Source organism: Necator americanus, chromosome III, assembly GCF_031761385.1.
Source record: "Necator americanus strain Aroian chromosome III, whole genome shotgun sequence".
In the NCBI taxonomy this organism is placed as follows: Eukaryota; Metazoa; Nematoda; class Chromadorea; order Rhabditida; family Ancylostomatidae; genus Necator; species Necator americanus.
This window is the reverse complement of record NC_087373.1, coordinates 12383755-12524568: the sequence shown is the minus strand read 5'-3', so window position 1 is coordinate 12524568 and position 140814 is coordinate 12383755. Positions and strand designations below refer to the sequence as shown.

The 140814-nt window shown below is 39.6% G+C and overlaps 12 protein-coding genes across 20 annotated transcripts; 4 read left to right on the top strand and 8 right to left on the bottom strand.

Moving 5' to 3' along the window:
• Positions 1 to 23792: 23792 nt before the first annotated feature.
• On the bottom strand, positions 23793 to 24071 carry RB195_009379 (uncharacterized protein; the record flags this gene model as incomplete). Its single annotated transcript, XM_064189912.1, has 1 exon — positions 23793 to 24071. The coding sequence occupies one exon, from the start codon at positions 24069 to 24071 to the stop codon at positions 23793 to 23795; it is 279 nt and encodes a 92-aa protein (XP_064047495.1).
• A 7975-nt stretch (positions 24072 to 32046) lies between these two features.
• RB195_009378 (uncharacterized protein) lies at positions 32047 to 35448 on the bottom strand (the record flags this gene model as incomplete). The annotated part of the gene is made up of 13 exons (XM_013441765.2): positions 32047 to 32298; positions 32359 to 32479; positions 33030 to 33166; positions 33366 to 33476; positions 33531 to 33609; positions 33665 to 33789; positions 33860 to 33927; positions 34218 to 34340; positions 34409 to 34496; positions 34603 to 34696; positions 34941 to 35035; positions 35158 to 35298; positions 35356 to 35448. The coding sequence occupies 13 exons, from the start codon at positions 35446 to 35448 to the stop codon at positions 32047 to 32049; spliced, it is 1527 nt and encodes a 508-aa protein (XP_013297219.2).
• Positions 35449 to 35822: 374 nt separating this feature from the next.
• On the bottom strand, positions 35823 to 57848 carry RB195_009377 (uncharacterized protein; the record flags this gene model as incomplete). 2 transcript variants are annotated; one of them, XM_064189911.1, is made up of 65 exons in its annotated part: positions 35823 to 35951; positions 36595 to 36711; positions 36793 to 36940; positions 37001 to 37128; positions 37242 to 37309; positions 37437 to 37548; positions 37615 to 37720; positions 38048 to 38144; positions 38220 to 38319; positions 38421 to 38605; positions 38914 to 39046; positions 39194 to 39331; positions 39395 to 39538; positions 39612 to 39691; positions 40336 to 40418; positions 40496 to 40608; positions 41006 to 41119; positions 41184 to 41282; positions 41339 to 41440; positions 41496 to 41604; positions 41689 to 41824; positions 42039 to 42208; positions 42271 to 42401; positions 42468 to 42596; positions 42646 to 42822; positions 42893 to 43048; positions 43105 to 43236; positions 43339 to 43446; positions 43574 to 43684; positions 43743 to 43842; positions 44103 to 44200; positions 44359 to 44538; positions 44597 to 44760; positions 44818 to 44938; positions 45121 to 45285; positions 45346 to 45458; positions 45525 to 45714; positions 46205 to 46333; positions 46479 to 46568; positions 47033 to 47194; positions 47261 to 47406; positions 47486 to 47607; positions 48229 to 48329; positions 48379 to 48550; positions 48619 to 48801; positions 48869 to 48998; positions 49575 to 49662; positions 49726 to 49797; positions 49852 to 50034; positions 50128 to 50220; positions 50283 to 50464; positions 50534 to 50603; positions 50663 to 50757; positions 50830 to 50967; positions 51661 to 51786; positions 52098 to 52172; positions 52748 to 52856; positions 52931 to 53020; positions 53118 to 53309; positions 53926 to 54013; positions 54318 to 54424; positions 54485 to 54570; positions 54624 to 54738; positions 56460 to 56555; positions 57741 to 57848. In XM_064189911.1, 65 exons carry the CDS (start codon positions 57846 to 57848, stop codon positions 35823 to 35825), a joined length of 8034 nt encoding a protein of 2677 aa, XP_064047493.1. The 2 variants fall into 2 exon arrangements, with proteins under 2 accessions (XP_064047493.1, XP_064047494.1); XM_064189910.1 differs by lacking the exon at positions 57741 to 57848 and having other exon boundaries at positions 56460 to 56534.
• Positions 57849 to 59844: 1996 nt separating this feature from the next.
• On the bottom strand, positions 59845 to 61500 carry RB195_009376 (uncharacterized protein; the record flags this gene model as incomplete). Of its 2 annotated transcripts, XM_064189909.1 has the most annotated exons (7): positions 59845 to 59905; positions 59975 to 60075; positions 60880 to 60929; positions 60983 to 61023; positions 61090 to 61223; positions 61288 to 61340; positions 61485 to 61500. In XM_064189909.1, 7 exons carry the CDS (start codon positions 61498 to 61500, stop codon positions 59845 to 59847), a joined length of 456 nt encoding a protein of 151 aa, XP_064047491.1. The 2 variants fall into 2 exon arrangements, with proteins under 2 accessions (XP_064047491.1, XP_064047492.1); XM_064189908.1 differs by lacking the exons at positions 61288 to 61340; positions 61485 to 61500 and having other exon boundaries at positions 61090 to 61214.
• Positions 61501 to 63289: 1789 nt separating this feature from the next.
• Positions 63290 to 69259, top strand: RB195_009375 (uncharacterized protein; the record flags this gene model as incomplete). Of its 4 annotated transcripts, XM_064189907.1 has the most annotated exons (11): positions 63290 to 63350; positions 63404 to 63543; positions 65489 to 65609; positions 65663 to 65788; positions 65848 to 65948; positions 66393 to 66449; positions 66537 to 66647; positions 66936 to 66992; positions 67254 to 67329; positions 67797 to 67861; positions 69155 to 69259. In XM_064189907.1, 11 exons carry the CDS (start codon positions 63290 to 63292, stop codon positions 69257 to 69259), a joined length of 1020 nt encoding a protein of 339 aa, XP_064047488.1. The 4 variants fall into 4 exon arrangements, with proteins under 4 accessions (XP_064047488.1, XP_064047487.1, XP_064047489.1 ...); XM_064189906.1 differs by lacking the exons at positions 66936 to 66992; positions 67254 to 67329 and having other exon boundaries at positions 66537 to 66591; XM_064189904.1 differs by lacking the exons at positions 66936 to 66992; positions 67254 to 67329 and having other exon boundaries at positions 66393 to 66591.
• Positions 69260 to 69366: 107 nt separating this feature from the next.
• On the bottom strand, positions 69367 to 74351 carry RB195_009374 (uncharacterized protein; the record flags this gene model as incomplete). The annotated part of the gene is made up of 4 exons (XM_064189903.1): positions 69367 to 69457; positions 70513 to 70608; positions 70677 to 70741; positions 74325 to 74351. The coding sequence occupies 4 exons, from the start codon at positions 74349 to 74351 to the stop codon at positions 69367 to 69369; spliced, it is 279 nt and encodes a 92-aa protein (XP_064047486.1).
• Positions 74352 to 74588: 237 nt separating this feature from the next.
• On the bottom strand, positions 74589 to 76370 carry RB195_009373 (uncharacterized protein; the record flags this gene model as incomplete). Its single annotated transcript, XM_013441759.2, has 3 exons — positions 74589 to 74717; positions 76030 to 76104; positions 76164 to 76370. The coding sequence occupies 3 exons, from the start codon at positions 76368 to 76370 to the stop codon at positions 74589 to 74591; spliced, it is 411 nt and encodes a 136-aa protein (XP_013297213.1).
• An 815-nt stretch (positions 76371 to 77185) lies between these two features.
• Positions 77186 to 77446, bottom strand: RB195_009372 (uncharacterized protein; the record flags this gene model as incomplete). Its single annotated transcript, XM_064189902.1, has 1 exon — positions 77186 to 77446. One exon carries the CDS (start codon positions 77444 to 77446, stop codon positions 77186 to 77188), a length of 261 nt encoding a protein of 86 aa, XP_064047485.1.
• A 1267-nt stretch (positions 77447 to 78713) lies between these two features.
• RB195_009371 (uncharacterized protein) lies at positions 78714 to 100724 on the top strand (the record flags this gene model as incomplete). 3 transcript variants are annotated; one of them, XM_064189901.1, is made up of 17 exons in its annotated part: positions 78714 to 78824; positions 78901 to 78969; positions 80093 to 80191; positions 80266 to 80391; positions 80474 to 80572; positions 80693 to 80893; positions 81746 to 81843; positions 82127 to 82208; positions 82362 to 82433; positions 82487 to 82624; positions 82688 to 82774; positions 86226 to 86266; positions 86938 to 86948; positions 90913 to 90974; positions 94651 to 94759; positions 99152 to 99316; positions 100672 to 100724. In XM_064189901.1, the coding sequence occupies 17 exons, from the start codon at positions 78714 to 78716 to the stop codon at positions 100722 to 100724; spliced, it is 1623 nt and encodes a 540-aa protein (XP_064047482.1). The 3 variants fall into 3 exon arrangements, with proteins under 3 accessions (XP_064047482.1, XP_064047484.1, XP_064047483.1); XM_064189900.1 differs by lacking the exons at positions 86938 to 86948; positions 90913 to 90974; positions 94651 to 94759; positions 99152 to 99316; positions 100672 to 100724 and having other exon boundaries at positions 86226 to 86279; XM_064189899.1 differs by lacking the exons at positions 78714 to 78824; positions 78901 to 78969; positions 80093 to 80191; ... (8 more) ...; positions 86226 to 86266; positions 86938 to 86948 and having other exon boundaries at positions 90930 to 90974.
• Positions 100725 to 116677: 15953 nt separating this feature from the next.
• RB195_009370 (uncharacterized protein) lies at positions 116678 to 117103 on the top strand (the record flags this gene model as incomplete). Its single annotated transcript, XM_064189898.1, has 1 exon — positions 116678 to 117103. One exon carries the CDS (start codon positions 116678 to 116680, stop codon positions 117101 to 117103), a length of 426 nt encoding a protein of 141 aa, XP_064047481.1.
• A 2451-nt stretch (positions 117104 to 119554) lies between these two features.
• RB195_009369 (uncharacterized protein) lies at positions 119555 to 126578 on the top strand (the record flags this gene model as incomplete). 2 transcript variants are annotated; one of them, XM_064189896.1, is made up of 5 exons in its annotated part: positions 119555 to 119589; positions 123641 to 123787; positions 125051 to 125216; positions 125291 to 125372; positions 125444 to 125556. In XM_064189896.1, 5 exons carry the CDS (start codon positions 119555 to 119557, stop codon positions 125554 to 125556), a joined length of 543 nt encoding a protein of 180 aa, XP_064047480.1. The 2 variants fall into 2 exon arrangements, with proteins under 2 accessions (XP_064047480.1, XP_064047479.1); XM_064189897.1 differs by lacking the exons at positions 119555 to 119589; positions 125444 to 125556 and adding an exon at positions 126430 to 126578 and having other exon boundaries at positions 123675 to 123787.
• A 3311-nt stretch (positions 126579 to 129889) lies between these two features.
• RB195_009368 (uncharacterized protein) lies at positions 129890 to 134926 on the bottom strand (the record flags this gene model as incomplete). The annotated part of the gene is made up of 8 exons (XM_064189895.1): positions 129890 to 129922; positions 129993 to 130079; positions 130142 to 130462; positions 130517 to 130582; positions 131373 to 131482; positions 131553 to 131656; positions 134715 to 134800; positions 134858 to 134926. 8 exons carry the CDS (start codon positions 134924 to 134926, stop codon positions 129890 to 129892), a joined length of 876 nt encoding a protein of 291 aa, XP_064047478.1.
• Positions 134927 to 140814: the final 5888 nt, after the last annotated feature.

Sequence of the window (140814 nt, the reverse complement as noted above, 5' to 3'; positions counted from 1 at the left end):
AAAAATATCAAGAAAATTTTCCAAAAGGAAATAATATTGGGAAAGTAAGGTTCCCTGGTGATGGACGATGATGGAAAATATTTTTTTTCAGGGATTTAGCCTATTTGCAAGATATCGTCCAGCATTTCTAGAAGCGTCAGGATTGCGTAGGCGGTGGCTAATGAGCTATGCGCTGGATTTATTGCATGGAGAAACTAGCGATTACGCTGTCATCCAATGACAGATTCAATATGAAGTAAGGAATGGCTACGCGACATGAAAAAAAAAGAACCACGTCGTTGATGAAAGTTGTCATTGTTCACTCAAGGAAATTTCGCGTTGGTAATTTGAGAACGGCGTCGTCGTGGAGATATTTTTGGTACGTAATAGCAGAATAGCAGAAAAACAATGCACTTCCAGTATAAATGTGGTCCTAAGCAGAACGCAGAAGGGAGCAGAAGCAAAATAAGAAAGTAGTAGTGTTTAGTCGTTCGATGATACACATACATGCACCATGAAAAGAACCAGGAAAAATACAGGACATGCTAGAAATCAAATTGAGCCTCATAGAACGAATAAATAAATAAATAGAAAAACAAATAAATAATCAGCAAAGGGTAATAAATACATTACTTTTTTGTCTATATGTCTAAGATGGATTATCAGGTCATTTTCCTGCTACCGAAAGTAAGAAATTCTTTTAAAGGGTCTTTTCTTCACACATGAAGCGCCACAGTAGAGGATCAGCTGCCGAGGATTGGATGAGAAACTCAAGAGCACCGCCTCACGAAACTGACAATGATGGGACCTTTCCAACTAACGGTTGGGTGTAATTCGCGAGTACAATGTGCGCAATCACGCTTAATTCCTCCTCGTAATCCGGGGAGAGGAGTGTGAAACAGCGCCGTGTGACATCCCACCTCCTCAACAATGCAACTTATTATGCGATTATGAATGCGGATGATTCCGTCATTCCCCCAACGTCCGCAATCCAAACGCTATGACTCAAAGGAAGGAACAGAAACTGCCCTACCCACACAACAGTGGATACGTTGCAAGTTGCCTGCGTTTTATGACCCGTAATGAGTTGCATCGTTGAAGAGACGGGGTCACGCGGGCCTGCTTTACAAGCTTTATCCTAGACTACTATTACGCTCAAATCGCGTGAACTACACCCTTACTGATATATATGTTCGTGGAGAGATCTCAACATTGTCAATTTCGGCATGGGGACGAAAAAGTTTGTCAGGAGAGTATAAACAAATTAGTGGGAAAACATCAAGTAAGGAATTTCACCATTATTTGCTATCCCGGAATGACTACTCGCTACTAGGAGAGAACAGAAAAAAAAACAATATGGGGGTGAAGATTAGAAAGTTGTAGTGGACATCCAGCCGCTATCACAAAAATATCGTGAGATTTCATGGAAAAATGACAAAAAGGAAAAAAAATGAACTAGGAAAGCAGACAACCACAGTACATAGCGTAAGGTCTTTGTTAGAGAAGGAACTTGCTGTAAGTGCCCGAACCAAAAAGCTCTAGGGCTCACTCATCCTAGAATATTTATAGATTTAATAAGTGTGGATGTTTATGGTAAATATGCTTGTGTTCTCTGTTTACCGCCTCCTCTTCTTTATATTGCAGAATGTTTGTCTAGGGAGACTCATCACAGAGCTGAGTGCACTTTCAAGAGGTGCTGGCTCAGCTCCAAATGCAAAGAAATCGAACAGTCAAACAGGAGAAGATCCCAGCGATGGGAGACCGATTGAAGGATCGAAAAAAGAGTGGATTCGGACACGTTTGGGGTGATTTTCGTGGGGGGAGAGGGGAGAAGAGCCCACACAAAGAGGGAAAATTTCCAATACCAAAGAGCTTTACTATACTTTTTCCCATAAGTGGTAAGGAGATCACCTGTGGTCCTTACATAATTATTTTTAACTCGAAAATTAGTTTATGGCGTTTTTACAACTATAACCTTAATTTATGTCTGCATGAAACTTATTTTAAAGATGAATAAAGATTCTGAGTTATTTTTTTCTTTTTTGTGTTCGTCTGCTTCTTTTTTTGTAAGAAAGTTTTTTTTCCATCAGTTTGAATATTTTTTCATGAAGTAGTAAAGTAAGAGTATTGAAGAGAGTATAATATTATTGGAGAATTATGGATTAGTTTTTAATTAAGAATTAAGAATTAATTTAAAAAAAATAAAAAAATAATTTTGAGTTTGAATTATTGTTGTTATGCAATTTATATATGATATTATAACTAAAAAACTATAGTTCTATTGTTTTGATAGAACAGGCCAAAAGAAAAACAGTATCGGAAAAAAATTGACATTTTCTTCACATGGATTTACTGGATGAGAAGTGTTTCTCTACCCGTATATTAAAATAAACAATTTGTTCTTTTGCGCATCTCTACCCACATTTTTGCAAAGAAAAAAATCGAGGGATACCGTAGGAACAAAGATATGAAGAAAACAATTTTCAGATAGAAGAAACAGATAAGTGGCGGCTGGTGACTAACGGGGGGAAAAAAACTCGCCAACATTTTTCTCAGCGCTGCGTTAGCGTCGGCGAAGTCGTTAGAGATATCGCCGATTAACCGTTTACAAGGTTGATAGGTGTCCGATGATGTAGTAGATAGCGAAGCAAAGCGGACAGCTGGCACCGTATATTTTTTTATTCCGCCATTTTTTGAGGGACGAGATTTGATTTTGAAAAAAAAGTTGAAAAGCTTTCCATATGCGTGATTTAAGGGATGTTTTCCGAAGCAGAAAAATGTGCTTTCCAACTTTGTTTTTTTTACTATATATTTTAGTTTTATATTTAGTTTTATATTATTAGTGAAATGTAAAGGCCTCCATTCTGCGTTCTCATGCTTGAAATCCACAAAAGATCACGTTTTTAGAGTGATAATTCCATGGGATCCAGAGTATTTTAGCATTATTTTGAACAGTACATACATCATATACCAAATGGAAATGTACGAACTTTATTCAGCTGTTCAGGAAAAAAAAAGAACGATAACCTTCCTGCTAGAGGCTATAACAGATCCAGAACAGAACTACGAGAAGCCTTAAAGAATAAGAAATAAATGATAAATATTAATAAGTAAAACAGATCATGAAGTAATAATGGCGAGTGATCAAATTGCTTCTCTATACTCGTGACTGAAAAATGTTTCACAATTGAAAACCACTTGCGCAGAGAATTTCTTTATTTTTCTTCCAGAAACTCACTTTCTTCATCTGATCCGATTTAAACGATTTCAAAAGGAGGAGCGAGAGGGTCCTTAATTTTTACATTTTCAACTTTTTTTACATCCGAATTTTTGCATTCTTTACATTTTCGGGAACATTTTTGAGAACTGAAGCGTATTTCCTGGTAACCGTAAGATGAATGTCGTAAAAATCAATACTTCGTTATTTGGTAACAAATCCGTCGCAAAATGCTTACATATACTGAAGCATTCTGCCCAGAAATTCTGGAACTAGGCTCATGGAACAAACGTGATCACAACATGGGAACGGCTAAATTATCCGTTTATCTGCTTTGAACACGGGAATCAAAATCTTCGAACACGAATCAGAATACGGTTTTTGTGAAGAATGCTCGAAAGAATATGAGCAGGAACTTCTTGCGACTGCGATCTTCTCATAATTTCTCAAACGAATGAAAAGATTAGTTATTAGAAAACGCTTCTTTAGAATACTTTCGTAATTTTATTTCCTCTACATGATCTATCTAACTAAGTTAGGATCTTTGGGTGGTGAATGAGTACTTGAATATTGAAGTGAGTTAAATGAGTTTAAGTCAAACCTCACCCTAGTGTGCTAAAGTCTGCCACTTAAACTCGTCATATTCCTTTGAAGATCTTCGAAATCGTTGGAAAATAGCTAAAAATGTTCCTTTAAAATATGAATTCAACGTGTAAAGAAAGAGTGTAGCGATTTCTTGAATTACTAATTAGAAAGGAGTATTTTTTATAACAAAACTTATGCGGTCAAACAGTTCAAGCTTTCTGGAAGTGATGGTAGTTGTAGCTGCCGTAGTAGTAGTGTCAAAATCACGACAGATCCTTTTTTTCCCTGATTTTTGCAAAACTCCCTGCCGGCTTCCTCAGCATTCGTAGCGATTCTCCAGCTGTGAAGGCAACAGAAGAGAAATGGTGATCTCCGATAGGTGAGAGAAAAAATATAAGGAAGAAAGAGAAATATAAGAATTTAAGATAAAAAGAATATAATGTAACAAAATAAAGTACAGCAATAAAATAACGACAAAAATATTATAAATGTTACTATAGTTATTATCATAGTTGCATAATATAGAGGAATTTCAAAAAATAGAAAAATAAAGAAAAAATAAAATATAAGAAATAGAAAAATATAAAATATAAGACGAAATTTAGTGGTTTCAAATAAAGTCTATATGTCATTTCGTTGACTTGTGAGGATTAGGTCGAGTGATTGTTAGGTTGAATTAATAATTAGTTGATTTTAAAAAATTATAGAATTTATGAGTAAACGTAGAGGACTCCTAAGCTTCTGGTTTTGCTCACAAATCCAAACAATGTTCGCTGTAAAAGTACTCAGTGCTACATAGTGCAAATAACCAAAGCAACAATGACTCTCAGAACATCCGATCAAGTTACGGATGCTTAGTGCAATCCCTACAGCCGTGGACAATAGGATAGATCCGCTGCAAACACAGGGTCGACAACACGGTGAACTCGACGGGGTGGAGTGGGACATGGGTGGGACCGGCACCAGTTGCTTCTATGCAGAGTATGTGACTTAATGCTTGAACGAAAAGAAAAAAGTGAAACACATCTTTCCTGGTAGCACAGAAACACTCGAGTGCGGATGCGTGATGTTGCATCCTAGAAGAACTGAGAACGTTCGGTCACGACTATTACCACTTTTTTCGAATCGATCCACGGATATGCGTGATGAAGCCGCATACACTGTACATATGTACACATGTATGTGTATATAACTAAAAATTCGTGTCATTCACTCCCGAGGGTACGTTGAAGACTTCGGTAAATACTCAAAATTTTGACTCATCCAGTAAATTCGTACTACGGTGCATTCTACGGCTTTTTACTTTCTTCAAAAGAAAAAATAATAATAATAAATGAATAACAATAATAATAATAAGATTTCGAAGTCTAAAATAGACTCTCATATTCTTCTACGTTCCTCTTCCATATTCTTAGCAGTTTTCAGTACTACCCTCTCAGAATTCATTTGTCTATGACGAAAAGTGAAAGAATGTTACAAAAACTTTTAAAATCTTTTAGAAATGGATCGATATATTAAGGAATGACCGAAAGTAGAGCTGTTTCAAGGAAAATTAATGTTTAGATAGCACTAACCACCTCATTTCGTAAAAGGAGTGGGGATATACTTTTTTTAGGATATCCCTGTTCGAAACATGAAGTGCAGAACCAGACGAATTACATTCGACAATCATGTGATTCGAGTTTCGGAAAATCAATGAGACGACAATGTTACAAGAAGAAAGATTCGTATACAGGATGGTAGATTATGGAATGAAGGGTGATTTTGTCCATTTCTTTCTAATTGTCGTAAAAAATGGGCCCGGAACTTACGGCTTCGAGCGTTCCAGCGCGCTATTTTCTACAACGAGTTCGATTGGAGCGCGCCAGCCTTGTGCACGTGCCGTATCTTCCGGACCGCTTTTTTACGGCAATTAGGAAGAAATGGACGGAATCACCCCCCTTAATCTACGATGCTGTATACGAATACTCCACCTGAAATCCGTACCACCCCAAATTCGTGGTATGCTGCCTTTAAAATTGGACTAGAAGTGTCCGGGAGGATAAGAACTATTGACTTAGAGGCGAAACGAAAACCTATCCAATTTCAGTCTACTCTCCCTGTATTCAATTCTATTACGATCTGTTCCTGTTTGTTCTTTTTTTTTTTTGAAAATCTATTAAATTATCATTAACACCTCGGCCGCCCCCGCAAATCAATGTATAGGCAGCATGCGTGTTTATAACCTCAAATAATAGGAGCCGGATCTGAACGAACAGCCGAACACACCGCACATCAAAGCCAGTCATTTAAACACTTTTGCACTGAATATGATGGATGATTTGTCAGCCAGAAAACGGTTTATTTTATTTTGTTTTCGTTTGAAAAAAAAAACGAATTTTCCTGGTATCCATAATAACACTGTATCTCTAACAAGCAAAACTAACCAGTGTTTTCAACTGTTACACACTTCCAACAAAGTATTCTAAATTTTAAATCCATGAAAACAAGAGCTGAAGATGAATAGACGATAAAATGTTGCTGATCCAATAGAAAACATAAAATAAAAGTAATTTGAAGTGAAATTAGAGGTCAATGACCTTACCTCACCTGATCAAGGAAGAAGTGCAGGAGCCTTTTTTTTTGCTTTCCAACTTTTATTTCCACTTTCTAAGTACTTTCATTCAGGATCTAGATTACAAATACTTCTGTTAGCTTTGAAATAAATAATTATAATTCAAAAAATAACGTTAGGAAAACAAATTAATTAACAATAACACACTAATTTAACACCCTGAAATGTTTTCAGGAGAATTTCTCCACCCACCTTATGACAAGAGAGAAACCTGTCACCGGAAATATTCAGAAGAGCCATCGGTGTATCAGGCAATAAAAGATAAGTACCTAACAAGAAATAGTAATAAAAGTAGAGGCACAAACAAAAGAATTGACAATTCATAAACCTCTCCTAAAATTTCAAGGAGAAACCTATTTTGTTTATGTCCGGAATGTGGTGTGATGGATTAAAAAAACGTTTACGATCCGATTGACTTCATGCAGTTTTGATCGCAAGAAATTCGCGAGAACTCGTCCAAATTTTAGGAGTTTATGACAAATATCGTTGCGAACGTAAGCAACGTTCAAAGCGAACGGTAGGATGTGAACAAAATTTTGGTCCTAAGCCTATATACAATAAAATTCTTCCAGTTGGATAAACACGTCCCAGCGGAAAAATTTACCTTGATTGGCTACATTGCCATCCAATCAAAATCTGTCTGCGAACAAATGCATCACGCTTTTAGAAATTCGTTTCCTCTTGTGTGAGCACAAAAATATTTCTTTAACAAACAGGTCCTGCAGCGAAGTGCCGTTGTACCGAAATCAAACCAATCAAATAATATTGGACAGCTCAACTGGCAAAAAGAAGTTTCCGATGGCTTCGTTCCCATCGTGTTTGTCCTCTTGAGGACAAATACGATGGGTACGAGCTCAGTTCAGTGGCGTGCAGGATTGGAGGCATAGAACGTAAGGATCACTGCAGAAGGCAACAACGCAGGAAAAATCGAGATAACCCTTAAATTCAGAATACTCATAAGCAGGGAACGAGGCAACTCGCTACGAAACCTACAAAACTCACGAAATGAAAGGAAATTCAGTCAGAATCGAGAAAAATTGATAAAGGCACTCCTTACACCTGTTCCTGATGAAATTTTTTCATCGAAAAGAGGAGTTGTCCCGTCGGACAAATTGATCACTCTGATTGCTTCTGTCTCAACCCGTTTTCTGGATTTATACGGGATGTCTAATGTTTAAAAAAATTACGCTTGCAAGTTACATGGTTTCGAACCGAAATTTCACCAAATAAAAAAAGATCGGCATTTGAAAATTCTTCATTGTTCTCTTTCAAAAGATTTTAAGATTTGGAATTTCAGAACCATCAATTGCGGTGGAGCGTCATAGTTTAGCTTATACCCTTGAGATCCACTCAAAGACAGAATATTGATTGAATATTGATTTTGACGCGGAACCCAAGGCGATGCGTAGAGTTCGCATGATAGATTGCGGAACCCAGCGTGGTTCCGCTCATCTTTCTCTACTCGTAGTAAAAAACGGCGTGGGAACGAGTTTATTTCCTACGAGGTACGTTAGAACGCGCTTCCATGTAAACTTTCCGGCCCCTCTTGATAGCCTCTCCACTGGTTTCACTTGGTTGGGCCGATGGGAAGACGTAGTCGATCCTCGACTGCTCCTTTGTGGATGCGGCGCGAGCGCAAGAGTGCCGCGTTGCAACTAATTTCGTAGGAAAGAACGCCGTCTTCCACGCCGTTTTTTTACTGTGATTAGTTGAAGCTGAATGGAGCCATGCTCGTTTCCGTAATCTACTATCGGAACTCTAAAATTTCGCTACGGGCTCCGCACTACCTCAAAATCGTGATGCGCTGCCTTTAAGCTGTCTTTTTTACCTCATCTCCAAGTGCGGGACGGTGCGACGAAATGACAAAAGTCACGCTATGGGCTGGTTCGTTTGATCTACCGTGCACCAACGACTGTTAGATGACATTTGTTGCCTCCCGCCTCCTCCTTCCTCGAGGTTGCAAGCGGCCGAGGTGCGCACGCGACAAAAACTCGTGTATTACCGCGACGCGGCGAAGCGCCTGCACTTTTTGCCGCGAGGAGGTCCGCCTCTGCCGCCTTCTTATCCTTCCTCTGTTTTATCATTTAAAGCCACTTAAATTTAATCATTTATTAAAAATTAATCTAAAGATTTAAGATACTATAAAGACGAATTTACGTCCTACGCAGAACTATGAAGACGAGTCTACGTCCCGGATTATCGAGATGAAGTAAATTGGATTATCGCCGGGATAGATTCCTCGGACGAAGTCATCTTAGTCACCTAATCATTAAAAACTAATCTCTCGAGCTTACTTGGCTACTATCTATTTATTTATAGCTATTTATGCTACTGAAACAATCGAAAACGTGAAAACTAGAAATGGATGCATTGATTTTCAGGAGGGAAGAAGACAGAGAGGTTGATTATCGCGTAACCAGCAGAGAAGACAAATGAAGGTGCACATTTTGCTGGGAATTGAATAGAATTTGTGTGGCTTTGCAGCTAAATGGATTGCACTTTCATGACGAAGTTCCGCAGCCAACTTTTCAATTTAAAATGACAATAGGTTTTTATGACGAGAAAAAAACAACGAACAATGGTGACTTAGCAGCACAGCAAGGATATATTGCTGCCTGCAAAATATACCGGTGACAAAAGTGCCAGATATTTATAACTGAACGGGAAAAAGTAGGGGAGGAAAAGGAAAATCGTCCGCATCACTACATTGGAATGGAATTATGGTACCGAAAAGTGGAAAAAGCCTGTATTTTTTGCGAATATTGAAGAGACTTTCTCACGGGAGCTTTGAATCTTCGCCTCAAAGATATTTGCATACTTCACCATTTCAAAAAAAGTTCCTTATTATTCCTCGTATAAAATTACACAACACTAACATAAAATCGCTTTCTAGAACCGAATGATAACAGAAGACGATGAAAAAGAAGAAAGACTGATAAAGATAAAATGAGCGTAATATTAATCTTCCATTTAAAAAAGACTTTTTTTTAAAGAAATGGTATTCATAATATGGTATAAATTAGCAGATGCGCTCAAAAGCTGGCACGTCATTGGTTGGATCAAAATGCCCGCCTCTCCCCTAAGCGTCCACCCTTTTCCGAGATTTAAGCGTAAAAGTAGCGGCATTTCTGTAATCATCCGTAGATAGGTTTTCCAGAAATGTCACGTAGAAGTTCTCCTTAGGACTGTTTCCCCTAGAAATTCTACTAGGAATTTTACGAAATATTTTCTTCTGACGTTTTAGAGTATATATTGTATGAATCATGTACTATGCGTTTATTGAACGGTAATGCGATTGGAAGAAATCAGAATATACACGGACGCATATATTTGCCAATTAGAACCGCGGGAATTGCGCGCGGACACGTTGCGCTCACCCAGTAGAACCCAGTATTTGGAGCCAACTATAAACGAATCATACATAGCCTAAGGCCACAAACACTTTTTCCCTAGGCGGTTGTTCCAAAGACGGCGTGGTTGGCGTTGCCGAGCGAATGATTTACAGGTGATAGGAGATCTTCTGGAAAATCGAGATGGCTGAACATTTGTGGTTTCTCTTAGTGCGATTGATCCGAAAAATTCCGGTCTTACATGTCTATACTATGTCCAATATCTGTAAATTACTTTCGTATTCCTTCTTTGTCAGTTTTTCATCCTTTGGAATTTACAAGGACTAGAATTTGTCAATGTCAGGGAAAGAGTATATCCTAACAAATAATAAACACCAAGTTATATAGCAATCATAATAATATTTCTATCTGTGGATAAGGATGAAGTGTCTGACGTTAATCGATCCGTATGGGGTGCGCGTTCGTTCGCGATCGCGTTCACTTCAATTCAGGATCGTTTGAGGTTTTTGAACGAGTGCATGACCTAGGCAATGGCTTGCAGGTCTAGCCGATGTGTCAAGTCAGAGTTTTTATACCCCCAGACCAGTCTGGTACCAATTTATCGACCCCGGAGGGATGAAAGGTTTGGTTGGCGCTAGAGCGGAATGGAACCTCCGATCGATCGCACAGACGCAGCTGAACCTCTCACCGACTGCGCTACCTAGCCCAATTATATGCAATAATAGTTCATGAGGTTCTCGGGAAAACACAAAATTTTCTTTTTTTTTTTTGAAATTTCCAAATTCTTGAAAGTATACAAATTATACATATCAATGAAACAATTAGAAAATTCCTTTTCTACATGGATTCAACAGGATAAGCAATGAGTCAAACGGATTTCCGTCGAGGTCAATCTATGGACAAAAACGTGATTTGCACAGATATAAATAAGTAAATGTATGAGAAACCATGTAGCAGCCGGTGCCAGGCTGTTTCAGAGAAAGTTTTCAAGTTTTGAACGAAAGTTTTTTCCGACTTTTTCAAGGTTGTCGCTCGCCGGACGTGCATTGGAAAGAGGCAGTTGGCGAAACTTTCTATCCTGGGCATTTATCGTACAACTTATGCATTTATTGTGCACTCAAGCATGGAAGGGTCGGATCTCCGATGAGCCGACAAACCTATATCCATTCCATCTGCATATAAACGTTAGTTCCTGGGATTCAATAGTGATTCCTTGAGCAAGATTAAAGTTGGAACGAGTTTTAGATTATGTAATGACTCGAACCATCCATCAACTGTGTGTGGCTACGTTACGGACCTCTAACCGACTGCGGCACGCAGGCCCCGAAAAAAGGGAATAAAAACCAATAAGGTGTTTAAAAAATAAGGCTGAATAAGAAAGTAAAGTGTGGAGAAGTTAACTCATCCAGAAGATGTGCCGGAAAGAGAGATCGGCAGTCGACACCACATTTGTTCAACCGTGTGAGCGCGTGCCTTCGATTAACGCAGGTTAAAGAGACGAGAGCAAAAGAGAGAGTGTACGTGACTGCCAGAGAAACAGAGTGTGGGACGCAGCGGAAGCACCGCGTCAGCCCGGCCGAAGATGTTTAGCGGGGTCCCTAACAAATTGAATGCGCTTTTATTCGTGGGACATGGGACCAAGGCATTATTTTCGACCACACCCAGGTTGTATTGTCCGCAATGACAGTACCACTGCTTTGGCTCCTTTCTTTTGTTTTCATTAACTTAAGACACTCTGCACAAATGTTGGTGCACAAATAGGATTGCGTACGCAATTACGTATCTCCTCCCACCCTCGAATGCATCGAACCCATCCGTGAATATTCGTCGAACTGTAGAGCTACCCATCCATTGTAGTGATTATAATAACCACTAGTATTTTAATGATAGTGGATCAAAGCATTAAGTTAGGTTGATCTTATTTCTTCGATTTTTCCATAGTATCTACATACCCTGATATGTGGACAGGAATGTAAATACATATTACAAAAAGAATATAAATCTTTTCGGGTAGATCATAGATTCAATTCGGGCTCAAATCAGTAGATAGATGCTTTTTATTTGTTTTCTTTTTTTGAGCTTTGAGAAAAAAATCACGTCAAAGTTTCAAGGAATGGGTGAAGGTTCCTTCCCCATTCCTTGAAACTTTGACGTTTCCATGCAATCGTTTTCATTCCTAAAAACTGAGGTACTTCCCAAGATATGAACCAGGAAGCGAATATGAAGTTCGTATCCATTTTTCGCTTATTAATACATTAATATTTTGATCCAATTTCTCTAGGACTACTCTCAAACATTTCTAAAATATCTTTTACTTAAATTTGAATCCTTGGACTAATTTTTGATAATTTATTAGGTCTAAGTGATTCTAAATGATGAAATAATACCTATAAATCTTAAGTAATTAAATCCTCTAAACTCGCTCTCGCAAAGATATTCTAAAACTCACTACAAATGCTTATTTTTTGGATTTTGCAAAGAATCCACGTTTAGCTGTCTTTTTCTACGCTCTTTCGAAACCTATACCGCCTTTGAAACGGAAAGGATATAATTTCCAGGCGTTATTCAAATCCTTCGTAAAGTGTCGCGCTACAAAAACCAACAGGAAACGTCTCGGAAAGTAGAAGAAAAACCAAATAAGGAAGGAGATTCGTACAAATGCGCCCATGCTGACACGCCGTACTTTTTCCGTGCTTAACGGAGAAGACACAGGATAAGCGTAGAAAAACATGCTTATTCGGTTAGAGGGCAACCTTTAATTGAATGTGGATGTTATTCACTAATTCTAATAGACTTTATGGAATAAAGAACAGCTTCTAGTGTCATTAACACGCCCTGCACTTTTGTTTTCAAATGAGTTACTGAAAGGAAATTTCGTGGAGGAAATAAATGAATTCTACTCTATGGCAAGAGTGCAATTACTCTCTCTGTTCAGTGCTGTATCGTAAAGCTTCGAGAGTTTAAAAAAAAATTTCAATCATGAACTCAGCATTCAAACGTACTATAGACAGCTTCCAAATGTTCTGGAGCTTTCGGGATTCGGTACTACCATAGGTGCGATAGGGAGGAGCTGGATCCTCTTCAGGTGAAGGGGGTACGGGCTGAAGGGCTCATGGCTCAAATTATGAGGATCCCTTCGCCAACAGTCCAAAAGCGAGGGTGGTCCCTTCGAAAACCATCGAAAAGTGAAGGGGGTCCTTTCGCCTACTGTCCAAAAGTGAAGGGGTCGGAGCACTTGCTCCGGCTGTCGCATCTATGGGTACAACAGAAAAGGTTCACGACATTTTTCTGTACAAAGTGCCCTAGAAAAATTGAAAATTTTGAATGTAGTTGCGGCAGCCACGAGGAGTTGGTGGACAGGTGGAAGTGGCATCGTTCAGTACATAATCACTTGTCATTTACTAATCATGGACCAGACGTCAATGCAATTCAGGACGTCACGCTCGAGTTCCAACTTGTCACTTCATCAGTACGTGGGTTAAAAATTTCAAGGAAACGACCCTGATTTTGCTGATAACTTTTTGATTTAGCCTAATTTTGATTAACTGTAATGACGTCGGGATTCCCGCGTTAACCAGCATCCACACTATCACCATCTTTGTAAGGCTACTTCACAACAAGTGAACATTTTGAGCCGATCCACTGATCCATGATTAGAAAATGGCAACTAGTTGTATGCTGAAGGATCCCACTCTCAGTTGTGCTCGACCTCCTCGTGGCCGCTACTGCCACATTCAAAATTTCCCATTCCCCTGGGCCACACTGCATTCAATATTCGAGTTGTACTGCGAAAGTTTATAAAATTGAAGGCGGTTAAAGGCATCATCCCACGAATCTGAGATGGTACGGATTTCAGGTGGAGTATTCGTATACGGGATCGTAGATTATGGAGAGAAGGGTGATTCCGTCCATTTCTTCCTAATTGCCGTAACAAACGGCCCGGAAGATACGACTTCGGGCGTTCCGGCGCGCTATTTTCTACAAGGTGTTCGATTGGAGCGCGCAAGCCTTGTGCTGTGCCGCATCTTCCGGGCCGTTTTTTACGGCAACTAGGAAGAAATGGACGGAGTCACCCGCCTCTCCTATCTACGATCTACGATAATCTCCAATCTTCAATCCCTCTAATCTACGATCCCGTATACGAATACTCCACGTGAAATCCGTACCGCCACAGATTCGTGGTATGCTGCCTTTAGGTGGTTGAAATGTAGTCAGCGTCTCATACGTTCTACTGTGTGCACTTAATGTCTATCGATCGGGCAGAGCAAGAAGAGGAGGCACGGAGAATGTTGCGTCGCATCGCGCACATTCGGTTGAACATCTCCCATAACGTTCTGCGCTTGAAAAAAGGATCTTGCGTGAGGATTTCTTACATTTCTGTAGCAGGGGAATCAGCTGTCAGCTCACCTCACAATGTGTCAAAAGCGGCCAACCTTGTTGTATAAAACTTAGGCGAGATTCTAGTTAGCTCTGTTCCTATTTCTTCCTGTTTTGTGGCACATCTATAGGTGCTTTCAAATAAATAAATAAATATTCGACACCGAGTATGTAGGTGATGAGAATCAAGGCCGGAGAACGTGTACGATATCCTAGAAATCCATGTATATGGAGAGCAACACGTACAGCAAAAAAAAGAGTGAAGCCGAACATTCCAATAAAACACTGATTCTTCAGCTGCTAGAGAATGATGGTAGATTGTCCAACAAGGACAAGCAGCAATTTTGCGGTCACACACCATTAGAAGGATAAATCTCTTCTGTAATGTCTAGAAATGGAAAAAAAAACTTTCAAAATTCCTTCAATAACGAATTTTTAATCCGAACGGCGGAATGACCAGCCACAACTATGTGCCCAAGCAAACCGGTATGAAAAAGCAAAAAGCGTAAAAAATTGTCTCTACAGAAATATGAGAGGTTCTCGAAAAATTCATCTACTCAAGTTTTCTGTTCTAGGACAACGTTCGCTATTCTTTCTTATTGTTAGACTAGCACCGGAAAAAAAACTATGTACACCTGCAACTTTTTCGGGGAAAAAACGTTCACAGCTTGCTGAATCGTGCAGTTGGATGGACAACTGCAGAAAAACCTCTATCGACAACTAGCACAAGGTTGTGTAGATGTGAACGAAATTGCAATAATTGGAAAATAATGTGCCTATAGCCGGAGTTTAATGGTGTAGATTGGTGGGTTTTTCTTTTACAGTGGTCAATAATGATGTGTGATTTGGATGAAGAAAAAGGGATCATGCCTGCATAGGAAAAGGAAGGGGTCGAAAAATTGTTTGAACGAATAAGTTAATAAATAAAAGATAAATCAACTGGAAAACTGATACCTCCGACCGAAAAATGAAAACATGACATCTTTGAAAAGTAGGAAGGAGGAAATTGCTGGAAAATCTACACAACACAGCATAATAACGTGATCAGGGAAGTTTATGGGGGATAGTTGAGAAATTCCAACTCTGCAATGTGTTTTTTTTTCGAACACCAAATTGCTGAAGTCCTTAGTTGGGATACTGTACAGACAAATTCCCAACAGGAAAAGAAGAGCTACATGAACAGCAGCTCCCAGTAAATCCTCAAAAATGTTTACATAGGGGTAATGAAACAGGAATTTTGAGATAAAATGCAATTTTTATTATAACATCGATGAGATAAAATCAAAAAAAAAGAATGAAAATTGAAACAAGGTCTAAAAATATGTGTGAATGCCTGCAGCGATCACAGGAATATTTCCTTTAAGAGATATAAGGGAAGGAGACAGAGAAAAGTGCAAAATGTGTCCAGTTTTACAGAAAAATGGCGAAAAACTCGAATTTTTCAGTTTCCTAAAGTTCCTGAGAGCTTTTGGAATCGCTCTTCCTGTGAGAGGCCGGACCGAAGGTTGAGGGAATTGTCACTGCTGCTGAATACTTAGGAATGCGCATATATTATCTTAGTTAAAGACTGAGAAGGGCATCAAATTCTCCATTTACAAGCTTTCAGCTTTGATCTACGCAAGGACAATAGCTATTGTTCACTTTATTTCAAGTAAAAACAATGGAAAAGAGCAATATATAAACGTTGTACATACATTGAGAATTAGTTGTGTAATAAATGGGACCCAAGAGTGTGAAATTGACGAGCGTTTGTCAACCAATTTCTCTGAGTTATCGGTACAGTTTCTTTTACTACTGACTCTATAAATACCAAATAATATGTAGATATTTAGCATCGAATATTATAGGAACGTAATGAAGACTGCGATGATCTGTGGTTTTATATTATCGGAAGCAATTTCGCGCTAAAATTCCGTTTTCCAAATAATTTATGGGGACAATTCTATATGATTAAGAAGACACGCCAGCATAAAAATGGAACTCCGCGGATTAAAAACCTCTGAATAATAATGCAATCAAAAAATGAATATAAAACCTGCGCAAATCCCTTTCTTCATGGCAGCAAAGCTTTAGCTTTAATTTTCTAAGAAGTATTACTTAGAAGTGGAACATCACTATGTATTAACATCAGCATCGCTGTGTAAAATGAAAATACGATGACGTTTCACGACATAATAATCATTTTACGGGAATACGATAATTGTAGCTATTTATTCAGACCCTAATGCAATCAATATTCGCTTCCAGATGTAATTTACATGATTTTTGTAATAGCTAGAACATTACCGTGTGGTAATCGGAGTGAGAATAGAAATAGGTAAAAGGTACATGTATTATCTGTAAGAGATAACAACAAAATAAAGATAATAACAAGACGAAATAAATATGAAAATGTGATTAAAGGCATCACCCCACGAATCTGAGGTGGCACGGATTTCAGGTGGAGCATTCGTATACAGGATCGTAGATTATGGAGAAGGGGGTGATTCCGTCCATTTCTCCCTGTATCAGTGGAAACAGACAATCCCTGAGCGCTCTTTCTTACGACGTCCTCAATTGCACTGCGCCACCGTTGCGCCGCCCCCGCCGCCTGCGATTCGTCTGAATGGGTTTTCGACAAATCCCAGACGAAGCGGGGTTGGGCGGAGCGCAAACGTTGCGCATTGCAACATAAGCCGTCATGAGAAACAGCATTCCGAGGTTGTCCGTTTCCACTAATACAGGGAGAAATGGACGGAATCACCCACCTTTCCATAATCTACGATCCCGTATACGAATACTCCACCCGAAATCCGTATCACCTTAGATTCGTGGGGTGATACCTTTAACCGATATCGATTTACCAATGCCAATAAGGCGAATGAAGGCGACTGCATTTTAAAAGATAACTATGTGAAGAAAAAATGTGTTTCGAAGGTAATCGCAAACTCTGGCAGTATCGGTGATCACCCGATGCAGAGACGAACAGTTCCCACCTCATCTTAAAGGCATCACCCCACGAATCTGAGGTGGTACGGATTTCAGGTGGGGTATTCGTATACGGAGTCGTAGACTATGGAGAGCAGGGTGATTTCATTTTTCCATCCATTTCTTCCTGATTGCGGTAAAAAACGGAGCGGAAAATGCGGCTTGTGCACAGGGCTGACGCGCTCCAATCGAACTCGTTGTAGAAAATAGCCCTTTAAATGACTTCAACATAACAAGAAGGACTGCACCTAATCATACAATAAGCGGTAACCCTGATCAAGCATTACGTTGGGATTTTCCCAACTGAGCATCGTAAAAGGGAGGTGAGAGCAAGATGAGGGTCGTAAGGGGCCTCCACGTTCGATACAGAAATAGTTTAGCTGAGATCAGGGTAAACCACTAAAGTGGTCAGTGATCAGTGGCCTGACGGAGATGCCAGTTTGTTGCATTCAGCTCGAAAAAAAATTAAATGAACATAATTCTCATCCAACACTGATGACATTTGATATTATCGCACGAAAAAAATAGAATGTTGACGTCAATACTATGCGAAAAAACGTATCTACAAGTAGAAATGGGAGTAAAATTAGTGCGAAATTGGCTGCATGAGTTGCTGAGTTATCCATATCTATTTTACTAATTGCTTAAAGTGTTATTTTATTTTTCTCTTAATTTGTCTGTTAATTTTCAAACTAATGTCCTTAAACCTAACTTGCTATGTTTAATTTTTGATTTGGTGAAAAAGATATCTTTGAATTTTGAGAATTTTAGGGGGAATTAATTGAGATGTTCAGCCTTGAAACTTTGTGTTGCAAGACGTCTTGAACATCTTGAAATTCATTTACTCTAGTTCAATTTTATAATCAGCGGTATATTTGGGGTGAGAATAAGAGACTATTGAAAGTTTCACGAGAAAAAAAGAATACAGAAAGGAAATTGAAATTCAAGTGAATACGATCATCACCAGAAGTACGAAAATATTGTTTAGAAAAATCTGATTTGAGAGAGAATTTGCAAATCCTGTTTTAATCCCATTTGATATTGTTTTCTTTTCTTTTCTACGAATGCTGAAGATGGGAGCGAATGAATGTGTCCAGTATCAAAGGCGGGAACCATGACCGTGTCGCCCACGCATCGAACAAAAACTGCGAAAGTGCATACGCAAAGAAGGCGCTGTATTGTGTGTATCCATTACATACATGTACGAGTTTTTTTTGCAATATCCTTGCAAAAAAAAATCTTGTACGTGATTCGATACGATTAATATGACATGGTTCAAATTAAAAACATAGAAATGTTTCAAAAAAATAGAAGCGATTAAATTATAATTATAAATGTTACCATAATTCTTATTCTCCTGCGGAGAAGGGGAAGCGAATGTAAAATAGTGATGAGAGTTTTCAGTCCAAATGCATAGATTCACTTAGGATTGAACTCATCCATTTGTTATTTTGTGTTCTATTGGTTTTTTTTTATTGTTTAAAATTATTTTATTGTTTAAATTTTTAGTTTAAATTTACATTATTATTTTTTATTGGTTTTATTGTTTGTTTTTTTTTTGGTTTTTTCCATTCAAGCACCTAGATTGGTTGACCACACAAGTCACTGTGTAAGCCGCACTCGTCTTCCCGAACCTTCACAATCCTGAAATGAAGTCCCAAGGATATCCCAAAGAGAATGATCACATCAACTCCGTTCTTCGTTATAATTTCTTTTTACAAGGCAGTATTTGTTCTAATTTTTCGAATAATGTCTCAAAATGTTGTTCTCCTGGTAGACGAGAATTTCCAACAGGGAAATACGACGACGCAACAGGTATGGCGAGCTCAGGAAGCGGAGCTGAACCCAGCTACGTGGTTTCAGGAACCGACGTATGTTTATCACATCGCTGCAGTCCTTAGTCTCTTTTAGGAATGCTCTTTAAGGGAAATCCAAGGGAACGAGGATCTCTTTATAAGAAACTAAAAAGTGAACAAAAACAACAAAGATGTGAGTGATAAAGTTCTAGACTTCTAGACTAGAGATGTAGAAGTGCATAGCAAGGAAGAAAACAAGGAAAGAATAGTGTGGGAAGTGGGGGGATCAATCCCTAATTAGAAAATAAAATAAAAAATAGTACCCTTAAAATATAAAAATAGTACCCATTTATAGTAGCCACAACGTTCCTGGAAAATTAACCTTTAAAATTAGTCTTTTTTCTGGATTTTCAGATTCAGAAATGGTAAAAAAAGAGTTTCTGATGCTAAAAAACCCTAACCGATCCACTGTATCTAAATGCGTAGTCAGAATGGATGAGAATTTTAAGGAAGGTCAGAAAGGCAAGAAACTGTTTAATTCTAAAAAGGGTTCACCGAATGCTAATAATTTGAAAAGCAAAACGATATGTTCTTGGACTTTTTTCGCGAATCCTAGGAAATCTTGCTCAAGTATGTATAGCGAAAAGTCAGTAACATTCGATAGATGTCCGAATTTTTCACTTCCGTATAGATAATTTTTCTAATTTTAATATTTTTCTAATCTAATAATTTTGTATACAAAAAGATTCTGTAGCTATACGATTTCTCATGGTGTGTTCATTCTCTGAGGTGAATCCACTTCAGTAAGCTCCACAAAGGACATAAGTCGACAAAAACGGCAAATCCGTCGATTATAAAGTAATTTAATAGGAGCAAGCTTGTGACACGTGAAGAAAAGCGACGAAAAAAAGGAGCTGCTAAGATTTCTTTCGAGTAATTGGGGCGTCTATAGAACGTTTCGTGGGGCAAGACGAATTGTCGACGATCGAGACTGGGGGGCAGGCGATTTTTGGACTAAGGCCATGAATTAGGCAGACACACACGCATGCTCACATACGAACGAGCAACGACGACCGCCCTACTACTACTACTACTACTAGTCAACCCAATCATCGCCAGTCCACAAAGAAAAAAACGCTTCGTAATCAATCCGTGTGGACTTTGCGGACGGATGCGATGACGCGAGGGATGAGGGAAGAGCGGCAACCTGACGGGAATAGATGTAGTTCAGCTGCTTCTCCTCCGACACTGTTTGCTGGCCGCAAATTTGTGTACTTAATCGTTAAGCATGTTGTGATGATGTTCTTTATCTGTCAACAAACCTAACCACACCACTGTTTACTCAGGCGATTCACTTGACCTAGTGCATCCGTTGTGTGGAGCGGCTGTTTTCTGAACAAGTGAAGTGAAGTTTTGAGATTTGCTTCTTCTTTCCACGAAAGATTTCCAAAATAATCTACCAAACATTACTTTTACTTTTCACTTCTCTATTTCCTCCTTTCTTCTCTTTTATTTCCACTGTTCTTTTTGTTTAGTTTATCATTAATTAGGACCTCAGCGGTCAAAGAGGAACTTACAAATAGCTCGCACTCCATCAGGGTAAAAAGTTGATAAAAAGAAAAGAAAAAACGAGGGATTGCTGTGCATTCGGAAAAAATTTCCAGTAATTAGTTGATGCACACGACTCTTTTTCAGAGGTATCCGTTCTTATGCAAAAAGAGAAGAATTGTTGAAGGACCAGTAATATTCCATAGATAAGGAATTTCTTTCTTTTTCTTCACCTATTCATCCTTAATCTTATCTTATTCGAATCTTATTCGTTTATCGAATCTTAGTAAGCCATCCGCTCGAGCCAAAAATTGCGAAAGTTTATTTCTGCACTGATCGGAAAGAATAACTGCTCGACCGCTGAAGGTTAAAGGAAAAAATTTCAAAGGAACTTAAAAGACAAAATCCAAATGAAAAAGTGCTCATTCTAATGTCTTCTATTCTTTTTTGGATGCCAATTTTGTTGAAATTGATTTTAGACAGTATTTTCAAAAAAGATGTCTAATAGAAAATTTATTTCGTTTAAGTTATCTTCGAAAATTGCTGCTGCTGTCATTTGTTATGGGTAACCTTATGAGAGAGCAATTTTTTAAAATGATTATAGGTAATTAAAGGTAATTTACGCGTAAGGTAATTTTTATTAGATATCGTTAGTACAACAACCCTCTCCATACAAAAAATGCTATAATATAGGAATTTATCCAGTAAAGAGATTAATTGGATATTAAAAGTGTAACTTCGCTACAGATGTTTGGGTTGAGTGAAATCTGTAAGAAATTATGGGGGGGGGAGAACTCTCCGAGTTGTTGAACGTAGACTTACAGTTCAACTAACTAAAATCAAAATTTCTTGAAGTAAAATAAAAATAAAATAAGTGAAAATAAAAATTATTAAACAATTAAATTAGGTCAATAAAAAGGAATAAAAATTTACAAGACTGGAACGGTACGGTATGATTGAGGTGTTGTGAAGTTGTAGGTGATTGAATTGCCATATTTAGCAGTGCTAGAAAAGTGCTAAATCAGTGCTTCTCGAAAAAAAATCGGTCTGTGTCGGCGATTCTGAGAATTTGCCAGAAGCACGTGCAGTACGATGCGCCTCGTCTCATTATTTGGTCATATCCCTTCGTACAAAGATAGATTGAACTTCATTTTATTGTACTATACCCTAATAGAGACGTAATTCTGAAGAAAATGTACTAGGACATTCTCCGAATGGGTACGGTATGAGTAGGTCCGTTTCCTAGAAACGACTTACGTAAACAAGGAGAAAATATTGATACGACGATACTTACCAAAACTGAAGTAGTTTGTTGGCATCCCACACTCATAAATATCCAAACAAGTAAAATGTAAACAAAGAGATAATAACAAACAAGTAAATGTAGTTGCTTATTTACACGTTGTTATTGTTTGTTCAATTGTTATTAGAAGTTACATAGAAAGCGTTTTAAATTCACTAAGAGAAGTGCTAAAATTAATTTTCAATTTATTCAGCATGATCCGATGCGACTGATTAATTCACTGATCGATTAATGATTTTATTGATTGATTGGACCAAATTGAAGGCAGCACACTACGAAATTGACGATGTTGGGATCCTTCAACGAAACGGTAGGGTAAGGAGTGCAGATCACGAGTATGATCACGATCAGCAAGGTACAAGCAGCGTGAGAAATGACTTTGTTGACCGAATTTTCCTACGAAACATTTCGTAACGCGCCATCTCCGTATACTTCCGTGTGTGTGTTCCCACAGCAGCCTATTCATTCGTTTCACCAGGATGAGCTGCTATAAGAACTTCTTTCACCTTTGTCCACTCGCTCACAAACGCAGGATCGCCCGTCGTAAGATACCTCGTTGGAAAGTTCGAGCTCGAAGGACATTTCCCACGAAGCTTTTCATGATGAAAAGGAGGAATTGAGCGCGAATATGCAAATAACCTTAACCTACATCGTCAACCCCATCTTTTCCTGTGGAGATCTATTCACCTTCGTGGTGTGCTACCTTAAAATATCTTGGCATTTCGCACAGATTCCGTTCACTAGCAATATTGGCCGATTAGAAAAGGCAAAAAATAAAATGGTTAAAGGTTTCGACGAAAGAAGTACTTAGAAAGTCAAATTGCCCAGAACTGAAGGAAACAAAAGATCAAACAAAAGAAGAAAATATGTGAAATTATCGTCTCTTTGCAGATGATCATATGAAGAAGAGTTAAGAAGAAAATAGGGAATAATTTTTAGCTATCTAACGTGGAACAAGCATAAGGGCTGAATTTCAGGCAGTTGTGAAGCGCTAGCAATTTGTGAGTTACGGAGAGACGCTTTTCATTCTATTAACGCAGTCTTGAAGGTTTACTAGGAATACCCATCCAGAAAAAGCAAAAGCTGTCTGGCTTCTCATTCGATAGTCAGTTAGACGGCACTTTGTAAGAGAGGACGTTGACGGCTGAAGCGAGCAAGAGTTTTTCTGGGATAGCAACGACAACGGTGGCCAGCGGAAAATGTTTAACAAGTAAATAGTGCGGAAGAAATCCACATAAATCAGGGAGTAAAGTCGATCAAGTTAGCCAACTATTCCATCTACCGTAACCTATATGAGCTCTAGTATATTCCGGAGTTTTTCACCTGACTCTGCCAGAGCTTCGAATGTGAGTTTTTCGCTATACATCCCTTCAGTACATCCAGTACATGGATTGTTAGAATTTTTCGTCATAGAAAAACAGGATTGGGAAGGTCTCACACAGACTTTTTGATTAGATTGATTACACTATATAACATATCACCTCGAAATTTTTGTTAGGAAACCAAGAAGAACTTGCTGCGACTTATTTATGAACAGTAGTTTTTTAGTTTCAAAAAAATGAAAATTAGAAAATCTAGCAGTAGGCAATTTAGAGTATGTAGTATAATTCTGGAATATGGATCAGTAGACGTCATATTATGCCATATTTTGTGACGGGAAATTTCTGGATCAAGGGAAAAGTAGTCAGCAGGAGAAGAAAAGGAATGAAAGAAACTGCCGAGAAAAGTAAAGTGACCCGAAATCACTGCAACGAGACACTAGTAGTTTGTGTTGGTGGATGTTTTTCAGTCATTCATCACTCGTTCGCTTGTTGTTATTGGTCGCATGTCCAGAAAAAGTTGGGGGAATCGCCACTGACTGGACTGACCCGGCGGCGCTGGCGACTAAAGTTGGGTGGCCGAGGGTGCGCTCACGCCGACGCCATCTTCGCCTCCCATCTACCCTACTGATGTTCGAAATATCGCAGAAAAAGTACGGGGCCAAAGACTAACACATAAATGGCCGAGATTCCCCGCAAATCTTCCGGCTTCCGGCTTTTCTGCGTAGTTTGGCTCGCTAGAGATTCTGGTTGACGGCGGTGATTGTTTCACGTTGATCGAGCACTCCGCCGCTATAACTAGCTTCTACTTCTTTTTGTTCTCGTCTAATTGCACTGCTGATGTTTTTTTCTGGATTGATCGAATTGCAGCATGTTTCCAGAAGTGCACGACGCGCTTCGCCAACGCTTCGAACATTTTGAGCGAAGGGGAAGCGTAGTGCTCGGATTTGTTTTTGACAGAATTTCCTCAAAAATTGCTGCACTCCTGGCTTCAGCAGCAGCGAGGTTCTGCCCATTAATGAAAAATGAAGGACATATTGAAGGAAGGAGCGCAGCAACGAAATATAGCGACGCTTGGAAAAAATCCAAGCATAAAAAGAACCTTGCAGAAGGGCTGAAAATAAAAAGAAAAAAAAGAAAAAAGGAGGACGATGACCTTTACTTCCCAAACAACCAACGACTAGAAAACCTGGTAAATCTCTGGATTTTTTCCACCATCAAAGTAAAAATGTAAATAGAAAAGTTAAGTTAAGATAAAATATTTGCGTTATATATTTAAACATTTAAATATTTAACATTTATATCATATATATATATTTAAAATAATAAAATAAGAATTTTCTTATTGACAGAAACAGAGAAAACCTCAAAGGAGTCAACCCATACAAAGAACCACCACATCTACTACGGTCGGCTTCCCCTCCTTGATTAACTTCCGCTTCTGCGTTTGCCTCCGATAAGTGAATTTCAGAATTTACGTTGATAGAACGCAGATCAACCGAATCCTCAAATCATGAATATTCAAATGGCAGAAAGGCGTTTGCAGAAAAGAAATCTGCAAAGTTCTTGCAAATTTTCAGAACTTTTTTCCAGAAAAAAAAATATTTGTAGCTGATTTCATTTCTGTTCACCCATTTTGTCGAAATCGAGTGAAACAGAATAAATTTTTTCAACTCACTTATTTGTATTCAAGTTAGTCAAAAATAAAAATGGATAAAAATGAATAAACATTACGGTAGATAATAACAAATGATTTAATCGGTTAAAAAAATCTTCAGAGGAATTTTTTTCTGTTTTGCACATTCCTTGTTATGAGTGCCAAGAGAAGGTGATTGCGAATTTTATAAGCCTTTAGACCTTTTAACAGCATATTTTGCAAATTCGAGCAAAACAAAGACCTATATAAGTCAGTATTTCGGAAACTTAGAATTTCTTTGGTGAGCTTCAAGGAAATTTCATTAAGAAATCAAAAAGGAAATTTGTGTTATGTTCAAATTAATGACGTTATTCGAAGAGAAATCTCAAGTGATAGTAGTAGCCAAATGACCAATATAATGTGTTAATATATGATAAAAGATCAAAGATAAAGCGTCTGCCGTTAAGCGATCCGCTTGGGATGCGGCACTGCGCTCGACCGCAATTCAGAATCATTTGAGATTTACGAAAGTCTAGCCTATACAGTAACCGATGTGCCAAGTCAGTCTTTTTTGACCTCCTAGACAACTTTGGCACCAATTTATCATTCCCAGAGAGATGAATGGCTTGGTTGGCACTAGAGCGGTTTCGCACCATCGATCGATTGTGCAATCACAGCTCAACAGCATCACCCCACGAATCTAAGGTGGTACGGATTTCAGGAGGAGTATTCGTATACGGGATCGTAGATTATGAAGAGGGGTGTGATTGCGTCCGTTTCTTCCTAATTGCCTTTAAAAAGGGCCGGAAGATGCGCGGGTGCACAAGGCTGGCGCGCTCCAATCGAACTCCTTGTAGAAAATAGCGCACCAGAACTCCCGAAGCGGTATCTTCCGAACCGTTTTTTTACGGCAATTAGGAAGAAATTGACGGAATCACCCACCTCTCCATAATCTACTATCCCGCATACGAATACTCCACCTGAAATCCGTACCACCTCAGATTCGTGGAGTGATGCCTTTAAGCTCTTACCTACTTCGCTATACCCGCCCTCCAATAAATGATAGTTGCGAGATTTAAAATACTAAAGCGAACACATAATCCAGTAACAAAGGAACAGCAGGGCACAAATCCAGTAGTCGCTTGCATGCTTCATTGCTAAGAACTCATCAACTTACCAGAAAAGAACGTATTAAAAAGCTGTACTTTTAATTAGAAGCCGCCATTCAGCTTATAATTACTGCGCCTAATTAGTTTCTGGAACACTAAAACTGAGAGAACTAAAAGAAAATTGTGCACATTTGCTCAGTTGCAGGAGGATATCTGACAAAAAAGAAGTCATGCTAAGGGACAGAATTTCGTGACGATAATTTTCTTTCTGTCGTGGAAGGAGACGAGTGCAGCGGTACGAGGTCCTGCATCCTGAACGGTCAACAGTTCCAACCCTCGAGCTAAACAGGCTTTTCAATCTGTAGTTGTTTTAGCTTAAGACCTTTTCGGGAGTCTAGCTTATATTATAATTAATTAGAATATTAAGAAAATGATAGGCATATTTGAAGAACGTCATTACTTCTTTTACAACTTCTATTACTTAGGAGTTTAAAAAAATCTTTTTCTAGTTTATACATATCTGATATGTAGTTACTCGAAACAAACTGAAAATTGAAATTAAAAAATTCGAGTTAACTTCAAAAGAGAGAGTGTGGAGGAATAAAAATGAGAATGAAGTTGCTTGAAATCGTAGAACTCCTCTGCTACTAAACTTAAAAAAGAAACAGAATAAAAAAATAAAATCAAAGGAATATACTGCACATTCCAAGTACCGTTTCAAAATTTAAGAGATGATACGCTTCCCAAATCCAACTCTACTCCTCTCCAAAAAATTCTGATTTCAAGTCATCTTCAAAATTACTGCACATCCAACAAGCTTTAGATCTGACGCTGTTTCTGGATAGCGATCAAATAAGTTCGCGTTTTCGTGTATTCCTAGACGACTTTTTCTAAGTCCTACACACGTGCCTCGTGGGCAATTACTCATCTTTAAGAATGGCCAGAGCAATAAAGAACGACAAGAGCATCGATTCCAATGGGACGAGGAAATGGTTGATGGCGGCTGGTCACAGCAGCAATAGCAACAAATTGTGTGGTGAGGAAAACGTGAGGGGAAAAATCTGAAAGAGACGAAATCTCGCCACAGTGGTGATCACGTAAAGTAGTCGACTACCAACGCTTTTTTCCCCAGAAATTTCTCTTTTGTCCTTCTATTTCTACTTTTTTTCATCGGTGGTATCTCACAAAAAAAGAAGGCAAGTGCATTTTTTGCGACAATTTGCTATGACTGGGAATATGCGCATAAATATGTCCGTAAAAAAAGAGCGAAGACCGACGGAATGCGTTAAAAAAGACGGGCGCCAAATTTCTTTCGACATCCCTCAGTCCCTTGAGGAGCACGCGGTTGCACTTCTTAGCAGGTTATTTGCTGAAGAAAATGGAATTTCTCACAGATGGCGATGTTTTCGGAGGCAGGCTCAGAGAATGAGGACTTCTGTGTCTCGAATCTTGAATTTTACGAATAGATTAGTCTAAAAATTTACTAAAAAAATCGTTGAATTGCATGACAAATCGAAAGAAGTGGTAAAAAAAATGTCCTTCACAGAACATTTTTCAAAATCTACTTTTAAAAAACAAATGGCAAGACTGTTTCTGAGAATATAATTATAACAGTTATGCGTCTAGTTTTTTTTCGTCCATAAAAAAGAAAAAAATTAACTTTCAGTAGAAATTATATTCGATTTTCTCCCTTTGTCTCCGAAAAATTTCATTGTACTATCACAGCATGAGAAAAGTGCAGCGCGACACAAAAAAGTTCTCGCAAACGAAATTTGATGTCCCGATGATAAATGAATTTGCAATAAATTTTCTTTGGATGCGGAGAAAGAGGTGGACGAAAGTAAAGCAAAGCAAAGGATTATTGCGTTAAAAAAAGGCTGTTTACTATGTGTATTAGCGTTCAATGATTTCCAATAAATCCTTCAAAAGTTACCACTAAACTTCTACTTCCTATGAAAAAACACTGACGAATAATCCGTACTCGTCAATGGTTTTCTATTTAATGTCCATCCGAAGTAAGTTAGCGTTATACTCTCATGTGAAAAATCCGTGCATCAAAACAAATCCCTGCGAAAAAAAACTGTGATCCTTGAAAAGAAAAGAAAATTTCGAAAAAAAAACTCCCTAATTCTAGGATGTCGCTTGAATTAACTGAAATCTTTTCAATACTTGTGAAAATTGTTGAGAAAATATACAAACAACCATTCAATGACCACTGAAAAAAATCTGAAGAAAAACTCACTCTTTAATGATGATGTGCATAACAGAAAATGCGTTTTCCCCATATTTTAGTTTCGTTTACTTTTTTTTGAAGCGTCGTCGATTAAATAAGAACGTACCGAACCTACAAACGAAGTGACGTTAAGTTATTTTTCTAACTGAACAAATTAAATGAAATGTAAAAGATTCAGTCAGATCAATCACTATAAAATAAATTTTTAATATCTAAGAAACTAATTACCTGTAAAACAAGAATGATAGTACTAAAAAATATACTGACCGACTAAAATAAAAAGGCATTAAAAGTAATAATAAAGAATAAATACTGAAATAAAGCGGATTAAATGCTTAGAATCACCTTCTATAGGTGAATATTACGGAGGTGATTGTTTTGTTATTGGTCTACTTATGTTCGGCTAATAGCGAAACAAACATCCCATCAGGACCATTCGTATACCATCATCCACCATTGAGGCTTCTTAAATCATGTACTTGGTCTCACTTTGATTTTACTCAACAAAAAATGTTCTGATTATTGGCAATTCATATCAATAAACTTGAAACAACCACCTAGATGATATTATCCATTTGTATATTACATTTTTGTCATGTATATAAACTTTAAAATAACTGTATATAAACTGTCATGTATATAAACACTTTAAAAAATATAAATAAGTAAATAATACAAGAACAATCCTTTGAAAAATTTAATTTCAATTACAAATCCCTGCAACTGTTATACTGCATGTTATAATTACTTAAATATAGCTGTAAATTCGACTTATGTTTTCTTGTTATGGCAACGAAACTTCGATTAAACTTTATTACTGGCCTGACATCTCGACAAACTCGTCCTTACCAAAGCCTTGAAAATGATTCGAGGTCTTTGATACCATGCATACCCCATCAAACTCCTCCACTCTTCTTGCCAAGCCTCCGTATTGCTCTAAGTACACCGCATCGCAAAACCTTCAGAAGGAAAACAAACTGACCAGTCTCACCGACTAGCGGGACTGGTGATCTTAAATATTGTCACAAAGGCGAATGAGATCCACGCAAGTGCAGTATCTTTAAGTAACGGATAGCATTAAGGAACTGCATGTGGGATAATAATAAAGCTCACAGAGTGTTACGAACGGCAAGAAGTTATAAGTTGGTAATTGCATACACAAGGCTGGCGCGCTCCAATCGAACTCGTTGTAGAAAAAATAGAAATAAAATATAATCGCCCCGGAACGCTTGAATCCGCATCTTCTGGGCCGCTTATTACGGCAATTAAGAAAAAATGGACGGAATCACCTTCTTCCACACAATATACGACCCCGTATAGCCATAACCCACCTGAAACCCGCTCCTGTGCAGCACAAACGACTTTTTTTTTTGAACATGTGTTTAGATCTTCTGTGCTTGTACACCACAGTTATATTAAGCATTATACATTTAAACATTAAAATAGTAATTAAATAATAATTTGTTGCATACATTGCAAGTAATTGTATCCAAAAAGAAGTATATTGGGTATAGAGATTCGAAGCAAAGAACCAACACACTACTACGGAGGCGCCTGTGAGCGTCTTCCTAGGCGATTTCTACTCAAAAAAACAAATTAACCTGCCACAAACACATTAGCACCGTGTAGTCCGTCAACGAAAAGAGTGGCGTGTGGACTGACTTCCGGATGAGTTCGTAACTACAGCGAAATTAGCTGTTGACCAACAACGATATCCTCCAGCGCCTCATTACTGACAGGTGCTATTTTCATGGGCAATTTCCTTTTATGGCTGGCCTGGGTCACTCGTTCAACTCCATTACCCTTCTATACACTTCAAAAAATCGTCCTTCGGGAAGAACAGGAGAGAACTTAAGAAGAAGGAGAAGAAAAAAAGAAAGAAAACAAAGGAAAAACTAAAAGAGGTAAAAAGAGGAAGGAGAATACGCCTAAAATAGGCGAAAAGAATATAACAGGCGTAAGGAGTGCGAGGCAAAAAAGCTGTCTACAAAAAGAAATAACTTGAAAAGAGTTGAGAATAACAGTAGAGGAAAAAACTCAGCAAGAAAACATATGTAAAGGAAATTTAAATCCGGAAAAGATGGGAAGGTGATGCCACAGTGATAATGCAGGATATTTTGTTGTGGTAAAATTGTTCTGACATTACGACGCTGCTAGAAAATTCTGTTATTCAACTGAACAACTTTCTCACAGCTGAATTAGTGTTCTTGTGTAAATTTGCTTTGCCTGAAGAGCCTTCAGCTAACTTCAGCTTCAGAAAGCTGCAGGGCCGGCTCCTCTGGAAATGGCTTGAAGCAAAAGTGTCCTACGTTTATACTCGACTGTTTATACTCTATCTATTACTGTACCTTATCTATTATTGTTTATACTCCACTATATCTGTTTTCATGAAAGGCCGCAGCACTTTATTGGACATTTATAATTTCACACTACATCTGTCTTCCTGTTGGTGTAAAAGCCGAGGTTCCATTGGAATTTCGAAAGTAACTTCTTTCACTCCACTTTAGTAAGAATTCTCGGAAGAGAGATATTCAATTTGTGGAAAAATGCCATTTTAGAAATATAATCGAAGAGATTAGAGACCTACTTAAAGTATCACAAAAAAATTCAATTTCTTAGGAAATATCATCGTACTCGTTTGCCCGATTATTTCCGAATGTACTTGAAAATGGCATGCCTTCTCGATAAAATCAACGTAGATTGAGGGGTGAAGTGAAAAAAGCAACAAATTATCCGTGCCATTCTGATTAGAAATGTTTTTGAATTGGAAAAGAAGCTGCTTCCTAGAGGTTTACGGCTGTGCACTTCTTTGCGTATTACATAGTACGGCACAATGTCAAAAGATACCTCTGCTACTTCTTCCAGTGTGGAAATCAGGTCTCAGAGATTAAAGGCAAAGTCCCACGAAATGGAGGTGATAGGGATTTCAGCGGGGTAATGCCTTATAAGGGATCGTAGATTGTGGGGAGGAGGGTGATTCCGTCCATTTCTCCCTGTCAGTCAGTGTAAACGAACGACCTGGAATTTCTTACGACGGCTTCTGTTGGGGTGGCGCGCTGCAATTGAGGACGTCGTAAGAAGCAGCGTTCCGTCCCTCTTCCCCACAATCTACGACCCCGTATAGGCATTACCCTCCTCAAACCCGTACCTCCACAGATTCGTGGGGTCATGCCTTTAGGGTGTGACGATTGACGACTAGTCCGCAGACTTATTGCAGAGGGAGCAAAGCAACATCAATTTGACTCAATCCAGGGTGATCACAAGAAATGGGGAACGGGAAATACCGAATGCTTATAGTGGAGGCACGGCACCGGATTCCACTGTATCCCTGACATATAGCCGTTCTACAATAAATAAGTTAAGGAAATTAATTAAAAAATTGCTGGTAAAACGCACAATAAAATCTCATCTTAAAGCGTGACCGGACAATGAGTCACACGAGTTTCGTCGCCAAAAATGCATGATCCACTCTACCGTCGTCAAAGCGTTAAATCTGTTAAATCAACATGTGACACCATACCCGGTTACGCGTAACCTCGGACAGTATTCACTATCCTAGAAAGTCGAAAAAAAATGAAATTTTAATCTTTGTGGACGATCTCCTCACTGGATACTACCGCACAGTCAAAGAGATAAGTTCGGAGCATCCGAACACCGTCTGAGCACTCATCTATTCTGAAAAGTTTTGCCTGTTTTCGGCTCACGCATCTGTCGGAACTAAATTCTGGAAGTGTACTCGAAATCAGCTTCCTATTTGCTTTCGAAGGGTACTTTCAAGATTTAATTTTGTCCACTCTCAAGGATTCGGAAGGTTTGTCACGAATTGATCCGTCCTGGACGGTATTTAGGGCACAAGTTGGTGCTAGTGTTGTCCAAATTGAGCGTACTGCTGATGTAGACAGTAATGATGCCACCCCTAAGAAAACAACTTATGTTAACATCACTGCAGTGCGAGTTTCAAAGAAAATTCAAGAAATCATCATATATTTATTCGCTACTAAAGCATATTGCTCCTATCCAGACACATTTTTTTCTTCTTCACTCTTCAATTTACTTATTTTCTCACGAATAGCCCTCTCGGCATCCTCCACATCAATTCTTCTCTGGGAATCGTCAACTAGCTGCTTTCTCAACTTCGACAAAGATTTTGCATGTCCTGCCGCAGCTTTTTCAAGTAGTTTCCCATTCTTTTTCAAAATTTCTTCCAATATGGATTGGATCGTTCGTTTGTCGCTTATCCGCCAAGCATTCTTCTCTTCAAAGTACTGAAAAAAAGAAATATGCTTTAAGAAATTGCTAATATTTGGTAGAAAAAGAGAGGTGACCTTCTCCGCATCCTGGACATCTGTCACAAATAGGCGAAGCGCCTCCAATGCTCCAAGCTTTGTTATTCGTCCATTAACGTAAAATTCTACAATCGACATGAATTGCTTTGCAAATTCGGGGCTGCAAAAAATCTCCTAAGGAACTTATATTCAAATATAGGAAAAATCATCTCAATGCAGTTCTGTCTATAATTTGTATATTTTGATATTCAGTCCAATCAGAAGGTATTGACTCATAGTTTCAGAAGGTTTTAACTCATTATCGAGTGAACGGTCCTTTACGAGGTAGGACGACTTTCAACCGCTCACAGGTGACTCTGAACGTTTACTGTAGTGTGCAGATGGTGATCGATTACCGCGTGGAGTTAGGCGAGGTCCACAGAACGTTTACTATAGATCTGCTAGACGCATAAGGGGAAGGGACCACAGAGATTGCCAATTTTTGAAAACGATTGCAGAGCTGCACAAAGATTTACGTTTAGAGGAATTTAAGATTGCAAAGGTGTAAAAACGTCTGAAGTTCACTTCTGTTGATGTTCGATCCTAAACCTGTCCGAATCAGCACCTAAGAACACCGCCTCAAAAAAAAACTGAAGCTCGACAGAAAACACAGATACACGACATACACGACACATTACTGGCTATCACCTCCCGTTCCTGAAAGTACTCACTTTTCAGGAGGATATGTCGCTTTACTTCTCTGCATAATCAATTTCAGGTCATTCAGCCAATTCACGAAGTTTTCCGCTCCAACAGTGGGTATTCGATTAGCACACAAATCCACGAATCTTGACAAAGAAGGGCTTTCCTGAAATCAAATCTCTTGCAAATTCTCCTGGAAAAGACTAAAAACTCTCAAGCCAGTTCTCCAGAGCTCTTTCTTAAATAAAGATTCCAGATAAGCAGAAAAAACAAAAAAAAAGTAATATCAACAAAATCTCTTCTCTAAAAACCTCGTTCTCGCCAGAAACTAAAACTGATCACCAATTGAATTAAAACCCACTTACAGCATAATAAATAGCTCTTTTTGGTTCAATCCCTAAATTTTGATATTCCATGAAGCTGGGAATGGAAGTCGACACGGACTGAGCGCATTCCGATATCCACTCGGGATGGATCTGTATTAATTAGAAGTTCAACGGTACAATGTTACATGGTCGCAAGCTCTTCACCTTAAGCGTTGGCAGATTTGGTTCTGGCATAAAACGATAGTCTGTTTTCACTTCTTTATCACGCATAGAAACAGTACGCCTAAAATATAGACAAAAAGCTTTAAATTATCTCAACTTGCATCAAACTACCGTACCCATGTTCATCGCACATTCTTGTTTCATTCACTATCGTACCTCCATTGGAAATCACTTTGTAGTGACGATCAATTTCAAAGTTTATGGCTGTGTGAAGATGGCGCAAACTGTTCATATTCTTTATCTGAAAAGTTTTTTCATGCGCTCTAAACATCCCATCGTAGTTTTCCAACCATGAACAGACAGAAATATACCTCTGTTCGAACTCCTTTCTTCCCTAGATGGGTCAGCGAGACATTCGCGTCAACTCGAAGGTGGCCCCCTAAAAATACAACCTGAAGTACAATTTTTTGGAGTTTTTCTTTGTGTTGGATGTATCTTATCTAATAATATCTTCTCGTTCAAAATTAGAATAGAAATAAGAAAAAATAAAAGTAAAGAATAAAATAATAAAATAGTAGGAAACGTCGACTGCCGCAGGATCCACAAAAAAAAAGCTGTCATCAACTGGTTACAAACTACGTCGCAAGACCCATTATTAGGTGAAAATAAACCAACATGAGAAATTACCGCGAACGCTATGTTCAAGCTAAATAATGCAAATAGTCTTACTATGCATTTCTCCTTTGCATATACCGTAATGCATCAAAAGTAGACGAAGTTGCTGTACAAAACACATCGCTTCCAACGCTGTAGAAAAGTCCGGAGTACTCACGACTTCTACTAGCGGTACACCTAGGAGTGAGATATAAATTATGAAAAAATCTGACGATAAAAATACATCTTGAAAAATCTTCAATAACCTGCACGATTGAGATCAATAAGTGAAATAGGGCCACAATGGATCGATTTACCGCTGTCCTGCTCTAATTGTAGTTGAATTATGCCAACCTGAAAAAGAAAAGCAGCGTTCGGTAGCCACTTTCCAGGAAACCATGTGACTGCAACATAACCTGGGACAACCTAAGATCTCTTTTCCAAATACAGTAGCGCTCACCTCTTTTGTGTACGGCTGTATGTCCTCTCCATAAACTGAAAATCGAAACTTTCCATTTCTTGCGACAGGTTGTTCGTTTTGGGTTATTTGGTACCTGAAAAACTTGGCTACACACGAAAATCTTAAAAGCATCGCTGTTTCAAAGTTTAAAGAGTGGAATTAGATAATGGATTTCCCAAGATAATCGGGTTCCTGCACAAATTGGGATTCGAGAGAACCCTTCAATATTTCTAATACGCTATTTGGTACAAATGTATGGTTATTCTAACACGTCGTTAAAACCAGATAAAATATCTTTCTTTCACTTCAAACGTTTTCTTCCTTATGAATTCTCTTACCCAGCTGGCATATCAGCATAGAAGTAGTGTTTCCGGTCGAACCGACATTTGGATGGAATCTCGCAGTTTAACAAAATTCCCAATCGGAGAGCATGCTAAGAGCAGAACATCAGTGATCGAATGGTATCAGTATGCTTCTTACTGTAGCAGTAGTAGTAATGTTAGGATAAAATTGTGCAATAAAGCTGACCGTAAAGTGATTCTTTTCCATTCTTACCATGACACACGCTTTATTAAGTGTTGGCAACGTTCCTGGAGTGGACATGTCCAATGCTGCAACTTGCGTATTTGGTGCAGCATCATCAACAACTGCGACAGAAGAAAACAATTTTGTTCGAGTATTCAGTTGTACGTGCACCTGAATGATGAAATTGAGCATCTACTGCTCTTCATTCATGGAATGTCTCCGTACAACCTCTAATCCAATCACAGGTCGAAATTCTTCCCTAGACAAATTACGGACTTGGCAGAGCCTACGCCTCCATAATATCAGCGGTAGTCGACTCATCAACACTTGCTGCTATCCTACTATAAAATCCTTTCGAAATCAGAGATAAAAGATCAAATGAGGTAGAAAATCACTAAAAGAAGCTGGGATATGCCGATTTTGCTCAATACATCAACACGAATTCTTTTAAAAATTGTTTTATTACTTCTAAAATAAAGTCGAAACGGAACAAATGCAGATTCTAGCACAGAAGACAATGGCACAACACACAACAGCACAGTCTCTGTGTAGAAAATGCATAGATATCTCCAGAAAAGGAAAGAAATAAATAGAAATCCAATTTGAACCGAATAACGATTTAACAACAAAATCATAATAAACAAATTTGCAACGGGAACAATCAAACCCAAGCATGCATATCAACCGATAACAAATTATTGGACGGAAAGAATATTACAGATTGGTTCCAATGCCAGATCACCGCTTCTTACCAGACGTCTGAGAGCTGCTTGTAATTCATTGACGACTGTTTTCGCTGCACCTTCTACCGATTGAAGATACTTCTAAAGCAGGAGTATGTGTTCAAATAAGAAAGAAAACAATGCATAAAACCAAACTATATGGAGACTCACTCCCATTCGAAAACCAAACTATATGGAGACTCACTCCCCTCCGAATTCTTGATGTAAAACTTCCATCTATACTGAACTATTTCCAGTTAAATATTACCTTCTTTCATTGTTACGGTCATTGTGATTGACCTCAACAAAACTGGCTCAAAAACTACTACGCAAATTCAATTAGTTGTCGATCTCTTCGCGAACCGATTGGAACTAGAAAATGCTAGATGACGAGTCACCGTCAAAATTTCTTTTCAATATGCATTGCTTCTACCACCTCAAAGAAGACCTTGAATTATGATTTTTGGGGAAGTTACACGAGGAAAAGCGAGTGTCGCATGCTTTGGTTAAATACCCAGCGAGAATGTTCAGTGCGTATGAACAAAAAATAAAGAGGATTTGCGATGTACATAAAAGAAATTCAGGAAAAAGAGAATTGCGATGATCACAAAGATTTGGCATAGTGCTTCATGTCCGAAATTCCGGAAGAAGGATGGGAACAATTTACTTCTCACATTTAAGCAGGCATAAAAGCATAGATAAACACAAAAATGACACCAGAAACTAATAAATGAAGACCACTCACATCAAAGCCTTCTTGTCCTTCTTGGAAATGGAACGCATATACCAGAGCCAGCTCGGAGGAAGATCTTACAGCTGAGTTGCTTTCTTTTGCTCCATTAACAAGATGAGGAACAATAAGCTGAAACACATTCATTCAAAAAAGGTGCATGAGTGGCTGAGCTACACGAACTAAAAAGTTCAGGATCATAACAGTTTTCACCTTCAAGAGGTCATTCTCTAGCTGAGAAGTGGTTGAATGAAGCACATGTCCCAGAGAAGCTGCTGCAACTCTTCGGACTTCCACTGCTTGATGGCTAAGTGCACGACCCAAGGCAGAGAGCAGATCTCGGTCGGGTTTCGATCCTTCACTAAAAGCAAGCTTTCAGAGAAACTATAAACCTAGCAATTAAATAATGTTTTGTCTAGACCTTGCTAAAATATGAGCAGCAGCTCTCAGAGCAGCACAGGCAACAGTAACGTCCGCTGCTGAGAATGCAGCTAGAAATGCGGAGCGGCATTCGGATTGGACATTAGACCAGACGGCAGCAGCGTCAGACTGAAATCCAAAGTTGTGGTTTTGCAAATAGCGTAAACAACAAAACTACACAATATAAAAAAAAAAACGTAGAAAAAAGTTTACAGACGAAATGTTGTTTGAATGCAACTAACCTGACACATCTGCTGCAAAGCAAAAGCCATAGCTTGACGAACTCGCGGTTTCGAGCAACTTTCAACATCTAAAATGTATGAAGGAAATTATGTATGTTTTCCTTGCATATCATTCACCCTAGGAACACCGTTGGTCCTTCAACGTCTTTCGAAATTCCTAAATTTTTGGTTTTCGTTAAGTATTTATGTTCTCACCCTTGAAGATGTTCTTCAAAAACTGCTTCGTCCTAACAGCCAACTCTCCATATAGAGCTCCACTACACATAGTCAGTGAAGTGTCGAGTTCAGTAGGCGTATCCACAGGAACCTTTAAATACATTTTTTTGCGAAGGTAGGAGGAAATTGAGAAGAAATTTTATTGAAGCAATATTACCAAGTATTGCAGTTCGCAAACTCGATATCCTTCTTGGATTGTGGATTCCGACAGAGGAACAGTTAGTTTGCCAACCAATGCACGAGCAGCCACGAAAGTTGTTTCACTAAAAGAAGACTGTCTAACCATTGAAGAAAAAACAAGAATGCTCCAGAGCAAAGAAAGGGGAATATACGGAACAGGCACTTTTTCTAAAATAGTACACCAGAGGTTTATCGCTAATTATACATACATGGATTCTTCCAAATAGCGGTAATTTCAATAAAATATTATTTGAAGTACTTAGCTCAACGAAAAAGCAAAATGAACAGCTACGTGAAAACAATTCAGCATTCAAAAAAACTTGAGAATAGGATAGAAAGTTCTTCCCTTTGTTTGCTTCTTTCAATGACAGTGAAGGAGAAGAAAGCTGTTAAGGACGAGAAAAACTTACAGAAGAGCCTGATCTTGTGAATGCGCTAGCAACTTCAGGATCTCACAAACAAGAGGTTCAGGCTTCACATGAATTCGCAACAATCGAGAAAGCGCTCCTTGAAAAAATGAAAATTCGGTATTGGAGTATAATAGAAATCCAAAAGCCTAAAAGTGAGAAAACAACAATTCACCACCAGCTGCCAATCGGACAGGCCTTGATGAAGGTTCCTGCAAGGCTTTAAGGAAAGTTGACTGCAGTTGTGGCAAGAATGGACGTAGCATTGCATCCACCTTGAAAAAAAATGCTCAAAAGAGACAATAGCAAGACGTTGGGTGAGAATATGCTCATACACATTGTGATTCAGGGAGATCCATATGTTTTGAAAATGCACCTTGTCTAACAATTTACTCAGCGCATCCAGAACAGCTAGTTTCACACTGGGTGGGTATCGGTCACCCAAAACTCTGACAAGCGGTCCTGTGATATTGACGACATGAGGTTTGAGAGCGGTAGGATCGGATACAGATATCATCATTCCAAGGGCCTCTCCAGCTAAGGCTTTCAGTTCGACACCACCTGAATATTGAAGAAATCAAGTTGAAGAATTGAACGATAGCAAAATAGAGGAAGTTTATGAGAAATTGCGGAATAAAAGTAATACCCTCAAAATTACTAAATCGTCCCTTGCTTACTGTTTGCGTGACTTATCCCTGCTTATTCTCATTCTACTCTTTTCTCCTTGCTCGAGTTTCTATTGTTTATTTGTATTCATTCCTTGCCTCTTACTCTGGGCACGCCTTTGAGCGTAATAAATAAATAAATAAATAGGATGGAAAAAAATATGCAGGTCACGTATCATTTTCCCTCTAATTCGCTATTCTCACCTTGCAATATGGACTCCCTAAGCATGGGCAGCAAAGGTTGCAGGGCCTTTGGATGAGCAAAACCAGGGATGTCACGGCCCTTTGCTTGAGCTACCATGAAGTTTAAGGCTTTTTTCACAATCGGAATAGTCTCCTTCAAAAGATAATTCATTAATTGGAATGAGTAAATGTTTGTATTTCCCGCAAGTCTCAGAACACTGCAGAAGCAAAAGAACAAAAAAAAAGTTAAAAAAAAAACCTAAAATCGACAGACGATAGTTTCTCATACAACGGAACTTGCCTGCATCTCTTTTTGATCCAACGCTTGTGCTACCCCTATTGCGGAGTTCACGGCGTGATCCACGATTTGTGGGTTCGTCGAAGTATACAAGTGCAATAGCCCAGGAAGTAGATCACCCACCAAATAATTGAGATTAACCTGTAGAAAATGGCTAGAAATGAATGATGGTTCCCGAAAAAATTTCATAAAATTGAAACTAACCCCGCTCTTGGTAACAAACGTATGCAAAAGCACCACGGCCGGCACATTTCCTTTACCTCCCTGTTTCAAGAGATAATCAACTAAGACTGGCACACCTTCATCGTCAGTCACCGCTATCACAACCTTCTCGCAGCTATCAATCATCTGAAGATAAACTTTGCTTTTAGAATTACCATTAAAGAAAAAATGGGTGCAACATGAGCAAAAAAAATCTTACAGGATCATATTGGTCGTTGGTTTGGCAAGCTGAAAGGAGGGCATCTAGGACACGAGAGAGCTGTCGAGAAAGTGAGCCACCTGGAAGGAAAGAAAAATGTTCAAATCCATATTCTACTGTGAACAAAAAGTAGTAAAACTTTTCAGTTTAAAACTCTCGGATTTATTCAAGTGCATTTTAAAAAATTTCTTATGTTGAAACAACCTTTACTGACATCTGTGCCAAATTTCATGACAGCAGCTTCGATTGTTAATGGGTTACGCTTGTTGACGTTTGCCACCAAGAAATGATTTTTCGCCTGCGCCACCTCACACAATTTTGGTTGTTCGTGACTTTTTCGTTGAAAATTCCAAACATATCGTTCCGCAACCGCCCTATTCACCTGATTTGGCTCTGTCTGGCTTTCGGGCTCTTCCCTAACCCAGAAAATCACTTCGTGGTCATCGTTTTGATTCGATTTAAGAGATAAAAGCGGCATCGGAGAGGGCGCCCTTCCCGGAAATCGAGTATAACAAATGTTTCGAAGATTGGAAGAAGCGCTGTTATAAGGGTATTGGTGCCGAAGGGAAGACTTTGAAAGAGACGAAATAAATTTCAAAATATAATATACTGGTTTTTTTTATAATTGAAAGGTCTTGCCTCTTTTTGATCACAGTAGTAACTTTGAAACTACAGAAGTGGAGACTTGCAAAAAGAACACGTTATATTGGAAAAGAGAGCTTACCAGCAACAGAAGCCAAGCTACACAAAGCATGGACGTTGATTGGTGGACGGGTAAGGCGTGGTAGCAAATACGGTAGCATTTGTCTGGAATACTTTTTTTGATGAAAAAAACTACATGGGTAATAGTTGCTTGGTCATCATCGGCGCATTCCCAAGCTTACCTGCTGTTTTGCTTCATGATCTCACACAGTCCAGCCAAAACATCTTCCTTTTCAGGAGTAAGCTTCTCAAGTAGCGGTGTAATTATCTCATCCAGTGCTTCGTGACCAACCATCTGAAATAATTTTTTCTAGCTAAATACGATTTGAGCAGATCTTACCAAACTTCAATTAGATACCGAAATTTATTGGAACCTTCTGATTTTTCTTACCTACCACAGATGGTGTTAGTTAAGAGGAAAATGAAGTCAGGAAAACACTTGCGAAATCCAGATAAAACTCACAATTATGAATGGTTTGAGAGGTTGTTTTCAGAACCTTCCAACAAAAAAGATGACAAAAGAAGTAGAAGCGATAATAGAGAATTCACTCTTAGTCATAAACAAAAATCGAGCAAACTACAAATTGAACGGACTACAAAAATAATACATTAGCTTACGGTACTTTTAACTTTAGATAGACCACATTTTAGTATTAAAATATAAACGATGGCTACTTTCGAACTTCGTTTACCTGATACAGTACTGAGAAAGTATCGGCTGCCGCTGATCGCACCACTGGCGACGGATCACATATAGCGTTACGAACTGGTGTTACCAAACTCTCTAGATAGTGGCTAAGGACGTCCTTAATAAAAAAAAAGTTGATAAATAATACTTTAACTGAGAAAAAGAAGACAATCAGAAAGTACCTTGGTGATGTTATCCATGATTTCATGAAGAGCAATAGCTACTCCCACACGTTTTTCAAGCTCTTCAGACTTTTGGTTCATTTCTAGTACCGGCAAAACCTGAACGCGCTTACATAATTAGGACCTAAGTAAAGTGAGAAGAAAGAGAATTTCACCTCGTTGATGATTTTATCGCCCATTTTCCTTACAAGTTCACCCAAACATCTGGCACCCATTTGTTGACGCTCTTCGCAAGTGGAAGCAAGAGAATCGACCACCTAAACGATATAAATCCGTCAAATCCATGATGTCATTGAGATAACTAGAGTTCACCATTTCGAATAGCAATTTCATGATCTCCTTCAGAGTACGTGGTGTATTGGCGACAACAATCTTCCACACATGACCAGCCGCTTGTCGCACAACGAGAGCAACATCGGATCTACAAAATAATTCTAATAATGAATAATACAATATTTCCCTAACTTAAACTAGATGATAGTAGATGCGTCACGCAATCGATTACCTAGCCAAATAAAGGCCAGCCAGAACGTGATCTCTACACTGTTGCCCAAGCGCTCGCACAATACTCTTGCCAGCCTGTTCCATACCCATGGTGTCATCCTCGTTTGCAGTCGATGTCGTACTTTTGCCAGACACTCCTGGCATGAAAAAAGTATAACAGAAAGGAAAGGTTAAATGGAAATTTCCAGATGACTAAAAGTAAAGAAAATGCATGAATGGCGATCGCATTGCGAAATCTAGTGGAAGTGAAAAAGTTGAAAACTCAAGTAATACATAGACGGAGACAAAAAAAAATAGAATAGAAGACAAATTCCCAAAAAAAAAAAACAAGGAAATCCGAATCCCCCTAACCTGATATATTGAACAAGAAATCTCCGATAAGTGTGACAGCAGCATGTCTGATCCTCCAATTCTCATCATGGAGAGCCATTTGCAGTTGTGGCAATAACAACCGACGAGCATGTGAACAGTACTGAGCAATCAGACGCTGCCCAGCTTTAAGCGCAGATGCACGGACATATCTGAGTAAATTAATAGGTGGAAAACAAGAATGAAATGAGAAAGTGAAAAATGTAAAACGTACTCATTCTCATCAGCCAATGCTTTGAGAATAGGTGGCACAATTTGGGGTAGATATGGCAAGAATTTCTCTCCAAACACCATAGGCAAGTAGATGTACATAAGAATATACCCGTCGCGAGTTTCGGCACTAACCTACAAGTAAAAGTGGAATGCTTCCCAGAAATGATTGTATAAAAGGTTCGTCTGATCTGAAATCACCTCAGGGCTTTCCGTTGCAGCGATAATCTCAGGCATAACGAACTCCAGCTGCTCCGCGCCAATTCCAGCCAGTACCTCCGAAAGACCTTGAGCAGCTCCGGACCGATCCACAGTCGATTGTGGAGATACCTTGAATGCTCAATTAAGGATATCATCATCTAACAGGAAAAGACCTCACCAGCTTCTCTTTCAACCATGGTACAATGCTACTGCGTAACCTATCGCTAGTGGCATCTGTGGATCGCGCGACAATCGCTCCAAGAGCTCTCGCGGCTACTGTGCGGATTTCCGGCACAGGATCAAGGAGTGACTTTTGGAGACCCGGCACCAAATCACACAAATACGGCTCCATATCCTAGAAACGAAACACAGAAACTGATAGAACATGACAGAACGCTGAAAGCCCCAAGTTTGCCAATAGTTACCTTATGCTCTGTGAGGGTGTAAATGTTAGCGATAATCTGCGCCGCAACCTTTCTGGTCTCGCTATTTCTGTCTTCGAAGGCTCTACGGACGATTGGCATAATAAGAGCAAGAGATGGCGCGTCAATGTAGTGAATGAATTTCGTGTTGAGAACAGCCTGTGGAAGCAAAACTTCCGCTACAAGAATAAAAAAAAAACAAAAATATCCCTTACTTGTAGAGCATAATTGGTTTTGCTAGCAGGATCAAGCAGTCCAGCCATTAATTGATTAGTGACACCCAAGATTTCCGGATTTCTGATTACGCTTGCAATTTGTCTCAGTGATTTTTCACCGCTTCTTTGTACCTAAGTCATTTCTTTGAGTTGTTAAAACCACATAAATAGGAAGACAAGGAATGAAAAAGCATGTAAGCTACAGTAGCAACAGATTTCTATGAGTGGCAGTACCTTTGAAGACGAGTCGGCCAGCACCTCTATCAGTTTAGGTACTATGTTCGGTAGACATGCAGATAGTTGTCTGGGAGCACAGAATGCCATAGAACCTAGCAGTTCTGCCTAAAACATGTTCCATTTGAAGGTGTGTTGCCTTATAAAACGAGATTGATGGATGGACGACTCCCCTCCTTCCACATAGATGAGTAAATAAACTTTTAAGAAACTTAATAGGCCCAAAAGAACTTACCGCTGCACATTTTGTCCTCCAGGACTCATCATCCAACGCAGTGAGCAAAGATGGCAGAACAAGCTTCGTTCCATGAGGTGACATTGATGACATCATCGCTACAGCGGTATCCTTAAAGGTCAAATGGTAGAGAAGAATAAGAATACAACAAGTATGCTAGCGAACACACCTCAGCAGCTTTTCTGACATTCTCATCGCTATCTCCAAAGCAGAGAAGAAGTGAAGGCAATGCTTGGATCATATAAGGTTCGAAAAGTTTCCCAACGGTACTAAAAGACTACCATTCAATGTATTAACTGAGAAATCTCAATTGGAAAAATTAGCACGAACACCTAGTTTCTCAGTTGAGAAAGAAAAATAAGAAACACCGCATCTCATCCAGCAAAGTTTTGGATAGAAGTAGATTAGTATAAAGAAGGTCTAGGTAAGAAAGAAAAGGTCAAAATATATAGAAGTGAAAGGGGTTCAAAACCAAAAATTAGTTCGCAAATGACATTTTGCGCCATTATATTTGAGGTAGCTTACAAACCTGCAAAGAATCTCCAGCGCTAATAGACCTCCTTCTCGATGCCTTACGTTCTTTTTTTCCAGAAGAGCCTTCTGAATCGAAGGCAAGAGCTCCAATTCCTGAACAAAGTAGGAACAGGATATCACTTTCACGAGTATATAGTAACGAAGAATGCTTTTTTTTTTCTCGCCTAACACCAATTACTGGGTTTAAGTGGAAATTTCGTTTGTAGTCCAAAAAGTCCTGTTTTCAAGCTAATCGAAATAAGAATTCGTACTTTAAGAGAGGCCACGCCCAACCCCTTGACTATTCCACCAATACCATATGCCGCTCCTCTACGTTCGCCATAAGAATCAGCTTCGAAGAGTAGCCATTGCAACTTTTGGACTAATGACTTCACTGTATCCTTTATGGCTGGAACCAAGGGAGAAAGGCATCGCGACACGGACTCTTGGACCTACAGAAATGTCAAGTTGTTTTAGTGAAATTTTAAAAAAGAGGAAAAATGAAAATACCGCTTGGCTGGGGGTTGACAACGCTTCCATGAGCCTAGCCACAATAGCTCTAACTTTGTCTGAGGAAGGGTCTAGGTACTGTGCTAAGGTTCCCAGGAGTACAACCAGTCCTTGTCGCAAGTTATCATGTTCTCCTCCATTGGGAGTGGCGTCAGATAGATTTTCTGGATGAGAAGAATGCAGGTATGACTAAAACGTCATTACCAATCCTAAGCACAAACCTAGAAAAGGCAGCAATTCGTTCATAATTTCTTTCCCATGATTGCGAATCACTTCCACTGCAGCGCTGCGCATTCCGTTACGACAATCTGCATTACGGTCAGCTAATCCATGCGGAGTCACCTAAATCAATAAATAAACAAAGAAGCTAATTCCAAAAAAAAACTTCAGAAATATTTCCTTTATTCTTCTTAAAATGACAGAAGAACTACGAAGAAAGGCATTCAAAATAGTAAAGACGTTCAAAAACGTAGTTCTTCAATTTTATCATAATTTAATTTCCATCATAATGCAGCAAAAGTTACCAGCTTGATGAATCGCATAGCATCCTGCACTCGAACGTGTCCAGCTAGTCGTCCTAGAACTAATCCAACTCCACTCCTCCTAGCCCAGTCGTCCTTGCTATCCATAACCATTCGTCCCACTTCGTCATACACCGCAGGGCGTATCTGAGCCAGGTCGGTGTACACCTGAAATTATAAATCTTTTCTTGAACCCAATTCATGTTATTGTAGAACGTAAAGGCAGACTTTGTCAATCTTGTTCAGAACTACAGGCATGCTAATGACGATCTCTTGAACAAAGGCTGCCGTTGCATTAGCAGCCGACTCTCGCACAAAAGCGATATCGGACACACATTTATCTGAAAGATAAAACTTTATTAAACAAACGAAGAACCAAACAAAATAATTCTAGAACATAGACATACCAATGAGTGGTTCGGCCATTTCTGGTTTCAGATGGAAAGAGGACTCGTACCACAATCCGTCTGCTCTTTCAACTACAGCTTCAAAGGGATCAAAGCGGGCAATGAAAAGCCGAACGAGGCAATCAACTGAGAATTCCGGGTCATCAGAGGAGAGCACAAGACGAGTGAGTAGGTTCGGCGCTGACAACACCTAAGGTGAATTTTTTTCCAAAAATAATTCTTTGAAGATAGCTAATAGTAAAGCATAGTAGAACTACAGTGTTACAGAACAACCACAAGGGAATAGTCCATAAAGTCTATAGAAGACCTAAGAATTCATAAAGTTAAAGTTTAAAGTTTCTGGTGTTAATCAATCCGCTCGGGATGCGCCCCCACGTTCACTTCAATTCAGAGTCGTTTGAGGTCTACGAACGTGTAACTGGCCTATACAATGACTTGCGGTGGCTAGCCGATGTGTCAAGTCAGTGCTTTTATCCTCCCAGACAAGTCTGGTACCAATTTATCGACCCCGGAGGGATGAAAGGCTTGGTGAGCACTAGGGCGGATTCGAACCTCCAATCGATCGTGCAGGAAGCGGAACCTCTAACCGCTACACCACACCCGCCCGATATAAGAATTCATACGTCCAAGAATTGTAACTTTGCTATCTGAATAATGGAAAAACAGTACTAGTAACTAACCTTCAGTACAGTTTCCCGCACGTCACCACTCTCATTATCCATATAATTTAGCGCACTTCTTACAAGATTGACCACTCTCGGTCCAGTGTCCATAGTGTCATTAGCCAATCCAGCCAACTGCACCAACGCCTAAAAACCATTTAAGAATAAACCAGCCGAAAATATTGGAAAGCTGATTCCAAATCCAGTCAAGTTCAAAAAAATTGACGAAAGATCAAAATGAGTAAGTATGGAATGAACAGGGGGCATCACCACATAAAAATTGAAACAACACCTTCTTGGACGGAGCAGTAAGGCTACTCGCATACTCTGTCAACAGTAGAGTTGCATATTCATTCATAGGAAGCTCCAACACCGATCCATCCTAGAAAGAAAACATTGCAAATCAAAAAAGGCAAGTTGATAGTGACCTGAAATTAATTGAATTGATTCGGATTATTCAATTTTCAATGTCGATTGAAGTTGCAAGAAATTTGCATCCGAATTCTTACTTCTATCTGCATGTGGATGTTCTTTATGCCATTTTTAGAAGAGCTGCGCCTAATCTTAAAATCTCTGACATGTAAATGCATGGTCGACCTACTTGTAAGTAGTTGTAGTATAAAGCATTAGTAGTATTAAAGGATCAGAACGAAACGAAGAAACAGAACGAACTTCAGCAGCATCGAATACAAGTACCTTCTATTCGATTAATGAATTCGAAGTCCGAAATAATACTTGGAAAAAAATGGTGGTTCTCACGCTGTCTGTGAATGCTATGTTGTTTTTCCGGATCCTTACTGTGTAATAACGACAATTCTTCTTATTATTAAGTACGCGATGTCTTACCTTAAGGAACCTTTTGTGAATAGCATTTTGGAGCAGTGTCAACACCGAATCTCTAGTTTCGTCCGAGTAGCCATTTGACGGATCCAAGAGCAAGCGAATCATAGGATAAAGGAATGTTAACTGCGTAGCGCCAACGATATCTTCAAATTCGAACGTTTCATCCTGTAATTTAATTATCAGACCAACATTACCCACATGCAAGTCCATGTGGATAACAAAAGAGCTCACATCTTCTCCAGTTTCCACCACAAATGCTCGCTCATTCAAGAATTGTAAACTGCGTAGCACCGCCGCTGGGAGTGGTTCATCTGCCCAGTTGGTAACGCGCCAATGCGATCCAATCACGCGCAATGCGGTACTACCCAGCAATTCATCTATAACAAAAATTTGAATTATTGAAATAGTTGATGTCCTTCGAGGGTAAAAATGGAGGAAAAAACTGTCAGAACCTACCCAAGTAATCTTCAGTGTGCGGGAACGCTACGTCTCTATAAGCAAGGAACAGCTGAGCTGCTTCCCTGCTCACCAGATGGCTTCTTGTCAAAGGAATGCAAAAATTGAAGAGGATTTCAGGCCTAAAATAAAGGAAATTCAATAAAGATTAATTGATTAATCAATTAATTGTTCCTGAACAAAATCCTTCCAATTTAGACCCGCTATACCAAGTCGGCGCTCTTATTCGAAAGAATAAGCGCCGCTACTAGTGAATCCAATGTAGATCACAGGCCACGTTTGCGCTGCATCCATCCGCGAGAGTTCTCTACTAATGAAAAGTAGATTGATTTAGCATCCCCATGTAGTGTACAATCCACCATCCGCCCCGATAATCAGCTCTGATCTTGGGCTAGATCACTGGACTCACCGTTTGCGTCGAAAAATGCTGTCAAGCTACTCAAACGATTTCATGTATCGTCAAAAGCATGTTCTTTACTTTCATCAAAAGCACTAGGGTGAATGAACTTGAAAACATCCAACGACGTCGCTTTCGTTTGCTTTCGTTTTGAAACGGAATATACGGTGGGCTGCTTCGAGTACGCACACATACGCGCAGGGTTTGCGAAAAAAAAACCAGTTAAGAAAGAAAGTATATGATTTCAAGATCTTCACATAAGTACAATTTGCAGTTTGCTATATATTTGCTATATAGAAGGAAACATAGTAAACTATGAAGAAACAAAAGAACATCGTAAACACACCTAGCAAATGCTCCTTGGTTATCGGCAGCCACCATGGCCCTGGTTTCATCTAGCTTCGCTTCAGCAACATTGTACATTTCCCGCATATCTTCTCGAATTTCCTAAAAAGATGTTTTAACAAAGAGAAACTATTATCATTGCTGAAAATACCTTTTCCTTCATAAGTTCCTTCTCCATAACTTGTTTTTGAGCAGTTGTCAGCTTGCCTTCCTTCCGTTTTTTCTCTGCTAGTTCTCTTCTGAGCTGCATCTCAGCTACTTGTTCTCGGAAGCTATACGCTTTGTTTTCTCGTTTCATATTGTAACTGATTTCACCTTCATCACTATAAAAATACACCATTTAACTACACAAAGAAGTTGGAGTATATCTTAGAAAAAAATTCACACTCACAAGTCCAGCACCTCCATATTGTACAAATGCCCTTCCTGGCAGTGATATATAGCCACATGCTTCTCCGGAATTCTTGTATACTCATTAACTTTCAGTTCATTTATGCTTTTTTCAATGTGCTCCCAGAGTGTTTTTCGCAGTGAAGGAATATTGAGTGCCACTAAGGTGATTAGCGCATTATCACTAAATAACAATTCTATAAGAAACACCTATTTGATTTTCCTATTGTGATACTGTAGCAGAAACATACCGCACACAACGATCTGAGCACTTGAGCACTCGTTCAATAGCAGTTTCTCTAAACACTTCGCCTCCAATCCACCGATCACTATCTGCCTGAGTATGCATCCATCGTAGCCATACAGAACCATCAACTTCAACTATAAACAAAACACTATAATCGACCAAACCAAAATTTCGAGCGAAGTAGTCTACGGACTTTGCGAAATTGCTGAATTTGCAATAGGTCCAATGGTGCAACATTATACACCTTTCAAAACACTCGCTTATTTCTATTTTTTTTAGTATTTTTCAAATAATATGTGTGGAATGTCGCTCCAACTGATTAAACACAGCTCCATAAATACTATGCAGAATTACGAAGTAAACAATATGTGCACATCAAAAGACGTACGGCCCTTTGCGGTCATATTTGTAATTAAGAATAACATGAATAGAGTTGGAGACACTTGCTGATTTACCCGTTCTGTATTTCCAGATTCACTACGAAGAATGTTCGCTACCAGACTTATAGTGTGCTCAATGGTGAATATAACACCGAATGGTTTATGTAAATTGTCTCAAAAAAAGCAAAGAGAAATTAGATAAGAAAGGGTTTTAATTTCTCTCCTTTTCAAAAATAGAGTCAATAACTACATAATATGCCCCGGCAAAGGTGGTGCAAGACGGATAAAATGATAAGTTGACAGATAATATAAAACTAAGTCTGTTCCAACCTAGACGAGGTACCGACGCCAACAGTAAAGTATGGATCGCCAGTCTTTCAAGTTCTGGTCCTTTAGGAGTAAGTAGTAGTCGAAGAACCTTAGACAATAAGTAGAAGTTTAAGAAGCTCAGATGTCTTTTTTGTGACAAATAACAACTTACCAACACGTACCACTCTCCTGGTACCGTAAACGATGCCGAATCCGAGTGGTTATGCCGCACTTTTCGTAGCGTCTGGAACATTCGAACTAAGAAGAAAGATAACCAAAACAATCAGTCATAGCTTACCTGATCTAAAAATCCATTGATAGTTTCTGTAAAGATAACATCTGCAAGTGCTTCAGCAAAGTGAGACTCTTCAATGGTTAGTATCCGTTCAACCGCGAGTGAGGCACGTTTCCTGACTTGCCAATCCGGCCAAAAAAGCAATACAGAGAGAGATTTGAGCATGAGCGGAGGATAACAGCCCGTCTGAACGAGAAAGTGCATAAGCAAAGATATGAGAAAATACAAAATCGACAACAGAAGATCTGAACACTGTTTGAGATTAATGCACGAACGTACCTTGTCCGAAAATGGTCTTTCAAGAACGGCTTTCTCAACTAGATCAACCCATGTGGTGGCGTCATCTGCACACATTGCAGCGAGCGGTTTATCCTAGGAGTATTTTTCTTCACGGTATTAGGAATAAATAAATAAATAAAGATGTGCAAACGAACCTTCAAAACACTATCAAAAGTTGTAACTTTGCCCCACACTTTCGTATGATTTGGAGTGCCAACTTCACAACTTTTTAAAAGAAGAGCAGCTAGACAGATAAACTGCACGGGTTCCTTCGAAGCTGCCTCAAGCTCCTGCCAAAACTGTTTCTCACATTCGGTTGGCATTGATTTCATACCGCCTGGAAAATCCAGCCATCAATGCAACTTCGTCTCAGATTACTGAAATTCTGTGGTACAAATTCACTTACGACTAGCAAAGATATCAGCCAACGATCGATATCCAATATGCCGAGCCACCATCGGGACCTGTGGAGCGTTCTGAAACAAAAGAACGGATTCAACATCTTAAGAAGATCCTTCGAAAAGGAAAGTCTCACTTTAAAAACAGTAGTTAGCGCTGGTGAACTATTACTCAACCATCTTGCCCAAACAGTGGCTGCCATCCATTGCGCAGTTACGACATTTTCATGAGCTTAATATAGGAGCTAATATAGGAGCCCAAATAAACTGTCTCCTCAAAATAAACAGGTTGAGCGGTACTCACTCTCTTTATCGGGAGAAGTGATTCTTGTCACAACACCACTTGCAATCTTCTCCAAGGCTTCATGATTTGCATTTTTCGCCTTAGCGCATTTCGCTACACCTTCCAAAAGAGCAACACGTTGTTCGGAAGTTTTTGCCGCTGAAAAAAATAACGGCCGAAGAAATGAGACTAAAAATCAGAAACGCCGGAGTTCTTCAAATCACTAAGATTCTTTTGATTAAGGCACTTTTGAAGAGTAGATCTAGTTCAAATAATAATTCTTTTGTAAGGCAATACTGCAAGAGAATTATCAATTCTGGCTTATGAGAACATGAAAAGGTCTAGATACAACAACAGCAGAGGAAAAGCGATAGCAGCATTTGACGACAACTCGAGACTTCGTCACTCCCTACGCCGTCTAAGCTAGATGCAACTGATCAATCCCCTCGTGATGCGTCAATGCGTCCGCAACTCACTCACTCACAGGGGCCAATCCATGTATCAGGTCAGGTCCATGTAACTCTAATATTCCAAACTCTGATGGCGACTCATCGACATCACAGGAATAATAGAGTTGGTTGGCCAGGGATGTATTCGAGCCGTCGATCGCTCAAACTCCACGGAACGTTTTAAAACAGTGCTACACTCATCTGCTATATAATATTACCACATATATTCTAAGATAGTAATTTGTAGGAGCAATCTTTGTTGCACTGCGCTGCATATTAGCTACATTATGCTCATTCCTAACAACATTTCCATCCTCTTTATTCCGCCTTGTAAGAGAACAAAACAGTATAATGCAGCTTGCATCAATTTCAGTGTAGAAAAGAAACATAGCATCAAACGAACCTGACAATTGTTCAAGAAGATAATTTACAATCTTTTCAACAGTAGCTGCTTCTCCCGACTTTGCTAGCGCTACAACTCCAGCAATAGCAGCATCTCTCAGTTCTTCAGACGATGATGTCAGCAAAGCTAAACAACAGTGCCAAATAAAAAAAAGCCACTATATCATCTTCACAACCATAAAATTTCCGAGGAACTCATGAGTAAACCTGATACTTCCCCAGGAGAGATTGAAAAAAAGCAGAATCCTACTACCCTTGACCTGGCTAGTTCAGGACAATTATGAATGACTTCGTGTTTATTTCTTACAGTATATACGCAGCAAATGTACAAAAAGAATGCTTAAAATAAGCATGAAATAAAGTCATATTTTCGATTTTGGAGTCTAGAACCTGGTACAGTTCTAGAATAATCAAGAATGCTTCCAAAAGCAAACTTACCACCGAATCCTTTGAGGAAATCACTGAGATACTCATCAAGCGGAAAGGTCACTGAATCTATTGCGCAGACAATCCCTAGAAACAGAAAACACTTCAGAGTGTATTGAATTGTGAAATAAAAGTTGGCAAATATTGAAGAATGCTAGCAATGATTATGATGAAAAGCGGAACAGAACATAAAGTGATAAAGGATAAAGTGTCTGGCCTTACTCAATCCGCTTGGAATGCGCCACCACGTTCACTTCAATTCAGAATCTTTTGTGGTTTACGAACGTGTAACTGGCCTATACAATGACTTGCGGGGGCTAGCCGTCGATGTGTCAAGTCAGTGTTTTTATCCTCCCAGACAAGTCTGGTACCAATTTATCGACCCCGGAGGGGTGAAAGGCCTGGTGAGCACTAGGGCGGATTCGAACCTCCTATCGATCGTGCAGGAAGCGGAACCTCTAAGCGCTACACTACACCCGCCCTCGGAACAGAACATAAAAATGTAAAACAAAAACATTCTTATGCCCATTCGCTCTTTCGTTCAAAAAAAGAAGAAAAGACCAGTCACTTCGAAAAAAAGTGGAATCAGAGCTGATACATATGCGACCATTCCAACTTACAGAAAGAAAAATATGTACGAATGACAAGTAAATTTGACTTACCAAATACAGCAACTTCAGGGCTTCTAAGTAATGATTTCTTGATGTTAGGTAGCAAAACATCACGAAATGTTGATGAGGAAATTTGGCTGAGCCCATTGCTACAAATGTCCTGGAACAGAGAAATATTTATTTTATAGGCTGCGACACAAAAATAAGTCTATTCATTGTACAAAAAAAACTTACTATAACAAACTGTTCAGCTTTAACTTTCGGGAACAAAACGGACTTGGAGAAGACATCAAGGAACATGTTATGATCAACGGTATCACAAGCCTACAGTTTATTAGTGAAAATTCATAAATTACCACAGCAGCATAACTGTAACTGTATTTGAGAAGAAAATCAAAACAAACTAATTCGGAAAGCTCACCGTGAATAAGAATGACATGAAACAGAGCATCTTCTTCGCAGAAGCAGCATCCTTACCAACTTCACTGACTCCATTATTAAGCCTCGTAGCTTGCTCGTTACTACGACATAGCACCAACAATTTCTTTTTAAAAACCCTAGACGCTTTCGGACTTGCACAGCAGTAGAAGGACAAGTTGCCCAAGGCGGAAATCTGAAAAAGAAACACATTCAACGCTGCAAATATAACAACTCCGAACAAAACCTATACATAAGTAAGGAACACTTGTTGTTCTCGCAGAAATGTCATTGCAATAGCAAAAAAAAGGGATGAGCATTTATAAGGTACAAGAGATTTCTCTCGACAGCATCGAATCACGAAATTGACGATTTTGGAACCCCTTTGAACCGATAATCCGAAAAATGGCGAGTGCAACAGCTCTCTGTGACCTCTTTTCCCAAACGATACAACACTACTAGGGAATGCGGGCAAGCCCATCGTCGTGGAACTAATATGACCCAAATAAACAGCAGAAGCTCTTCACTTACACAATCGTAGATGTTGCGAATTGTCAAGGTTCTACTATCGGTGACGAGACTTTTTCTAGAGTCTAGCAACAACTTAAAACTAAAAGAGATAATAAAATGGTCGTTTTGTTGTAAAAGCTCTCATGAACATCTTTTCCCGAAAGATGTGAGGAAGACGCAAACACTAACAGCACGGGCCATAGATCAGCACTATATAGCAAGTGAATGCGAAAATAAAGAAAAAAAAAGAAACATGTGTACTTGGATATAATAACAAAAGAAAACAAAAAATAAAAACCTACAAGTTCAGGTACAACAGCATCAGGAACCCGTGGAAAAAGTTGCAAAAGCCATTTTGCAGGAGGAATTGCAACACAAGCGATGCTATCGCTGAAGAAATGAACATATGTCGACGTTATCACGGAAAAAAATACGAAGCAAGGAGTTGTGGAAACATAAGAAAAACAACGAAGCGATGTGTTTTAAAACATCCTCTAACAGAATGGAATCTTCCTAAGGATATCACTTTTCTTACATCTGCAGTCGGGTAAACCGTTCAAGATGTTATGCTATACATGTTAAGGGATTTCAAAATTAGTGGCATCGTTCTCCAAGTGACCTCTACAAGCCAATTCGGGAAATTCCCACCACTGGTTGCTACTGATAGATAGTAAGAATCAAAACACAAAATCACCTTATGTTCGGGGTCAGCGGAAAGAGTGTTTGCACACTCTGAGCCAGCGACCTCCCCGTTGCCCCAGAATCATGTTTAGCCAAGGCATTGAGAAGATTCTCTACGGCCTGAAGTACAAACTTGTCTTGAAGAAAATCCGTTGGTATTTTCTAACCATACTACTGTACCTTAAAACTTTGCTTGTGTGAATAACGGAAAGCAGAAGCGGTGACGACAATTTTTACAATTCCTTTGAAAAATGGCTCCGGAAGTTCTAAAACAAGATATTTCCGAAAAGAGCACAATATCTTGCAAATATTCACTAACTTTCTGCTTGTTTGATGACTTTGCACAATAACGAGTACGCTTGAAGGTGGAGCCGCACACTCGGATTAGAAACTACTGTGGTGAATTTAAGAATTTCTTCTTTGAGCCATTCGATCTAAATGAACATTTTATGCTAACACTTCAGGTCCACATTTCACACAAAGCGCAACACCAGTTGAAGATTTGAAGAGAGGAGTTACGGAAACAACCCGCAAACGCAGCATTTTCGCGCTGAGATTTGCAACAAAAGAGAATGCGACGAAAGGTTCTTCACCAGTAGACTTTCAAATGATCTTATGACGGTTTGTGGAGAGAAGAGGTGTAACTGAACCATGCGAAAAAGTATGATTTTTAGAAGAATCGCTCAACATCAAAATAGATTGTAGTGATTTCGAAAAAAAAAATTTTCAAAACAATCGATCACAGTGATACACGTGAAGCCATAAAGATTCGGAAGACTCGTAGTAAGAAAGTCTGAAAACTTGTACTTTCAGTGTATTCTGATAGTGTTACGTGTATTTCCTCACATTACTGATCCCAGAAATCAATAACATGAAGAACACGAGGAAATGAACCTATTGAAAATTCATAAGTTGCTGTGGATCAATCTTTACTGAAAAATAAGTGCGAAAAGACTAATTACGAATTATAATAGCTACCATAGTAGTTACCATACCATAAGTTGTGGCTGTTGCTCAAACAATTCTGATCCTAGCTGAGCTACAAAGCTACTTTTTTTTCAAGGGCTTCCATGAGATGTTTCAAAAGAAGAAAACTGCTTGATCTTGACTCCCTTAAATCTTCAAGGAAAATTTTCTACCGTAAGTTATCTACTTTTTGAATGAAACGTTATATGTTGTCTCTTTTCGCTTCTTAATCGATCATCTGTTTCTGCGGAAAGAAGACTGGGAACAGGACGTACGCCGCTGTTACTCAGAATGTGGTCTCGCTTAACAAGTCGTGCAATAAAAGAGGCAAAGTGTGTTACACCTTTATTCTTCATCAAACTCATTTTTTTTCACCAAGAACAACAGTAAGATACCAAAAGTTACCTGTACCAAATTTCTTCTCCGATAAACAAAATCTAAGGGAGGGAACACATACTCATCGAAGCTTCCTGATTTTCTTCTAAAAAACGTCCCAACCCCCGAAGATGTACTTCTCTGCCAAGTGTCTTCGAAAAAGATATGAAGTTATGACTAGTATTGTCGAAACGAAGCTCGATACAGTCGCGAAGTTGCGTAGAAAGCGTTAAGTGTAGTGGTTGGGATCGAGGTGGAACCCTCGCTAACATCACTCGTCACTATACAGTCCGAGTAAAGCTAACGGTCGCCCAGCTCGGTCCCCACCGCTTACTCCGCTTCGACCGCAAGCGCTTATGGAAATGCACCGAGCTCCATGGATGTGATAATCAGAGCCGGTGCTTCGACTCCCTTTACTTTTGGATGGTTGGCGAAACGACTCCCTTCACTTGAGCTGCACCCTATAAGCTAAACCCCCTTCAGCTGAGGAGGGTCCGGCTCCTCCCTACCGCACCTATGCCGAGCTTCAGGGTTTTGACCCGACTTTACTTATGTAGGAAGTTAGGAACAACGAAAACATAAGAAGACAAAAACTAGTGTTTAGTATGAGACCAAATACCCACAATGTAGAAGGCCTTCAAAAATTTAACTCAAATGCGAGCACCCTCCTCTCGTAGATGATTTCAAATCAGTCGATCAAAGCATGTAACTGAGAGAGTTATTAGCTTAGTGGGGCCAATTTTGCAAGCAAAGTGATATGTACATCTTAGTTCCATAGTTCACACAAATGAAACAATAATCTAATTCGACTAACCTCATTTCTTTCGGGAACTATTTCACATGGATCAACATTTTCTTTAATTTGCTCGTGTCCGTTCTCCACTGACATGATGCAACCCTTAAGAATACTCTGTAAAAAAGTTAATAGAAATGTGTCCAGACCTGAACAACCCCAAAATTCTCACATATATGTCAGAAAAAAGATAAGTATGTACACATAAAGAGAAGATTTCACAGAAGGCCTATTTTGTGCGATTGCACAACAGGTTTGCAGCAACGATAAACTGACACTAAATTAACCAAATAAGGGGGTGTTCGGCGCTTCACTGGGGGTCTTTTTGTGCTTGACAGAACTGCAACGAGCAGATGTACGCAAACACTTCTAAAATAACTGAAAAACATAAACTAACGAGAACTAGGATAGTGTACAGAACGAGTTTTACGTCGCGCGCGATTTCGCGTTCGCAGACTACGGTGCGACTCGACTAGACTGATTAGACTGTGTGGCGCCAGAAGGGAATGGGGGAATCGTAAGGATCCGCCCTTCACAAAAGCACTAGACCAAAATATAGCTGGAGAGCTACTCAATGACACCGTTATTCCTTGAAGTAAATAACTAAATCACTCGGGGCTCTGAGACCTGAGCATTGGTATTAGAGGATCTATGACATTTAAGCTAAAGTTACTAAGAGAAAGAAGTAAGATAGAGAGATAGATCGTCGAGAAATACGGCACCACTGAGTTCCCCCACACACCCAACTACATTTCCCCCAAGCACAATTTCAAAACTAACATCGGTGGACCGGTGCGCTATTAGGAAAGCGGCAAACTTTGCATCTGAGCAAAGAAATGTGGCTATGTGGTTAAAATGCAAAAAAAAAGAAAACACCGAAAGGATTTGACCTATTACACAACATCAAATTGCCATTTATGTACAATTCGGCGCGATTTTTAAAAACTCGCAGTGATCTGCAAACGTGCCAATGTGGTGCGTTCGATCGCTTTCCTCCAGCCCAAGGGCGGAATTAGCGAGGGTCCTCACGAGCAAGCATCTACTGTAGGACCGTCGGAGAAACAAGGAGGCATGAGGCGGAGACTGCCGGTTTTTTGAACGAAGATCGAGATAGCCATGGGCGCAATCATGTGTTGGGTGACGTCGTGCATTTCAGAAAATCCACTTGTGTTTGAGCCACAAGAAGATAAAATACCAGAAGAAATAGAAGGCAATTTGAAGATCGCAAGAACAAGACAAAGCAGCTTCAGCAGTATCATCCTATATCTTCGCTGAGCGTACTGAACCTACCCATCAGCGAACCCTAGGTAGCGTGAAGTGTCGAGTCAAAACGGCCTTGATTTGTGGTGGAACTGAGTAAGCGGGCGTTTTTTTAGCGTGATAGGACTCTCGATCGGATCCGCAGTTCATGCCGTGAAGGCCACGGCGACGGTAACTATGGTGTCGGAGTCAAAGCCACATGAAGTACGGTGCAGTTGCGCAGGCTGCGATCGAAGCGGCGCGGTGGAGCGTTGCGGTCAAAATCGAGTGGAGATCCTCAAAGGGAGCATACCACGAATCTGAGGTGGTGCGGATTTCAGGTCGAGTATCCGTATACGGGGTCGTAGATTATGGAGACGGGGTAGTTCTTCTCATCTCTCCCTGCATCGCTGCAAACGGCCGCCTCCAGAATGCTGGCACCATCTATTACAACGCCCCACCTCTTGCGCCGCCTCCGTTCTGCGATTCGTCGAAAATCAATTCGCACTGCCCCGATAGGCAGTAAGGGACGCTACGCGTGCAAAGGTGGCGCGCTGCAATAGAAGGCATCGCACAAAACAGCATTCAGGGGCCGGCTGTTTGCAGTGATTCAGGGAAAGATGAGCGGAACCACCCCGGTCTCCATAAACTACGACCCCGTGTACGGATAGTCCACCTGAGATCCGTACCACCCCAGATTAGTGGTATGCAGCCTTTAATGGCATCATCCATCGCTGCAGTTCGCGATTGTCCTACCTCGATTCCAACTGCCTTCTGCACCGCTCCGCTTCAAGTGCAAACGCTTACGCAACTGCACCGAATTTCTTGTCGTTTTGACCCGACTATATCTACGCGTTTGCACCACTTGCGAGGTCGTTTCGACCGTGCACGGGAAAAGAGTACCTTCAGTATTGCTGGATCAAGGTGATCATCTCGTATGTGAAAAGATTAACCTAGTGCTACAATCGATGCACTACTATGATACACCTTCGAAGGCAGCGCATCGCGAGAGCCTGATAGAGAATTCGGGAAGTATATTACGAGTGCATGGCCCCGCTCATTTTCCCCTAACCCTACTGAAAAGTGGTGTGGGAACGCTTTTTTTCAACGAGTGTTAGCATGCGCTTGTACACGCTAAGTTCCTCTCAGCAGCCTAATCAGTGGTTTTACTTAAACAGCCCGAGCAGAACGCGTTCTCACGTACCTCGTAGGGAGAAACGCACCTTCCTACTTTAGAATGATCAGTGGAAGTTGAGCGGAGCTACTCTCATGCTCCTAATCTACATTCCCAATACTACCTTTTGCAGGAATCCCGACGGTAGTTTCTTGATACGCTGCCTCTAACCCAAGCAACAACATTCACTGAAGAGGGGAGGATAATGGAACGTTTCACTTTATTGGCAAGATTATCCACGGTTGAAATCATGAAATCACTTAGAGTGGGAGACACAAATGGTGATGGGAAATTCCATGCAAAAATTTGTTTGATTGGAAACCCGTCATCCTCTTGAAAAAAAAAAAACACCAGTGATGCAAACAATACAAATTGAGTACGACGAATCAGAGTGTGTGATTTGCATCGCTGTTTATTTCTTTCCAAAATGATCTGATTTATGGTGAAATCTGGATCTAAACGAGGTCCAGGCGTTATTGAGAGGCTGCGCCCAAACTACACCAACAGCGCAGATTCACCGAAGGTCTTAACGCGAGTACCCTGTGGAAGCACTTGGAATGGCAAGGCAGAGATCACGGATTTCTGGCCCAGCTGTATATCATATTGTTCTACTGCTGACAGAAAGTGCCTGATGACTGCTTCAGGATTCTTCGCTCTCTTCATCCAATTTCCAAATTAAGGTTACCGTAGGATGTCAAAAAATCACATAAAAAAATTTAAAAAAAATAATAAAAAAAAATAAAAAAATCTGGATCTAAATATTGCCGACGGAGCTTCTTGAGACGCTTGCTCGGGAAGGTTTTCCTTCAGGCATCAAATGAACACGTACAGAAAGTATAGTCGTACTAAACTTGATATTTATTTCCATGTATTACAGCTTTGAGATAGCACTAGAGCCGTAACCGACTTTTAATAGTCTTGAAAATGCACTAATTTAGAGTTTGTTGTGAATTAGGAATAAGTTTCGAAGAAGTCATTAAATAACGATAGTGATCAATTTGCACCTATTTCAACTTCAAATCCATCGCCAGTGATTTGGGTGAGCGCTGGAAACCTGAAAAAATAACCGTTTAGGAAGAATCAATAAGCCTATGGAGGAATTTCCGGAGAGCTGCAACCCCACCATTCAACAATACGGGCATGATGCAGTATAACCACAACGCAGCCTATTACACAGAATATAAATAATGTGGTTATTATAGCCAAAATAGTCATAAGAAGGTTCTGAAACATGAAAAGAATTTCTTTAACGTCTTCGGAGAAACTATTGCCTTTCACCAATTGAACAAAGGATTTTAGGCGAGTATTTCATCTTTGGGTGGTCTTCTCTGTGCGGTGTGCAGATTTAGGCATGATTAACCGAAAACTAGTTAATAACTTCTTGTAAACATGGTATTTCAGATCTATAAGTTATTCTGTTCGATCACATAAAAACTATTTCTATCCCCAAATTGAATTTGAATATTTGTGGAGTGTCTCCTGTAAAATATCTTAGGGAGGGGGGAGGAGGGGGGAGAGAGAGGAGTAGAAGAGAAAAAAAGAGAGGGGGAAAAGAAGAGAAGGGGAGGGAGAGAAGAAAAAGGGGGGTGGGAAGAAAGAGTAGGAAAGAGGAAAAAATGTTTCCCCCCCAAGTCTTTTCTCAACATAAAATATCCTTGTTCATACATGGCGAGTTCAACCGTGGATAATAAGAGGAGGAGCACTTGTTATGGTTGGGTCAAAACGACATGAAGTTCGGCGCAGTTGCGGAAGCGGCTGCGCTCGAAGCAGTGCGATGGAGCGTAGCGTAGTTCGGATCCAGGTGGATCGCTGCAGTTCGCAATGGTAGCTCGATCTGAGCCACCAGCTCCACATCGTCGCTTCGCAACTGCACCGAATATCACGTTTCTCTAGCCCTACCCTACTGCTGCTGTTTCAGTTTTTTTTAAACACTTTTTTCTGGTCGTATTATATTTTGATAGATCATCTATTTATTGGGATGAGCTTAAATCTTTGAGCAGTTCAGTACTTTACAATCTTTTCACTCACCACTTTTGATATATTAGACGCTTCTAGTCGGAACATTACTGTTTGATCTCCTTAACATTATTCTAATATTATTTTCACAGTGCCCGAGGACTTGTGTTCTTACCTTCTGCTCTGTCACCTCTTCCACTACTGGATCCAACTCTCCTAAAACGCATATGATGTGCCACTATTTCTAGAAGTTCCACTTACATTAATACGAACCGACTTTACCTTCTGGGCTTGCCTCTTGCTGGTTGCTCTGCTCCTACACGCATTTTCACGTACTTCTTTGACGGATCCACTTTATCATAACCAGCTCCATCTGGTCGTATTTCATCGTAACCTCGACTATGCATGCCTTTTATCTAAATTTAGCCACTCTTGTGATTTTACAACGATATCAGTTCAGAGGAACGCTGCAAGACTTACTAAGATGCCTTTGTTCTTGTGGAATAAGAGAAACGACCGAGTGACAAAATGATCTAAAGAGGAACTGGAACTTACTTTACTCGTCTGAATGCTATGCGCATAAACAGAATGGACGTAAACAATGTTACTGATTTCATTCTAACTGCGGTTGGGTGAGGTATCAGCTCCTAAGTTTTTTTAAGTTCTTTTTTTTTTACTTTTTGAAGGAGGCATATCATGAAATTTTCGATGTTTGGATCACTGGTGGACAATATACGGTTCAGATTACGAGTATGAGCGTGGCCACAATCTATTGCTCCTAATCGTCCTGAAAAACTGCTACAAAACGCCCCAGGTTCCAACGATGTACGCTAGAACGTGCCATCTTTGCACACGCACCGCGTCACCGTCGAGAGAGCTGTTGAAAATCAATGAGGTCTCCTGAGCAGCCAATCCAAGTGAACCTACTTTTCTCACGCAGTTCTATCTCAGAGCCGAATCAGACCCATGTCCTCAGAGTTTAATTCTTTAACTTTTCAGGAATAGCGGTGGTGCAGACTGTCATTCGATAACACATTACGCTCGCGAACTCCATGATGTACACGAAAGGAAGCAAAAGGAGGGTAACCTGCCACGAAGACAGCAACTTAAACCCATCTCTTTCTAGTGATCTTCGTAGTCAGTCGTCGCTGAGCAACTCACTAGATCGTTTTCAAAATTTGTCATGACATAGGCCAGTTGCGGTGAGAAAAAGTGCAAAGAGAAAACTGAAGAAAAGTGGTTACAACAGAAAAAAATTCTGTAGGAGGACCTCCACTTCCTAGCGAGAAAAGCACATCTATGCCGTGAAAAAACGACGAGGAATTAAAGGTCGTACGACGATCCAATGGTATTTGGAATTAAAACTAAGAAAACGAAATCTTTATTAATGTAATTAACTTAAAGGCATCACCCCACGAATTTGAGGTGGTACGGAGTACTCGTATACGAGATCATAGATTAGGGAGAGGTGGGTGATTCCATCCATTTCTTGCCAATTGGAGTGGAATCACCCACCTCTCCATAATCTACGATCCCGTATACGAATAATCCACCTGAAATCCGTACCGCCTCAGATTTGTGGGGTGATGCCTTTAAAAAACGGCCCGGCTGGCGCGCTCCAATCGGACTCGTTGTAGAAAATAGCGCGCCGGAACGCTCGAAGCCGTATTTTTCGGGCCGTTTTTTACGGCAATTAAGAAGAAATGGATGGAATCACCCTCCTCTCCTTAATCTACGATCCCGTATACGAATACTCCACCTGAAATCCGTACCACCTCAGATTTGTGGGGTGATGCCTTTAATACACAGCCATGGAAGCAAACTCGACTGCTTCACTATTCAAGATAACTTTTGCCACATGATCGCGCACCAAGTTTTATTTCAGTGGATTTTTAACATTATTGATGCTTTGTTGGCTGTTTTTAATGTTTTCTTTCAAGTCGTTTCTCTAAGATTTTTTTTTGTTATTTTAAATAAGACTGGTTTCTATATTTGTTCCTTTTTGTTAATATTTGTAAACATTTACAATTTTGCTTCTTGCTCAAAAATGAGAACAGCTGAAGAAAACAGGACATGGATGATGGTGAAGGGAAAATTTCCTGGCTTGTTCCTTCCTGGTAAATTCGACTTTATCAAATATTCAGATGTGAGTTCGTTTCGAAATCCTTCCAATTCCAGAGAGTACAAATCCGAACAAAATCCTTTATTTTCCAAAATCTTCCTCAAACTTTGGTTTCGCTTTGGTGATGTCGAAGCTGACTTTGAGTTCTTCGGCAGGATAGATTCAGATTTGTATAGACATCTCAGCACAATGCAAAACCCCAGTGAAAGCCATTTAAAGCGAAATATTGCATAGTGACTGGACTCCGCATTGGTTACTTAGAAACCACATCTGCTTGCGTTCTGCTCTCTGGATTCCACTGATTTGTCCTGTGTAAGCCTCTGAAACTTTTAATGTAGGTTTTTTTTCAGAAATCTCACTATGTGGCAGACCCTTAGAAAGCAATCTGCTCAAGAGCGATCAACGAAAGTGATAGGGCTAGGTATACTGAATTGCACTAATTGAAGGGGAATCGATGAGATCCGGAGATTTCAGGCCTTCTCCTATTGTTGGTTATTTTGTTTCTTGTTGGAATATTCGTATTCAAAGTCAAAGACTTCAATACCATTGGATTTGCAGCACTTCGAGATGAAGTGATATCGAACTACACGGAGTACTTGTACACCCACCAGAAGGTTCGTGCACCTTTCTTTCTCAAAAAGGAAAAATTTCATAACCAATTCTATAGATACCCGTGTATGCCATCCCAATGTAATCTTCCTCTATCGCTCACGTGATAGAGTGTTTTGGAAACAATCCTCATGCTTACATGTAGGAATGAGGTTATCCCATTCTTAACCGAACACATCACCAACTTAAAGATGTTGGTTTGCCAAGTATTCGAAGTTTATGTCAAGAACAATAATTATCATGACGATAATCTGGAAATGGAGAGAATCTATTCCCATTGTTCCTTTTCCAGCACTCCTCCCTCTCTACCTGCACCCCGCTCCCTCCCTCCTTCACGACACGGTGCGAATAATATATTCAGTTGAAGAAATGTTAGTGATCTCAATACTTCCGAAAACAACCTCCTGAGTGGGATAATTAAACAAACTTTTTGTAATACAATGGACACAGTTCACAGCTGTTCCACCTAGACGTTTATTCACCTGATGTAAGGACGATAAAGAACCATTTTTCCAAAACTACGACCATAAACCAATCCTACCAATCCTAACTATGAATAACTATCCGAAAAAAAATAATGAAAAATACGAGAAAAGGAGAATCAGAGCTCCAGATAGCCTATCGGCACCATCCCCTCATCGATTTCTGTCCAACTGATTAGTGGAGGCGATGTGACATAGCGGCGCGACTCCCCCCGCTCGTGTGACACGTGTGTGACTCTTGTGTGTAGTTAGTGGCCTCCAGGGTTAGAGAGAGGTTTTCACAAGCCCAGTGATACCTCTCCATAGACCCATCAAAAGCACAGCGCGGCACCCAGTGTTTTACGAAATGGGTTGAAATAATCTGCCCAAAAAATCCGTGAAGAAGCAACACGCCACATTTTTCGGATGGCCCACAAATGCCACGGAGAGAGACCAATACCAACATAGCATAGGTCCGATGCACAGCTTCAGAATAAACTTCTGGACAATGCCAGAAATTCGCAAATGTCATCCGTGAAATCCGTCCTATGGAACAAGCAACTAATTATCCATACATTCTCTTGGGAAACCATAGTCACCGTTCCCCAACCCGTATCCAGTAAAATACTTCCAGTTTGATAAAAGCGCTCTAGCGGAAAAATGTGCCTACATTGCTATCATACAATGTACGAAAAATGTGCATACATTGCTATCAATGAAAATCTCTCTATGGACAGACGCAGCAACCACATGGCGGAAATACATCCCCACTCGTTCTAGCGCAGGAAATGTTTGTACAAGAAGGTAGTATACTATCCTACCAGTCCGAGATCACAGCACCTAAAATACTAGAGGCATTTTGGATCACCGCCAAAAGTCCAAAAGTGAACAGGAAGGATGAGTGCATTGCGATCACAAACGAACTATCCTCATGTCAAGACCTATGCAGGTTTTGATCTAGGTTTTGATCGGCGGGCCGTGAGGTCCCTATAAAAGCCCTTGTGACTCATAGTTATGGTACGTTGTGGTGTGTTGCTTACCAGACCTAATGAGGTAAGCACTAGCTGATGTGTTTCTGTTTGAGTTTACCTATCGTTTGGGTGCTTTCCTTGGTGATGAGGTGCTTGAGAAGATAAATCACTGACGGCTTTGATTTTTTCCGGGCTCTGACAAAGGTGATAACGCCGAAACGTTAGCTGTTGTTTAATAAAGGAAGATCAATACCAATATTGGCTCAAGAAAATCAATCGAAAGCTACGTCTCAACTGCCAAAATTCAAAGACAGTCGAACATGACAATATTTCTACAGCAGACAGCTAGGTCCCGCAGAGAGGTGCCGTTCCACCGAGTTTGCGTCAGCAAAGGTATCAAACATTACTGGATAGCGCCATTGGGAAAAGAAGACGTCAGCAGTTTCGTTCCCATCATATCTATCCTCCCTATGACAGCTAAGTTGGATAGGGGCTCTGGTAGTCGTGTCCACTTTCAGAATGTCAGCGTTTATGACCTCTTCGTATCGATCGACGAGACGATGTTGGAAAGGTCTCAGCCGGTAATGGTGGATCCACGAATCGATCCTGTGTCGGTGGTGAACATGATGCTCGGAATATGTATGCAATAGGTTTTTTTTCTACGACAAACATGATGGTTACTACAGATTCAGATGAAGAATTTCACACTTCGGACTCACTACTCGTCAACGCCTATTTCTTCGTTGCAAATCTCGTGATATCCTTTATCATCATCTGCCTCTGCCATATACTGGATAGAAAATTCAATGAACATTTTGGTACGATATATTATTGAAGTTCAAGTAGGGTATGCGGAAAAAAAATGGAGTTGTTTCAGCAAAAGACTGGACTGGATTTTCCTGCCCACCGCGAGATATTCTACTCGAATTCCGAAAGAAACTCTCGGAAGCGAAAGAAGGAGACGGTAAAATACGAGTGGTAAGCATTATACGCAGAATACGTAGAATTTTTTATTTACGTAGAATCTAGACATACGTTTAAAGGCATCGCCCCACGAATCTGAGGTGGTACGGATTTCAGGTGGAGTATTCGTGTACGGGATCGTAGATTAAAGAGAGAGGTGATTCCTTCCATTTCTTCGTAATTGACGTAGAAAACGGGCCAGAAGATATGGCTTCGAGCGTTCCGGTGAGCTATTTTCTACAACGAGTTCGATTGGAGCGCGCCAGCCGTGTGCACATGCCGCATCTTCCGGGCCGTTTTTTACGCCAATTAGGAAGAAATGGACGGAATCACCCAACTCTCCATAATCTACGATCCCGTATACGAATACTCCACCTGAAATCTGCACCACCTCAGATTCGTGGGGTGATACCTTTAATACGCGGAGTTTAGCGCACCAAAACATAGCTTTTTTTCAAGTGCTCCATGCCTAATCCTCCACCGAAATGTCCAGAAAGGACTGCGTTTCTTCATCGAGTACGCTATCCTCGTCCAGCAATCAAATTGCTATTGGTGCTCTTGATTTTCTCCACGTTATTTGCTGGAATCATTGCAATTTTCAAGAAGACCGACTTTCCCAATGAATTCTTTGCTGTTCTCAACTTCTGTGCCGCCATTGGTGAGTTTACAGCTCTGACGAACGTTCTAGCGGAATGGAAGGAACAAACAAGAAAGGTGGCTGTGATTGCAGAGATATTTCAAACAGTCACCTCTTTTTCGGTCAGCAAATAGAATCGGTGTCGAATGCATTCAACCGATTAAAGCACGACGCACTATCGATTGAGACGAGGGAGGGGGAAGAGGGAGTATGTGTCACAGATGAAGAGTGTGGGATTGCGGCTGATGGGTCGGACTAACTGATTGAACTCATTCGATGACAAAAACACTAGCCAATTTTGAATGAAGCAAGTCCGAAGTCATTCGAAGTACTATGTTCTTAGGAACAAAAGAAAGTGATCACAGAGAAAGCAGGGAAAGAGTCCAATATTCAAAATATGGTGGGTAGGAGCCATTAGAGCTGTAAGGCGTTTTTTTTTAATATCCAAACAACATAGCCGTTTGTTACTACGTGTTCAAAAAAAAAGTGCTAGTGACTTTCTCTATACCTGGCTCTTTGTCCTTTGTTCTTAGGATATTATACAACCTTTCCTCCCAACACTAGTATCTCGTTACGGCTAGCCAATAGATCCATTTCCTATCGAATACTTATCTTAGTGTTTTTACGTATCAGGATACAGTTCTTCACTGTTGGTAACTGCATTTAAGAAGAAAAAACTTTAGAGCAACCAATACTGCACTTATAGCCGAAGCCGGATTTGTTCAAGAGGTGTACGTTATGCGCCATCAAGTGAAACAGGTCAGAGGGAAGAAAGTTTGTATGTCAAGCAGAGTACAAGTGTGTGCCGTGGCGGACGCGGGATAAAATGTAGTTAGGGAGTGGTGTACCCAGTAGCGCACTTATTTCTGAAAGTAAATAAGTAAACCTGTCGGGGCCCTAAAACCTAAGCACCCGTCTTAGAGGATCTATGACATGTAAGCCAAAGTTACTAAGACAAAAAAATGATAGAGCGTCCTGAAATAAATCGCCACTGAGTGTGTCCCCCCTACTACCAATTACATTTTCCCCCAAACAGGTAGATTCAACATATTCGACGATTCGGCGCCAACTACATGCGTGTCCAACAAGCACACGAGAACCCATCAGAAATAAACAACACACAGTTCGTTCAAGGCGAGCTGAGAACAAGAACACACCCATGACTACAAGAACTTCACAGCCCGGTAATCGAACAGTTAACTTAGATTGAAACAAGTAAATTTCAGCACCTTTTCCCTCCACGGACACTTTCTGGGATATCGTCATCTGGATCATATCATTGTTTGGTGTGGTAAGTGCTATATTCATATTACCACTCAATTTGAAGGTTCAATCTTGTGAGAACGATTGTAGAGTACATATGTGATTGATTGTAGAGTACATATGTGCTTGCCGCAAAAAAAAACCAACTTCGTATAGTTGGATCAAAGCGAACTGAAACTTGGTGCATTTGCGTAGGTGGCAGCGCTCGACGCGGCACGGTAGAGCAAACGGCTTGGATCGAAGTGGTGGGATTGAAGGATCATCGTTAGCTTCACTCAGACAGCAGCGATGAAAGCATCCAGCGAGGGCCCTACTTTGATCCCAGCCGCTTGTCACAACGCGCCGCATCCGGCGCTGCCGCCTACATAGTTGCAGCGAGCCTCAGTTCGTTTTGACCCGACTATAGTGTTAGTTAGTTCGCGAACGAAAAAGTGAAGCTTCCTCCACCAAACCTAATATGCTCCCCGCTCTATACAAAATAGATGGTTCACCAGACTGACCAGTTTACGAAGCGTCGACGAAGCAACTCTTTACACCCACTTGATCGGAGATAAACGGTTCTCACTACTCGTGCGATTGTAAGAAGTTGCATGATTTCACTTCTTATCCACTCTACGAGTTTTCAATTGGTCAGTCTTATGGGCGTAAAAAGTTACTTCTTCGGACAAACTGTTCACCGCTCCACTCCTTATCCGTTTTTCATGTTCATAAGGGATAAGATAAAGGATAAGGAATCCGGCATTAGCCAGACCGCTTGGGATCTGAGGTCTATCGTACCCGTGTCTAGGCTATACTTGCGGAGGCTAACCGACTCCTAACTGATGGTATGAAGTCAGTCTTTTTATCTTCGCAGACAAATCTGGCCCCAATTTATCCACCCCGAAGAGATGAAGGGCCTGGTTGGGACTAAGTTCGTTTCAAACGATCAATCGTTTTTCCGATATCTCACTTCTTAGCAGCGGTGCTCACAAATTATAGTCGGATTAAAACGACATGAACCACAAGCGTAGTTGCAGTGCATTTGCGTACGAGCTCGAAATAGCGCGGTGGAGGCAGCAGTTGGAACCGAGGTGGGAGTGTCGCAAACTGCAACGATGGGTGGTAACAACAAGCGTTTCACCCTCCTAGCTGCGCCTCGAGAGAACCCGCGTACGCAATTGCGTACGTGTCTCATGCCGTTATGACCCTGAACTATCTATTTATGACAAAAACTTTAACTCAGGAATTTTCAGCAGCCGATGTTTTTAGCCATGTTGAGCACTTTGATCGGAGTTGACACTGAGGATTTTGCTTAAATTTCCAAATAGAAGTATTTGTTCAGATTCTCTACAGTTACACAATGTACGGGCTCACATTGATCATTATCGACCTAGTCTACAGCACACTCGGCGTTAAGGAACGGATCACACCAATATTGATTGACTGAGTTCTGTATTGTGTTATTGTATTTATTTTCTGCAATATTTAGTGAGTAGAAATGAGCTTCTTATTCTCGACTTGAACATTCGTTGTTTTATTAATAACCAAACAGTATCAAACAGTCTTTTCTCGTGATCCAGTTGTTTTCTTCTTTCCTTTGGCTTTCCTGCTACTATCGTCGTCAGGCGATAAAGATGCAACATCTCTTAAATTCATTACTTAGTGTACGTGATGTCATTCCTCCAACTTGGTGCATTAAATTCCAAAAAATAATAATTTTGACTTCATATCCACAAAACCGCAATGTTCGTACTTTGCTTGTTCTTCTCTGTCTCTAATCTATCTCTGGAAGAATAGATAAGAGTAGAGGTGTAGTTCACGACTATGAGCACGATCACGCAACCCAGACATATAGTCGGGTCAAAACGACCTCAACCTTGGTGCAGTTGTGTAGACTGGAGCGCTTGAAGCGGCACAGAGCTAGCGATAAGGAGGTGAGGGCACCGCTCGATCTCTTCCGCTATGCTCCGCACTACGCTCTGAGGGTTTTAACCTGACTATAGTATCCTGGACGCGATAAGGATGTAGGTTCACGATATAAGCGTGATCACGCCCAATTTTCTCTAGGATGCCAGAAAGAGTCGAACAGCAGTGGTTGCACTGGTGTTCCCAACAATGCTACCTATTACATGGAGTGGAGTAATGGCATTCTATAGTAATGGCGATTACGCATCGCAAACGTAACCTAGTAAAACGCCTATTATGTCCAATGCAGTTTCAGTTGGGAGAAGGAAAGAGGCTGTAGGCTAAGCCTAGCAAGGTCGAAAGCATTGGTAGTTCCGGCTCTATCATCCTTTTTATCTTAGCTCTTAGCTTTAGCCTACACGTCATACATCCTCTGAGACTAATACATAGGTTTTAGGGCCCCGAGTGACTTAGCTATTCACTTCCGGTAATGGCCTGTCGATTGATGAACTATCGCCTTATCAGGTGGGAGAAATGGGAGAGCCACTAGTCCCTTGAAAGCGGTTTTTATGCTCTATGGACGAACTGTCAAAAGTACAGTTTAATTAGAGAGCGTTAAATGCCTCCCCCTCTCCCCTCCCACAACTACCTTTGCACCATCGGTAACTCCTAAAAACGAACTCCTCAGCTGACTCGCTAGTTGCAGTTTTCTACGATGAAGAGCTCACATTATCCACGTCAATCAAACTCTCGATTTCTAAAAAATTTGCTGAAAATCCACTGTAACTTCCATACTTGAGCGTGTGGTCTTCTTTCGTTCCGCTTCCTGCTAACTCAAGATTTGGTGGAGGTGGGGGCAAAGGGCGCGGTTTAGGCCTTTCCGGTTTCCGTCTGAACTCAGCATAATTACGGTTGTAATTTCATTCTCTACTAAGCATAAACCTTGTCGGAACACTTACGGAGGTGGTGGAGGTTCTTTAGAACATTTGATTAAGCTGATACTGATTAAAAGAAATGTGTTTACCTGAAATTTTAAATGAATTTAACCGTACCCAGAGGCTTTGTTTTCGTCGTCCAGCTACCATAGTATGAAAACTGCGCACCCTGCTAGTAAACTGGGTGCAACCAAGCTGCAACTGGCCATCAAGAATAATCGATAGGTCGAAGAGGCTTCAGTCTGATTTTTGAATGCACTTTTTGATTTTTATATCGAGAAGTAAAGTCGTTTTTGGTCTGCGGTTAACTCATTATTCGCCACCTGAAGACATGGTATAGTAGGATCAAAACGATATGAATCACGAGTGTAGTTGGTGTGCATTTGCGTACGCGCTCGAAACGGCGCGGTGGAGGCAGCAGTTGGAAGCGAGGTGGAACCGTCGCAAACTGCAGCGATGGGTGGTGCCAGCAAGAGTTCAACTACGCTCCAGCCGCTACGCTCCATCGAAGCCTCTTGAAAGAAGCCTAGTACGTAATTGCGTACGTGTTTCATGTCATTTTGACCCTAATATAAGAAATAGACATCGATTATTTCAACCTCAGGGAAAGCTAGATCATGGGTGCGCATGAGGAGGTACCCAGAGCGGCTGTCAGAATATACCCTTGAGAGTTGTGTGCGTCGATGATTGCGCTGCGCTGCGTTCGGTAGCGACAGCAGACCTTTCCACTGCGCATGCAGGATGCCCCGCCCATCTACTTTCTGCAGCTGAGCTTAAGAAGATTGACCAGAAATCTAAGAACTCCAGAATGCGATTATGACTGTTGCAATCCACGTAGATGGTGGACATGAACATAGAGTGGTGTGTAAAACTCAAGAGATAGCTTACTGCTTACCGGATTCAAAACTTAAAGTTTGGTTGTATTTGTTTTTGAAATCCTATTCCTAGACGCCTTATATTTCTGGTGATATGTATTACTCTCGCACCCTTCTAAACGTTGTTGGTTTTAGTTTGTTATTTATTTGTTTTGGTTTATGTTAGATTGTTTTGTTGTTGTTTGATTGATGGTATCAATCGCCCTGGCAAGTGCGAAAACTGTCATGAAGGTACACAATATCCCTGCTGGTATATCTTGCGGATAAGACGCCGCATAATCGTCAGTCAACGATTGTTTCTAGTCACATCGAGTTCTTAAACGTGGAAAAATACGAAGCCATAAATACATGCATAAATATATATGTATAGATCGACGACTAACAGAGAGTAAGAGTACAACTTGAAGCCAAATTTTTACTCCTACAAAAAGATAGAAATCATAACTAATAGAATATATGTTACAAATATAGCTCTCACGTACTCTTCTCCGTAACAAAGTAGTGACGCTCGCTCGCAGTATTCATATAAAGGCTTTGAAATATGTCAATTTTGTTTTTTATTTTGAAATATGTTTTTGTATCTCAGAATGCGCATGCAGGCCATACTCACCTTTATGAACTTCATTTGCATTGCCTCCTCGAATTAAGATAGCTACAGGGTGAGTGTCTCACATTATGTAGTGTTCTATAGTGTAGGCTACGAGGGAAACGCTTGCTGTCACCACCGATCGCTGCAGTTTGCGACGGTCCCACCCCTTTTCCAACTGCTGCCTCCACCGCGCCGTTTCGAGCGCGTACGCAAATGCACCGCAACTACACTTGTGATTCATGTCGTTTCAATCCGACTATATATAGCTTCATGACATGACTGGAAATGATTCATCTAGCGAAGGAGATCCGAAATCAGTTTCAGAGCCAGATCATGAACGACAGAAAAGAAGACAACTGCGGAATGGCAATGAAGGGCAACGGTATCTATCTGGAAGAAGAAGAGCAAGCCTGCCGAGTCCCGGAATTCCAGGACGACTCCACATGCTGAAGGTCTTCGAATGCATTGAGCGCAAAATTTCACAATTTCACATTCTCCACCTGAGTGTTCACGAACCAGTACGCTTCAGTCACTAACTGCGCAGCGCCGATATAAATACCACAGTCGGGTCAAAGGTTGGGTGGGCAGTTCAGAACGAAACGAATCACGTTACACTTCTGTGGGCGGCTGCGCTCCAAGCGACACGGTTGGAATCGAGGTGGAACCGTCGCGAATGGCAGCGATGAGTAATCAGTTAGCGAGGGTCACCCTCGATGTCAACCACTTCGTTCCACCGCACCGCTTCAAGCGTCACCGCTCATGCAACTGCGCCGGGCTTTACTTTATTTTGATTCTACCATGCATGACTCCCTAAGGAGCGCTGTGGGAGACAAAAATCGCCTCTTTCTTCATCTACTAGGAAAGATCTCCGACCGTCTCTAAGGCGACATGGCATTACTTGGGGAGGCTATTCAAGTAGGACTTAATCTTCTATGCTGACCAACAATGCTGAGAGCAAGCGGCCGCCGGCCCCGCCGGTCTGCACCAAGGCTCTGTCTCACCTATGTCGTTATTGAAGTCTTCGTAGTCGTTATTGAAGCAATTTTGGCAATATCTACAGGAACTAAGAACTGGACTCTACTTCACAATGATGACATTATGCTGTAGTCTGAAGACAAGGAAGAACTGAAATAGTAAATACAAGCTTGTAACGGCAGTATGACAGTGTTTGGGTTCGGTCAGAAGGACAGTATAACAAATATGACGTTTGGTAGAATCAAAACGACAAACGCGTTGCAGTTGCGTAAGCGGTTGCGCTCGAAGCGGCGGGAGTGCAAAGGTAAGGACCGAGTGAGGAACCCTGCTACTACCGTTCATTGCTGTGGTTCACCGAAAGTCCCACCTCGACTCCGACCGCTCTCTCCACCGCCCCGCTTCGGGCGCAACCGCTTACGCAACTGCACCGTTGTTCATGTCGTTTTGACCTGACCATGGACGAGAGCAGATTGGTGGGATTGGGTTCACTGATCTCATCCGAAAGAGACTAGCACGCGAGGTTTCCACCCGTATAGAGATACCCCCTGTAGGTTGAAGTGGTGATAAAGCCCCGGAATCCTTCTTAGCAATAAAATGCCCGACGGTCTGAAGCCTAAGGGTACATAGGGTCGTTTATTGGTCTCTTGCGTTCTATAGTGTGGTGTGTTAGCTCGCACATGACTATTTCCGCGCTTGACGCACGCACTCTCTTCTCTATGTCCTGTACCAACCGGACAATTGCACTTACACTGTCGAACATCACATCTAAGAGCTAATGAGAGGTTAAGCTTGGTTTTAATTTCACTAACTAAGACACCAAGTACTATACTTGCACAGCATATCAACATCTATCAATGACATGCACAGATTTTTGGATTATGTACTATTAGAGGAAGAAAAATACGTGTGAAAATATGAACAGGTTGCATGGGTAACACTGCAACATGTATCCGCAGCATGAGTGTCATGGCTCTTGACGAACACTTTCAAGAAGGTTACACCAGTTCACTACACAGAAGTATGCAGATCGAAGCTATTTGTCATGTATGACGAGAACAATTGTTAAGAAGATAACAATGCCCTTTTCTAATTCTTTAAACTGAAGAATCTCAAGCAAATAAACAACCCGTCTCTCCTGATGCGCTACTTTGTCTTTCGCTTTCAAGGTGTCAAATAAACGAGAACGGTCGAACTAGTTCAATTTCTATTATACAGCGATAGAGAAGAACTCACAAATGAGGCAATAAAAAGTAATAGCATTGTAATTAACTGCTCTTAGTGGGCAACTTCATGAAAATGACTGAATTGAACCCTGTTCTATCCACTTTTTTGATAAGACCACTTGTTGTTGTAAACAAAAACAAACCACATTCACCATTTTACTTCAATAACACATAAATACAGAGAAGTTACTGAGGAGAAACAAACGGGAAGCAGTGATTAGCAGCGACAAAACACTGTAGAGATCGTGGCAGCGGGTAAGTTGGTGTTACGCGCCTATGCTCTCTCTCCACGGATACGACGAGCGAGCTGAATATCTTTCGGCATGATTGTGACACGCTTGGCGTGGATAGCACAGAGGTTGGTGTCTTCGAACAATCCGACGAGGTAAGCCTCCGAAGCCTCCTGGAAACGATTGATTTATTCATATTTACTTATTTGTCAAGCAGACAAAAAGACTACTATGCATTGTTGGTAGGGAAAAAGCTGTTATTTTTCAAGATTTCCCGTCAAGCGATTTGATGTGCATAGAAAACAAATAATAGCATTAATTCATAAAACGTCGAATAAGAGCGAGAGAACTTTATTTGCTTTTTTAAGCTCAGATTTTGGAAGGAACCTAGACACAATAAATGCATATATAAGAAGAACCGCCTAATGTACTTGTAGAGCACCCTAATCAATTTCATTCGTTATAACGTTTACTTCCTGCTCTTCATTCCTACTCATCTTCTTAACGACTGCGTGATCCAGTGAGTCGTCACGACGCACTCATGAGTCATGCTTTGACATGTTTTTTTTTTGCCGGAATAGCGGAAATTTTTTGAAAAACTAACCGCTAAAACAGGTCCTTACGATGCAGTGACACACAGTGAGAAAGAAATCTCATTTATTATCTCAGAAAATCAAACGATAGTTCCACGTGACCTCAAGTGTCAAAATGAACATGTCGTCACAGTGATAAAACTTAAAATTGTATGGAAGTTTTGAAGATATTAGCCTAAGCAACTTAGACCAATAAACGATTCCGGAAGACGGACTCGTCATTTCATAAGTTGCAGTGTTCCATTGCGCAAACTTCCTCAACTTTGAAGTTTCGCTATTTTCGTTAGCTTCAATTACAATAGTCATTTGATGCAACTTCTTATAATAGAAGATGCTACCACTACTTATATTATTACCTAAATCCTCGCTAGTTTTTTTTTTTAAGTCGACAGGGCGAAATGCTTGTCACTCCTTCAGCTGAAGATACGCCGACGATGTGAAAAATCTTCCAAGTGAATATTAACCATACGATTTTCTTCTCGTTTTTTTTTTCTTGGGAATTTGACTCGCTAACCTTTCGACATAGGATGTCTTCATCCTAGATAATCTTCCTATTAAAAAAGTAACAGAAACAAATGAAGCAAACTCAGACATCAATCTGAGAATAATTCTTCATTCCTATGATTACACAACTGTAGCAAAAGCGAGCGGCAGCGAAATCTTAGCGGTGCATAAGCTGCAACCTCTTCATGGATAACCATTTACCATCACCGGTATTAATCTATCCCCAAGCGACCGCATCGGATTTGCAGCATTGCACGCACTTCAACTGCATACCATAGGCCCTTTAGAATTTGCTCTGTCTTTCAACTCACTGATCTTTCCGACGTCGAGTAAAGTACCGAAGACTATCTATCTACTTTATCACACATCCTCTCTTCAATTTAACTACCTGGAGAGCTCCAATAGCGGCAGACTGGAAACGGAGATCAGTTTTGAAATCCTGAGCGATTTCGCGGACAAGACGCTGAAAAGGTCTTATTAATTGGATTTGCAAACAAAAATGTTCAATTACTTAGAACTCACCTGGAAGGGCAGCTTGCGGATAAGAAGTTCAGTGGACTTCTGGTAACGACGAATCTCACGAAGAGCGACGGTTCCGGGGCGATAGCGATGAGGCTTCTTCACACCACCAGTGGACGGCGCCGACTTACGAGCGGCCTTTGTAGCCAGTTGCTTACGAGGAGCTTTACCTCCGGTAGATTTGCGAGCAGTTTGCTTGGTACGAGCCATTGCTTAGTAGAATCTGTAAATGTGACAGTGATGTGTAAAACTAAAAAAAAAACAACAGTGACTACGTCAATGAGAACATTTGATTAGGTTAAAAAACGGGACATGATAAACTGAGAGAGTAATTCACGAAATGAAAGACTTGAACCCCCTCTATTTCGAAATGATTTTGTTCAATAAAAACAAAAAACAGCAGATACGATAAATACGGTTGGAGGTGATGACCAATAGGAACTGGAACATATTGAGATGTCTTTTAGTCAGTAACAGTCAATAATGTCTAAGTCAAAATCACTAGTCACCAGGGTATCACAACCGAGGTGTCCTTCTGCAGGGAGCTGGGCCTACACCTCATTAATTTACTTCACACATCACGTGATGTTCGATTGGAATAACCAGGAGATTCGGCAACTGCTAATAATTTCGAGATGATCAAATTATCTGGGCAAAGAAAATAATACCAATTTACTTTGACTCGTCAAGTGGAGAGAAAACCAAACTTTGTGAAAGACTTATAGAAGAATTGGTCTAAATGCTGCATTTTCCGAGATGAAGTGAAGAAACCTCCCCAAGAATGGAATCTAAACTCTTAGAAACGAGCAGAAATCTCAGGAGAATTTCCCAGAATCAAAGTGCTGCGTGACGTACTAACATTTACTCAATACTTATTTGACCCTTTGAGAAATAAGAAGTTGTATCTTGAAGGACCCAGAAGCTGATCCTCCAGGAAGCTGACATCCTTCTTTCCGAAAATCCCTATCGGCATAAAAACTTGCCGGTTACAATACATGTAGATCTGTACGAAGACATTGGATGAGTCACATAGGAACAAGCTCCCTTGGTTTCGATATTGGTGGTGAAACAGCAAAAGTGAAGCAGAGCACTACTAGAAGGACTGATGAGGTCAATGAGGCACCGTCCTGACTGTAGAAAGCGTCACTCGGGCGGGAGTCACGCGCTTGGCTACGTGCCAACACGAAAATAACGCCTACATAGTCGAAATCGTCGCAGGACGCACTATCGATCGGCTCTGTGGTGGCCGACGTCATCCGGATGATCGATGTCTCGAGGTAGAACATTGTACAAGAGCTTGTAGCGAAATGACGGCCACGAACGAAGAAGTGTCGGAGGACGAGCTGAGTGACAGAATTCCAGCCTGGAATTGATTTCTCCTGCGAAGTGGGATTTTCATCCAAGCGAAAGCAGCACTCCACCCTGACTTGTGTGAGGAGAAGGCATCCCAACGTAGAAATGGCATTTTTGAGTGGAAATCTCCTCGGGTAGTCGGAATAAGGTGACCGCAACCTTTTGAGAAGAAAACTAGCTTTTTTTTAAAGCCAAATGAGCTGCTAGTCGTTATTTCCTCCAAATCGATAGCTTCAGGTCCGAAATTGCAGGAAACGGACAAATTGGTGTCAAAATGCACGGAAGACGACTATAAGATGGCATTAATGTGAACTCCATAGAAAGATAGAAGACGGAATGACTAACGCCGCATCACAACAGCACAAACCTCACACTGAAGTAGGTCACACCAACCCGATGCTCGTATGTGGCGCGTAATGGTTAAAAAACCAAGAGGGGTAAGCGATAACTCGTCCAGTATAGGGCGGGTATTTTAGCCTATCGTGCTCCGTCTCCTCTGTAAACGTTATCCCTCGTTCTCTGCTGGTGTCTGCGCTCCAATTCATGAAAAACGCGAAGAAATTCGTGATAGTTTGTCACACGGAGGAATTTTTGTCATCACAAATGCTTCATGGTGGGGAGAATTGGTCCTCTCTTCTTTTGGAATTGTTTAGTTTACTTTCATATGGTTCTGCTCCGAAGGTTTAGGTGTATAGACTTTTGGAGCCAAAGCGTTTCTCCTGGGGTCTTCGGGTGATTTTTGTGTATGTCTTTTTCTCTTTCGAGAGCGTTTTACTTGAGACGTAGTTACGTATTTACGTTTGAAACACTGTTAAAGCTTGTAAGTGTCCGTATAGAGGCAACGCTTCTTACTACGCATTTGATTACCGATACTCTGCATGTCACAAAGGTTTATCTTCTTTTTCTTTCGGATTTAGGAGATTTCGATTTACATCTCTTGCTTGTACAACAACTTAATCCTAGTTAAATCCTCGTTGATAACTCTCTGATAGACCTATGAGTTTATGATCGAAGTAATTGCCAGCTGTTGAAGGAAATCACTGAATTCTCGAATTGTCCCCTTTTGACCATAATTCAAAAATACTAGTAGAGAAGAGAATCTCCTTCTCATCATAGAGGATTTCTCCTTTTGATAAGTTGCTCGTTTATGATTATGATAAGCTACCATTTTCAAATCAACTAGGAGAATCTGTTCAGCTTATGGCTCCTCCGGCAGGAAGTGCGGCCGTAGCTGCCCCACTGGAGTCACAAAACACCGCTGATGAACAATCATTGAGAAATTACTTCAAGACGAAAATTGATGAGGCTCAGGTGGGCTTCAAAGCTGTTCATTATTAAAGCCGATTTGTGGACGGATACTTTTTTCAAAAATGTTCCTGCATTTCAGCAGAAAGTGTTAGAGAAGAACCAGAATGTTTTACGTCTTCAAGCACAGCGTAATGAGCTGAACTCCAAGGTTAGTAGTTGTGTCTTCTGTTCCAAATTATAGATGCTGGAGTGTTAGTCAACTTTAATAAAAGAAAAGTTGCAACTGAATGTGGTCTCTTCATTGATTCGAATTTCGAGAAAAGATATGCCGTTTCGTGTCTTCTAGTTTGTCCGAATAGGCAGCACATTACATTCTTATTGAATTACGAAGCGCAATCAGAGAAGAAACAACAACGACCGACGACCATAACTGACGTTAGGTATTCTTTTTTGACAAGGATAGTCTCTTTTAGAGGTGTCACATTGTAGTGATAAGGAAAGAGCTTGATCTCGTGGTAGAATTGAAAACGGAGAAGTTCCTTGTGCTGTTCTATCGATCTTCTCTACATAAGGTTTAGAGAAAATGAAAAGTATATCTTATCAAGTGGATTCTCTCTCGATGTTTTGCTCATTGTTGTTTATTGATTTGGGTCATACTGGATCGTACACCTATGCAGCTCACTGTACCAGATAGGAATAGATACTACTCGTTTGCTCCTTTTCTTTAATTTTCTCCTGAGTTCCTGTATTTCTTAAAACCTCAATAACAGATATAAATGCGATAGTTGGAGCCGGTGCTTTGACCTTCTTCGCTTTTAAACGGCTGGCGAAAGGACCCCCTTCACTGAGCTGCACCCCATGGCTGAACCCCCTTCATCCGAGGAGGATCTTCTCGCTATCGCACCTATACATGCAGTTACAGCTGAACAGCGAACAAGGTGACGGAGGAGGTGGTATGAAAGAGTGCGATTTCGAGTACCCGGACCCTCCTCAGATGAAGGGGGTCTAGCTCATGGAGTGCAGCTCAGGTGATGAGGATCCCTTCGCCAACCATCCAAAAGTGAAAGAGATCGGTGCAGTGGCTCCGACTATCGATTGTATGAGCAGAACTGAAAGAAATTGGACTTTTTTTTCGTAATCGAAGTTAGGATTGCGAGATATGTTGCCACTGCTATCAACAAAACCGTAGTAATTTTCTTGTTAGTGGTTTTCGCATAAGGTTAGTAAGGTCTACTACTCATTTAGTCGTAATTTGCTGGAAAGAGTATACCAGGGCTGAATAGCTAAGCTTTGTTGTATTGATTCAGCAAAGTGAGCAGTTTGTTCTTCAGGTTCGTATGCTCAAGGAAGAACTACAGCAACTTCACGAGCAAGGAAGCTACGTTGGAGAGGTGAGCAAAGCTATGGACAAGAAGAAAGTTTTAGTCAAGGTAATGTTTTGTGATCTTCTCATTTCTTCTCTTGTTGGACTTGTTTCCCGACTTATAATAATGTATTTTTTAAGGTGCACCCCGAAGGAAAGTATGTGGTAGATGTGGATAAGGGAATCGAAGTTGCTACTATCAACGCTGGTTGCCGCGTTGCACTCCGCGCTGACAGTTATGCTCTTCACAAAATCTTGCCAAACAAGGTACTTTCTATGTTCTTTTAGATTTTATTTTATTTCCATCTCTATATTCTTGCGTTCATTTGTCCTTTTTTTCACTTTGTAGGTCGATCCTCTTGTTTCACTTATGATGGTAGAGAAAGTGCCAGATTCGACTTATGAGATGATTGGAGGTCTGGATAAGCAGATCAAAGAAATTAAAGAAGTGAGACTACAGATTATCAACAACGGTTGTTTTTCTGCCTTTTACCTCACCTTCGTGTGGCGGTTTTCAAAATTCTTGTGGTCCAAATGTTCTTATAAAATGCAGCGCTTCTTTTTAAAGGTGATAGAGCTACCAGTGAAGCACCCCGAATTGTTTGAAGCTCTTGGAATCGCTCAACCAAAGGGTGTCCTGTTGTACGGACCTCCAGGAACTGGAAAAACTCTACTCGCTAGAGCGGTAGCCCACCATACTGAATGTACATTCATTCGGGTGTCAGGTTCAGAACTTGTACAGAAATTCATCGGCGAAGGAGCAAGAATGGTGGGCTTTTGTTCAGAATTATATGTTGAGCGAGGAAATATTACAGCTGAACTAAATTTTAAAGTTAAAAGGAAATCACGTCAAAATTCATCAAGGATCCTTTCATATGTTCGGTGTGCTTTTGTCTATGTACTGTAGGATTTATGCTTAAAATTTAGTTTGATTAGACTTTCTGAGATCTTTACTTAGTATAAACTACCCCATGTGTCATCATATATTGACACCTTTAAACGCAATCTGTTTTTTTTTTTCGAAGTCGTCAGCGACTGCATATCTCTAGATAACTTTTGTGATCACTGGTACTCTTCGAATAACAGTGCCAGTGTATACTGCTACTAGAAGACTTCTAATAATAGTATACACTAATATCCAGTGATACTTGGAAATGTTAAGTATGTCTCTATTGTTTCTTCCTTTTTTCGGATTAAAGAAAATACCAAGTACAATAATCGACGTAGATATTTTGACGGAAATGAGTCATTCAGAAGACGATTATCATAGCAACATAAATTAATTCTCGAAGTCGATATAATCGCTCTTTCTAAAGACTGCATTATAGTAGACATGGCAGTATTGACAATTTTTGAGTGTCCTAACCTGACAAATTCCTGTGAAGGGGAAATATGTGACGTAAATATTCCCCTTTGAGGTGTGTTTTTAACAAGGCTTTTTTTTCTCGACTAACATCACTCTTCATAAAATTTGAAAATTCGGTTTTTTGCACAATCATTTGTGTCGGATTCAGAGCTTCTGGAAAATTTACAGTTACTTTTTTGCAATAAACAAAGAAAGAATAAAAAATAGCAGTTACGAAAAAAAGAGATCATGTGACATTTACCATGAAATTTAAAGGTGCGCGAGTTGTTTGTGATGGCTAGAGAACATGCTCCTTCGATTATTTTCATGGACGAGATCGATTCCATTGGATCAAGTCGTGTTGAAGGATCTAGGTATCTGCTTTGTAGCCTTTTTTCTAACACTGTTTAAGGAAACTGTGCAGTGCATTAGCTTCATTATCAAAACTAAGTCAGTATTTTTCGCGTTTTGCTCGTTTGGTTTTAAAGGGGAACTGCCAGTTCGAACACGAGGAAGATTTGCGTTCATATGGACTGAATTAATAGTCAAGCTTCATTGCGCATGCTTATTCTGGCACATTGATGTGTTGCTTTCACAAAATGACACTTTTTCCATGGCGAGCACTCCACAGTTCCTTCTTGTTATATCTTCATTTAGCGGTGGTGATTCGGAGGTACAGAGAACTATGCTTGAACTGTTGAATCAGCTAGACGGCTTTGAAGCGACCAAGAATATAAAGGTAAGTTCTCCGGCTCACGGTCTCGAGGAAATATTAGGTTTTATCAGAGATACTGGCGCATCCCAAGCGGATTGATCGACGCCAGACACTTTATCCTTAATCAGAGATGGTGATACTAATTCAACATCATTTCTGACAGAATCAATTTGTTAGGTTATTATGGCAACCAATAGGATCGATATTCTGGATCCTGCTCTTCTTCGCCCGGGTAGAATTGATAGAAAGGTACCTATTCTGTTCACTTGTTCTGAAATGTAGCAAACACAGTTGTGTTCTAGATAGAATTCCCTGCTCCTGACGAAAAAGCCCGAGCTGACATCCTCAAGATTCACTCTCGTAAGATGAATCTGATGCGGGGAATTAATATGAGAAAAATAGCCGAAGCAATCCCCGGGGCTAGTGGAGCTGAAGTGAAGGTGAGTATTTGGAGTTCTTATTTTTTTTTCGACCTGGAACACATCACATTGATTGATTTTCAGGCAGTTTGTACGGAAGCTGGCATGTTTGCTCTTCGTGAGCGACGTATCCATGTAACTCAGGAAGATTTCGAAATGGCTGTTGGAAAGGCGAGTCACTTTTATAAAGCCATATATTTTGTGGTTTTTGAGAGATTTAACTGCTCGAAATATTCTAGTTAGGAACCAGTTCTATTGACTGTTATGAAATTACTGTAACAGGTGGAAATTGGAAATAACAAGGATTAAAAAAGTTCACACTAGGAATATCTGAACATATGTCCTGTTGCCATTGTAATCATATAGTGTTGGAGGGTGTTGTAGACCATGTTGAAAGATCCTATTGGTGGTAAAAATGAAGACGGTGTAATGTTAGTCGCCTTGTTTTTTTAGCTTCAAAAAGTTTGAAAGCATTTTCATTTTCTAAGAAATTTGAGATGGGGTGTGCATCTTGAACCTTGCAAAAACCATATCCGCGAACAGATGAGTGGTTTTTTTGGATCGCTTGATTTTATTCTGAAAGACGGGAGATTACAATTATCTCTAAACCAGACTGAACGTCCGGCTAAAGCCGGACTTCAGGCTTTTTTGGTGTTCTCTTCGCTCGCCTTCACTGATCAATAAGAAATAACAGTAGCGACATTTCTTGTAAAATTAGAATTGCTTTTTCTATCAACGCTTTCTTCAATTTTTTTAACCCAAAAATTCAAGCATAGATGTAAGATTTTATGGTTTTTCCCTAAGCGCGTCAGTTCTATATTTGGAGAACAATCAAACTTGATTTTACATCTATGTTTGCCTCAAATCTCCACAATTTGGAAACGTTATTCAAGGTATGAGTTCCCCCGTTTTCAGCTGTTAGCAAAGAATGATGTGCTAACATGAAATGACGTGAATATCACTAATATCGTGAATATCACCATTGATATCATCAGTGGTAAAAAATAACGTTCTACGTCAGATCGCGTAAACTGTTGGCTATTATGTATCGTATTTAAGCAGCCGTTCACACATGTGTTTCCTTCTTTTGAAAAAAGGATGTTATCAGCGTTAGGGAGACGTGCTGGGAAATAGATATGTGAAGGAATCATAGAAACCCATTCTACTGCCTTGGGGCTCACGCGCACCAATCCGACGCAGTGAAACCGCCTCTCTCCACTCTATGTTTTTATGGCACCGGCGCACCATTCCGACTCCATGGGACCCGTCCCACCCCATTTTACAGCTCCGGGGCACGAATTCGACGCCGTAGGACCCGTCTTACCCAATTGTACCGCGTTGGGGCTCCAGCGCACCAAACCGATGCAATACTATCCTCTCTCTTTTTGGAATTTCTTGACTGAGACACGCGTAAACACAGACGCACACACGTGATAGAATAAGCCCTTTATTATTTAGCATGATAGTTTGCAAATTTGGGAGTATACATTCACATAAAAGTTTATTTACCCTCACTAACATATGAGAAAAACTAACTTGCCTTATCAAAGCCAACATAGATCGCCACATAACTTTGGATAATAAATAAAAGGTGGAGTGCTCGCCTATCAGGTGCATGGCGATGGTTAGGGGCGTCACCAGTGCAGAGTTTGCATCATTATAAAGTATTTTCGTGACACACAGACAAACACACGCACACATCATGGACTAAGCGCGTTATTATAAAGCATGATCGCGTGGATGTAATCACTTCGAATGTATTCGCTACCACTAAGGATCGCTGTAATTTCTAAGAAAAAAGTTTGAAATAAGGCTGCTGATTTTTCTCTACGAAATTCGGTGAGCTTCCTCGTAGCCTCAGTATTTGAGCTCTTCATTTTCCCAAATTTCCTTCGTCTATGTACTCTTGATTTCACAATATAGGATGCCTTTTGCACACATTTCGTGTCGTGCGCTTGACATGCATAGCTGTCTCAGTGTTATAAGATATTTGCCAAGCGAAAAGATGAGGTGGCGGAGTTATTTCTTCAGAACTAACCATTACCGCACCAAACTAAGTGGACCTTGAACATTGAACCGAGAAGGGTAATGGGGATGCATATCAACCAATAGCAGAAGTTTAACTTCTATCAGTCAAGCCTCAGCTGTCTTTTCACAGGTTCTGGTCACAGGCTTTTTCTTAGCCTGTTTTGGGACTCGGCGTAGTAGATTCATTTAGAACCATTGACTTCATTCCTTCACAATCATAATCCAAGTTTTGACTCTTTGATTGGATTTTGAAGGGCCAAAGTTTTCTTTGAAGCCGTGAGCCTCAAAAATCTTCGTTTCTCAGATTTTGTCTGTATTGCGAGCACATGCATTGTTCTCAAATATGTCTTTTGCCATTTAAACTGCATCTAGATTGAGATCCATCATCGTTTGGCGTTTAGCGGAATCAAGCTACCGATTCTGAACTGAATGAGCAAGTTTGCATTAGTTTCGAGAAAGTCATACAAACAATTATTTCTGCAGCTCCATTGCGATAGAAAGGTAGGAAAGAAAAGAAAGCAGCAGAAAAGAAACGGCTTTCCTTCGTTGGGGGTCCAATCATTGAATTTTGTTCTCAACAACACGTACAATGTTATGTACGCAAGGTTATTTAATAGGTGACTTTCTCGAAAACCTACTTTCGAAACCAGTTTCTTGCGACAATTTTTGCAGCACTTTTCCTCTTTTTCGTGTGGACCAACTCCTGTCGCTTGTCAATGGATCCTTGAAAGGTGGTAACAAATTAAAAGGCTGTCCTCGAAGAAGTGACTACCTCGGTCTGCTTCTTCTATCTTTAAGCAAGGTTCTAATCTTTTGCTTATTTCAAGGGAAAGGTCACTTTTTTTTTGAAAAGTGGACGCGAAGAAGCATTCTTAACTAGCTTTAGGAGCATAGTTTTCACTGTATTCCTGACTAGATGTTCATCCAGAACTATTTGAATACTATTCCTGACCAGATGTTCACCCAGAACTATTTGATACATCAACCTTTTTAACTTGAGATGAGAATTATGTATTCATTACTGCGAGTGGATTCATTCCAGCTGTTTTCGAGCGAAGTCTTACTTTGTTTCGATGATAATTCCTCAAATAAGTGACTTTTTCACACTTGTTCTTGGCCTTGCTCGGTCTTTCGCATTTTTTGCGATTCATATTAACGTTAAAAGATCTCTTTTTTTTCCTAGTATCCCCTTGTGTCAAAATTACACTCGCAGGATTGGAAGGTGTTTTAAACAAGCGCTTTGTAGTGGAGTTTGGGAATCGCGTTAAGGACATTTGTTACCTACGTGATGACAATACTTTATGATTGCTTTCACTTTTGCTATCCTGAACAATTCTTCTAAAACAAATTTTCACAACAAAGAAAGCTGCCAAATGTTGAAGCTGTCCTCCCGTAGGACCATTTTCCCTGATCGTGAAAAGCAGACAGCAGAGATTTGTGAGATGATGGATTCCTTTCGTGAAAAAATCTATTCACAGCTTTCACAGAGTGCTTATTTTTCTATAAGTTTTTTTCATACTGCTGCTTCGATTATGTAATTGAGTTTTATGTATGTCTGTTAAGCAATGGCTATCTTTAATATTCTTTTTTTCAGGTGATGCAGAAAGATTCTGAGAAAAACATGTCGATAAAGAAGTTGTGGAAGTAGTTTGTGTGGATTATACTGGTGTAACACTTGTAACAAATATTTATGAAACGTGTGGTCTCTTTGTGTGCACAAGAATAAAGTCTTCAGTCCTGATATTTCAAAGTTTGCTTTACAACGAACATCCAATAAATTTTTGCTTCAATAAGTAGCGTAAAACCTAATTAGCACTCATTCACACATTGACACACATCGATTGGTGGAAACTCTCTGCGTCTCTGTGTTTAGTGAGGTGTTCCGCTAAATGTATGACCGCCACCACAAGCCACGCCTTCATCACTACATCCGCGAGTGGATCGATTGCCGCCTGCACATACACACGCATACTTACACCGCCACACACATACACACACGCATTCACACGACGTCGTCAGCTGATCCTGGTGGCCGCTGTTGCTGCTGTTGCTCAGCTTTGTGGTGAATTCCATGACGAAGTGAGAACACAAGGCTAGGGCGAGATTACTCCGGTCGATCAATACCGGTGATTTGTACGTGTGTCGTGTGTTCGGGCGCTCCTCTACCTCCTCCACCTGCGTGGCGATCCCTCATTGACCTCGTCGCGCGTTGGAAACGAACTCTATATTACTGCTGTTGGCTGGTTGCTGCGCATTTAAAGCGCTGTCATCTTCTACTAATCTGAATCTACTTATTTATCGGATAGAGATCCAAAAAGTAAGGATTTGATTTTTAAAAATGTCATATCGGTGGATGAGTGCCAAATCCAATTAGCGCTGCTCGTACACGATTGCATATTTCCGCACATGGTATGGTAGTATCTTCCTGTTCTTGTCCTTGCAATTAACGCCGTTTCGTTGGGTCATGGACTCCATCCTAGATCCATCTTCATCTGAAAACGGATCATCTAGGAGAGATCCATCTATGTTTTTGAAAATTTCTAGCTTTTATCCTTATTTTATGGATTTTACTTTGGGAAAAATAGTTGTCGCTGGCCTGAGAACTTACTTTGAACAACATAAGGAAAGATTTGGGAGACTGGTCACAAGCATGACCGACCCTTCAACTTCCCCCTCGATTTCAATTCCAATGAATATTTGTATGGGTGAGCACTTCAGAACACTAAATTATCGCAAAGTATCAAATACAAACTATATGAAATAATGAAATATCAAAAATTCAGTTTGGATTAAGAAAATCAATCAAAATCAATTTCCGAATGAGATGTGCTTATCGTATTCGTGATCAGCACTTTCGAAAACCACCTTTGTCTTTGCCGAAATCGATGTCGATAGAGAAAGGATTGAGGAACACCGTTCATGCTGAACGTCTATGCCCTAGATCTTCTGCATGTTTCTTTTTTTCTCGTCGAGGTTAAGGTGGATAGGTAGTGATGTTAGAGTAGTGCCTAGTAATTTATGGACACCACCTTGCATTATGGCTGTATGCAAATATCGATCTCCTATAGGCAAATGAAGCGTTCTGTAGTCAGGATTATAAATCCAGTTAATTGGTTGCATGGAAACACAACAGCTTACGTAACTCACCATTCGCACCTCCCAAATGTTCATGTTTTCAGATTAATAAGATAGCTTAATGTATGTTTTCTGAACACATGTAAGGCCAGACTCCATCCGTGCAAAAATATTCTAAATAATTCCCACCTGAGAATAATTTGTAGAATAAAATAATGTTTCTGTCGCAGTATAAGTATGGGACATTAGGGAGCCTGCACAGAATCCTACCGTATTCCGTGGTTGCAGCTATAAATTTCCACTTATTACTCTCGTTTTTTTTTCAGATTTGCATAGGCATCGCTCTTGAGTATTGCTTGGTCAGGCCTCTTAGATGTAAATGAGTCCAGTCTCCTTCCACTATTGCTATTGGATTGGCCACCATATGGAAATGTTATGCGTCATGTTTTTTTTCTATTAGTCTATCTCTAAAGTGTATCGATCAATCGTGACTTTCTGGTTATTCTATTCAAGATCGCTATCGGCACTTTTGCTTTCTCCCAACGTTTTTCTTTCGTTTGGGAATATCTCAGAATATCTTTTCCATTAGGAATGGCTGTTAAAGTAGCCTATTACATAAGTCACCAAGGCTATTAGGGCTTAGAGACGCTTTCATTCTCACAATGTGTCTTGTTCCCGAAAGTTTTTGCTCAGATTTGACTCTCAATATTACCTTTGTACCGTCGACCCGAAGATTCCAGATGTGTGGTGCATTCGCACCACACATGTAGAACTAGTGTGTGCGGTTGCTAATGTTGAAGCGTCTTGCTATCGATTGAAAATGACCGCAGCTTAGAATTGCTCAGCCAATCACTCCTTCACTAAATATCACAGTTTTTGTTGTGGCGATTCAATCACAACTTTCCCATACCGGAGAAATTTGAAAGAAGCTCTTTATCAAAATTGTGAAGTTTCTTTTTTTTCTGCGAATATGGTGTAAGTTGGAATGTTAGTGTTACCTGTGGATGAACTCACACCTTGATCGCATTCTGCATGAAATCTTAGATTGAAACTTAGAACTCACTTAGAACCGCCATTAGTGTCCGAAAGGTCCTTCATTCGCAACACAAATCTCATTTACATCGCACGTTGTGAAGGAACAGTTCCGTTTTCTAAAATGACATGAATGAAATGACTGACCTATCAACATGAAAACATCGATTTTGCATCGTTCGAGAACTTGCTGAACATTTTATTGTGAAAAGTAAAAAGTATGCAACTTGAATGCTTCATTTGGAGCAACAACACGGTAACTATCACCATGGTCCTCAGATTTAATCGATTGGTTTCATTTTGAACTTCGACTACAATTCTTCGATCATAAATTGATTTTCATTCGAAAAAAAGCAACAAATAAAGTCAAGAATAGATACATGCAACCATCCTTCTTCAGTTAAAAATTTGGGAAATCTGAAGACCAAATTTACATTCCTTAGACATTATTCGAATTCCAACACAAACATTTTTGTAACTACTTAGGCTACTTGGCAAATCTGCTAACGCATGCATGGGGTCAGGTTAGGAACATCACTGAATACTTTTTTGCTACTCATATTTCGGTTTTAAGTATCATTGTTCTTCTTTTTTCTCAAAAAGAATCCTGAACATTTTCATCATCATCATCTCTGAGCATGAGTGGAGGAATTCCCGAAGATTTTTTTTTGAAGTGATAAAAAATGGGATGTGACCTACATTCTTTTCAAAAACAGATCTGGTGCACCTGCGTAAGCGCTTAACGTCGGGATGGGACCTTTTCCTATCGGACTGGAAGACTTTTGCGAGAGTCCCATCACGCTATTTCGGACGTAACCGCTCACGCAATTTCACCAGGTTTTAGGTCATTTTGACTCCGCTGTATTTTCCACACCCTTACCTGTCGATTTTCCGCAGACGGTCCTTTTGCCGCGGTTCGCCTCTTTTTGCTTCTGCTGCTCTTCTTCAGAAAAACTCCTGCAGCCTCCCTTGCGGAGTACGTGTGCGGAGACACAGATTTTCTGTTTACTGCCAATTTTAGGTCTAGGTAACTGTATGGTTCTTTGGTGCAGTTTTTTTCCTTCGCGAATGAATATTTCAAATACTTCTGCAAAGGTTTTATCTTCCGATTTCTTGTTGCGCTATCATGCGAGCTACAGTTCTTTCTTTCCCATTGTTGTTGGGATCTTAATAATTTAATAAGATGTATAGAATGTGGATTTTCAAGTTCGCACTACGAAGAACGTTTGAACGCTCAAAAAGGACCAATGCGAAATCTGAACCCTTTTTTTGCAGTTCTCAGGAATGAAACGTTATTCCCCACTCTTACCTGTCGATTTTCCGCAGATTACGGTCCTTTTGCCACGGTTCGCCTCTTTTTGCTTCTGCTGCTCTTCTTCAGAAAAATTCCTGTGACAATTGTGATGACATTTTTGAATAAGATTTATATTCTACACTCTGTCTACCTTTGTTTCTACCTTTGTTTCAACTATCAGAGCTGAAATTGTTTGCACAAATAGCAGAAAACAACAACATTCACGTGCTAATTGGCAGTGTTTGTCACTCTTTCGCATCGTTATCGTATTAGAAGGAGTTAACCTGCTGAACTTGGTACGTTTTGAGGGCCCGATTCAAGGTGGCGATGCATTTGTTTATTTGTTCACTCTCGGCGAGTCAATACCACGGTCTTCGTCAGCTTTTTGGCGATTTTTTAAATGGGTCCCATGGAGAACAGTGAGCATTGTCATGTAATACGCATATGTGTACGCTATGTGAGCAATTGACGGGGCACTCTAGCAACTGGTTGTGGAGCGTGTAGCAACCTTAAAGTGATGAATTTATGCTGGCAGGAGCGATAAAAATAAACATGGAAGTTGTCAACTAAGACTATTCCTCAGAACACCTCTTTTACCCAGGATTTTGTTTTATTTTGAATTCGGAACTGTAGTATTTGAGAAGTTAGGGTTGCCGTATTTCCGTCCATCATCCCTCATACGCCAACACACTCGCACATATCCCTTTTGGGATTTGATTTCGTCCCGGCATCTCGTCTCCTCTCGTCGTAGCTCGCCCACTACAACACTCGCGCCTCAATCAATATTCCGCGCAGGCTGCTAATTAGGGCAATTATTCGCAGCCACTAAAATCTCGCCTCCGCTAGATATACATCTGTTATTAAATCCATGTGATTTCAGTTTTGAACTATTCGCCGATGAGCAGTAAGGGATCGAAGGACTCATCTCCAACGTCTGAAAATGTAAGTGATCTCAGATCTCATTGCTATTGTTTTCGTTTTACTCGGTAACGCATATTTTCGTGCGTGTATTTGTATGCATGCGAATCCATGAGCTCCGTTGATTTCATCGTGTGTTGTTGTCGTGTGCCGTTGAGGTCATGTAGTGTAGAGTAAACATTTGTGGTTACATTCAGCCAAACAACTCTACATTATCATCTGTTGCTAGGAATTGCTGTCAAAGTGTTCTGCTATCAAGGTCATACAGTAAGGGTTGGGCTGAGAAATAACAGTTCAACCCATGAAGTTGAACAACCTGTTCTCAAACACTTCAAACCATAAGATCAAACAACCACTGTTGTCAAACGATCGACAGTAGGTCGCAATGTGTGTCCTTTTGTCTCTTTTAGGAGACTATATCAAATCTGAAACCTCGATTCCTGTCAGTGATGCCTTATGAATACGAAAAAAGCCTCTAATGTCAAAAATGTGAATTTTAACACTTTAGGACATGAAATTCAGCAACCAGCCGACCTTTCTTACCAAAATAAACTGATTTTTGTGTTCCAACCTCTAAACTGACCTTCAAGGTATCCCGCGTGTCTCGAATCCTATTGAGCTTACTCTGCGCAGGCCTGGAAAGTATTTTCATTGACTTTGATCCCAAAATTTGAACCCGTTTTGTACGATGAGCTAGTTCGGGGCGAGACTTGGCCGCTGTTGTTTTCCTAGCTATAGTTCGGTCCATTTAACAAATTATAAGGGAATAGCGTACGTATTAGAGGGGAAAGCGAAAAAAAAAACACCAAAAAATAGTTGGAAATCGAGTATTAGTTCTGTTTCTTTTAATGCGACCTCATATTCCTTCCCTCATAAGGACAGCATTACATTCCAAATAAAATAGATTATAGCATAATAATGTGTTGTTTGGAACCAAATATGTGCGTTTTCTACGTTATAAAAACTGTTATGAGCAGAACGGTAGATTCGAATAAATTAAAACTTTTTCGAATAAATAGATAAATAAATAGAAGTAGGGGTTCTTAATTTCGCTTGCTTTTTTTTTGTTGTAGCGTGGATTGGTCTCTCTTATTTGGTCAGCTTACGTGGCGCAAAAGAAGAAAAAGGAAGAGGAAATAAGGAACGCATATTCCTTTAAACCTTTTCAAATTACTATTGTTCGCCGTAGTGTATTTCTTCCTAGAAATCAACCAAGGACAAAGCAATTCATGTTTTATTGCATGAGGAACCTCCAAAATGCCTTTGTTCTATGATGCGTATAGGATTGAATTGCGTACTTTTTGCAGATCAATCGTTTATTTTGAAAAGCTGTCCACTGAATATGACCAGGTTGTGACATCCTTTCAAATAATCTTTCATTCCTCCACGAGCAAATCTGTTGCCAATTTCCATAACTACGAGTTAATTCTTTAGACGGTTGTTGTGTTGATGTATGGTCTCATTATGGAAATCAAATACGAAAAGAGAAATGTCTGATTTTGTTTTACTTTCCTATGTTTGTTTCCTAATAAATTTCTTGTCTTCATTGGAATAACAAGCTTTTATTCATACATATTAAGTGTTGTAACATGATCGATCTGCATCTAATTAATAATCACACTCTCGTTACGGTTCCGTTCACCTAGTATCTATCGTTCTACGCTCTCCTATTCGATCATGTTTGCACAGCGGCGCTCGAACTCGTCCACATTATGCCTGTTTTCGTCTACATGTATCGAGGGAAACTTAGACATTCAACGGTCATTTGAAACTGTTCAAGTAGTACGAAATATAGAAAGTTCTATTCATCACATTTGGATCATATTTGGAGCATCATACGGATCATTAACACGCCTTGGAGTATTTAGTGCGGCCATCCACGCTTTCTCAGTAACTAATAATAAGTCGAAATCAAAGTCAGTCTTTGGGGGAAAATTTAGTGGGGGAAAGGGCTCTTATTTCTCGGCGCTCTAACTTATTTTTTTGTCTTAGTAACTTTAGCTTACATGTCATAGACGCTCTAAGACTAATTCTAAGGTTAGGTCTTAGGGCCCCGATTGATTTAATTATTTAGTTCGAGTAATAAGAGCGCCACTGAGTGACCTCCCCCCAACTACATTTTACCCAGTCTTTGTATATAGATAATTTCTTTTAGGAATTATCTATATACAAAGGCTGGAATTCTATATCCGACAGACTAATTGAGATTCATTGCGTAATTAACTAATGACAGCTGAGGAAATGACCCAATTTTTGACTTTTTACGCCTGTCGTCCAAGAAGTGCCCACGAATTTGACATCGATTCTGTCTCGCAAGCGCATTTTGAACAAAATTACGATGCATTCCCTTCAATATATAGTTGGTTCATAATGTGTTGACTTGTGGTACAATATGGAGTAAACGGGTATTTTCGAAATGATGCTGTGGAACATTCAACATGACGACGTGACCTGCTTGGAGTTGCCGATGTTCCCACCTTTAGTGCAATTGCACCACAAGTCACGTCGACTTGACTCGACTGTAGGCGGTCTAGTATGGAATTAAGGTTTTTTTTTTGATGGGTACCAGCACTCGGCGCAAAGTTCAAATTGAAATCATATCTGAGTGAGCGCGAGATCATCATATCTCCGTTTTAATATTTACAGATGAATGAACAGTTTATTTCTATGAAGAATTGCGCTGTTTGCAGAAATTTTCACGGTATTCTTCATTTTCTATTCTGATGCTATGTTCGTTTTCTTATTTATGGTTACCCACGCAAACGATTAACTCGACCTTCGCTATCATTGCAAGTATTTTTTTTCGTAAATCCCCACAAGCTTGTCGTGCTTCGCATTCTAGGTTACGAAGAGCATAGGCATTGTGTTGTGAGTGTAGACACTGTAACTATCATTTTCACTGCTTACAGAGGTATGTGCACGATGTGACGTTTTCACTCTCTTAGATAATTACGCAGAACGAAACAAACGCCACTGTACAATCGTGAAACCAGATCATGTTTGGATTTATTTAGGATTTGCACAAATTGCTTTGCCATTCAGCGCTGATTAAAGTGGTAGCTTGGTGGGAAATTGTTAGAGGCTGCTGCTGCATTCCACATGTCAAAAATAATTCATTCTAGATTCAAGTCTAGAATTTCTAAAATGGGATTCTGTAATAGGATAGTTTAGAAGAATGGTACAAGAATCATACGGTTTACCAAGTGATCAGGCTATATTCAGTTGTTGTTTGCTTACTGTTTACATAAGTAACTTTCGTACATTACGATAATATAATGTAATTTTTTCAGTCACTGGTAACCTTGTACTTTTATATAACACAAATATTTCATCTGTGTCTATTCGTTTGCTATAGATTAGAGTATTTGCAATATTTGTTCATATTTGCCTGCGATATTAATGTCGCAAGCCTTTCAGCACTGTTCTTCAGTCGTTTTATATTAGTCATTATTCGAAAGATGTTTTTTTTTTCCAAGGTCCATTGTATTTTAATAATGTTTGGCTTAGAATACAATAGTAGCGTACCTCTGTACCTGAACGTGTTCTATTACTTATATGTGCTAGATGCACTGGCTCTATGGGGCCACCTCCTCAATATGTTATATGAGGGCACTAGTAATCACAGAACTATGCGATGTCTGCATAATAAACAGAAAATTTTCGAGTAATTGCGCTTGCATGTAAAATCCTCATTTTTCAGGTCACACTGCGGCTTATCCTTGTGAGCGGTAGAACGCACGAATTCCAATTCCATCCGCTCACACCGGCGCACGAAGTCACACAAAAAGTCTTCGAACAGTGGCCGAAAGGTGAATCCTGTTACATTTTTTTTCCACTGTCATGTTTCGTCACATCGGTGTTTTCAACCTTGAAGTTTCTTTGGTTCATCGCCGTATTATCGTGAAATTAGTCGTAAGTCTTGACAAATGTTTATGTCTAGGATTAACGGCTAGATTATACTACGTTTGCTGTGTCTAAACACATGTAAACATTACTGATGTGGGAGTGAAATGACATTCCCGAAGTGTTTATAATTTTTTTTTTCGGCAAGGAATTAAATTTCTGTGTTGACGTAGTCATAGGTGCGATAGTGAGGAGCCGGAACCTCCACAAGTGAAGGGGGTCTAGCTCATGGGGTGCAACTCAACTGATAAGGATCGCTTCGAAAAATGGAGGGGTCCTTTCGTCAACCGTCCAAAAGTGAAGGGGGTCGGAGCACCGGTCCCGACTTTCGCATCTGTGGACGTAGTTCTAAGCAATGCCTCCGAAATTGCTTGTGAAGAAAGTTAAAGACTATTCTGCACCAATGACAAATTTTGCTTCGAAATTCTAGGTTTTAGTTGGTGTGTTTGTTTGAAGACTTGATGTTGATGATATTTCAGGACTTCTCTTTGTATTCAAAAGTTTCATTGAAATTTTATCTTGGAGTTTCGTCCAATTAGTGGTGATTAGCTGATTAGAATCACGTTTAATAGTGTTCAGTGAAAAACGTTTGCTTTAAATCTGTAGTGGCGACGAGATAATTCATCTTTCACGTGAGCGGCAGGCACAGACAGATGGAGTGCATGTCCTAACTCAACAATGAACTAAATAAAACTATGAAAAATGTATGCCGCCCTGACATAATTTCGTATCAATTTTTTGAAGTGGAAAAGTTTAGGAAATACACATGAATGAACATTTTACGAATTCCCTCTCTTGATAATCCCAAAACAACGAACAATCGTTATCGGATTTTAGAACTAGACTCCCAAAAGTTTTGTTTACCGTGTGCTCAAAATAGAACACAGCTTTTAGTTTTTGGGTATTTGAAAAAAACTTCCAGTCTTCCCTGTTTAATAACTATTCCGTTATGAGTACAACTTTATTCATATAGTAGAACGACACCGTTGTCGTCCTTTAGCAGGTAGTTGTTTCTTCGAAATTTCTGGTTCTCCTTGGAAATACGGTCAAGACCAAGTTTTGCACAGCAACATTTATCTCGAACGATGCATTTGATGAAGTGGTTACGAGTGAAATACAAGTGAAACACTTGAAGTTTTGAGCGATCCTGAAGAGTGATCATTATACAAGTATCAGTTGCGGAAGCTAAAGAAAAGAAAAAGCTAAAGAAATAATGACAGGATCAAGAAATGACTGTTAAATTGGGGCGAAATATTTTAATTTGGAGTAGAAAGCACACTCTGCTTACTCTTTATAAAGGCGCCTACAAATAAACATGTTAAAAACTATGAGTGGCTATGACAAAGGTTAAGTGACGGTGAAAACTCCTAAGCTATGGGGATCAACCATTATTTTTTTAAACAAAATTTATTGTTTAAGACGTATTTAAAAGGTTATGTAATTATCCGATTTGAGAAAGAATGATCTCGTAATGTCCGTCACTCTATTTTTGTTGCTCTCAAACGGTCATACCGTTTGGAATTCTTGAATACTTGTGAGACCATAAGAGAAAAGGTGACCTTCGTCTCCACAGTTTGCGCCGGACGTGTTCCGCCGAGTGACCACGACGCACATGGCACAGCTCGCGTTCTTTCTTTGCATAACACACACTTCCTCTCAGTCAGTTCGTGCCCAATTGAAGTTGTCTGGTTGAATATATTCGACGAATACTGTCTGATTTATTTTCCCATCTATCATTTACCTTAATTAAACCCAACCTAGAAAAATAGTGTAGCAGAATGGGATAGTTGTTTTGAACGTTTATGTTTATGGGACAGTATAAATCTCCACATGGGATTAAACTACCAAGCTTGATGACCTTCCGGAAGAAGTGAAATCCAGAAAAAGCAGACATATTCTTTCGTACTGTAAAATCGGTATTACGTGGGAAACGCTGTGTGAGTCATCATAGGCACGAAAAACATAGAAGCTGGTCGAAATCCGATGATTGATGGTGATTTTCGGTAATCACCTTGAACAAAAGAGAAAAAGTTGTGGAAAAAGGCGAATTGATGGGTGATGTCTTAAAGCTGGTTCGGGTTTGAATTTTTTGCTGTACATTGGTAGTAAAACCCATCAATGACATCTGATTTTTCACCTTTTTCGTGAATCGTAGAACAACGTTGGGAGTATGTCGTTATTAGGCAAAAAGTAGAGAACAAAGAAATTACTGTAGAGAACTCTGCAAACGTTTTAAAAGTAATTAGTGTTCGCCCAAATTATTGACACAAAAATAAAATAATTTGTTGACGAAAATAATACGTTTAATATTTTGATTTCTAAAGGTTCTTACTCTATGGTAAGGCCATAAAGCAGGATTTGAAAAATGAAAAACAAAAGAGTTTTTCTCTTTCCCAATCGTCCTCTATTATTTTCTAGTTGATTCATTCGCTGCATACATGACAACCTTTTTCCTTGCTTTTGACTAATAAGTGTTGGTTCCCGTTGGAATTCGGCTTAAGTTCCTGTGGTTCAAAAAGAATGAAACATTCCGGTGTTTTCGTAAAATTAGTACGAATTCTCTCCTTCAATTTCTTAGCACCCATTTTTTGAACACTGGTGGTTTGCTTGAAGTCCGAGAATATAAACTTTTTTTGTTCCATTCGTTTATGATGTTATGTGACTCCTATGACTTTAAAACATTTTGCTTACTCTTTTTCAAAAGGGTTGGAGAATTCTCTGCCTTCGTCGTTTTGCCATTGACATATGTCTGCATAATTAATTGTTTGCTGTACATAAATATGGCTTGCGTCAGGTTATGCGTAGAGATCAAAGGCTCTTTTTAATAAAATTCCAGGTTGGAAATTTCTTTACGTTTTTTTTTATTTTTCCTGAAACCTATTGTGCTTATTTGTATCTGCTGAGAAACGTGAACGTATATGTGCTGCTCAAAACACAACGATGGCACATGTGCTATTTTGGAGGTTGTGGATTAGCAGTGCCATTGCTGCGAAATACACATAGAACTAGTCAGGGTTCCAGGCCCGGCTCCAGTTCGTGAGAGACAATTAGAGCGCTCAACCAACCATTTATGCCCGTAACTGCTGCGCCATTCTTAGAGTTTTCTCTTCCTTCAATATAAAAACAAAATGCGTAGGGGGGCCATTTGGCAGCCACTAAAGTAGTATCTGTGACAGGCACGCAAAATGAACCGACCTATGTAGCTCAGCTACAGTATTACAACTATCGTAGAACCGGTCTTTCATGGATCAGGTTCAGGAGCGTTCCCATAATTTTCATTCATCTGATACAACACAGCTGTCTCAAAGCCTCTGAATAATGAGAATTCTCAAGTCGGATTGTTTGCAGTTACATGGAACAAAATGAGTTTTTGCATGACATTCGCATAATAATGTTATCCACTTGTAACCAAGGAAACCACATAAGGGGATTGTTTCGTCGAATTTTGTATTTATAAAAGTTTGGGGGCTGAGTTCTCGGCAAATGGCTTTAGTTTTCTATACGTTATTACGCGATGTGCACGTTTTTGGAGAGGAACTGCTTTTTGGTTAGAAATTGTACTTTTAATGCCTTTGAGTTTAGTTTTTAGTGTCACAGGTTAATATTGTCGAAAGCAGCTGGATGCCCAAGAGAGTTCCATAAGTTTCTCATCAAATTTGTTGTTCAGAAGCAAAACACCTACTCGAAAAAACTGTAGCGAAATTCCCTTTCTTCATTTGTAACTTCATTCATTTGTAACTATCGCAAACCGTTTGTATCTGAGAGCTGTTGAGTTTGCACCAAGTTTTCTGGACTACAGGCAATAATTTCTAACCTTAGTAGTTTCACTTCTTTTTTGAATTCACGCTTGCTCTAGTTCTGACTATCTCTTTGATCGGTTACACCAGTGTACGTAGAAAACTTTGGAAAGCCACAAAAGTGCAAGAAAATGAGGGAGTCGATTAGGGATAAGAGGGGAATTGAAATCGGAAAGCGGTAGCTATTGTACGCAACTGTTCTACCGAAAATAGATGACTATTACAGTAATAGGGGATATTTTTCTTCTAATTGCACTTTTGTGCTTCATCATTAAACCTATTTCGTTAAAGTGAGAAACACCTGCAGCGTGATTAATTTCGAGTATTCTTATAGTTTTTCTTATACTGCATCTAAAAAAAATGTTTTACTTCTTATTTATTCAGGTTCTAAAGCGTTTGTCGCCATCTAATTGCATTCCATATTTTTACTTGCATATAATCAGTTGGAATGTTATTGAAATAGCATAAAAAGTGAAATTCTAAGCAGTATTTTCGTTTCAGAATGGGCTGATGAAAAAGTGGAGTCAGCATCGATGCTGAAGCTTATTTATCATGGACGGTTTCTACACGGTTCCGTCACTCTCAACGCATTAAATTTACCACAAGGGAAGACCACCGTAATGCATCTTGTAACACGAGAAAATTTACCAGAACCAAATTCTAATGGTGAGTTGACGTGGTGTTTCTTTTTCTCTTTCTCCTCAATAGTAAGAAGAGGTAGTTGTTGAGCTTCTTCGAGAAACAGTAGACTTTTTCAGGATTTTAATTCTTTTAAATAACTCTATGATAAATTAATCTTTTTGAAGTGTTTTCCTCAATAATTGTTTTTCCATAGCTGATAGATTTGCTGTGATCTACTGGTAATCTTTTTATACGAAATGGTCTTGTCACGACGTATTATGTACAGTCGACGCAAAATTTGTTCATCCGGGTGGATGCGACGCGTTTGTTGCAACACACGCTCGTTCTCTGCTTGGCACGGAGTTCTTTTTTCTGCCCTGACCTCAAATACGCATCGCACCCGGACGGGCACACATGAGTATGTACACAGTTATTCTATCGAGCTTGCGTAGTACTCTGCGTTACGTAGGAAAGTTATAAGGTTCCGGATGTGTTGGGAGTAGAGTTGATTCCGTTATTACGTAGTTTTGCTGAGTAATTTTTCTGTTCGTTCTTTCGCCAAAAACAATCATTTCAATGTTGATTCACACCCATTTTATGGGATTGGCTTCAAGCGGGTCCTGTGAGGAGTGCAAGTTGCTGCAGATTATTGAATGAGCATGCATATCTTCTTGAAACGATCACGAGTACCATATTTATGGCCAAGCCTATTACATTTATCCACTTTTATGGTGTCTCACCACGAGCGGATTCAGAGCATGGGGAATGTTGTCTAGTACTAAGAAGCTTGCGTGGGCACTTAAGCAGAGCATGCACTCAGCGACGTCATCGAGGGATGACGTACCGTATAATTAATTATTCGATGAGCTATGATGGCGCTGACTAGTCATAGGATGGTCTAAAACGTTTCACTAGTAATATACGAAGTTAGAGTAGAGTTGTAGCAAAATTTATTGCCTTGAATTTAAATTAAAGAGACTCCATTTGATGGATTTATTGCAGAATTTGTTTAATTAGTTGCTGTCTTATGGATTTCACTTGTAGTATTGCTACTTAACTAGTTTTACAACCTAAATTTACAACCTAATAGAAAATCGTTGCAATCATGGTTCACGCTCGATTATTTCTGTTATTTGTTTCTGGTGTTCTTAAGATTACTGTAGATCCAAATTTTTCTATTGTTGCTTCAAAAATGTTTATTGTGTGGATATGCTGTAAATGTGATTTTTGTTGCAAAGAACGAAGAAACGAAGAAGAATATGTAGAGTTGTTTTGTTCTAGAATTTTCTTCTCGCTTGCAAATGCTGCTGAACTTGGACGTATTTTACTAAAAGGAAAAACTATTGAGCATTTTTTTCCAGTGTTTTACTGTTGAAATGATCTGATGTTTTTTTTTTCAGACTCGCTTTCAAAACGAAAACGTGGTGGCTGTTGTCGATGTGTGTTATCGTAGCTGAAAATTCTTTGTACCGTACTGCTTTCATATATCTACAAATTATCTCAATCTCATTTATACATGGGTCATTTTGATTGATGATACACAATCCTTGCAAAAAGCCATAGTTTTCATGGGAATCGTACTTGAACGAGGCAAAAGAATCCCCAGAAGAATTTATGCGAGTAAATGTAATAAGAAAGAAATGAAGAAACCGTGGTTCATCTCTGATCGTGCTCTGACGGCAATTGATTGATTGATTTGATGACTGTGCTTTGATGTGTTATTTTCTGTGATATATATGGGAGTACCTGACCCGTTTCTTGAACTCTAGTGAACTATCGAGTAGAGTCTGTTATGTCTCAATGTCCGTTTCTCTGTACAAGTTTTCTGCAGTTGGATTTCTGCAGAAATTCACATCTACACCTCACTTTTTGTGTGTATTTTTGTGTGATGTTTCATGTCTGATTCGTGTTCACCGCGTTATTATTCCAACTTTCTTGTCATTCATCTAGAGGGTCCCATTTGATTAGGTTTTTTTTTCTTCTATTTCTCCATTGATCCTCTTGCATATTGCACTAACAATAATCATGTGATAGTATTGTACATCGACTTCTAACAAAGTGCTGCGTCTTTTTCCATTCAAAAAAATTTCCTTGAATTTTTAGGCTTATCGTTTCAGCTACAGCATGAACGGTGAGCACAGAGATAACCAACCACTTGTGCTTAGGGAGAGAAATCGCTATGTTTTGCCAAGAATTCTCATTAGAACTATCAATTTTATCCTAAATGAATTCTTTATTTAGACGGGAAACTACTGCAATTTGCCCATATTCATACTTTTTATCTTAACTTATTTGGTAAAAGAAACCACATTCATTTGTGGATTTTCGTGTTTTCGTTTTTGTGGATTTAGCTTAAATTCCGACAAGGATAAGTTCTTAATATTTAAGTCCAATTTGCTGCACTTGAAGCACTTGAAAAATAAAATCGAAGCTGAGAGTAAATGATGAATGCGTAGAGGAAAAATCCACTTAATCCGCATAATCCATAGAAATAAATGTGCCCATTTCTTCTGATATTAGATGGAAATAGGATATTGTGGAAGGAAAACGCTATGAAATGAGCAGAAACAGACGCAGCACTACGGTAATCGACAACTGTGGCAGCTTTCATTTTGTTTCTGGTCGCTTTTTCATAGGTTTAGTATCATCTTCTACAAACATCACAATGTATGGAACTAATTGTGCATTCAGGCTAGTACGATGTATTCTATACTACATTTTTTTTCACATTCTTATGTTAAGCTGTGAATAGTTGTAATATCAAATGTTACACTTCAAATGGATACAATTATGTGATTTTGCTATGTAAATAGCAATGGAAACATCGTTCGAATGTGTACACAATGCAGAAATCTTGAAAAGATCAAAATTGTGTTGCATGAATTCATTTCATTCGACGTCCAGAGAAATTCCCGATGACTAGCTCTATCCAGTAGTGGTATGGTTTGGAACTTAGTTTGCAGATACCACAATGAAAACTCAAAACAACCCAACAACACTGGGATTTTTTTCTCAAACGCAAAGACAGACACAGATCAGATAAGCGATATTCATCTGAGGATCCGTACATGAGTGTCATACGGTAGAAGTAGTGAATCGTCTGTTCGTTTTAGTAGATTGGTGCAAAAAAGAAATATCGGGAAAATGTGTGTGGAAAATGAAACATTTCAGTTTTCACTTTAAGCTGACGTAAATCAGCTCGAACAGATTTTTTTTCGTAGAAATACGAATGTGAACGAGAAACGTTCTTGTGTGTTTCTGTAGTGTAAATTATTAGCGTTGTAGAGCTGAGTGAATCTCGGATAACGTTTTTGGTTCCGGGAAAATGTGTGTGGAAAATGAAATTCTGATCTTTTAATAGTTTTTATTTTGAGGTATAGGAAGTTTAGTGACAGAAATATCGAGTTTTCGTCTGTTTTAGTTCAACACATCTCTTCTATGGAACAAAGAAGATCCGTGGGAGTTTTTTCACGTTCACGTAAAATACAGCAGATAGCAAGTGGGCGAATTTTTTTTCGATGGTTGGTTCTTAATTCGACGCTCTTCGAATGTTAGGTCTTAGTGTAGTACATCAGTTTTTGAGCAGACGTCGATGACAAAGATCGATAACAATCTCGTTCCTCCATTCAAAAACTGGTATGCTACTCTGGTACTTTATGATAGTTGTTCGTAGAATGCTTACAGGTGGTTTTTGAGATTCTCTCGTGATTGAAGTGGTGGTAGTATGTTGGCGAAAAAACAAGACGAGAATGATGGAGTGGAGAGAGTTCCGTTGACAAACTCGTTCAACTTCTACAGGGCAACGGCAGTTACGGTGCGTACGAAGGGTCGGTCGTAGCAGAGAAAACTGCACACAATGCAATTTCTAGTGGTTTTCATTGATATCCCTTATCATGTTACTATGGTAAAGTTTTCCAGTCCATTGAAAAATTATTTATACATAAATTTATATAAAATGTATTGGATTGCTGTGAAAATGACTGTTGTTCTTTCGTTGTTGAAAATAAGTGTTCAATGTAGATAGTTTTGAAAATAGATGCGGTAACGGTAAACGTCACTCAATTGAGGAGTTCTTTTTTTGATTTTTTTTTTCATTGCAATAACTCCTTACTTTACATTTCTGGGCTGCAGGAGAGGAATTTATTTATTTATTTATTTATTTATTTATTTATTTATTTATTCATTTATTCATTTATTTATTCACATACACACCAATGGAGCGCCAAAGAAAGAAGCCGTTGTTGTTGTGTCCGAGTCGGAAGTAAACTTCTGGACTTTTGGCTGTAGAAGCTGACGCAGTCTTTCACGTGGCAGATGAACAATCAGAAACTTCGTTAATCATCGTTTCATGATGGATTGTACTGTAGTAAATGAGACAAATCACCATATAAGTAATGAGTTTAGCTAAGAAACTGTTATTGGACGTGTATTGTGGTTGTTGTTCGGAAATTTTTGCAAGGCGGATAGGAGTTTTCAGAAATCAAGTACATATTCTTATTTTGAACCGAACGTAGAGAATTCCTTGCATTTTCCCCTATTTTTCCTCATAATATCAATGGACTATATTAAATTTAACTTATTAATTCCCTAGAACAGAGATGAGTGGCTCTTTAAAATAGTAAAAAATAACATTACGTTTAAAGATCAATTATACAAAATTTTCTGTTGCATCACTCTAATACATCGTGAAAAAAGTGGTTGGGGGTTGATCATACTTGTACTTGTTCGGAGAGTACAGCAGAAAAACAAATTTCACGGTAGTGGTGGAAGACAAACAATAGGTTTAAAGTGTAAATTGTTAAACTTTTAAAATGCTCCATTGCCCGGGTAACCCAATTTGTGTTTATTTGAACAAAGTACATCAACTAACCGACTCCACAGTGAGGTACCAATAAATTGTTGCATTCTATTTCACATATTCATGTATCATTGAACAAATAAAACATGATTTGGATTTGGATGTTACACCATTTTGGATGTTCAACCCTAAAATTATGCACCCATCAATCATCAATCCTATCAATTCATCGATTGCCCAACTTGAAATTTGAGTCGCTCGAGTTTTTTTTTTGGCTGAGTATAAGAGTTAAATGCAATTCCAACCACAAAATTGACGATGTTTCGATTTCTCCACAAAACGATAGGCTTAGAGGTGTGGATTACGAGTATGGGTATGTTTACGCTTATTCCCCCACCTAATCGTGTTGAACCGCGTGGGAAACATAATTCCAGTTTGAATTAAGCACTTCAGCACGCGCAGTTCAGTGTACACGCGCTACATCTGCGAGCGAGCGCAGCTCGCGCCAACAACCTTCTCGGGTAAAACAAGTGGATATGCTGCTAACAAAGCCGTATACATGAGCGACTAATAAGGCACATCCGAAGAAAATTCATTGACGAAGAAGGACGTTCCACTCTCCTTCCCTTCAAGAAGATTTGGGGAATTAAGTGTGGCCACGCTCGTACTCATAGTCGTCCCGAAACCTTTATTCCCATCCATTCAAGGGATGAATGTATCTTTTTCTTGTTATGCTCACTTTAAGAATAGTATCGGGAAGCAAAAAGAAGTGTGGATAAAAATATGTGTGGCTTCTTCTTCAGTTGGGCACATATTATGTTTGAGGGAAAGGCATCACCCCACGAAACTGAGGAGGTATGGATTCCTGATGGACAAACTCTATACGGGGTCGTAGATTGTGGGATCAAGGGAGGTTCCGCTCATTTCTTTTTAATCGTAGTAAAAAAAACGGCGTGAAAGACTCCGTTTTTCTCGACGATTTCAGTTGCAACGCTCCACCCTTCTACACGCGCCGCACCTAGCTGCGCAGCAGTCGAAGAACACTGAGTTCTCCTTGAAATAGGCATTCAAGTGAAACCTATGAAGACATTGCTGAGGAGACCAGAACGTATACACAGAGGAGTGCTCTTCGTCCCTCGTAGGAACTAAAGCGGTTCCCACACTGTTTTTCAGGATGACTAGGGAGAAGTGAGCGAAACCACCCCTGACCCAGATTCAATTTGCAAGTCCAGGTTTTGCCGTGTATTCCCTTACCACGTTAGATTCGTGGTATGCTTCCTCCAAACTACTTTACTCGAAATAAATGGATGAGGTGCTATGCATGATTTGATGGGCCGCGTACGCGAGTTAGATTGCTACCTGCTCATGGTAGCAAGCGAGCAAGTAGCAATCCAACAGCAATCCTGGTGATACTAAATGAAATCCGCAATAAGCAAGTGCGAGATATACAACATGCACTTGTACAAATGGGATTAATTACCCAGATATTGCTAAAATTTGCTGCTGCCCAGTACACTTCCAAAGCCCAACTCAAACAGATGAACCACATAAGCACTAGTCTTTGGCATCACATTCCATTTCGTTACGATTCGGAAAACTGTCTACCTGAGGTACCTAGGTTACTCAAAGCTTGAAAGCACTTCACGCGAGACGCGAAGTTCCACAGGCTGTGGAAGAGTGACGAATGGATAGATTCAGTGATCTTGTCGTTGATCAAGAAACTTGGCCAGAGCTGGGATCAAGGAAGGCACGCCTTTAACGAAGATGAGGGCAACCGGGTTAGGCGAAGGTATGTAGCAACCCGCTGATTATCTAACCAGCCTTTTCGTGTCATAGTGCATCATATCTCAATTAAACCTGTAGAGATCATCATGAAGAATTTTATTGTGGATGCAATTGATGTTAAGCGTCAACCAGTGCCTAATTTCAGAAACAGCACAAACGATAAATGCTATCCGTGTAGATTTTTGGGGAGATTTCGACAACTGTGTACATAACGTTGTTCATAATTGTACGAGATCTCTTCGAGGAAGAGAGCTAGAAGCTCGCCTTTCTTACGTAAACAAATGAAACAGACGAGGTGTCCTTCTGCGGAAATGCGTTGCGAACATACGTGATCACAGTAAGTCACTAACGATGAGGAACTGCATTGAGCAAAGTTTTAGTTTTTCCAACCTACCAGCTTTCCGTATCAGATCCATAGCTTTTTGGCGAGTTCTTCTTGAAAGGCTTTTATTGACCAGCCGTTCCATCGCCATGATACGAGCACTTGATGACGCGGACGATATGAACACGTTTCTTCGAGATCATAGTTTCAGTGGCACTTCAACCTCTCCACTTTCTCGACGATGATTCTTGGCTATTCCCCAAGCTATGCAAAGATGCCAATAACGAAAACCAGATTTGAATTAGGTGAAGAAATTTCCGTAAAAGACAGCCCAGCAGAACACCATTCCAAGAAATACGCCCAAAAGCGCAGCCAGAGATGGTGGCGTCAATGAGTGAAGTATGTGCACTACCGAAATGATTACGTCGGAGGAAGGCAGAGTAAGTGCATGTCCTTCTGAAATAAATGTGGATTTCCCCAAAGTTCAATAGCTTCGAAGACATCTTCCACCTGATTTTTAAGTAGAAGACAAAAATCGTTCAGTTTTACTAGTTCCAGATACCGTGATATGCTTAGCGCCATAGTCGGGTCGAAACGACATGAAGCACGGACACTTCCGCAAGCGGCTGCGCTCGAAGCGGTGCGGTGAAGACAGCGGTTGGAATCGAGGTGGGACCATGGCGAACTGTAGAGATGGGTCGAGGTAGCGAGGATCCTTACACAATCCCAACCGCAACGCCGCTTCGTGCGCTGTCGCTTACGCAACTGTCCGTGCTTCATGTCGTTTTGACCCAACTGTGTTAATGTGGAGATAAGTAGTGGAGCAAACTCGTCCGCTCCGAGCAGAATTGCTACGCTCTCTAAGTACGACTCCAGCAATAGATGTACTTCAACATTGGTGCCGTTAATGCTGTGTAAGTGGACATCCGCAGAGAAGAGAATTTGATGCGTACGAAAGCTGTGAGAAAAAAATCAACGGCTCAATTGCCTCGGAAGAAAAATGTAGTGCAACGGGGAGTTTAATCGGCTTATGACTCAGTGACAAAGCTCTTGGTTTTGTGTGTTTTCCATTAAAAGATTAAAAGAAGTCTTCTATGCTTTCTTTTTTCCAGCCTGATAAAAATAGATTTTTAAAATCCATTTTAATTTGTTTGGTTTCATTAACGGTGTGGAATGTATCCCAAACACCTATCTATTCTTTGTGTTAACTGTGATTTGTTGCTCCGCTTGTGTTTTACCCAGCCGTGCAAGACGCCGGAGTAGAAACAAGAATTTTAGAAAAATTCAAGAAAACGGTATGAATTCCTTTAAAAAACGATCTCAATTGCCAAGTCATTTTGTTGACGACCTGGGTACAACTCAGAAGTTACTGTAGTTGGTTTTCAAATCAAGAACGGTTTGGCTGCTTGAGCAGTAACGACTTCAAAAGTGTTTCTTCGGCTAAAGTTTTTTTTACAAGATTCTTTATGAAATTCTTTATGACGATCTATATATAGACTCTTCTCTTGTTTTCTTTCCCGCTAAGCTAAGGCTAAACAAAGGGAGAGCTTAATCCAAGGATCTTCGAGGTCAGAATCTATGGTACTTTGTCAACAGTTTCCCTCTAGTTCTAAGAAATGCCGCCGATAACGTATTGAAGTGATTACTGAAGTATATTTACGATGGCGGTGCATACGTTAGATTCTTAGCAAATAAATATTAGTGGTTATGAGTTTTTTTGGTTCCTTGATTGGCACTCGTTCAATAACGAAGATGGGGCGGGTGTAGCGCAGTCGTTTAGAGATCCGTTGTAGCCACACGGTCGAGGGTTCAAAACCGCCTTAGTGCCAACCAAGCTCCCTTTATCCCTGCGAGGTCGATAAATTGGTGCCGGAGTTGTCTGGAAGGATAATAACTGTGACTTGACACATCGGCTAGCCCCTACAAGTCATTATATAGGCCAGTTACACGTTCGTAAACCTCAAACGATTCTGAATTGAAGTGAACGTGGGGGCGCATCCCTAGTAGATTGATACGCCAGGGTCTTTATCCTTTATCCTTTTAACAACAAAAATGAACGTATCAAACATAAACAACTTGGCACATGAGAATTCCTAGCACTGCTTTCACAGACGTTGGTGAAATGCGGCATAAAAGCGAGTGTTCTGGAAAAAGACTGGAATAACTTGAAAAAGTGTTGGATGAAACCAATTACTTTATTTGAATTCATAAAAGTATTCAGAAACACAACAAACGGAAGATTTCTACTGAATGGAAGACGTGGATTTGGAAAAAGAAGAGTAAGTCGTCGAAGGTTATGAGAATCTGTCAGATCCACGGGAAATATGTGGCTGTAGTAGATAGAAACAAAGCTGTTGACAAAATTCACAGAGAACAAGACAATTTCCTCTCTAAAAACACGAATGTTGCTCACAAAGACTGTTTCAAGAAAAAGTAATTAGATAGTGTAGTATCAGCGTATGCCACGGTTGGAACAAAGAAAATTTGTTATGTGTATGGAGACGTATTGAAAGTCCCAACGCTGGTTTAGGAAATTTTCCAGCAGTGATTCTGACTGGTCGGATAGCGATCGAAGTGGATCCCCTGTTGAGTTTAATAATGACACCTCAAAATCATTGGTGGAAACTGATCCCAAACTGAGTATTCAGGAAATAGCAAACTCTCTTCAAGTTACTTGGTCAACAGTCCAAAGACATCTTCAAGAAATTGGGAATGTTTATAGGACTGGTATTTGTGTTCCACATCTATTGCAGCACGATAATTCCAGGCCGCACGCAGCAGGATTACCCCAAGGAAAAATAAGGCAAAAAAAAACAAGAAAAATAAGAAGTAATAATGAAATAAATATGCTGAGAGGTTTTACCACATCTCCCATATTCTCCAGACCTAGCACTCTGATTTTTATTCATTCCGATCGATGGAATATTACCTAAGGAATGAAAATTTCGAATATATGGATGAAGTGCGAGCTCACCTGGAATCATGTTTTCTTCAAAGGAAACGAAATTTTGTGAACAATGGATTGAAATTCTACAGGAAATATGGGGAAAACCTTTGGATTACAACGGAGATTACATAAACGAATGCAGACAGAATTGAATATATGTAAGTGAATTCTTTTTTGTCACTGAAGTAATTCAATCCTTAATAGATTTACAGTCGTTTCATAAGAAATAAGTATCTCAACTACGGTTAGCCTTTTGTTTTAGGGGAATCACATCACATAGGTTCCCAGTATTATGCAAACAAAAGATCTTGAAACTTACATCTCAATATTGTCTGGGACCCACCGCTCAGACGTTATTACTGGCCACATTTATTTTCACCTTCTCTAGATACGAACGATCAGGAAGATGGCATGGCTCGAATTCGCTGGTTGAAGTTGATGGGGTTCAGGTCCATGAGATGTTCTTCCCTCCGGTCTCCATCTGTGCTGTAGTGATGTGAGGTTCTCACAGCGTCTACTTGGTCAGAATAAACACGAATTTGTATACATCTTTGCTGAACTGACTTTAAGGACAATTTTCTAGGTGAAAAAAATTGAAAAATTGTCTGCTTCTGTTCAGTTCACATCTTTACCAGTCACCTCGCTCTCTTGTTTCAACGGGATCATCCTGGAGCTATTAAATTCTACAAATCCGACTATGACTTTTAGTGTAGGGAATAAATAAATAACCATATATTGAAAATTATCCCGCTTTTCAATAAACCTAAAAGTTGATTAAATTAAAAATCCAAACGTTGAGTAAACTAGAAAAAATAAACTAAAGCCAAGGTGTAAAGTTAAAGTTTAAATAACTTCTCTAAACCGAAGAAGTGGAAAGAAAACGTGCACATGTTTCAATTCTTCGTATTTCTTCAGATCACTTTTCAGTTTATTTCTGTCTTCTAGCAGTTGTAGCTCTCTTTCGTGCAGTCGCCCTTAGCATATGTGTTCGATCCGTATACGAAAACTACAGCTACCGTACTCTTGTGTGAATCAACTACGTGCCACACCCTGTTTATCGTTGGTCATTAGGAGCGGTCATATAACGAAGCTTGTTAGCAAGAAAGTAGAAGTATTCTCATTTTACGATGCACCCATATGTTTGTCTCGTTTTTCACCAGAAGTGTCAGGTTTCTAGGAAAAATTAGGGTTCATTTCTGGATCTATGTATCGAAAGTGGTTTATTTTAGGAATTAGGACAATCTGAACAAGAGGGCAATCGTGTTAATCATATATTATTACCTATATACCTGTGTATCGTCCATATACTATTTTATTATTGTTATTCTATTTTGTTGTTGTTTTATTTATTCATGATTTCATGCTATTTTTATTTATTTGTCACAATTATTTATTATCATCATTGTTACCTTATAGAGTGACTGGCTTAAATTGAGCAGGTATGACGCAATCCCCATTACGTCTTGATGGCTGTAAACCGTCTAAAGCCTTACGACCTCTTCATCCGTCGAGGTTCAGACTTTTCCGGAAAAATAAGGATACTGTCTTTAACACGGTTGCTCTTCGTCAATCGCATAGTAAATTTATAAACGTACAGAAAATGTTTTGGAAAACTTCAAAACAATGAAAAGATAAATTGAAGTTAAACGTTGATCCATGCTTAATAAGTTCCACTACCACACACTCCACACTTTACTCTTTATTTTATTTATAGTATATATATATATCTTCGTTATCGTAACTTTTATCGTGACAATCAGTACCGTTGCATAATAGGGAGTATCCGCCCGATATCGAGATCCACCGCACCATCTGCTCAATTTCTGTTCTATAAGCTCTTTACATCAATGATTCTAAATAGGACTGAAGGAAATCAGACGAAGGACATTCATGTGAGCAAGGAGAATTTCGAGAACGGTTCCGCACTACTGATCCTATAGTCGAGTCAAAACGACCTAAAACTCGATGTAATTGCTTAAGCGAGCGTGCTCGAAGCAGCACATCGGAACACAGCGGCTAGGATACTTGTTAGCATCAGTCATCGCTGAAGTAGGGCCTACTATAGCGATGAATGGTCTTAGCGATGGTCCTATCGATTCTAACCGCTAGCTTCACCGCTTCGAGCGTAGCCGCTTACACAACTGCACCGAGTTCAAGTGGTTTTGGCCCAACTACATACCCAGTGTTTCCACGCCCATTGAAGAATAACAAGAGTACGAGTCCCGTTAAGTTTTACGTTTATTGGATTGAAGGAGGCCTTCGATTCAGGTGTAAAGAAAGCGGTCCTAGAAGCCTTGGACAACTAAAGCGTCTCTAGTTGGTACATAGAGCAACCTGAGCTATATGGCACCATTATACCCAAGAATTTCTCAACCTTAAAATAGGTACAACATTCAATTTGAAGAGAATGGCACTGAATACGCACCATTTCACCCAATGTATTCAATGCCACTCTCCAGAACTTAGTGTGATAGTTGGGATGGGATAACATGGGTGAGGAAGTTGACGGTTAGCTGATACACCATTTTCGCTTCGCTGATAACATCGTTGTGCTAACATCAAACACCTGCCAGTCGAAGAGAACGTTCATCGAAATTGATCAGTCGTGCAGGAAGATCCGTCTCCAGCTGAACTGCTGTTCATAAGAAACGGATGCGACTCTGGCCCTTCATTCACGCTCAATGGAACGAATATATCCGATCGCTCCACCTGTTTATGTCTACGTCGCGAAATCAACATGAGGAACGACCTGACCACCGAGCTGATTAGGAATAAACGAGCTTGGAGAGCATGCAAAAGCATCGAGGACGTACTGAAAAATACCAGGAACATTCGGCTATGTGTCTTCCTATACAACACCACCGTTCTTCCTGCTCTGACCTACGCTGCGGAAACTTGGATGCTTCGCAAGCGGGACGAGGATGCAGTCATCGTCGCTGAATGCTGGTTCGAATGGTGGTGATGGAAGTCTCCGCTATATCATCAAGTTCAGCCCCTCGTCGTATCGCTGCCGTTGTTCATCTGTCGAAGTTCATCTCTATTAACTCGTACCTCTTATTATATATGACGCTCACGGACGGATTAATGACCGTAGAAAGGGTTCGAGAATTTTATGTAGACGAGTTGCACCAATGAAATGAAGTGATATTCGGGAGAAAATCGCAAAGGGATTTTTGTATCTTTAGGAACTTTGGGAAAAGTAATATGTATTAAGGCTTAGAACGAAGGAGAACCTCTAATCATTGTGTTTTTTCCCCTAACAAAATAGAAAGAAAAATTAGCAGATCACAGAGAGGCCATAAAAAACTAGCAAGACAAGAAGGAAGCTAGAAAAAAGAGAATTCCCTGCGATTCCGAAAGAACCTAATTGGATTTGTTCTACTAGTGAGAACCAACCTAAAGCCTAATGTATAACAATTACTTATTCTTTTGAACTTTTTCTCAGTGGCGTAATGGAAACTCACTGCGTCATCAAAATTCAGCCTCCGTCAATAATTTCAAAGGCTGCTAACGTAAACACGTGAAATCTACTTTCTTTCAGGTTATTGATATGAAATTTGATCTCTTTGTGTAATAAGTTTGACGGTCTCTATCTCTAACGCTTCGTTTCAATATTTTTGTCATTCACTTTTTTTATTAAACAGATACATGTCTAATCATTCGAATTCACTACTTTAGCTGGTAGTTTAACCTTCGTATTTTCGTTCAGAGCAAATCTTAAAATTTCAAATTTTAAATTTTAAAATTTTATGCCATTCGAAAATCAGATAAAAATAAAGATAAAAATCTAATAGATTAGGCGAAAATAGCTACTATCATTACTGTCCATGCATAACCTGTGAAATTTTGCTCTGGAAGATTCACTCAAGGAATAAATGTGCCGCCGAAGACATATTCACGTCCCGTTATATTTATTTATACCTTTTTTTAAAAATAATTTTAATGTCATGTTACATTATTTCAATTCTTCCGGAACTAGATAATTATTTTGGAGGTGTAACGTAAACGAATACATCCGCACATTACTGTTCCAGAATCAACAGCAATATCTGAATCCAGTATGTGACACCATTTGAAAAATTTTCATGAGGTAAATATTCTGAAGGGAGGAGTTTTTCACAGAGGAACCAATCCTCATTGTGCGGTGGAAACAAGAATCGCTCTCATAAAGTATGAAATGCGTGAACCAATGCGTATTTACCGTAACTCACGCTATTCTCTGCTTCATACAATCACTTTTCCCTTTATCCTGCAAGGAATAAAAGACTCTTCACGTTTATTCAACAAAAAAAAAACACTTTTCAAATAATTATCGTATAATAATGCTGTTGATTCGAAAGAAAACACAGATTTCTTAAGCCTTTAGTCTTTTTTTACAGGGAAAAATATTCAACCTTTCATTTTTCTTTTAATTTCTTTTCATCATCTTTTACTTTCATATTAATTTTTCGTGCAAAGCGTGGTTCACCATTTTGTAGACATTTTTATCGCAGCTTTTAACGATGTGTTAAACGAGTTAAAGTGAAGGTGATGAAGTCATCAGAATCAAGATATCTGGAAAAATTTCAGCCGACAAAAGGAACATTTAGCAACATTATCTTTACGGCTTCATCGGTTTTTGGTCTACACTTGAAAGCAGCTCGACGTTTTGCGAAACACGTGAGCAAGGTTGTGTGATAGAGCCGGAAAAATATGAGAAATGGGAAGCAATTTTAGAAAATTTGCTTTAAAACCTGTGAAATGGTCATTGTTGGAAACATTTATTTATTGTTTTACTTATATTTCATTGCATGATGAGCAATCGCACTGTTGCAATTACACATCTATTGAAAGGGAATTTATTGAAAATGTGAGTAAATGGCATTTGCCTGCATTTTTTTTTTGCTACAGAACATAAATAATTGAATGTTGTTTAACATTTTCTAAATATATAAGTAACCAATTGTAATAAATCTGTAACAACACAGGCAAAGTTTATATACATACAAAAAAAATTGGGCAAATTTAAATAAATTTTTTTTCACGTATTTACTAATAGCAGACATGAAATACATGAACATTGGTAAAATGAATTTAAATATAGAAAAATAATTTAGTATCAAATAATTTTCATTCGTTCAGCATTTAATTTGTGTTCCTAACCAGTACTCAGGCTTACTTGTAATAATTACATATTTGACAGCTACTGATGAATTGTTTATTTTCTGTCGTCGTCACGTTCATGTTCCTATCACATGTTGCTTTTTTCGCTTATTTTTTCTATTTTCTCATTACCATTATTGTTATTATTATTGTTATTATTAATTCTCTATAGTTGTTTGAGTAGCAGTGTTTGTATCAAGGGTAAACTAGTAATGGGTGAACTAAGAAGAAGTAAGAAATAATGCCTGATAGTTTTGGAATTGTCTTTTAGACAAGAATCAGAGATTGACGTAGCTCAAAAATAACAGTTGTTGTGAAAAAAGTGCTTTTTGTGAAGGTTTGCAGAGGAGAACTCTTGAAGGAAAAAGCTTGTTAATGGTTTGAGTAGTTCTGGTGGGAAAAATCCAATAATGTCTGGATATGTGGTCGCAGTAGTTGTTTTAAAATGTGAGAAAACACGATGCAGTCCATGGTGATTTGAGGAACTTCACTTTCCGTTCACTTTGATTACTTCTTTCTCTTTCTACTTTAAACGAACTACTAAGGAATTTCTCATACTGTACTAATTTATTTTTTATTGATTTGCTTGAGCTGTGGCCAAGATTACTATTGATATTTACTAACAGCTAACGTTTCGGCGTTTTCGCGTTCGTCAGAGCCTGGAAAAATCAAAGCCATTAGTGATTTATTCTCTCAAGCGCCTTATCACCTACAGAAAGCATCCAAACAGCAGAGAAACTCAAATAGCACACATTTAAATTTTGTCGAACTCGTTGAGTCACCGACGCTGTTAAGTTCTTGGACAAAAAATGGTTTCTCATCGGGTTGCATTCATCCGATTTGTAGCGCAGTGGTAGGCGGACTTAGTTTAAGTCTGCTCGACTTTCGGTCCGTTACTGTCCAAGTGCAAACGAGACCTTATTTGCTGCAGGGTCGATATATTGCTGCTAGACTTGTCTGGGATCGACTTTACACAATTAATGGCCCCTGCAAGTCATTTTATAGGTAGCGCACGGTCTCATAAACCTCTAGGATTGTGAATTTTGGTGGAACTCACTTTGGCGCATCCCAAAACCACTGATCAACATCGACACCAACCACTTTCATTTCGCTTATTTTCTTAGTTATCTATCTTTTTTTCCTTTCTTTATCTTTTACTCTTTACGGAAATTAATTAGAGGTTCCCTGTTATGAGAGAAAGAAAAATCAGAGTGATTCTAATACATTTTCTTTCCAGAAATGTTGTTGGATGTTTTCATAACATTACAAACAACAGCATCACATGTGATTGAGTCCACAATGTAGAAATATGAGCTTTGTCCCTCAAATCTCAGCAGATGTTTGTTTTTTCCGATCATATGGTTGGTAAGTGCTAGTGCTGTGATGTGTTCCAGAAGAAATCCACCCACAATATCATCGCGGGCCAGGAATGAATGAACTCTAATCCTATTCTTGTCGGAGCCGGGGTTGGTTGCTGTCGCGGTTGTCGTCGTGGTCGTCGTCTGTGTGTAACTATGCGTTCCCTCCTTTCCTCGACAACGACGAGGTATTTATCTGGCGATTTCGGCCATTCCCCTAATTACTAGACATGCGCCGTCGTTGCCGAGGATGGCAAGTGCCATCACAGCAGCAGCAGCAACTTTCTCGCTCCACACACACACTTACACATCTCACTTCGTACACTTCTCACATCGTCCCTAAATTTTCACTTCTCCTTCATTCACGGTCCATATGCATTACGAAGATTTATGGACACCACCATGGAATTGCTAAGAGCATAGAAGCGAGTAGAAAATGAAACCCTAGCAGAAGTTTCCATTTTTACCTCCTTCTTGAGGTTCACACGTACGGATCGTTAACCTGGAAGTCTTGTTCGGGGAAGTATTTGTTCTCTTTAGCACTGTATCTTTGAATTTCTAGGTCTCATGATTAAGTGAACATCTAACCCACTTTCTTTACGCATGTTACGATTGCCACCGAACTTGATCGAATGAAAGACGAGAATAAATAATGAAAAGATAAGTAATAAAATATAATTAAAAATTTCCTATAAGTTCAGATCGGCTCTGAAGCGCTATCTAGGTAAATAGGCGATGAAAGAAAAATCAGACAATATTTATTGCCCATCATTTTTTCGTCCGCGTAATTTTTTCTGTCCTTTGATGAACTCAAAGTCCTAAAGCATCTGATCCTTATTCATACCATGGCTATGATTTCGGTGATTCTCTGGGACTAGCTTTCATTTTCTTATCGCCATGTTTACATTATGTGTAAGCGGAAATATTAGTGTTTAAGGATTTCGTGGATTTCTTCGTTTTCCGGAACTTAAATAGCGGTTTGGTTCAAACAATCTCAGTCTTACCTCATTAAATGTCACATCGCCTTTGATCTCTGGATAATCTTTCCGACATCATGAATCAGAAGCCGTGTAGAATTGAAAATATAGTGCGGTCATTCGCGATTTCCACATTGGATTATATTATGCTGCTATTGGATCCTACGGTGGACTTCTGCGCGGTGGGACCTTCGCTCAACTCTGTCCCCCGTGTGGAGGCCAAATACAAACTGTGCAACGGTTCCGTCCGGTGTCTTCTATCTGTGGAAGGATTTCGTGGCCGGACCTATGCACGGAGTAGAGTCTACGAGAAATTCAGCGAGAATAAAGCGGTCACGTTTCGCGAAAGCACGATGGACTGGTGGTCCCCGGCAGAACCACCGTTGGTCCTTTGTCTATCCATGCTTAGTCCATATCTAGTATATATGGAAATGGTTGTGAACTGCATCAATGCGGATGGAAATGGCAGCAGCATGTTGGGCCGTAAATTCGGGTCGTTTTGATCGGATTGTGTGGTTGCGTACTGTTTCACCAAATGCACGACTGCTAGCAGTCCGTATGTTTGATTAAATATGCGAAGGAATGCGTATTGCGGTGATGGGATACCAATAACGACTGAATTAGAACGATTGGTTGACCTACGGGTCTTTGTAGATCAAGTATTCTCATCAACAATCAATAATCTGGCTTCTGAGTCCGTACTCTCTACGATTTGCACTTTTATTAGTACTAAACTTAGTAATAACTTACTGGTATTTTTACTGCTAAAAGTAACGAAGTTACGTTTACTACTAAAAGTACTGGAACTAAGTGCTACAATATGTTATTTAATGACAGATAATCGCTGGTTTTTCTTTGTAGAATCGGATCCACATCGGGATCAACTCCAGTGAATAGTTTTTTTTTTCTGAACCATTGGGATCACTCCTAGAGAGGGCAAAAGGAAGCGTACTGCTCCTCACGAAAAACTGTTATGAATAAATAGATGGGATAGAAGGACATAAAAGCTAATTTATGACAAACAGCATCGAAAATAACCTCTTTCTTCTCTAGAGCTGGCTAATTACTCGATTCTCTTCTTACACTACTCATCCACCTTTGTTTTCTTCCATGAAAGCTTATCGTCCTGGCTTCGAATGTGTCGGACCATTAAAAAGAGGTCACCGAGAACTTTCTGAAGAAAAGCGAATTTTTTAAAGACTCCATTGAAGTTTGAATGGAACATTTTAAAATGGTGTCACATGTCCATCAGTTTTTCTCCGTCGTCACATGAACGATTTCTCGCAAAGATGTTCTTTTTCTTTCTGAATTCCTAAATTAAAATTTCAATTTCCATTTCCATTATTTTTCGTACTAAAGAATATTGCACGAAAAAAAGGAGGTTTTAATTAGAAATTAATCTTTAAGCACAATTTCTTCAACCTGTTCCAATCACCATTTAATGGTTTCTCCTTCAGGGAATATCCTCCAAGGATTTGTATAGAAAGAAATTAGAAGAGCGATTAGGCGGAGATTCGACAAGTGTTTTCCAAAGCGATGCGGTTGAGAATATGCTACTAATTTTTGCATGGGAACGATTTTGCTCAAATTTCTGTCATCAACTGCAATTAAGTAGATCATAAGGCAAAATCAAATGAATAGTGGAAATTTAGTTCTAAAAAAATTCAGCAAAATATTTTCGGTTTTAACAAAGAATCTCCTAGTGACTATGGCGGTTCGTTGCTTCGGATTTCCTTATTTGCTTTTGCTTATTCCTATTTGTTATTATTTATTTCGTGTTCCCTGTTTAATTTTCTCTTCTTCCTTCACACGCTAGGATTTGTTCCTAGCTAATAGTTACGTGAAAGGATTCAATTACTAAAACCGAATGTATACGATTATCACTTTTCGGATTTTTTTTTTGATTTTTTGAGACGTGGTCTACATGGTCTAGAAAATTTGTAACCAGTAATCACATATAAATTATATTAATAATATATGTCAGAAGTGAAGAACTTTTGCTCGATCGTTTACCCTCGAACATTTTTAGTATGACTTTTTTTTCTTACACTTCACTGAACAACCAACCTTAGGTTCCGAGGCTGTTACGTTTGAAAGCACTTTGGTCTAATTTTACATCGAGTCTCATCACAAGGTTCGGCTAGAAATAGGAGGAGCATGGTCGACTCGACTTCTCGAAGAGTGCATATATTCCGGGATCGTTAGCTCACACCAACGTTATTCGTAAGAACTCTGGAAGAACTAAATTTACTTTATTTTTGATCAGTCTTGTTGTGTTTCAGCTTAAAAAATCATATATGTCCATGAACGCGCTAAGGTGGAAAACTTTGGTTGAATTTGACAGAGACGAGTTCTTCTCTGAAAACTTTCTCTGTCCTTTTTTTCTTCCAGAAAATGTATACTTTGTGAGTACCTCACTTTGAAATCGTTGCTTTTTGCGGCTTGAAGAAAACTGACATATCTTTATCCTCTCTGTTTTCCTTCTAATAATCCTTCATTACATGGTCCACCGTTAAGAAAATGTAGACAACATAATTTTTCAGTATTCGTGTCCATCACGCAGCACTTTTCAATGTATATTTGAGACATTTCTAGTTCATGGCGCAATCGGCCTTTTTCTCGACTTTTTTCCTGACTATTATTTTCGGAGTGTTGAGTATTTACAAATCAAATAAACAAGACATTCCATTCCCATTTGGCGCCTACCTGATTGTCGTCGGATGTTGTGAAAATTTTTGGGTTCGGGATTCGAAATGAGACCAAATTATTCACGTGCTTCAAAAGTGAAGAAATCCATGTGTTCCCAAGGCTGTCGCACTTCAGCAGTTACTTGAACTCTAACTGAAAAGGGAAGAGAGGTAGAAGAGAAGATTTTAAGTGTTTTGGAGAAACGTTACTCGAAAAAGTACTGTTTAAAAGATCTCAAAGGCAGCATATTGTGAAATTTCCGACGTATGGATTGTCTCGTGGACAATACACCGTTCCAGATGTAGGTATTAAGAGTATGAACGTGGCTACGCTCAACTTTTCCTAATCATTCTGAAAAACGGAGTGGGAAACGACGTTTGTTCCTACGAGGTACGTAATAACCGTCCACCTTTGTGCACGCGCTGCGTCCACAAGCGAGCGGTCGGAAATCAATAAGGTCTCTTCAGCAGTCTACTGAAGTAAAACCAATGACTAGGTTACCGATTGAGCAGGAACTTCTATGAGGATGACCCATGTGCTAATGTACTTCGTTGGAACTAATGCCGTTTCTCACGTCATTTTTCAGTACTAGCGGGGAAATTGAGCATGATCACGCTCATTCTCGTAATCTTCACACCAAACATCGAAAATTTCGTGATATGCTGCTAACAAATATTTATTATCGTTTGAATGAAATTGTAGGGGAATAGGTTCAACTTGAACTATTAACTACTATATAACGGTTTTTAAAGAGCACCTCTCTACAATTATCACGTTAATCAAATTAATTAGTTAATGTAGTTAATTAATTAGTTAGTTAGTGAGCTGTTGATTTTCGTTGAGAATCGACCAAAAATTAGTTTTTTTTCTATTTTGGAGAAGAAATGGAGTGAGTCACTTTCTCGAAATGTTCTAATTTGCACAAGAACAAAAAAAGAGAAATTACTTGTATGTACCTAACTGTAACTACTTGTCACCAGAAAAGAAGGAAACTTTTGAAAATCCAGTTGTACACGTTAAAAAACAAACAAACAAACAAAAAATCAGCCCTCACCATTATCTTTACATGCAGTCGTTATTATATCCGTAAGTATACTTTTATTTATTATGTTCGCTGCTATCGTGTGCTGTATTTCTTGCTTTTTTCGCTGCTTTTTCTCCTTTTATCTCACACTCTAAACTCAAACGCTAACTAATATTTGTTTTCACGTAAATCCTCACAATAATCCCTCTTAAGTCTTGTCATAAGCTCTTTGATGGTCTCAGATGTTGGAGGTTAGTCGTTTGATAATAATGAATGTTGGTAAACATACGTACTTGATCATCGATGACGTTTCGCATCCCGTGTATCCGAGATTCCTGACGAATGGCACTGTCTTTTAGATTAGCCTGTCGACGACTCCTGTCGCTGGTAAAGGTCACTATTGAAGTGTTCGGAGTAGTGGGAAATTATTTCTTTTCTATTCTAACCTTTCATATTACGAAAATGACCTGTTCTTAAACCATTTGGACTGAACAAATAACTAGAATTGGGTCCATGGTTTTATTCATGGAATTTGTTCTTTTCTTTCGGTTTTGAATGATCGCAGAAACATCATCTCTCCCCAAGACACGGTTTGAAAACGCATAGCTAGAAAATATATTAAGCTTTCAAATCATTTCCTTTTCTCCATAGCTCTTCTTCTCGTAAACGTATATCTCTGTTTATCCATCCTCAAAATTTACATTTTTAGCATTTGTACACCCTTTTCTCTCTGAACAGCTCCTAACAACAACAGAAATAGGTAACGAGTTTTGTTCTCTTCAGTTTATATTTCTTTTCAGTAGGTAATGTTTGAAGGCGTCCTCTATGGATATATTCCGATGTTGGTTTCTGTTCTTCAATGAAGTGGGGTTTACTGTGTTTTCTGCAAGTATTATAGGAAAAAAGCAAAACACCAACGAGAAATCCATGAAACACAAAGATCAGGAGCACTGATCATTTCGTCCGACAAAGCACCTTTTTACACTCGTGAAGAAGATAAAACTGAACAGTACAGAGACTAATGACTAACGAGCCATTCTTTTACACTTGCACCGACGATGTGATCTACTTCACGTGCTTTTATCTCATCGCCCACACGATCACCTGTGCTCTCAGCTGGCTTATCCGTGCAGCGAATACATCACCCCAACTTGTTGTCCTGGAGGTCTCCTTGAAGGCTTACTGCGTCCGCTAAACTAATCACTTCGGTGTCTTGACCTATCTATTTTCGGGATTTATTTCGAGAGCTGTTTGCTTGTGATACTAGCAAATTACATTACGAACACTATCCGCTACTGGAAAGAACTTGGAGTGAAAAATTCCGCTAGCACTGCCGTAAAGTGGTGTTCGTGGCACGAAAAAATGTAATAAGCGCCTATGCGCATAGTGGAAGAAGTGGCTCACATTCAATTTCAGCTGTGTTTTTTCTAGCTTTCTTATTTTTTACGTTATTCTTCAACCCTTCGACAATGTATTCTTAAACGTTGTTGTAGCACGTTTCTGCTTATATTCACCAATCTGTAGAATGTGATTTGTAGTTTTGATTTCTAACGATTAAACAGCGCCCCCTAGCAGCCGCTTTCAAAATTTTCTCAAAGAGATTCAAACAAACAAGAGAAAAAATTACAGTGGAAGTGTCGCAGTGGTAAGAAGTTCCAGTGCGACGGTACCAGTGTTGGCTTGGACTCCTCCCCTCTTCGCCCCCCGCGTCCCAGCTAAACCTTTCATCTAACCAGAATCGATAAATATATAGATATAGTAATTCAATTCAGAATAATTCAGATTTGTCTGGAAGGAAAAAGATAACTTGATACTTACCGGGTGATCGTCTCACGTTATTGTATAGGCCATATACGCGATCAAAAATCCCCTCAAACGATTTTAAACTGAAGTCGAATGCGTAGGTATATCCGGAATGGACTGGTCAGACACTGCAGATTTTTATTTATCCTTTGGAAAGTAAGAAACGCATTTTTGGCAAAAATCCCTGGCGTGATTGAACCTAAGGCATATAATGAACTACGCGTACTTTCTGTCCGTGCTTTCTTGATTCCTCCAGAGTTCATTGCTCCAAGCAAACAAATAAAAGTGTCACTAAAAGCATCACCCCACGAATCTGAGGTAGTACGGATTTCAGGTGGAGTATTCCTATATGTAGATTAAGGAGAGGGGATGATTCCGTCCATTTCTTCCTAATTGTCGTAAAAAAAACGGCCCGGGAGATACGGCTTCGGGCGTTCTGGCGCATTATTTTCTACAAGGAGTTCGACTGGAGCGCGCTAGCCTTGTGCGGCGCCGCATCTTCCGGACCGTTTTCTACGGCAATTAGGAAAAAATGGACGGAATCACCTCCTCTCCATAATCTACTATGCCGTATACGAATACTCCACCTGAAGTCCTTACCACCTCAGATTCGTGGCGTGATGCTCTTAACTATCAGAGGGAACGATTGTCCAAACATTCCAAGGATTAAAAATAGTCGACAAGGTCGGACGAATATTATGTCCAAGAACTACCGAACCGAAGCTACAAAGTCCAACTATGCATTCCATTATCACATAAGAGAAGATAAATTCCTTAAATAATATCTTTTTTTCAAAGAAATGTACACGTGATCCTTAAAAGAACACGTGTACCTAAAAGAACACGAAGTGTAGTGTACATTTCTGCCGTTATTCAGATCTCTAACATCTCTACTCCTTAACCTTATTTCTCTTTTCGAGTTTCCGACGAACATTGCAAGTGAGAGGGAAAATGAAAACTAAAAGATACTGTTTTTCTGTTCTATCCATAGATTTAACAAAAATGAAGAGTTTCAACGAGAATTTGGAGAATTTTTGCTTGATTCCTAATCAGGAGGATTTTAAAGTTTCAACGATAGGAGTTATTTGGAACAAAAAAAGGAGAGCTGCTGAATGGAAAGTTCTTTAAAATTTGCCAAGAAACTTATGACCTTGTGAAGTTATTCACTTTCCTTACCGTTCACTTCTACCAAGATACTCAAATTTTTATTTGGTTATCATATATTTAATTCTGAGAAATATTTTTTCGTTACTAAAACTACTCTAGTTGTCAAGTTATGAAAGAAAAAGAAAAAGAAAGAAAAATCACGGAAAACTTGCAGTATAAGAATGCTTGGCAATTTTTTCAACGTTCATTTGGGATAGAAAGCATCCGTAGAAGCTATTCCCGCAGAAAAAAGACGGGACCATCAATCTTTTCTGCTTCATTTTCTTCAAAAATTTTAAGACATCCATCCGGTCATTCGCGAAATTCACCATCGTTTTCAAGCTCAACTCAGGAATCAAAGTGATATTTTCCATTTCAGAACTTCAACGACCGAATCAGTGAACACTTCAAAAATGTCCATGACGGATCTTCAAGTGGAAAAACAGTATTCATTCTGTGGACTGTCGTTGCGTTGCGCTACACAGTGCTGTACGTGTGCGCAAGCGCTGATATGTCTCGTACTTGGGTGAGTCGCTCATGCAATCTTCCATTCTAATCACGTTTCGAGCGCGAATGGAAACGATGGCTGGTAGGTTGGATTAAATCCAAGACGACTTTTCCGCTGAATGAAATTCATTCTGGAGCAAGTTTGTTGACAACATTGGGATCGCTTTGCCTAAGGAAGTTTACCAAATAGCGGAGTAACTGGAGCAAATAGAACGAAAACAAGTAAATAGCTATTTTCCGGTCATTCTCCAGAAAACAAATTATCTTTTGGAAAGAGAAACAAACAAAGGAATTCGGAGGTTTGAATCCGCCCTAGTGCTCACCAAGGCTTTCATCCCTCCGAGGTCGATAAATTGGTACCAGACCCGTCTGGGAGGATGAAAACACTGACTTGACCCATCGGCTAGCCGTCATTGTAAGTCATTGTAGGTTATGCGTTCGTAAATCTCAAACGATCCTGAATTGAAGTGAGCGTGGGGGCGCATTCCAAGCGGATTGATTAACGCCAGAAACTTTAACTAACTTTATTCTCTAGATTTACTAGACGCACTTGAAAGAACTTATGAAATATGTGATAAAGCTAGCAGCGGAAAATTGAATGTACTTGAGTGACATTTAGGAATTATTTATAAAAATCATGAAATGTACGACAAAGCTAACAACTGAAAAAATGAAACAAACTGAAAAATAAATGAACAATCATGCTTCTAGGAGTCTTCAGTTTTATTTACTTCACGTAGTTGTAAATTCACAAATTATAGAATCACCAACGGTTACAAAACAATATAAACGACCTGATAGGTTTGTAGGTACAGATATCTATTTGAAATTTTAACCATGACTCAGTATAAGCGCTGGGAATCAGGTGTTAGCAAAATTTTTAACGCTGCCATGAATCTGTCTTCTAAACGTTAGGCAAAAGAAAAACTCTGAAGAAAAAAAAAACCAAGAAATCGCAATATAAATACTTTATTGCTCCATTACTTTATTATTCACAATACATTTTTCATAGATATAATAGCACTTATTTCTCTCTATGGCTTCCTTTTACAATTTTTTTTCTGACAGAAAAATTGTAAAAGGAAACTGTGGTTGGAAAGGTTAGGATTACCACAAGACCCTTATAGAAAACTAAAATAACAAAGAAAAGAGAAAAAGTAGCAGTATAAGTTACAGTAAGTTAAAATGCGTTGACGTAACTAATAGCAGAGAATTAAACTAAGGAATAGCATTTATTGCATTTGGAAATTTCTATAAACTCACTTAAAATCCTCTTTTTTAGTGTACTCTACGGTTCACTATTGGAACCAACGGTGATACTTAACATACTCGTTGGGATTCATTTCGTTTGTGCTGCGCTAGCACTGATTTTTCTCGGATTTTGTTTCATTAAGAGAAAATTCGGATCATTCTATGAAGTCCTTCTACATGCGTACCTACTCAGCATCGTAAGTCCACTTTTTCTTGGATGATTTTCTGGATATGAAAAAGTTTTTCCAATCCAATAAGTTGTCATATTTAGCTGTTAATGGGATTGACCTCTTTGTTTGCTGTCATGTACCTCCCGTTGGCATTTCTACAGCAATCGCATTCGTTTGGAGAAGGTCAGCATTCTGCCGAGCACATTTCAGAAAATGCTGTGAATTTTTCAGGAAGTAACAATAAATTAATTTAGGCATGCATTATCTTTTTCTCTTCGTCTTATCCGGTGGAATGCTTACACTTCAATTCATGCAAAGAAATCTCGTCGAACAGATGTTACCAGTGATGGAACATTGTTTTGTGTGATGTTTCCCGGATACGGTATAGTGTACAGAATCGAAGGATAGTTTGCTGAGGGCAAATTAATGCAATAACTTATATCATATGTATTGCTAGAGGTCATATTACGCTGCTTTCTGGCAAAACATCATTTGTAAAGTGGATCAGTAATGAATAACATGGATTTCTAGGCAATACCCCGAAAAATCTCCTTGCAATCGTACAAATTAATTAATTTTTGTTCAATTTAGGCTGTAGCAACATGCGCAGGGATTTTCCCGCTTATGTTGCTCTTGAACACAATTGTTTCGCCTAAAATGATTTCTTTTCTCTGAATTTTTCACACTTTTTTTTAAAAATAGCTACTGAACACATGGTATAGTAGGATTTAGGACAAGAATGAAACTATTCCTATAGGAGATTTCCTTAGGCAAATTAGCGCTGTATGCAATAGGTTCTACAACTTGGATAAATATTACTAGGTGACGCCGAAGCAGTGAGCGCATCCCGCGCCAAAACCGGACGCATGTCGCGCCTTATTTTCATGGGCAAATTGGAGTAGGGCGTTAAGAAATTGAGAATGTTGAAATTGGGTAACCCGTACAGTTATGAGAATTGGTGTTTGAGTTCGGTGGTTTTTTATTACTGTACATATGTACGGGTGAGCCAAATCGATATGTGTAAATGGGACCCTACGACAAGCGCAAAAACGTGATCGCGATATCGTTAGAGTAGTCAGCGGTAGAGGTTGCAACCCATATGGATTAATTGCCGGATGCTTAATCCATCTGAGATTACCTCGAAGGCGATTAAGAGCATCGAACGTCAGAGGACGTTTCGTTAAACGATTAGAACAACAAGTATGAAAGACGACTTAACATACTTGCAGACTGATTGCAGATGATATTGTTGCCTCAGGCGGTTTCGCTCTTCTCCATGGTGTCCTTGGGCACAGCTTTTCCGAAACTTCTCAATGTGCAGCTCGCGTAGAATCCATGCATTCGTCATCGATCCATAGCTCTCCTGACCTGCCTATCGACAGCGAGTGACCCGATTACCTCAAGTCGATAATGTCCGGCAGTTCATTGTGTTGGAACGGAGAGTTGGTACCAAAGAATCCATGATCTCTCTAGGGATTCGATCGATTTGAGTTGAACTTTGGCATTGTACTGGGCAACAGCACCTTTTTACAATGTCTGGATAACCTCTGTCATCTTACAAGTTGTATACTTCTAGCAAGTTATATAGGTGGGTCCAGAAAGTTAACTAAAATGCCTCATTGCATCTACTATAGGCAAGATCACCGCGAGTAGGTAGCAATCGCAGGGCACGCAACTCCTATAAGGGATAAAAGAGGACAAAACGTGATCGAAAGTCTGAATGTGACGAGAGTAGGGCACGATTGAGTTCGCCGTTGACCTTCGAAAGCGTGAAAGTTCTACGGTGGATCCACGATTATAGACGGAATGTGGCAATAATGAAAAGTTCAAAATCAGTGTATTAAGAAATTTGAAACAATTTTGCATGATCTCTTCCGTGCAACGATGCAACTTATTACATGCAGTAGAACGAAGGCTTTACTTAACGCGTCCAAACTTGTGTGCGTGGAGCAGTTAATGACGCTTACTTGAGCCATGTTAGATTGCGGACGAGGACGGAGTTGCTTGCGTTCTAGCAAGTTGCATCGTTGGGGAGACGAGATCACACAAGGATGTCGCACACGCTTTTTCTGGATTAATAGGGAGAATTGGACGTGATAACGCTCACATTAGCGAAATACACGCTACCCTTATCTATTCATGAAGGGTCCCAAGGTCGTCAATGTTCTGATCGAATGTCATTTGACGCCAAAATGGTGAGTGAACAAGTGAACTACTTACTGTTCGCTGGCGTGAGACATTAATAAATAATGACCGATCGATAAAGGAGGTCTTCGAGAGAAAGATCACGTCCACCTTGTACTCATCGTTAGCACGGTGCTTCAAGCCTTCTTCATCGAAGCGATCAGGCTGTTACAGACAGTTGTCGCCACACCTGGAGGGAACAACGCCGGTAGATCACAGGTTTCCTGTCGATTATCAATGTGAAGGAGAGTTCAGAATTGGTAACACGCTTCATAAGGCGTTAACGTTTCGGCGTTGCTGCCTTGGTTGGAGCGTGGAAAGCCAGAACATTTGTAACTTTTCCCTTTCAAATGTCTCATTAAAAACAGGGATCATTCCAAAAAATATTAAACCTGAAAGCAAAAGCTAAAAAAGCCCAAGTCGTTCTGGTTACCTTAGTAGCCAAGGAGTGCTGCAATGTCAGTCAACGGACCTACGTGGTAGAAATGATCTGCTAATCGCGTAGGTCCCATCCTAATTGGTATTATATTACGGGCACAACGATTTGGCTTCGTTTGGCCCTTGGTTTGCGATCCATGTAATGAAGGGATGGATGCGCAAGTAGGACTGCAGCAAACGTTCCCCCTTTGCGAAAGTGTTTCAGTTCAGATTTGTCAGACATTCTGGAGGAGGTTGGATTGTGAAGTCAATTAATATAACCTCAGGTTTCTTGTAATATCGAAACGTTTCAGAATTCAGTGATATGAATGACCGAACATCTAATCTTTTTCAAACTTCGACCGTACTCGACTTTTTCCGAGGCTTAAGTGCAAAGTTGCAGGATGTAGAATGAAATCTTTTGATCAAAAATGCAGCCAACAAATGCTGTATACTTTTCTTAGTAGTATGTTCTGTATTTGTAGACTTTAAAAAAACTAGGTTGACAAGATCGAAATCAGCATTTGCAAGTTTTTAGCTTTTTCTCAAAAAAATTCGTTTTTTCAGCTAACTTAGTCATTTGAGTTTTGTTTATTATGATGTTGATATATAAAATGAGACAAATGTAAGCAAAACGATTCAATATCAAAAGCATCGTTTTAATTCACATAAACATTAATAGATTTGAAATCGAGACGGATGAAAAGAAAAACATTCAGGCCGATGACTAACGGTATGGGGCTACTGTTTAGCAGTCCTCGTAACACTTTCCTGTTGTGTATAGTTCCGTAATCGTTCTAATCATTCCTTGTCTTCGAGTACAACAGTTCCTTTCTTAAACGAAACAATGAAACCTTTTGCTAAGGGGCCTTATTCATAAAAAATCTCGAAAAAGCCTCTAAATGCACTGAATCATCGAATTGATTGTATTTATAGATAGAAAACCCAGTTCCAAGAGAATTCTATTCTATGTCTTCCTGAATTTATAAAGCTGTAAAGAAGGCCCCAAGCACTTCACTGACCTTAGACTCTGGATCTTTTGGAAAGTAAAATTCATTCATTATGTTTATTATCGGCTTGTATCGTATGAAAAATATATATGGCAATAAAAACAGTAGTACCCTAGGATTTTCCAAGAACAGAGGTAGGAAGATGAGCAGCGAATTTCAAATCTTCAGAAAGCTAAACTGTTATTGGCGTTAGTGGCGTTAATCAGTCTTCTAGGTTCTCCCTATTTCCAAGCGAATATCGGCGTTAGAAACGACAGAATTTTCTTCAAAATTCATAAGGAGCTGGTATCGCACCAGGACAGTGCCAGGAACTTTGTTCTGTGGGAAAAATAGCAACATAATCAGCTTTCGAACCATGTACCATTTTTTAAAATTTTTTTCTTCTAGTAGTATGACTCACGTGATCCACCGGCTGTATATGAAATCGCGGATTAATTGAAGGGGAAGCAACATTAAGTACATCCTGGAAGGAGGGGAATTAGAACTGTTTATTTGCGCTATCGCGCTAAAATATGACCATATAATGAAAAAGTAAACTGTTTGTCAACATTGCGTAAACACCACTACTCTGCTAGAAATGCTTTCACCCTGCAAACTTGTCCATAAGTGCGAAACATTAGCGCGAATTATTCAATTTGTTCTAATCTTCTTTTGAGGTGGTTAATCGACAAAAGGAAAATGCAAAAAAAAAAATGGAATTTTTAAACTTAAGCTCTTCTCAGAAAAAAACTTTTTACTTTTTATTTACTTTGCTCAAAAGTTTTTTTCTTTTCTCTGCATTATTATTTTTCTTGCCCTTATGTAATTCATTGTAATGGCACATAATACATTTGTATCCGAATCTCTCTGAATATTATGCATTTTTACCTGTGTTTTTTCCCCTTTTTTATATTAAGCGAAATCCGGAATTCTCTACACGGAGATTAATCGTTTGTGTTGTTTTCTAAATTTACAAATCAGTTGTGATACAGTACTGTGATGATGTGGTTCATAAATTTATTGTCATTATTGTGTACAACAGACATAAAGTCATATATCAATATAAAAAGCGTTGACACAGTGCTTGAATTAATTCCCGTTTATTGATTGTTATCCATGAATTTCTGATTTGCGCTTTATTTTCTGAAATTTTGCGTATTCTTCAAAGGGATACTCAGGAAATCAATGCGGGTCAAAATTAGAATTTACTTACTAGACGACTGTTGCCCTTCTTGGATTTCACTAGAACCGGACTCTCGTGTTCTCTCATAGTTTTATCGGATGGTTCGCGTCGCATTGACTGGAAGTGGTGGAGGTTTCCGTGGAAGAATTTCAGCGCAGAGTTCAAGCAGTGGCGCTCACCTTGTAAACTTCTCTTAAGTTATCGATGAGCTTGTCACCTGATCTCAACTTACGAAAACCGGCATTCTTCCCTTTATGAATGCTATCGCTTTGTTTTTTCCGAAGACTAAGACTCCGCCCTTTTTCAGGACTATCATTTTTCTCGTTACTGTTAAGTTTTTTGGAAGCAAGACTCTTCCCTTTACCAATACTATCACTCCTATGACTATTGTTTGCTTTCCTCTGAATAATGCTACTTAGAACATTTTGTACTTTAATGTTATTTACGTTAGGAGTAGGAGACGAAGGTAATGATTGGCGACAAGCATCAGCAAGGTAGTCCTGAAATCCACACTATCGGTATCCCGGGACCACGAGATACGTGTGATTACGGACCTCCATGGCCTCTATGGCCTCTTTCTTCACCGGTCGTTCAATCACCAATGTGACTTTGTTTGTTCTCTGGAATGAAGGATTTAAGATGATCATGTTATATAATAACGGGCTTATTTGTCACGTGTGTCTGTCTGTCTGTGTGTCAGTCACAATATTCCAGAAATGGGTTGCGACGGGTCCCACGGCGTCGAATTGGTGCACCGACACCAGGAAGCTATGAAATGGGACGCGACGGGTTCTACGCGGTCGAATTTTGTTATACTGTTGTTGATTTTATGTCAAAACATCATTCTGTGATAACTGTTAGAGGAAGAAAACCTATACTCGAGTGGTACTTTCAAACTCTATTTATATTATGTTGATAACAAGTGGGTGTTCGAGGAAATGAGGAGGAATGCTCTCTAAATGTAGAAATGACGCGTATAGAAAGAAATATGAAATGTTTAGCTTGAATTTATAAAAAGGAAGAAAGCGTTGTTAGAAAAACAGAATTCTGAATTTACAGAAAATGCCATTAATAACAATTTTTTTCTATTAATTTTGACTAATTGGCGAATGAAGGCGAGCGAAGCGAACACCACAAAAAAGTCGAAGTCCGGCCGTTCAGACTGGTGAGGACTAATTTGCATCCCTTTAGGACTACTAATTCAATATGCTTCTCCTCCCCAAAGTTATTATTCCTAAATCTAGTAAGAATTTTTTTTGCTCCAGAGCGATCAAACCGGTCGATTGGCGTTGTGAGGTTTCGAGCTGTCGACTGTGTAGACTTACTTCCGACCTCTTACCACTACATTCGCTCAGCATAATATAGAACGATCATAAAGAGTAGACTTTGTAAAAACGTAAGAAAAAACACCTTGAGTGATTTTATCAGCATTTCTCTGCACACATCCCTGTCTGCAACCTCAGTACCATTCACATCTATGATCCGATCCAATCTCTTCAGCAAATCACCACACAATGATCCTAGAAATGTGCAGCACATTATTAGCACATTCCAGCAACATGCAACGGAACTATCCATAAGATGGCATACCTTTCTCTGACTTGCTGACCACCACTTTATCTTTGTGATGCTTGATCCCTAAGCCAAAACGTGGTCCTTTCACGTAGTCTATCGTTACTAGCAAATATACAAATCTGAATGGATAACGGAGTAGAAGAGGATTAATTATGACTGGTAGATACAACTCAGCCATCACTACATCTGTTGACCGAACAACACGATGCATCCGCTGCGATGCGCACGCCTTCCCTGTCTGACTCACTACTTTCTGATTTCCATCCACCTTCAGTCGAAGGCGAATGCGTTCAACCCGCTGGACGGGACGCGTTCGTTGCAGCACGTGCTCTCTCGCTGCTTCACACTCACGATCCATGATGAACCTGCGTTCGTCATGCTCCCATCGAATCTTCGTACAAGGGTATAAATTACAAAGCCTGCGGAAGTTCCGCTTTCAGATAAGGGCTTGCTTCCAGGCATAAATGTTCGTTCTAATGTTTCTCACCTGCCTGGGAGCCTTAAAGGCATCACCCCACGAATCTGAGGTGGTACGGATTTCAGGTGGAGTATTTGTATACGGGATCGTAGATTATGGAGAGAAGGGGGATTCCTTCCATTTCTTCCTAATTGCCGTAAAAACCGGCCCGGAAGATACGGCTTCGAGCGTTACGGCGCGCTATTTTCTACAACGAGTCCGATTGGAGCGCTCCAGCCTTGTGCATGCGCCGCATATTCCTGGCCATTTTTTACGGCAATCAGAAAGAAATGGACGGAATCACCTCCCTCTCCATAATCTACTGTCCCGTATACGAATACTCCACCTGAAATCCGTACCACTTCAGATTCGTGGGGTGATGCCTTTAAAGGAGACATCGGGTAAGAACCTTACAAGTATCAGTTTCCCTCAGAGCATTCGATAGTTACCATGATTCCTTGGACAACGTTTGTTGTACGTTCTGTCATCCTTTGTTGTCGCATGTATATGATCATGAGAACCACTGGATGCTGTGGAGGGGAATTATGATATGTACTTGTAACGTCCTCACCTGATACCTCCCTTCGGACTCCCAAACCAGACACAAACATGTAAGCCTGGAACCAAGTCATCATCTGAGGGGGGAACTTTCGCAAGGTTTGTCTTTCAAAATTCCCCTATCGTCGTCTTTCCGTTACTACTGCTCGTGGTCACGCAGACGTGATCCAGGTCAACACAAGCGTTTACGCCCACACATTAAATGGATAATGTTCTCCAGTATTTTGTAGAGATGAAGTTTCATATCGCCTGACATATGCCTTCTTCCATTTACGTTGCATATCTAGGTCAACCAATCCCGAACAATCTTAGACTGTAACTAAAGGATAAAAGATAAAGTTTCTGGCGTCAATCAACCCGTTTGGGATGCGCCCCCACGTTCACTTCAATTCAGAATCGTTTGAGGTTCACAAACATGTAACTGGCCCATGCAATGACTTGCGGTGGATAGCCGATGTGTCAAGTCAGTGTTTTTATTCCCCAGACAAGTCTGCTACCAATTAGCTAGCAGAAGGGTGAAGGGTTTGGTGAGCACTAGGGCGGATTCGAACCTCCGATCGATCATGCAGGCAGCAGAACCTCTAACCGACTGCGCTACACCCGCCCTAGACCGCAACTATCTTTTTACGTCATTTCCTTGGCGACTATAATAACATTAATGATAGCAGTTCATTTTTGATGAAAATCGATTATTGGCGGTCAGTAAAGATGACAGTTGCAATTGTTCGATCCACAATCAGTATCTATCAAGTTTGAAACAACTATCATATGTGGGCAATCACTACGAAGTTCGCTGAGAATGCGAATCTCTCGAATGCTTTCTGTAGATTGATGAGGCAATTGCGTAGGCGGATGCGCTTGGAATGCCACTACGGGCTAGCAGTTGTGATCTAGGCGGACAATCACTTGCCGCGATCGGACCGTTCATAGACAATTGGTGCCACTTATTTCGGTCTTTGGGAACGTAAAACGCGGACGGAAGGAGGTCCGCTGTAATCGCGCGGTTGATAGTTCGAGGCTGCCCTAGTGCAAATCAAGCGTTCGTTTTTCCAAGTTTTCGTTCCTCCGGACTAACACACGTCCCAAAACTCCAACTATTATGAATTCAAGTAAAATGCGTTGGCGTATCCCAAGGGGATTGGTACTCGTAGACTTCATCCTTCTTTATCATTTATTTCCGCCTTTTAGCTAGAAGTTTTTTTTTCAAACAAAAACAACTCGTTTTCAAATCAGGAAACTCTAAGTACGCAGAACTTCAAAGTGATGGGCAAAACATGACCAATTCCATAAGTTTTACGGATTCACTAACTGATGGCATAGGTCATATACCATCAGTACCCACTTCCAAAAAACCGAAACTTCGGACAAGTTCCTTTCAAGTAATGTTGCCTTAAACTGGTTTTGGAATCGTTCATAGTTCGCAAATCTCGTTGAGGTAATGGCGAATGCTACGACTGCTACGACTGCTACGACCGCTACGAATACTGCGTGTATGCGAGCGATATATAAAGGCGTCTGGTTGCGAAAACTCGTCCACAACTTGCCTAAGAGACTCTTCATAGCTTCTTCAAGCTTTTCAACTGGGCAGTGAACCAGTTTCGTAAGTTCTTCACCAAATGCAACGCATTCAGTGAACTCGACATTTTTGTCGCCCCGGCTCAACAAATGCCGCACGACGGGAAGTATGCGGTCAACTTATTCACGTCTCTTAAAGGCATCACTCCACGAATCTAGAGTGGTACGGATTTCCGGTGGAGTATTCGTATACGGGATCGTAGATTATTGATAGAAGGGTGATTCCGTCCACTCCTTCCTAATTGAAGTAGAAAACGGTCCGGAAGATACGGCTTCGAGCGTTCCGGCGCACTATTTTCCACAAAGAGTTCGATTGGAGCAGCCCTGTGCACTGCGCGCATCTTCCGGGCAGTTTTTTACGGCAATTAGGAATAAATGGACGGAATTATCCTCCTCTCCGTAATCTACTATCCCGTATACGAATACTCCACCTGAAATCCGTACCACCTCAGATTCGTGGGGTGATGCCTTTAACGTGAAGACCCTTTTGTCTATAATTTATCGCATAACGCGGTTTGCCGGCGGAAAACTATGGAAATCGCTTAGCGCTGATTTGATCATACAGTCTTCGTTCTTCTAATGTTTACCCTGGTTTCTTTGTGATGTTTTTTGCTCTATCAGCTGGAATACGTTCTACGGATTTTTTGGGGCTAGTTCCAGACAACTCTTCACTCTGAAAACATCGGCTTCTCTTTTTAAAATTAGATATCCGAAGTATCACTTCACTTACAGGCTCCTGGAGATTATCTGTGAGTAGCTGAGTGCTATCACACTTATTCGCATCGTCACCTCCATGCATAATAGAAGCGTTAGTAAAAATGAACATCACTCGCAATTACGCCGATTGTTGGGTAGGAACAAGTTATCAATTGATTAATAACAATTAACAACAATTGGCGGGCGATGTCTTCTCTGACTTAAGAGAGGAACTTAAGGGCAACCTATCACCTAAGTAATGAAGCAAGATCTATCTACAAAGAGAAGGTTATGGGTATAGATTACGAGTATGAGCGTGCCCACGCTAAACTCCCTCTAGTGGCCTTGAAAACCTGGTTGGGGAAAGACTTTTATGGTCGAAGTTCCCTACGATGCACCTTGCAACGTGCCAACTCTGCATACGCGCTGCAACTATAAGCAAGTGGACAACAATCAATGAGGTTCTCTCAGCGGCCTATTCATATAAAGCCAATGAATGGGCAGCTGAGTGGATCGTAGTGCATGGAGAGGTAGCTCCTCGAAGGTAGTTATAAGGTGCCTCGAAGGAAAATCTGATCGACACGGTCATGTCCCACGCCTTTTTTCAAGGTAATTAAAGGAAGCTGAGCGTGATCGTACTCACATTCGTGATCTACGTCCCTAACCCTGAAAATCAATCCCACCTTGTTAAAAGGAGCATACTACGGAGCTGACGATGTTCGGATCTTCCCGATGAGAAATCAGTTATCGTCACGTTTGTGGTATGTTGTCTTTTAGTTTTTTTATCTAGAGCGTTATTAGTTATTGCGGACTTGTTTTCGGTTTTCTGAGAAAACTTTTTAAATATTAATTGTAATGCAGTAATAAGAGGTGATCGCTGCTGCTTGCTTAATCCATCTTAAGATACTGCCCAAGATTTTCATCTTAAATGGATTTCGCTTGTTTAAAGGCATCACCTCAGGAATCTGGCGTGGTATGGATTTTTTGTGGAGATACCTATATCGGTTCGTAGATTATGTATACAGGGGTGGTTCCGCTCATCTCTGCCTGCACCACTGTGAAGAGACGGCTTCGGAACGTGGTTTCTTACTACGTACTCCATTTGCAAGGCGCCATACTTGCTCCCCGCCCTCGCCTGCGATTCGTCTAAAGTCCATTCGGACGCCCTAATGGGCAATTCATTTCATTCGAAGAATCGCAGGCGGGGGCGGGGCGCAAGGGTGGCGCGTTGCAATAGAGAACGCCGTAAGAAACAGCGTTTTGGAGCAGTCTGTTCACAGTGATGGAGGGAGAGATGAGCAGACCCGATATAGGTATACTCGAACGAAAATCCATACCACGCCAGATTCGTGGAGTGATGTCTTTAAATTATCAACAATCACTTTGAAACCATTGCTTAAAGCAAAAAGCAGGCATGATTTGACAGATTATCATTGGGTTTGCAAAGAGGAGCAGAGAGGCCACCAGCACCTCCTTTCTCTGCTGGACAGTTTGAAACTACCATATGCCAACTAATTCTTCCATCTCTCCAAAGTTAATAAGTTGGTGTCAAAGTTAGGAGTATAAAAACATTCATTTAGTACATGTTGGTTTTAGCAATTAAGACAAATACATTAATTTATGGCATAGGTCACATACGCGCTCATAAAACTTCATTAATTCTGAGTAGGAGTCGAAGACTTTCGCGCATTCGGAAGGAGTTGATCAAAGCTGTGGTCGTCAAAGTTGTTGAACGTATTATTTTCTTCTTCTTCTTCTTCTTCTTATTATTATTATTATTTATTGTTATTTTATAATGATTAGACCTTGTTATTTACTATTTACCTTATTTGAAGTTAAAAAGATTAGTTAACTCATCACAACTGCTTGTGCATGCGATCTTTTTCGACAACTCTGGGAGATATTCTAGGAATTCATTATCCTACAATTTTTTTCCAGATCCTTTTCTTTCTCGATTCTCTTAGCCATAGTAATTTTCATAGCATTCCCATACTACTACAAATACCACTAGGTCGTAATAGTAAAGAGTCGAACGGTCGTGAAAGGCTTGAGTCACATTCCAATAATTTTACGATTCGAATGTTCCAGTATGTGCCGCCTCCGCAGCCAATAGTATAGTGTCCAGTACGGGCAATGTCTCATCTTCGTAGTCCTAGAAAACTCTGGACGGCGTCAATTTTGAAACAAAAAACTGCTACAATAGACGTTTTCTGTGTGACCTTTCGAATAGGAATCCAGAACTAATTTCTTTTTCCAATCGTTTTTCTTGCGATGAGGGCATCAGGAGAACGTTATCACCTACGTTTCATGAGTGGTAATTCTTATAAATCCAAAAAAAAAACTCCTTCATTCTTCTTATAATCCCTACGAACACACATGCAGATGACCACTGCTTCGATTTACCGGAAAAATCGCAGTTTTCGAAATTTGGTAAATGGTCGGCATCTGAAGAATCAGTTTTAGATTCGCTCACTACTTTTCAACAGTCTAGCGTTCAGAGTTTCTTCCTTGTTCTGCATTCATTCAGGAATCATTTTCTACGAAGAATTTGTCTAAAAGCATTTTTCCCCGGTCTTCTAGTTTGATAGCTCATGACAGTATGACCTCAACTGTTATTCGCTTTTTTTTAAATTGAGAAATGATCGCCTACCAGTCGGGAATGTTCATAATCTTCTACAATCTTTTTCTAACCTTGTCCAATCACAAAATTATCTGACATTCCCAATTTGCCACGCTCTAAATGTTCTTAAATATGATATCGTGTGAAATTCTCACGTGACATACTCTTTGCCATTAAACCAACATTAGCCATGTTCATAAATAAAATATAAAGGCGGCAGAAAATGTCAACATAGAGCAGCACTCGTTTTTCAACTAAATGTAGACTCTCTCCAGAACCGTGGTCCAGAGACCAAACAAGTTTAGCAAGCATAGAGCATTTAAAGGCAGCATATCACAAAGTTGGCGATGTCGGATTCTTTATGGGACAAGATAGAGTTCGTGTTCGCGTTCCGCTCAATTCCCGCTAACCGCTCTGAAAAACGGTGCGGGAAAGTGTGTAGTTAGGAATGCAGTTCCTACGTAAGAAAGCCACGCACAGTGCACGCTACGCGCCCAGAAGCTACACGGCGAAAATCAATAAGGTCTCCTCAGTGGCCTATTCAAGTAGAACGAATGAATCGGCTTTTGCGAAAAGCGGGCCGTTACAATGGGGCTCGTCCTCGTAAGGGAACTATGGGTGCTTCACCGCTGTTTTTCAGGATAATTAAGGGGAAGTGAGCGTGTACTAGCGTTGCACGATTCTACACCCTGAACCAAATCTTTTCGCGGAGAGATCCGAATGTCGTCAATTACGTGGTATGCCGCTTTTAACAAGGTAGGATTGTAAAAAAAAACTCTTAGAAATTCTCCAGAGGGTGTCATTTCTAAAACTTCTGGTCTCCAGTTTCGGATTTCTTACGAAATAGACTTCTTTCCAAGTGAATTTCTCTGATTATTATTATTATTATTATTATTATTATTATTATTATTATTATTATTATTATTATTATTATTATTATTATTATTATTATTATTATTATTATTATTATTATTATTAGTTATTATTATTTTTATTTATTTATTTATTTATAATTATTATTAGCTATTATTTATTATTATTATTATTATTATTATTATTATTATTATTATTATTATTATTATTATTCGAGACTCTGGGTCAACTTCAATCGCAACCCTTCATAGATTTTGGTGTTTTGGTGTAATATTTGCATAATCAGGCACGAGCGACCAAGATTTTTTTGTGCACTCCTTTATCCAACCCTTTTCAAGCCTTGCTCACTACTTTAGTTACAAGTGAACTTATTTCACTCCTATTAATCTATTTTATCCCTACTTTTATTTTGTCGTTCTGAATGATTTGGAAAATTCAAGAATTAGATAATCTTCAAATGGCTGACTTCTTACCACTTCGGGGCCAGAGCGCTATTCGCTTTTCTTATCGGTCAGAGAAAGGTTTTTCGAAGAAAACCATTGAATTCAGTTAGTATTCATTTGGATATATATATATATATATATATATTGAATTCATTTCTTCCTTTTCTGTTTGTATTCTTTGAAGAATACTCTTAGTGCCTTGAATGAACCACATGAGAAAGGATTGAATGAAAATAAGTGCTTAAAAACTATCCCAGATGATTTTTCAGGAAATCCTGACATTTATGTACATGAGAGTGTAAGAATCAACCAGCGGTGAAGCAAACAATTCCGCTACTTGGCTATTTAATCCCTTGTTTCATGGAAACGAAGCATTTCCTTATGGCTTACTGTACTGTAAACGTCACCGGTTTTTGCCCTACTCTTTCCATTTTCACTTAGATTTTCCTAAAACAAAGAAAGTTTTGTTGTAACTTTAACAAACTTTCAAAAAATGGCTTAACCGCGGTACAAAGGAGGTGGGAGGTGTTGACCAATTAACCGGCAATTTGTTTATTTATTCATTTATTTATTCTTTCCATGGCAATCCATGTGTTTATCATAAATTTCTATGTTAGTTTGTGTAAAACTAACGTGAATACCTAGAAAAAAAACAAAATTTTTTGAATTTTGATTTAGTAATTCCTACTATTTTTAAGTTAGTGACCTCTCTGCTTACTTTTGTATAGATATTTTACTGCAGTGTTTTTTTTGAGCCTTTCAAGCAGGTCCGAACACTAGCCATGGAAGTGCGGAAATTTCATTAACCTTTTTAACGCTAATTGCATTTCTCATTATTTTTTTTAAATTTCAATAAACTTATTTTTACTTCTTATATTGTTATATTTACTATTTCCATATTTATTTTTAAAAATCACTCTACACTAATCGCCTTCATGTAGATAGTAGTATTTTTTTGTGTGGCATTTCTATAAATTTGGGAATTCACTTGAAAGAAGAATTCTTACGTGAGGCTGCTTTTTTTCGAATTTTATCCTTTTATTTTCTTCTATCTACAGTATTCAGAATGATCACGACTGGATTGTATCTTTGCGACTTGAGAAATTATCCTTGAACGAGTTGTAGATGAGCTTTCACTAAATTCACTGGGTCTTGCTTATGCGAAAAGTTTTAGAGGATTTGAAGGAGTCAGATCAGTCCCAGACTCCATAAAGCGCGTATTGTATGATTTGACGTGATTTGATGTTGCGATTCCTGGAGTTTCAAAACGAAACTGGTTAGAAATCTGGAACGGATTAGATTTTTCTAATTCGAATCTAATACCATCAACATGACATCAGAAAATCTAATTTACACTTTGCACTATTTAAACTTTTTCGAGAATTTGATTCCGAACTTCTTTCTTTGCCTGTAGTCACACCGATTTCAAGAAAATGACAATATTCTCCCAATTTGGTGTGATTTTTTCTGTTTTTCCAACGTTTCACATTTTCTTTGACAATTACCAAACGATATCACTTTTTTTTATTTATTAAAGAGAGACCATTATTTCACAGTTATTTTTGCAGTCACTTATTTTTACTGCAAACGTTTTGCTTCCCGTTTTTAATTATATATCATTTGTTTTTATTTTTACTACTACTACTAATAATAATTATTATTATATTTATTTTTACTAGAAAAAATAGTTTGAATTAATCATTTTCTAAAATGTCATAAGAAACCAATTTACAAATGCAGATTCGCAGAATTATTGAAGTAAATTATGAAAATCAAGGAATTATAAAGGAAACTAATGTCTTATGTCACCAATATGTGGTGAATTTTATAAGCTTCAAATATGTTGATATTTTATTCGAAAGTTGCGTTCATTCGGCACTATAATATTCTCTTGGCGTTTTCGGAAAAACGCGAGCGAATATTTGAGATTCCATGCTGATTTGATGTGCAAAAGAATAGTTACGGAATTTTCTGCCTTATGTACTTAGAAAATCAACGAAATAACTATCAGAGAGAAATGGGAATATATTTTAAAGATAGGATGTCGGATAATTT